The sequence below is a fragment of the Dermacentor andersoni genome, chromosome 4 (genome assembly GCF_023375885.2).
Source record: "Dermacentor andersoni chromosome 4, qqDerAnde1_hic_scaffold, whole genome shotgun sequence".
Taxonomy (NCBI): domain Eukaryota; kingdom Metazoa; phylum Arthropoda; class Arachnida; order Ixodida; family Ixodidae; genus Dermacentor; species Dermacentor andersoni.
In genome coordinates this window covers 33,338,346-33,482,524 of record NC_092817.1, presented here as the reverse complement: position 1 = coordinate 33,482,524, position 144,179 = coordinate 33,338,346, and the positions used below count along the sequence as shown (strand labels likewise).

The window sequence follows — 144,179 nt, the reverse complement described above, 5'->3', positions numbered from 1 at the left end:
ATGAAGCGAATGATACGAACATGGTCCTACTAAGACCACCGACTAAGGCACAGCGATCAAGAAAATGTGCGTCTGGATGTTCGTGTGCCGCCGATCAAGACCGCCGATCAAAAAAAAAAGAAAAGTGCGTGTGCCCATGTATTGCGGACGAATTTCGATTGGCCCCCAACAGAATGAACTGGCCCCCCAATTTTTCGTTCGCTGATATTTCAATATTTATATTTTTACCTATAATTTCTAATATTTCATTGTTTTTCACATCATATACTTCAGTTATTGCATTATTCTTCAAGCGCACCCTCCCAGTTCAAGTACCCTGTAACCAATGGCTTCTTGGCCATTCCCCAGCAATGAATGAGCGCAGTTATTTGGGAAACAAGCAAGCGTGCAAACAAATGGTCGTTTCCTCTGTGAGATATTTCATGCAGTAAGAAAACAGAAAAATATAATTGTGGTTTTAAGTGCCAAAACCACGTTCTGATTATGAAGCACGCCCTAGCGGCGTACTCTGGATTAACTTCGACCATCTAAGATTCTTTAAGGTGCCCCTAAATCTAACTACAGGAGCATTTTTTTTGCATTTCGCTGTCACCAAAATGTTGCCATCTCGACGAGGATCGAACCAGTGACCTCGAGCTCAGCAAAGCAATGCCATAGCCATTTAAACTGTCGCAGTTGATGTGAGAAAAAAAAAGGCTAGGGGACTGCACGACGTTGGGCAGTTAGCCATGATAAGCCAACCTCCTCTGAGGCCGGCACTCCTTTTCTTTGGAGCGCCATCAGCGCTTTGACTCCTGGGAAATAGTTTATAAGGTATTGTTTGGTTCACGGTAGCTCTTAGGGCCGCCCTTGTCACGATCCGCTTTCAGCAATGACGTCGACTTCTCTCCGCCCTGCTCCTCGCCGTACTCTCCACGGTCTCGGCGGTTAGAAGTTACCGCTTGCTTATCACGTGGTGAAGTCCTATTTCGCATGTGCCTTTTCTTTATATTCTTTTCTGACTAAGCTTCACAATTATCACATGACACTCCCTCCTATAGTCCCTTTTATTTCTTCGTGAAATAATGTCGCTTGTCGCAGTAAATGAGCTCCGAACCGAAGTTCTCTCTTCTTTTTTTTTACCTTTTAATAGAGAGAGCGCTCCAGAACTGAGGCTAGCAGCATTGTCCACTTTTTTACTCAGGACAGGTGCTCAACGAATCTACATCAGCTACCGACAAGCTCAGTAAACATCTAAACAATCACACAGCTTTCTTCTCCGCTGCCGTGCACTATTATCAACCTCCATATACCTTTTCTTCTCCGTTGCTCCCGTTACTTCCTCCTCCTCCTCCTTGTCCCTTTCAAAGTGTCAGTAAACGTGCATTTTTGTTATCTATATCTTCACAAGAACGCAACCGCAGCGCTCGGAAATTGAAACCACTCGATGGCTTGTGCTAGTCGTTTTAATCGGATATGGTCATACAAACTTAGGTTTTCTTTAAGCCACGCCACCGCCAGCTGATATCTGAGGATACATCAGAACTCCAATTAAAACCTATCAGAATAATTATTTCCTGGTCACAGCGCAATTAAATAGGAAGGGCGGAAGGGATGACGTGGAAGATTGCCTCACAGCAGATTGAATCGCTTTCTTTCTTATATCGTAAAACAGAATTGGGGCGCGGGGAGGAGGGGTAGTAATATTGCCGCTACTTTCAATCTTATCGGACAAACGCAACAAGAAATAATGCGCAAGAATAAACAGGCTTCTGACAGAGGCGTGGGAGGACGCATCACGGCTTCTCGGTGTAAGAGCATTGCGACGTAACGAAACATAGGAGCAAGAAATTTAAGGACGAAACAAAAGCGCACCAAATCGGCCTTCCCTTCAGGCAATTTGGGGGTTTCGGGGGAGAGGGGGGGGAGGCTCCTCGGCTTCCGGAAAAGATTTTCACTAAATCAGATTACCGCGCGAGAACTTCGCCGGGGAGTAATCGGAAGCGCGACAGAACCTCATCCGCTTTGGCCGCGAGCGAGTGTTGCTTCGACAGCTTGGCGGGGACTCGTTAATGCCGCAATCGGCTTGCTTCCCGGCGACGCTCCGATTTCTTTGTTTCAAATGGCTCGTTGCGAATCGCTGCAGCTTTTGATACAGTCTCGTCTCTGCTGCACCGCGTGTGTCGGATTTCGCGCCCAAACCGGCCGCGCCCTCTCCCACTTACTAGTTTTGCCCGAAGACGTGAGAGTTGATTTCGGCGCCCGCCTAACGAATATCCGTGACGCAGCACTGAGCTGTAGAATTCTGCACGTGTCCTGAGCAAGACACGAGCCTCTCCAACACTAAGCCAAGTATACCGAGTGCAGGGATTAAATGTATCGTCACGCATGTGCTAAAAATTTAGGGCAGAGTCGCGAGAACATACCTACACTTAGAGCTCAAGGTGGGCGAGGTGAACAACTTTGGCAATGCCTGTGAGTCCAAAGAAAGACGTCGATCAAAAAATTACAGCAAATAGAAACTCTGCACGCAAACGTCCATCGTGTAGCCTTTACAGAAAGGCCCAAAGGGCTGCGAGAGGTCCGGTATACATCCTGTTGGATTTATTACGCGACACTGGACCACTCGCGAATTGACAGGGCGCTCAATCGGAGCCATTGCCTGCGAAAATTGCCACGTTTGACACAGCCAAAACGCCGCCTTTTGTCAGTGCAGAAGACATGTGAGCGCTTTCTATCGCCCACGTTTTAGTCCGTTTTCGACTACTCTCGGTCTTCATCGTTTCGTTCAGCAAGCATTGTTGATCTACATATTTACCGATGAGGCATCCTCACCTTCTCGCTTATTAATGCGAAGCATTCTTTGTCTCAGTCAGCACCCTTGCGTCTGCTGTTTCGTGCCTGGCATGTTTCGCAGAGCCGCTCGGTTAGAGGACGCGCAGCAAGTCCGGAGCGAGAACGGATGTGCAGTCGACGTCGTAACAGTAGCGATGTTGTTGCTTCAAAATGAAATAACTTTCGTTGCCTCTTTCGGCCACTATCGTGGTTGATGGTCAGTGGTCAGACCTTCAGTGCCGATACAAAGGCGCCGATGCAAAGGACATGCTTGCTATCGCGCAGTAGAGTTGCGGGCGCCAACTAGTGGGTGACTACGTAAGAATTACAAACAAGCTCCACCCGCAAAAACGCAGTGCATTCACCTACCCACCACCTTTGAAAGGCAGGAAAGCCTACTGGAGTCCGCTCACAGTTTAATGACTTCGCTCCGGTAAGGTAAATGCTAGGCTGATAGGAAAATAAGAAAGCTCGTTTTTTCGACCTAGAATGTCAGCTTAGGCCTGAGCAGTGATATCAGAATCACCCATACCATTTTCTCAGAAGTTCAGGTTTCGTCCTGAAAGACTAATCTGCACGAAGAAAATAGCCGTTTTAAACATGCCTGACCGCTTGACGTCAGCCAAGTAAGCGAACCTAATTAACACGCACACCTGTGAATTTCTTTTTTTTTTTTTTTGGTTAAGCAGCATACATGTAACCCTTTATTTCTTAGGTTGTCACCGACTATAGCTCTTTGAGAGGCGCATGGTGTCACGCGTCTGAAGGTTTGAAAGCTGTAGTGCAGCGTTCGGAAAAGACAACCCCTTCCCCCCACTTGTTCAACCATGTTCCTTTCTTTTTTCTAGTCTCCTCCTCTTCCACTCTTCCGATTTCCTTCTTTGTTCATTTTTTAATGACAATTAGAGGTCATACGGTGAATAGAGCCGAGCAGGCGGCTGTAACGAAAAGATACATGTATTTAGAAAACAAAGTGAGGAAGTGAATGATTATGTTGTACGCATTTATCGGTGTCTCTGTCGAGTTCTTTCTTCTACCTCTGTCTTTCTTTCTTCTAAGCTGCCGAACCTTTGGCTTCTTCCTTGCGAATGATGACCAATAAACTTCTTGAATAGAATTTATCCCTTCAGGCCTATAGCATCTATCCCATACATGTGCACACTACCGCAAATACTGCTTTTTACAACGAAGTTGTATAGCTCTACCTCCCAATGGGTCTGTCGTGTCTGTAGGGAAAAAACTCGGGAGGCGCGTGCCCCGCATGCGCCGCTGGGTTCCTTGCAGCACCAGCAGATGGCGCTCGCCTCCGCGAATGCGTGGCAGCGGCAGCGCTGGACACGCGGGAGGTAAAAAAAAAGAACCAGAAAGTTCACCTTCGCGCATAGCGTTCGCCGCAAGCGTATCCCGGTAAAGATTACGGTTGCATAAAGCTGTAGTTGCCGTGTAGCGGCAACTGTGGCCTACGAAGCAGAGAGTGACGTAACTACACTTTTGTATGTAGAAGGAGAACCCGTCTAGCTACTGATTTGTGTTGTGACAGTGCTATGGGAAGGGGATGTATAGTGGGAACTATACTGAAGAGCGGCGTGCATACGAGGCACGGCGAAAGTGTGGGTAAGTGCATTTCTCTTCTCTCTAATCCCCTCTTTGTGGGTGGACGAAGTTGCGCCGCAAGCCAAGTCGCAGGCTGTTGAAATGTCTTAGGCCAATAATTAGGACAAGTGCACGTGAATGTCGCCATGTGAATAATTTCAAGCTACGTCGCAATGGCTAACCGTTCTAGTTGTCGTTTACAGCTTCGCCGTCCAACCACCTTCACAGCCTGGACGGGTTACCAATGTTTTTTGGCTGTGGATGTATGAAACAAATTTATTTACACATGAAAGGAAAAAAAAAATATTGGCACTCCAGCGTCACTGCACGCATCTGTTCGTACGGGCGTGCGTGCGTGCGACACTTTCGCGATATTGCGAAACAATTTTTCCTAATCACGGATTATCTCTGTCGGTCTTACAACAGCCAACACTTTCGGCATTGAAGGGCGCGCTGATGGCAGAAGCGACCGGCAAGCGCTTATCACCCCGCGCAGAAAAGTCAGGCTAGTGCGCTGCAAACACACCAATAGAAGTGCCAGCGTAAGCGCAAGCTCACCCGTAATGAGATGCAACAGCTCGCCATGATTGGAGGGCTGTGCAGAGCTCTTCCTCTAGACCGATCTCGCGCGGCCCCATTGCATATGCATGCTTCATTTTCTCCAGCGGTTATACAACAGTGTGCAAACGCCGGTGAAAGTGCGGTGTTCGCGGCGTAAGCCGGAAACGGTGAAAAGGATTGCCGAAGATGCGACAGGCACGGATCGTCCACTCACGTTTTTTTTATTTATATTTATATTCATTTATATATATAACTGATGCACGGACGACTTAAGCTACTTTTTAGCATAGCTTGTGTTCCACTGAGCGATATCTTAGCGTCATTGTCGATGATTACATTGATCTCTATGTTCGCCGTGTCGTGCAATGCCCTTGAATTATACGACTCCGTGTAACTATATGATAATGATGTTGGAGCCTTTAGCAAAATCCGCTTGAATACTTCGGAAGTCGTGATAAATTTAGCATAAATTACGGCGTTCTCGGCGATATTGTGATCACAGTATGAATCCTGGCACTCCCTGTATCAAACAAGGCGCAGACAACCGCGAAATTTCACTGACGGCAGAGCTGAGCAAACGTTCAACTTTCGAGTAGTTGGGGACTGTAGCCAGTAAAATCGCGCAACTTTACATTGTTCGCATGTGTTAGTGTACACGCTGGAAATCCTAACACCAATCTGCGTTCCGAGGCTGCGGAGATGTTCAGCTTTTTCTCCAATACCGCAGACCGCGAAGTTATGCTGTTGACAGTACGTTAATGCCACTAACTATCCGCCTAATGCCACCTGCATGAAGAAGCAACACCTTCACCACCACCATCACCACCATTTGCCCCGTGTACTTATGACTCAATGCCAGTGGAACCCCTTAAATAAATTAAAATCATATGATATAAACTAATGAATGGAATGACTTCCAAGAAACGAATTAGATGTCCCAGTTCACGTGCACTCTATATTCCGCGGTTCTGATAAGTGTTAACTGAAACACTATTGCATTTCGCCGCATATTTTGATTGCATATTTCTCGAAAGTGGTGCTAAGCACAGGATTTCTACTAGATGGATAATACTACATTACTACCCGCCTTCAATTAAGCAATTTTCACACGTGCTCTAAGGTAATTACGAAGCTGATGAGTAAAATATTGTTAATTAACTAAAATCACTGCAATATGTCTTGTAAATGTTGTCCATCTCTTCTAGTAATCCAGCTGACGGGATAAAATTGTCATATTTGTCAAAGGAGTGGTCAAGTAAGTCTGTTTTCATTAAAAAACATAACCTTGTTGATATATACATTTTTTCTCTTCCTGTACCCTTGCCTCATGTCACCGAAGAAAAGTTGGTGACATATGATGGCCTGTGACATCGAATGCACGTAGCAGACAACTTGTTATTGTTACCTGTTGATACATGATGGCGATGATTTATGGATTTTTATTGGCGCCAGGGCCAGATATAGTCAAATAGCGCGAAGCGCTCTTTGCTGCAGTTACAGCAACGTATTGCTATAGTTATTAATCATAACCTGCATTGTGCTCAGATAAACGTCCCTGCGCACGCGATATAATGAAAGGCCCAAAAATCTGTGATGTTTAGGCTCCGTTAAGCAACCGCTCGATTTCATTACCCATAGATTTGTGCGTCCTCGGATATGAATATTTAATATTAAGCACCTAATTTTGCTGGTATCCCAGTTCGTGGGCATTTGCCCCCGCTTAAACTCTATGAATAGAATCATTTCAAGTTCATAATTGTAACTGTTTGCTGTCCTTACACATTTGCTAAAAATCCTCTAAAACATGCTTCAGTGCTGCACCGAATGGGCAAAAAAAAAAAGATAGAAAGAAAAACTTGCTTAGTCACAAAGCTCCCTGCTGCTTATGGCTTTACAAGATCAACTTCTGGGCCCAATCAAATATTGCGCGGCTGTGAAGCAAGAGGCAACAACTTCATCGGTCCGAAGCCCCGTGCTGCCACCTTGCCTGAAACTACGAAAGCGCTGTTCCACGTCGTAGTTCATTCTCCTCCCCTTCCCACCCTCTCCTAACCTTCTGTGCTGGAACCGTAGCCCCATCTTGTGACTAAACCTTCAAGTAACTTTTTTATTGATTGCCGCCAAGAGGTGGCGCAAGAGGTATCCGCTAGTTTCCAAGGCATAAACTATTATACAAGATTTTGTGCCTATGGATTAACGCTTCAGGGCAATTACTTGTTCTTGCTCCTATATACTTGCCGCATTTGCTGTAACCCGTGTGGTCCAACGTGGCTCATCGACGCTTAAACTATATCGACTTGGCGGAAGACAAATACTTTCTTCTCCGTAATATACGATTTTCCAAGGTAAACTACACAGTACCGATTTGAGCCCTGCGTGTTACGTTTGCGACTGGTTTATTCACTTGCTACAAACAATGAGATTGACTCATTCGGTTCTGAAAGTTCGATTGCAGAGTTGCCAGCATATTGTAACTTCGCGCGCAAGTAAATGATGAAAAAAACGTCCGAATGATGGCAGCAGCGTTCTGTTAGGTAAGTTAGGTATGCATGTAGTGGTTGTGAGCCACGCTTGTCTATTTGCTTGCTTGCTGTTTATACGCTTCTATGGTGGGTTGACTAAGGAACGGAGGAGGGGATATGAAACTTAAAAGTGAGAGGTGTAAGGCTGGTTGGTGCTTAAGAGAAAGCTTTAGCCCGGGCCCAACTCCGACGCGGCCTATTCAAATACATGTAAAACGCAAAAACTTTTTTCTGGAATAACCCATGTACGGATTTTAATTAAATGTGTTGCATTTTAGAGAGAAAGTTAAATTCTAGTGACTGTTGGAAGCGGAATTTCGATTTAGGAGCTGCATTTTATTAAAAAGATTTTCAAAAATTCGCACGTTTAAAAAAAAAATAGCACGAAGTTTACAAATTAATAGCTCTGCATCAAGAACAGATATCGCAGTTCTGTAAACGGCGCTCATTAAATCATTGAAAGCGGACAAATTCAATATGTCATTTTCTACCTTACATGACTTTGTTACGTTGTGTACAAGGGTTCTGCAAAGCTCCATTTTCATATTACTAAATTTTTTAAGATTCATCTGTTGACATGTTACACATGAATCTAAAAAAATAATTAGTATTGTGTAAGTACAGCTTTTGCAGAACCCTGGCACACAACGTAACAAATTCACATAAGATATAAATTGACATATCGAATTTGTCCGCTTTGAATGATCTAATGCATGCCGTTTACAGAACCACGATATCTGTGTTTGATCCAGAGCTATCAATTTATAAACATCGTGCGTCCATTCTTTTCAAGCTTTCAAATTTTTTAAAAACCTTTTTAAAAAATTGAGTCCCCAAATAAAAATTCCACGTCCAACGGTCACTAAAATTTAACTTTCTCTCTAAAGTGCAACAAATTTCATTAAAATCGGTCCAGATGTTATCTGAGAAAAGTGTTTTTGCGTTTTACATGTATTTGAATTGGCCGCGTCGGAGTTGGGCCCGAGCTAAAGCTTCCCCTTAAGGATTTTTTTTCTTTTGCTTTTTTTCTTTTACTCACGGGCCTTCTTCCTCAGACTTCGGAGCGTGAAGCGAAATTTACACGGAGGGAGTTGAGTAACCCAACTCTTGGAAGCAGAATTTTGAAATATTTCCATTTCTTTTAATTGCTGAAAATTGCTGCATGACGAAGGAATTGAACCATGGAGCCGTCATCTGCATAACCTGGCACCAACGACATCGTGTCCAAACTGTTTAATGTTCGCGTGAAAACGCTACGATCTTTAAATTAGTTTTGCAAATGTCCGATTCTCAAATTAGTGGTATACACTTCTCTGCGCTGCCTACTCGTGGTTAGACACCTTATACTCTATGAATGACCTACACAATGACGCAGCTCATAATATTGGGACACAAGTTTTCGTAGCAGAGGTACGAAGTTTAAACTTGAAGCTTCTTCAAGTTTCCCGTTATTCCGTAAACGCTGTAGAATCATACGTATAATATTGCTATGTGCTTGTCTTGAAAGGTGAGCACGGTCGTCCCGACGAAGACGAACTGGCCCCTATCTCAAGCTGTCAGTTACATTAGTCAGCGCTGAAATTCTTCTTGCAGTTATAGCCACGTGAATAGTCTGTAGTATAATTGCGGCTTCATTCGCGTAGCAATATAATTACCAGTGACTTGAGCTCGAAACATTTTCTCCAGACGTAAGAAGAGAGCCGTATGAAGCGCTCCGTACCAATAGTCACTTGGCTCGTTCTAGGGCGAAGTCGAACGATTTATGACCCCATGTCACCGATTCGAAAGCGGTGCCGGCGCTAGTTTTACCTTGGTACGTACGTTGCTCCTAGAGATGCCTGACCCAGTTCGATACATGCGCCAGCCAGTGTATTCGCACCTAGTCGTGTCATTAACAATGCAACAAACAGGAACCCGGCCGCTGAACCGTTTGCGAATGATGCTCGCTAAGCGCGGAAATCTAAGCGGCGCGTAGCGCTGTCACCCCTTCGAATATAGCTATATTGATCCCAGGGTTAATGGCATTGTGGCCACTGCTTAAAAATGATGAGCCACAAGGCTTGTTGATGAGAGAGCCAATGCCATTGTGAGGTAATGCTGGGAAACGGCGAAGGTAGTGCCGAGCGTAGTATGAGCCTGCGCTATACTCATAGGGTCACTAAATGGCAATGCCTAGTTGAGCTAGATCTGTCTAACAGCTGCAATGTGATGCCAAATTGGACAGTGTTACCGTGAAAGAAACTTTGATAACCCAGAAAGGATGTAAACAAAGATTACGAGGTACTTAGGTCTCCTCACATGCATTGAATGCAAAAGCAGTATGAATCTTCCGCGCGATACTTTTCACTCAATCATGTGTTCGAATCCGGACAATTCAGTTCTGAGGGTGGGCCACCCAAATTTCGGGGGTAGGTCAAGTCGATTTTGGGATTGGATCAGGTCGGTTTTGAAAGTGGGCCAACTCAATTTTCGAAATGGGCAAAGCTAGTTCCGGGAGTGGGCCAGATCGGTTTTCAACGGGGGTCAACTGAATTTTCGAATTGGGCAAATCAATTTTGGGGGTGGGCAACCCTAATTCTAGGGGTGGGCCAAGCGATATTTGTAAGTGGCCCAGGTCGATTGCGAATGTGGGTCAACGAAATTTTTCAATTGGGCCACCCTTTTGGAGGTGGGCCACCCAAATTCTGGTGGATTTCGTGGGGGGATTTCGTGAACCGTAGGATTTCGCAGTGTGAGCCGCAGCAGCTCCAGCGCCGGAAACGGGACGTTATCACTAGCTCCCGTGGCTTTTGGTACCATCGTACGTAAACGCCGGAATTCTGAGTTTCCGCTTCATGGGGCGTATAATGCTTTCGCATTAATAAAAACGAGGGACAACAGTATAAATTCATATGCCAGCATCCTATTTTCCCGTGACATCACAATTTATTTCGTTTAGTTTAGTACGATTCACTGTTGGGCTAGTTGGGAGGTAATGCATTGTGAATAATGCGCTGAGTGGAAAAAAAATTGCATGAAAAGAAAAGAAGCCGGCATCTGTCCTGTCTGCCTTGCTTTTCTTTTAAGCATGACATGCTTTTCGCTCCCGTTGTCGGGTACTTTCAAGAGACCTCGAGCCAAGATCCTGAGCCGTTATCCGGACACTCAAAACGAGAATAGAACGAGAACATTCGGGCATCGTTGTGACAGCAAAACGAGATCACCGGAGCAACCAGCCAAAACTTAAGAAAATGCGGCCTTTGGCACTCAGCCCTTTGTACAGGACCGCATTACATACGCCAGCTACTGCCCAAACAGGTTACAAAACATATTGCTTCCGGGTTCTTCCTAGTGCTTGTTCACGTAATAGTTCTGCGCAAACCTACCAGACAGATAAAAGTAATTAATGAAGGTGAAATGAGACATTCACCCAAACGTAGCAAATTGCTACAAAGAAACCCATACAGGTTCCTCGAAAGAAAAGGCCTCGCGGTAAAAAAAAGTTAGACCTGATCCGGGACTTGAACCCGGGACCACCGCCTTTTCCGGGCAGCCGATCTACCATCTGAGCTAACCAAGCGGCTAGCCGACGGCAAGGCGAAGTCGAATTTTGTCAACAACTCGAAGCAAAGGCACTCTCGGAGATTTTAGATGCGGAGATTTTAATGCACATCACGGCATATGAGGCGACAAAAATACGAATGCTCGTGGGAAGCAGGTGGCGAAAGCGATTTGTCAGCTAGAGTTATGGCTCGCTAACGATGACAATGTGACATTTTATAGACCATTTGCATCAAGTACAATTGGCCTTACGCTGCATTCAAATGACATTCATATAGAAACAATCACAGCACCTGATCGAATCGGGAGGGATGACTTCCCCATACTTGTAAGTGCTACTGGATTTCACAAAAGTGGGCCTAATATTGGCAAGGTGACCAACTGGGACAAATACAGAGAGCACCTTGTGAAGTCTAATGTTGAGCGTTTTCAAGCGATGATAGCAAGCAAGGCAGCAGAAACTACCACTTTAGAGCTGCCCAGCACTTTCCGGCTCCCGACCTAAAGCTCCGTAATCTGTTCGCTGCACGAAGACGAGTAAAAAGGCATCTTGTGCGAAAGAAGGGAGACCCTGCTCTGAAGACAGTGTTTAACAGCCTCAACGCAGCTATTAGTCGGCACACCGAGAAACTCTGGAAGGGTCATTGGAATGCTTTTTGTGAAAAGTTATTTACTCCGATGCCTATCGAATACGGCCTGTGGTAAACAATCTATGCTGTCCGCCTAGACCACTGAAGCCTTTGTCGCAAATTGCTTTATCAAAGACCAACATTTGATGTCACTGGCTGAGGAGTTTGCGGACATTTACGAGCTTGGAAAATCCGCAGTAACGGCTTTCTCCCTTCCGCATGCAAGACCATCTGTGATGGATGCGTCATTCACTTCGAGGGAGCCGCACACAGCCATAGACTCCTTGTGTCGCCGCTGTGCCCCGGGACCGGATGGAATCACCAACCAGATGATTTCTAACCCACCTCATGATTGTAAAAATTATCTCTTGTCGTTCTTCAACCATATCTTGACAAATTTAGTTGTACCGTCATCTTGGAAGTTGGCATGAGATGTACCGATACTTAAGCCCCAAAAGAACAAAGGAGCCTTGAACTCATACCGAATGGTTTACCAAACTTCCTGCGTGGCAGAACTGGTGGAAAGCTCGTGTGTCTCAGGCTGACATGGCGAATTGAATATCATAAGCTTCTTTCGACGTGTATGACTGGCTTCCGGCAACTGTTGAGTACGCAGGACAACATCCTAGATTAGGTAAGCCACATCGAACATCAACAAAATAACGGTTTCTCCACACTTGCAATCTTCCTGGATGTATCAAAGGACTACGACAATGTTCCCCAGTGCTCAACAGTTGGTCGACCAGCGGACATCGGAGTCACCGGACTTCTGTTACGTGTCATTAATACGTTTATCAGAGTTTACGAAATGCAGGTGAAATCATGGACGTCACTGAGTACATTGACAGCAATTTCACGTGGTATACCATAGGGAAGTGTATTCTCGCCTCTGCTGTTTAATGTGGCCATGGCGGGGTTACCAGAGGCCTCGAAGAATACATTCCGGGCAGTACATGTGTCAATATATGCAGATTATATTTGCACTTTGCTATCCGGATACCAACACAAGCGCCTTGCAATGACGGCTCAACGGACAGTAGTGTCTGCACAAGCGTATACCTTTCATCGATATGATTAGTCGCCTCGGCAGCCAAGTTCCGTTTCATTATGTTCCCTGGGCTGTGGCGAAGAATAAGACGGATGAAAATAAGCCTCGGAAGCACGTCAATCCATCAAGCAAATCACGTACGTTTCCTTGGCGTCGTACTTGATTCCAGGATGCACTGGAGCCGTGCTGTAGCCATCATTGTTTCGACACTCGAACTGCGCCTAAATGCGGTGCGAAGGATGACCGGTGCACGCTAGGGCAGTCATCCTTCTTTGATGTTGAAATTGCACTTGGCACTGGTGGTGAATTGTATTCTTTGTCAGTCGTCGTTAATATCACCAGCAAAGTCCCAGTACTATCTTTTGGAGTCTCCTCACCGAAAAGGAATCAGACCTGCTCTCGGTGTGCCAAAGACCACTGCTAGCAACAAGGTCTTGCACGAGTCACAGTCGTCCTCTCACCGACTCCTTGCATGTCAACGTCTGCTTTTGAGACTGTGCCACCTCAGTGAGACTCAGGCAAGAATAGTGCTTCTACAAAGACTTAGGGGGCGAACGGAATCTCGCCTTATTGCGGCACTCAACACAGTTCACGTACTTGGCCTCCAATTTACTAAAGAATTAGATCGTCAGAAACCACCGTAGTCATATCAGAGTGAGAAATTTCAACTTAGTATTCTGCATATTCGCACCACGCGAATTACATTGGAGCAGAGGCAAAATGTTTGGTGATAGAACACTTCGACAGAATGTGTGACATGCATCTGCAGTTGTACACCGATGGCTGTGTTCACAAATAAAATTAAGCCAGCGCGGCGGCCTACGTGATACCGAGCATCAATGTCACATGCGCTGCCAGACTTGACCGCGTCGTGTTTTCTACGGCATGTGCAAGTGTCGCCGTTACAGCAGCCTTCTGGACACTGAATTCCTATCAGCCTCAGCCTGTAGTTCCCTTTTCAGACAGCAAGGCTGTGCTGCAGCTATTACTGCACGGGTTTCCCCTCGACAAGTGTATTCAGCGTGCATTGCATTCTGTTAAAGAATTACAAAAAGTTGAATGCACCATCGTGTTCCAGTGGGTACCTTCCCATATCGACGAGCAGGTGACGAGGTGGCTCACAGCCTGGCGCGCAAGGCGCTGCAATTCAAGCCTACGAAGAAGGCTCCCCAGGGTGAAAAAAGAGAGTTGAAGGCTATCTTATTTCCGAAAGTTTCACTCTATGGCTTTTTCTTCTTGCTGTGTACACTTTATTGTGCGCCAGATTCTCCCGAATTATTTTTTCAGAAACTGCATGAACATCTTTTAACTCTACGTAACAGTTATATAGTTCTAACTGGTGATTTTAATCTTCCACACATCAATTGGAAGTGTCTGCTGTATGAACACAGCAAAAATTATGATGTTTTACTGGACGTTATTTTCGATTTAAGTAATGAACAAATTGTGAGTGAATGTACCCCCGAGAATGCTGTGTTAGATCTTCTTCTTGTCAACCAGATGCTGTCTGATGGTGTCATCAGCATCGAATCTGGCATTTCCGGTCACTCGTTAATATATTTTTTTACAAGTAAACAGGCACAAACCATCCCAAAATTTCAAGGATACCGGAAAAATACTTTTGCTGCGAAAATGACGGCCATTTTCGATTACGTGGCATATCAACTTGCTGATAGTATGCAGGAGGATGTACATTGCTTATGAAAACACTTCACAAACGCTACTCAGTATTGTACCAAGCATTTGGTACCTACAAAGCCAGTTAGGAAAACCGGCGAAACCCATGAATTAACAGGGAAATGACACACACCAGTCGTGAACTAAACACACGAGAAAAAAATACAAAAGGCAAACACAAACTTTTCACGATTTAAAGCGCAATTTAGATGAACAAATTAAGAATGCGCGTAATCACTATTTCAATAGAACATTTCCTCAGCTTTAAAGAAGGATTCATTAAAATTTGGCAGTAATCTCGCTCAAGGCAAAGACAATGTTAAGGAACTTAGGCTAAATGGGAGATCAATTATGGAAAGTAAGGATATTGCGCAGGTTTTCAATGAGTACTTTCAAACTGTCTTCTCATCTGGCAGCGAACATAATCTGTTAAATCCACATGAGACTTCTGACAATATACATGTTATATCGGCTGGAGCGGTCCTGATCTTGTTACGTAAACTTGATGAAAAGTCCAGGTCCAGATGGTCTTCACAATGTTTTCTTAAAACGTTACGCAGCGTATACTGTGCCATTCCTGACAAGGCTTTTTCAAGCTTCTCTAGATAGCTGATTGTGCGTTGTTATTTCGTTGAAGGTGAGCAGCGGGTCTCGGTGCTCCCCTCCTTCCCGCTCCCCCACGCTAAACTCACTAGACCACAGCCATCGATATTCAGAATGTTTCAGACAGGGTCGTCCCCCTCGAGAGGCAGACTGAGCCTTTATTCACCAGAGGTAGAGCCGCAATGTCCGGATTGTGGCGAATCGTACTGCTCGCTAGCGCACATGCTCTGGCAATGCTCCGCGTTAAGCGGCACCGTGTTCAGTAAAGAAGAAGACTGGGTGGACGCCCTGCGAAGCGACGACCACCATACCCAGCTCCGGGCCGTCCAGAGGGCTCCCGAAATGGTGGAGGCTCACGGGCTTCCCGTCCCAACGTGGATGCGGCCCGCAACCCCTGCCGACCACTAAACCAAGAGTGGGTGGGGAGGGGTTCTTCAGGACTCAATAAAGTTATTTCCTCCTCCTTCTCTAGATACCGGCAGAGTCCCAGCTGATTGGAACAGAGCTTGTGTTGTGCTATCACACAAAAAAGGCAGACAAATCTACAGTGTCTTACTACCGGCCTGTATAGATCACATGCACATACTGCAAGCCACTAGCGCATATTATATCAGGTTATAATTTGTCCTACTTAACTGAAAACAACATTTTATCACATCAGCACAGGTTCAGCAAAGGGATGTCTACTGTCACGCAATTAGTGACAATTAATTGCCAAAACTCTCGCAAAGTACCTTGTCATCATATTCCATGCTTCCGTGTCGTGTTCGAGTTTGCCGAAGGACTGGAGGACAGCCCGTGTGGTGCCCATTTTTAAAAAAGGCGACCGACTGCATTTAGAAACCTATCGCCCGATCTCACTAACGGCAAGTTGCTGTAAACTAATTGAGCATATTATTGCAAAAGCCCTCCATGAGTTTCTTGATGAGAACAAAATTCTAACCAACTCTCAACATGCTTTCAAAAAGGGATATTCAACAATAACACAACTAATCATGGTCATTCACACTCTTGTTTTTTCCATTGAAAATGACAACTAAATTGATTTATTTTTTCTGAATTTTAGTAAAGCCTTCGATAAGGTACCTCATTCCAAACTAATATTCAAGCTAAATAACTATGGCATACCAGAAGTACTTGTTTCTTGGATCGCTGAATACCTAAGCAATCGCGAACAGTTCGTGGATGTAGGTGAGCATCACTCAGCCTGTCTTCCAGTGACATCTGGGGTACCACAGGGATGTGTACTGGACCCTTTGTTGTTCCTCCTGTACGTGAATGACATTGTTGACGTTGTAAAGCCGAGTGTTCAAATAAGGCTATTTGGGGACGATTGTGTATTGCTTAAATAAATTACCCACACTAGTAACCAAGATGACCTAAATGATCGCCTCAGTAACATTTTCTATTGGTGCACTCAATGGAAGATGACCTTGAATGTCGAAAAAAGTGTTTTTTTACCCATTTCCCACAAGAAAACATCTCTCTCTTATAGTTATATGCTAGCCTCCTCTGCACTTAAACAAGTTACTAACTATAAATATTTAGGTGTCACCCTTTGTAGCAACCTGTCTTGGAGCCTTCACGTGCAAAATATATCTTTCTCTGCCTTCCGTAAACTATGCTTCCTCAAATACAAGCCTAAACACGCCCCATCCTTTGTTAAACTGCTTGCCTATTACTACTTAATTCGACCGAAGTTCGAGTATGTCTGTATTATCTGGGATTCCTACATTCAATGTAACATAAAGAAACTTGAACGAATCCAAAGACAGGCTGTCCGGTTTGTTTACAACAAATTTTCGACATTCGGCTCACCAACTGAACTAATGAGGTCTAATAATATTCCTGCACTTGAACCGCGTCAAAAAACGTTACGGCTTGACTTTCTTTCTTAGTTACTTAATAAAGAATTGGCACTCGACCCGGCAATGTATGTAAATCCACTAGTAACGAGACCTACTCGCCAACATCACCAAACTCCACCAACCCCCTATTCTGCCCGAACCAACCTATTCAAATACTCTTTCTTTCCACGCATCATTAATAACTGGAATGACTTGCCTTTATAAAACTTGAATCACGATTGTTTACCTTTTGTAACAGCATTATTGTCGTATCGTTTCCGCATTTTTTTGTATTGTCATTGTTTTACTTCTTGAAACCTAATATTGTATTATCCACCCCGCATGGGCTTCGTGTCCGCAGTATGTATTAAATAAAATAAATAAATAACTCTGCATGAGTTTGCAACGACACTCGGTGACCCTGGTCAAGTAGACGCGCTATTATTAGACTTCTGCAAAACATCCGATGAAGCTGAGAATGGAAAATTATTCTATAAGTTAGAACACATTGGTCTCCCTAGTAATCTCATTAAGTGGATAAGTTCATATCTCAAGAACAGAGATCAGTTCGTGGAAATTAACAGAAAATTTTCTGATGTCCTCACTGTAAGCTCTGGAGTGCCGCAGGGCAACACAGTAAACCCTCTGCTTTTTACAGCGAAACTGTATATGGCTGGCGGATTCGTCCGTCCGTCCGTCTGTCAGTCGCCTGTACGCCGAAAACTCCTCCGGCGCAACCCCATGCGCACGCGCGAAAAAAAAAAAGAGAGAAAGAGAGGCGCGCGATAAGCCAACACCACCTAGATTGCACAAGGCCTATTTACTCCGATCCATGACGTCACGCTACCTGGCCCGAAATTTCCATTCACAAGGCTGGCGTGATGAAAGCGGTGATGTCAAAATCACTGTTGCCTACTTGCGAGCATCCCCATTAGATTCTATGGCAGTCGGGCCAAGTAACATGAAGTCATGGATCAGAGTGAAAAGGCTCTGTGCTATCTACCTGGTGCTGGATTAGCTGCGCCAGTAGTGACGTCGATGCTCTCCATCGCAGCCCAGCGCGCGCGCAGCAGTTTCTCTTTGGCTTCGAAATGGGCAGGCCACGCGTCATGCGTACTCCTTAGGAGCAGGTAGTTTTCTATCAGCAACGCCGCGAGCAGAACCGGGAACGAGCTTATCTAACGCCATGCCGATGCTGCAGCCCGAGCACAAGAACAGGTTCGTGCAGCCGAGCACAAGCAGCAACTGCGTACCGAGCATCCGCCAGCCTATACCAAGCGTTGTTTAATGAACCCTCCTCCGCTTGCTGCATCATGATTCTGCTGCACCCCCTTGTCCGTTTTCCTCCTCGTGGCTCTTCCCTCTCGCCACTTTTTTATTATATATTAATGATTTAACCCAAGTAATTTCTGACACTGTTTCCATTCGTCTATTTGCAGATGACTGCATTGTTTATAAAAGTATAACATCAGTTAGCGACCATAATCTATTAGAACAATCTATTTCTTCCATAGAAAAGTGGTGTTATGATTGTAGTATGGATATTAACACGCAGAAAACAGTTCTTCTTAGAATAACTCGTAAAAGACATATCAGTTGATTTCAGTATCACTTGCACAACTGTCCTATTTCCGAAGTTTCTAAAGATAAATGTATTGGTGTGGCTATTACCAACAATTTCTCATGGAGTACCCACATATCAAATATTTCTTCATCAGCTTTCGCGAAACTTTGTTTTCTCATGCGTAAACTCAAAGATGATTCGTCAGATCTTAACCTTCTAGTTCACAACACATATATCAGATCTAAAATTGATTACGCTTCGATCATCTGAGACCCTCCCACCAACAAGGATATTTATTGCCTTGAACAAACAAGGAGAAAAGCTATGAGGTTCATCTTTGCTAAATGTAAAATAACAGGCTCTCCTACAAACCTTATGACAGCCAACAACATTCCACCCTAGAAACCCGCAGGAAGATGGCTCGTCTACTGTTCCTATATAACATTTTATACGACGAACTAAGCCTCAGCCCCTCGCTGTGTGTGAAACGATCCAGCACTAGACGAACACGTCATAGCCGCAACCATACTCTTCAGCCACTTTTGCAAAAACAAAATCTTTTACGCCCAATTCTTATACAAGGACAATTTCTGGCTGGAATTGCCTTGCCCAGAAAGCTTAGTTACATCATCAAACTTCAACCAGGCACTGCATCCATATCTGTTTGACGTAATAGTTCTGCGGAAACCCGCAATGTACAGGGAAGTAATTAATAGGTCGTAGCAATTGCTATGATTGGGTGGATGTCTCATTTTCCTATTATTAATATCTATTTGGTTGATGGTGGGATACGTTGCTTTTATTATTATTTTTATGCCTTCGTTACCTTGATGTATAGGTGCATAGGTGTATAGATGTATATGATTTTTCCTTTACGTTACCTCTGCTTGTACTGCGTGTTACTTGTACTTTCATGCGCTTGCTTTTATGCTATTTTTATGTATGCCACTCCTGCTTGGGCCGAAATGCTGGCCTGCAGTATATTGAGCTTAAAAATAATAAAATAAATAAATTTAGGTCACGGACTGTAAAAGCTTCTTTTGCGATCGATGTTCTATATCAGAAAGCACGCCTACCAACATTATACTTTGTAGATTCCACATCATAACTGTCCAAAACATTGACATTTCTCTAAGACGATGGCAATATGTATCTATTGCGAACCCAAATTCTTTCATTTTTTCTTATTTGCCCTTATTAGTCACAATTCTGAACTCCCCGGATGTTTTTTTTACAGAGGTAATCAGAACCTTAAAATGTCCTAACCTAAAATGTAATTCCCAGTAAATGTATCAAATCAGAATCTTAAAATTGAATTTGATGAATAAGATACAAAATTCATCAATTCATTCAAATATTAAGATAGCGGGTTGCGCGATTCTCTTGTCTTTGTGCGGCCTGGCAACATAACAGCTACAGATGCTTCAATGCGAGGAAAAGGCTGGGCTATGTATTGTCACGTGGTGGTGACGTTAAGAACACAGTAGCAATACTGTGAAAGGCAAAACTAGATCTTATTGGGCGAACCTGTGCCCACAAAACAGGCTACACTTATAGCACAACGAAAGCGGCGAACACAGTCGGCGATCGTCGAAAATCTGATCAGCGGGTCAAGCGCGTCGGCTTTTATAGAGCAGTCATCGAATGTTCCAGACTAATTGTTGGAACCCGCGTGCCTTCCACAAAGTTCTACACCATTCGCGTCAGGTGATGAAATCAGATAACATAAGGTTCGGCGACAACAGACAGCGGATAGAAGCATCGATAACTTTCCAGAAACTTCGGATACATGCAGGCGTGTCCCGCGCTGTGCGATAACATTTGTTAGGCGGCGAAACGTGGTCGGCCGATAAAGATAAGTACACGTGTCAGTATTTTCTCCCTTTCGCTTTGCTGGTCGTTTTCTTGAAGACATAAATTTCACTCCCGTTGTTGAAGCCAAGCTTTTGACGATGATTCCTGCGCTGCGCATGGTCCCTATAAATGTATTCACTGCTGCTATCACAGATTATTTTCAGTTTGTTCTTCGCTTACTGTTTCACCAAAATCACTAATATTAGAAGTGTTCCTGTCATTAGTTCCCCTGCAGTTAATTCTTAATAGATTATTGTGGGCACGGGGTCACAGTAGTTATATTTAGATGAAATGGCCTATTCGTTAGCGCAATTGTCTCTGAATGGACCTATATTGTTTACTCCGCCAGTGTCAGCTTACATCCCAGCGATAAGATAATAGTATAGCGGAAATTTTTAATACATATAAACTTCGTCGAAACATCAATAACATCCTTGACAGACTTCCAACGTCTCAAGCTTCCCTAGAGGAATCAACGGTGCACATCAAAGCAATTAGGTGCTGGTGACAGGTCACGTTGCCGTATCCCCACCCTAAGCCTATATTTACACAGTTCTTGTCTGGTAATCTCTCCTAGTCTGCTATGCCATTTTTGCAGGCAAATTGGATCTATTTATTACTACTTTTTATTCCGTCAGCCAGTTCATTATACAAACAAAAAGCTTCCTTGAAGCTAGACTTCGTAAACTCGGCTTAATTTTAAGTGCTTTGGTCGTACGGTCCCTTGAGGCTTCAGCATTAGGTTTCTGCCAAAGGAATGCTTGAAGATGTGTGTGATTACATTCTCACTGCAAAACATTTTCTATGCTGATCCCAGTTTTCGTTATTGTCCATAATATAATTCCAAATTCATTTCAATCTAAATTGTTCTGTTAATCATATTCTATTTCATTTAAATGCAATCATCTATTCTTATTGAACAAATAATAATAATTTGCTTCCAGTTTTACCATTTCCCGTTCTTAGTTTGTTCCTAGAATTACCTGCGCGTTCAAACCACTCAATTCTTGGCCCATGCCTCACTGTGGGTTCGTGCATTGTTTTCAAGGCTCGTCATCAGCATCATCACTAATTGCTGTCCCTTGTGCAGCTACTTGCTCAGCATCTTGATAAACATTAATATGGTGGTAAATATAAACCCACGATGATAGACATTTTAGTGCTTACTGTGAAGTTTGACCGCTGCCTATTCAGCATGTCCCAGAAATGAGCAGAAACGTTCACGGTATTAAAAAAGAATGCCATGCTTGTTTCCTGTTTAACATATTTACCTGGTTTAAGTGATCATTACCTCATTTATTTTGAACTATACACTTCTGTTCCCGCTACCAAAACTCCAAAAGTTACCCGATACTATAAAAACGCTCACTTTTCATCCATAAAACGACGACTTATGCATTTTATCGCTCACTTCATTCCAAGTTTGCACACTCGCAATGTTGATAAAAATTGGATCTTATTCAAAGAAAAAGTCAGTTTCTTTAATTAATTCATCCCTCACCAACACATTATATCTAACTCTCATGCTCCCTGCTTTAACGCGCGATTGCGGCCGCCTGCTGAACAAGAAAAAACTGGTCCGGCGCGCCTAAGCAACATAAACGGCCGAACGCTGGCCCACCACCGCCAACACGAAGTATAAACAAATTTCGTCTGTAGCAAGAAAGGGTTCCAACCAGCACACGCTCCCGTCCCTTATTAGAGATAACCGGAAGAATTTTTGGAGTGTGGTCAGCGGGAATAAGCTGAGCACAATAGATATCTGCGATAAAAACAACACTCCAACACACAGTCTCAGGAGTGACTGCTGCAAAGTGTCGAATGAATTTCTTGCTTCGTACTTTTCGTCTACCTTGCCGATTGTTTTCCCTCATCCTTGTATATCTGGCTTTCTACGCATGGGTCCAATAATTATTGATTACGTTGGTGTGACATGTTTACTTGAAAGACAGAAGATTTCATGTTGTTGAGGTATCGACGGCATAACAACAAAGTTCTTGAAAAGTAGATGTACCTGCTCATCATTGATTCTACAGGAAATCTTTGAATAGACATTACAGAGTTGTTCTATCCCTCATGATTGGAAAGCTTGGAAGGTGGTTCCATTGTATAAATACGGTAGTACTGCTTCAATAATTAACTATCGTCCCATTTCACTAACCAGCGTTCTCTGTAAACTTCTTGGGCATATAATTTATTCTCATCTTGTTACCTTCCTCGAATCTAACAACTTTTTCAGTTCATGTTAGCAAGGCTTCAGAAATTTTTTTTTTCGTCCGAAAGACAACTTCTATTAATCACTAATGATTGATTCGCGCTATGGATGCTAACGTTATTGGGACTGCATTTGCTTAGACTTTGTTAAGGCGTTTGACATTGTCTCTCATGATCTACTACTAATTAAGCTCGATGCTCTTAATATTTACGATCAAGTGTTAGGCTGGATTAAATGTTTTCTTCCTAGCCGTAGCCAATATGTCTCATTTGATGATTATGACTGATATTTTGTTTCCGTAAATACTGGAGTACCTCAAGGTTCTGTGTTAAGTCCTCTCTTATTTCTAATTTACATTAATAATCTTCCTAACATCGTTATCGCCCATATAAAACTTTTCACGGATGACTGTGTGCTATATCGTTTAATAACTAATCCCTGTGATGAAGCATGTTAGCAATCGAACTTGAACGCCGTTCCTTCATTGTGCAGTGACTGGCTCATGGCGCTTAAAACCACTAAGTGCAAACACCTTATTTCTAGTCACCCTCATGATAACACCCCCGCTATCTTCTTAGTAACACTCCGTCATCACCCGTTCCATCGCACAAATACCTGGGAATTCACGTAACAGACTATCTGTCATGGAAAATGCAAGTGAATTATGTGTCTAGCCAGGCTAACCGCACGCTCGGATTCTTATGGCGCCATTTCATAGCTGCCAGCGGCACCGTTAAGCTTCACCTCTATAGTACGTTAATTAAAGATACACTAGAATATGCGTGCTCCATTTGGGACCCTAATCAGATAGCTTCAATGAACACTTTAGAGTCTGTCCAAAACCACGCAGCCCGTTTTATTGTTTCAAATTACTCCCGAACAGCAAGTGTATCTGCAAAGAAATCAGCCCTTGGTCTTCTGGTTCTTTCTCTGCGCTGTAAATATTTTAGCTGATGTATTGTCCATAGAGTTTACTTATACCCACTCTATTCTCAAGGATAAATTACTCCTTTCTCCATCACGGCGGCCGCATTTCGATGGGTGCGAAATGCGAAAACACCCGTGTACTTAGATTTAGGTGCACGTTAAAGAACCCCAAGTGGTCGAAATTTCCAGAGTCCTCCACTACGGTGTGCCTCATAATCAGAAAGTGGGTTTGGCACGTAAAACCCAATATTTTTTTTTTTCCTTTCTCCATACTATATTCACGCACTGACCACAACTTCAAGGTAGGAATACCGCCCTGCTGAACTAGCCTTTGTATAAATTCATTTATTCCCCGAACTGAAAATGACTGGAACCATATCCCTGCCCTTGTCGCTGCCATCACCGACGTTGGCAAACTTGAGGATACCGCGGCCGATTTTTTATGCCCCTCCTCTCTGCTGCCTATGGCTGTTAGGGTATTTAAAATAAATACATAAATACATACATAAATAAATAAATAAATATTAGCTTTTTCTTTGCATGCACTTGCTCAGCATCCTGATGAGCATTAACATGGTAGTAAAGATAAACGCATAAGGATAGACATTTTAGTGCTTACTCTAAAGTTTGACCGTTGCCTGATCAGCATGTGCCACAGATGAGCAGAAACGTTCGTAGAATTATTAAAAAAAACGCGTCCTAGCGTAATTTATCACGGCTAGTGCCTTTTGCGACCGTCACCGGGCTTGTACGGTTCTCAGCGAAGTTCAGTGTTAAAAAGTTCATAACGGGTGTGTAAATGCACGCACTTGCATTGCCACATTTGACCTTCGAATGCATAGCTCAGTATTGTTCGCGCGCTAGCAGTCACCCGTAAGCATTCACGGAGACCGTCATTAGGTCTCCCGTCTTTGCGAATCCGAGTCGCGTTTCGTGCAACAGCCTCTGTGTTGCGCGAGTATGCGCTACGCTAAACGACATAAGCGATTGCGTCACGAATCTTGGGTGGTCGTTACTGCGTGGCGATCAAAAAGAAGCGATTTAGGCTTTCTTTCTTTCTCCCCATCTCCTCCGGTGGTCTTTCAGAAGTCAAGCGCAACTCATGATTTAAATAAAGTTATGAAAGAGCATGCGAGGGTTATCGCAAGATCTAATTGGTGACCTTGAGACGAGCAGGCCAAAATCAAAACTATAGGTGCGATAGATCCTCGATTTACGAAAAGTGCTAGAAAAAAAAAAGCAGAGAACGATAATATTGTTTTCAATTATACTGCTCGGAATCTAACGAAAATCCTCTATCGAGAACAACGAGCTGATAATATTTGTGGTATTACGTTCATACGCCCGAACGAGAAAGTGAGAAATTAACAACATGTTTGTCTCAGATTCCGGAGATCTGCTAGCCGCAGGTAAACGTATAGTGAGAATATCTACGTTCAATACCTGCATTTCGGGCGAGTCAAGCATCAGTGTTCGCTTCAAGTTGCAATATAAGCGTCTATTAACTACACAAAGAGCTGTTTGCTTCGTATGAACACTGTTCAAACAGTGAAATAACATTGCTGTTCGACGCATTTTGCTTCACCATGGCAGTGGTGCACGAGAAATCGAAAATTTCAATGTTTCAAGGTTTTTATTATCGAAGTACATGTAATACATTGCATATGACATATAGACATAGACACGGAAAAAGAAAAAGACGGGACTGTGTCTTCGTTTTCCCACGCGCGGCTGTCAAGGATAAGTTCCGACTCGCCCGGTTGGCTCTCCTTGTGCGGCTTCTGCCCAACTCCGACGCGGCATATTCAAATACATGTAAAACGCGGAAACTCTTTTCTGATATAACCCCTGGACCGATTTTAACGAAATTGGTTCAAATTAGAGAGACAGGTAAATACTAGTGACTGTTGGAAGCGGAATTTCGATTTAAGGGCTGAATCCTTTTTAAAGAATTTTCAAAAATCTGAAAGTTCGAAAAAAATAGAAGCACAAAGTTTACAAATTAATAGCGCTGTGTCAAGAACAGATATAGTAGTTCTGTAAACGGCAACCATTAGATCATTCGAAGCGGACAAATTCAATATGGCAATTTATATTTTACATGAATTCTTTATGTTGTGTACAAGGGTTCTGCAAAATATGTATTTTCATATTACAAAATTTTTCAATATTCATGTGTAGCATATCAATTTCGTCCGCTTTAGATGTACTATTATATGCAAATCACAGAATTGTGATACCATCTTTAATTGCTGAGTTACAGAGTTGTAACCTTCATAGCTTGGTTTTCTGATTATTTGCGAATTTTGCCGACTTTTAATAAAAATTAGCAACCTAAAGCGAAAATTCGAAACCCAACAGTCTCTAGACTTCAAGTTTTTCTTTTAAATGCAATAAGCGTCATCAAATTTGGTGTAGCGGTCGCCGAGAAAAACGAATTCTCTTTTTCGACGAATTTAGATAGAGCACCTGCGCTAAATCTTCCTCTTAAGCCCTGGTTCTTTATTACTAAAGGTGTGGCTAGGCTACCTTCTGTTAAAGTTTGCCTGCTTACAGCTGTCACCGTCTCGCAGTGTGCGGGGTGTTTTAATGCGAAAGCATTATATGCCCCGTTATGCGAAAACCCGTCAGCATAGTCGGCGTGACCGACTGATTGTACCAAAAAGGGCCGACGGCGCAAATAGCCAAAACACGTCAGAAATGCTCGTATTGACGTCAAATTTCTCAGAGTGGTCCCTTCAAACAAAGCAAATGGCTGGTTTAGAAAAAATGAATTCAGACCATTTCGGTCTGCGTGGGAATCGAACCAGGGTCTTCAGGGTGCGAGACGAGAACGCTGCCCGACGCAACGACGGCTCCATGGTCCTGGCTGATCTAAATGTGTGCCTCGTGTTTGCGTCATCGGACACGTCACGTGGCAGCCATCTGGCTGAATAAAGGTGTGGCCTAGTGCGTGCGTCATCGGACAAGTGACGGTGCAACCAATAGGGAAAAGGTGGCGCCATGTCCCCGTGAGGGTATAAAATGAGCGTGGTGCCTCCCTCGCGTCCCTTGATCTTCGGATTTCATCAGTGCTGTGTCTACTGCGATGGACTCTTGACGACACTTCATGCGCGTGTGATGAATAAATAGAAATGAAAGTGGGTGAAAACAACAACTGGCGGCAGGTAAGGCAAGAACCCACGTCTTCACATTACGCGTACGATTCTCTTGCCTGTTTAGCTAATTGAGCTTAGCACGTATAATGCGCGAGACGTGGGTTCGTGTCCAACCTGTGGACAGTTGCTTGTTCACTCAGTTTCATTTCCATTTATTTAATATTTTTTTTTACTTCATTTAAAAACTACAAGTAATTTGTGTTGGGCTGCTCAGCACGAGATCGCGGCATCGAATCCCGGCCGCGGCGGCTGCATTTCTATGGGGTCGAAATGCGAAAACACCTGTGTACTTCGATTCAGGTGCACGTTAAAGAAACCAAGGTGGTCGAAATTTCCGGAGTCCTCCACTACGGCGTGCCTCATAATCAGAAAGTGGTTTCGGCACGTCAAATCCCCATAATTTAATTAAATTCCCCTATGCTCTTCTTCGGTGATCTGCTCCGGACCACGGTGAGTTGTACTTCGCCCCTCGAAGAGGCGGGACGTGTGTCGAGTAAGCTCCTAAACAACGCTTTGCATGGGGTGGACGTTGTTTAAATTATGGATCCGGGACCTCAAAGAGGTGCGACATAAGGCAAACTATTTTCCTCGCACTTACCGCTAAATCGCCGCTGAACTTTCTGTAGGCCATACAGAATTTTTAACATTGCCTCTAAAAATTATTGGGTTTTACGTGCCAAAACCACTTTCTGATTATGAGGCACGCCGTAGTGGAGGACTCCGGAAATTTTGACCGCCTGGGGTTCTTTAACGTGCACCTAAATCTAAGTACACGGGTGTTTTCGCATTTCGCCCCCATCGAAATGCGGCCGCCGTGGCCGGGATTCGATCCCGCGACTTCGTGCTCACCAGCCTAACACCATAGCCACTGAGCAACCACGGCGGGTAACATTGCCTCTGACAGCTAACGTAAGTGTATAGTCCATAAGCTGAATTGCTCGAAGAGGCCGACTACTAGCACGAGAAATGGAAATACATTATCAATTAATTTAAAAAATTCTAATGAATGTTTTCTTTAATTAATTTATGACACATATTGCAATTTAGGAATGGTAGCCGACGGGTTTGTTTGGAATTCATATGCACTTGAAACAAATTCTGTGGATGTCAGCGTTTTCGAGAGATGCGCCATCAAACTTGCGGTAAATATGCACTCTTGTTCCACTTATTTCTTTAAGAAACCGCAGTTTTCTAGATTGAAGCACAAAAGTAACTGGAACAACTGGAACGCCCATGTATTTTATCGCACACTTTGAGGGAAGATATCTCGAAACTGTTGTCACCCTGAAAATTTGTTTCAAGTGGCTGCGCCTTGAGAACCCAGCGGCTGCAATTAGTAAATTGGAAAATGTGCCGGAAAGTAAATAATTAAAAAGTTAATTCTACATTTTAATTGGTTGATAGCACATTTTGATTTCTCATGCGAGTAACGTCCGCCGCTTCGAGCAATCCAGCTAGATGACTAGAACTATGTTATCTGCCTCAAGCGATATTAAAAAAATCTGTACAGCCTAAAAATAAAAAAATAAATAAACACTGAGTAGTTGGAAAATTGCCGTATAGCAAATCGTATAGGGAAGTAATCTAGGCTGAAATCAATCGGGGAAACTTACCTGTCCTTTTAGGCATTTCGCTACATCCGCTGCAAATCCTTCGCTGCAGGTGAAGTCCTTTCAAACATTTGAACATGATTAAGTGCACTCCCTCGTTGTAGCCCAGATTTCGTGCGCACAAACCTTCTCAGACGCTTCACTATACACCCTATGTACCTTTTTCGCTATATACGAAGGGTGTTTTGAAAGCTTCATTATATCCGCACAGAGATATCTAAGCTCATTTATATCCGCCGCATTCCCCAGCATGTGCGCTTCTGCTAAATACTGACCACTTCGCCGCCGCATTCCGATCCCCGTCGTAAAGCCGCACGCGGCAGGCGTCAAATAACCGCGAAATTGTGCTCAGGAGCAGATCGTCGTCGGCACAGACCTACCGTAGCAGGTTGGGCCGGAGTCTGTGAAAACACTGATGACGACTGCTGCGGTACGATCACAAATGCTTTCGCACGACCATGGTGACGGCTCAAATTTCGCCAAAATGAGGTGCAACGCGTAGCAAACCCGTTCTACGATGAGGAGTGCTAATTCACTCCGAAAGGCATCCTGCATTCATCGGCGTGGTCTTTGGGACAATGCGAAGCCGGTCAGGCACGGTCTACGCATGTCGCCGATGTTTGAGTTCCGTATATTACATTTGTCGTTGTGCAACTTCTCCGTTCTGTACGCACTCTGAGGTCCCCGCAAAGGATGCCCTCTTGTCTTGTTCTTTTTTTTTCGTTTTTTTTTTTTTACCGAAGCTTTCTTGGGCTCTTCCCCGAGGTTTGGCGTTGTGTCACTGAGTATGTATCACTGAATACGTGCCCGAACAGACAGCTTCGGTCCTGGGTATGGTCAACTTAGTCCAAAACCCCTGCGGTTTGAGCTATGAAGCATTCGGTCCGAAGAAGCCGCCTAGAAAGAGTAGCCGGCACCACCTACGAGCTCCAGCGTCTCTTTAAATGCAGATTATAAAAAAAGTCAAATGCGTTTTCGTTATCCTGTTCAGTCAAGGGAATGACAAGTGAAGCCTTAACAAGCCTGTGTCTGCATGTTCCGTTGAGTGACTTGTCTTTTTCTATACTACATTTCTATCAAACAGATTGCTCTCCTCAGTTGCTTTGTTACTGGGGCTGTTTTACCTTGCTCTGGTACGGGGTACGACCTCGTCCACCTTCTACTTCTCGAAAACAACAAGTCATGCATGTGTGTCAAAGCAAACGGCGATGAGAGAGTAAGAGTCCAGACCACCGGTGGCATCATTTTAGGTCTCTAAAATACTAACTATGGACACACGTACGAGAAAATAATAAAGATGGCGCAAACAAATCTTTCGTAGGCTGCAGAGTTGAAATCAAATTGCGTAATTGTGCTGCTACAGAAATACGTTTATTTTTATCACTGAATATATCGTATTTATTAGAAGCCAGCGCGCTGCAGATTCTCCTCCTCTCTTATATCAGCCTCCAAGCCTTATCTGTTGTCAAAAAAAAAAATGTGGGGTTTTACGTGCTGAAACCCCGATCTGATTATGAGGCACGCCATAGTGGAGGACTCCAGATTAATTTTGGCCACTTTGGGTTTTTAATGTGCACTTAAATCTAAGCACACGGGTGTTTTCGCACTTCGCCCCCATCGAAATGTGGCCGCCGTATAACTGGTGTTTGACCCCGCGACTTCGTGCTTAGCAGCGAAACACCAAAGCCACTAAGTAACCACGGTGGGTCCTTATCATTTGTAACGTCTACTCTTCTCTCATGAAAGAAGATCTGTCAGCTCCTGATTTCTACCACGCGAAGTGACATACTCGGTCGTATGGTGTGTTTAAAACCACGGTACCCTGCTCGATCACCGCTGAAAACTACCCTGATTGAGCTACAAGCGAAATCAGGCAAGTCATGCGCTCAGTGCATGGGCAAGGTGAAGATCGCCTCCAAATAAGGTGTTCCTCCTATTTACAATGCCGATAGTCCTACAGTGAAGCAGCCGGTAACACTACTCAAGCAGCACCGTTGGTGGAGCCATTGTTGGACCAACATTCTCCGATGCGTGGACAATGTAGTCTACCATCGGACATACATTTGTCCTGTTTCATAAGCTACTATAATACACTCTAAGAAAAGTTTACACCCTATGGAGTACCCCTTCTGCCACACAACAATAATCGTCATCTGCCTTGATGCGTTTCCTTTCTTGAAAACGCCGCGCCCGCTACTTTCCTGTCGGGAATGCTATGTCATGCTGATAACGCGCATGCCATTCGTTACTGGAAAGTACCGGGCTCGCAGCGTTAAAGAAAGGAAACGCATCAAGGCAGCTGACGATTATCGGTGTGTGGCAGAAGGGGCACTCCAAAGGGTGTAAACTTTTCTTAGAGTGTAGGAACAAAATCAAGATAGACAAGTTAGACAGGAAAAAATTATAGGCGACCCTAATCTTTGACATAGGCGTCTCTTAGTGACACTCGCACCTCGGCGTTGGTGTTCTTTATGTAGAACGCAACTTTAGGCAGAACGCAGTGCAATAACTGAACTCTAAGGCAACTGTTTTCTATTAATTAGCCGATTAAATATCATGTCACCTTCTTGTGTGCGATATCATCAGTAACGTCATTATTACCACTTTCTACTTCTGGGTTTCCAGCAATTTCGACAAAGTCGTGCTCACGTGGCGGGTCATTAAAGTCTTCGATTCTGTGCTTTGATGTGCGGTAATCAGTGATTTCTAAACAGTTCTAATTATTCCAGACACTTCAGGATCTCAACTTGTAACTAAACTTATGCTCTGATATCATATCTATAATGAAACCCATGAATTTTGTACTGTAATATTTCTTTATTCTTATTTATTTATATTGAATTGCGTCCCCAGTCATCTCAGTGAGTTCCAATTAATTCTAATTGGTCCAGACACTTCAGAAGAGCATCTCCCACCTCTTCCCCTTCCCTTGACCCCATCCCGCGGGCACACAATAAAGTTGTTCCCTCTCTCTCTCTCTCTCTCTTCAGGAGCTCAACTTACTACTGAACTTATGCTCTGATATCATAACTATAATGAAACCCACGAATTATGTACTGTACTATTATTTTTCTATCTTTTCTGATTTATGTTGAATTTCGTGTAGGGTCGTCTCAGTGATTTCCAATTATTTCTAATTATTCCAGACACTTCAGGAACTCAACTTGTAACTAAGCTTTTGCTCTGACATCATATCTATAATGAAACCCATAAACTTTGTGCTGTACTATTTCTTTTTATTTCTTTTTTTTTCTGATTTATATTGAATTTTCTCCCCGGTCGTCTCAGGAGGTGAACCGGAAGTGACACGCAAGAAACAAGTGTATCACTCGATACTCGTGCCACTAATAAGGTGCCTCAGAAATGCTGGCCTACGTATCGATAGGTGGGCCTATCTTTGTCAAAGGAACCACATCGACAACAGGCTCGAACTAAGTCACGCATGGAAAAATCCCCCCTCTGAGAACGGCGTACAGCTCGGCACTGTATGCGCCCGCGTTAATCTTCATTGAGAGGGTTCGTGCGCTTCTCACTCGTCCACTAAGCGCTTAGCACCTTATTCTTGCTTCTTTTTATTCTAGCAATCTAGGAACAATGGGTAATGCGTACCTAGTCTCTATGAAACGAACAGAAGACGCAGGAGAGGGCAGTGGCAACAGCCATCCTATGACAGTTTCACTTTCTCCCGCAGCGCAGCGAAGGTACAACAAAAGCATCCTCCTCGCAAGCCGCGCGTGCAATGTATCCGGAGAATCCAGCTGGTAGCGCGGCCCACGAGAACCCGCGTCGTGTCTAAAATGCCTCACGTCTAAACGATGAGCGTCACGACTAGGGTAGGCACGGGGAAGAGTCTGAAAGAGGCCAAATGAAGGGAGAACAGAAACAAAAACAAAAGCTTCGCGAGGAGAGGAAGACAGCACTCGGGAGTGCAATCTTGGCGGAAGAAAACAAGAAAGGCGACTGACCTGTCTTCCACGCCGCCGGTGCATTTTATGCAGTTTCGTCATTGCGCCGCCGTGCATACAGTGTTGGCGAGTGACCCGCCGGCCCGGCGAACCGGCTGCGTGCATATATGCTCCCGCTCGTCGCGTGGCGAGAACATATAGAAGCTCGCCGCTCTGCGCATGCTCTCTGGCTGTCGGCCGTCGCGGATACCACTCACCACTGTACTCGTCTAAACGCTCCAGCACCGGGCTTCGTCGGCTCCCAAGGTAAGGCCCTTGACAATTGTGTCCACAGTCCGGCTAAACTTATTTCTGCGCGGGCATTCGGGTTCGCCGTGGGTCGTTCTTCCAGTGATGTGAACTGTTTCTGGAATTTCGCAAACGTGCCCTGTCTCTGACAGGCGTAATGGGTCACCTCCGGTCCGCAATAATATCCAGGATGACGCGGCTATATATGCTACATTTTACCCTAATTGAAACTCGGCCCCCGTGACCGAGAATTGATCCCACGTCCTTGATTTTTTCTGAAACCTAGAATGAAATTCCATGCGTATGGAGCATAATTTAGTCGAACGTCTGACGCTGTCCTTATCGTTCACTCGCTTTGGAGTGTCGCACTGGCTTTTTCAGTGGGATGATACGCTATGACAGCGGGCAATTCATTCCGCATCGATCCTTGGAGAAAAGATGTAAGCCATATAAAAACATGAGTTGGCTGTTGACAGAAGAAAAGAAATTCTGACGAAATCACACTATCAATACACAATTACTGCTACAATTACGTGCCGACAGTTCTGCGATTGCCTTTTGCTCAACAGATCAGTGTTCTCGCATGATACATTGAGCTGGAGCGCCTTACTTAAAGTAATATAATTTGCGAAAACTGGGCTCACGCTTCCTGAGAGATCCTGAAACAGTTGAACCGTTTTCTTTTCCTTCCCGCTGGGCGATGCTAGAGTAGTCCTCGTTGTCCCTTTCCGGAATATCAGAAAATAGATTCAGAATTCAGATTCAGATTCAATTAGTATATGACCGAGGTTGTTGGAGAACTATGGGAGAGGCCTTTGTCCTGCAGTGGGCGTAACCAGGCTGATGATGATGATGATGATGAGATTCAGAAAGTCTGGTAGACACAAAAGGGGGAAACTAATAAATTACTCAGTTTCTCTGTCACAATTTTTATACTGTCTACGCTAGAAGAACGCATTCACCCTGAGCTTTGATCAACCTATGTGATTAACAAAAGCATTAACGTTCCTTGCAGCAGACAGACCGCAAGATTTAGCGCTCACGTATAAGACACTGTGAAACGCAATACGCCAACTAGCATGACCTGCCTTAACTGCTATACCTTCGTTTATTACAGTAGTTCTATTAATGATAAGTCATGACCATGAGTACCCTCCTGCAATCCCGTCCTAAAACATTCACTTACGGCTATATGTCATTTTGGGATGTAAGGGCCAGCGAAATCTCCCTTTACAGCAAAGGATATTTATAAAAGTCACTACGTTTCTGGTGTCCACATGGAATCATCGTTTCAACGTCGTAGAAATAAAGCCGGAAGGTTTGACCAATTCTTTTTCCCTCACAACTGCTTCTCATTGCTTATGTAACTGGCACAAGTTCGAATTCGTACAAAAGTAGTCACAGTACAAGAGATACGGCTACTAATTCGGAGATGTTTTAGGATTATTTTCCCTCTACCCTCCAAATTCTTGGACAAAGATTTCATTGACGTACTAAGGGCGTCAAACTTCTTTAAAAACCTTGCAAAATATACCTCACCTGTGAGACCGCATATTTTGTTTTTGTTTTGTTTTTTCACTGCAGTCATGTTAGATCAGGCTTGGTGTACCACCTGTGCACAATAGAACATAACCTACAACATACAACAGAACAAACACACTTTAGTGCCTTATTTTATAAGAAAGAGAGTAAAAGCAGGCTCTTCTCTGCCGCTCAAGAATATGTTCCAAGAGGGAGAATCTTAAACTTTCTGGTTCACGCGAACCCGACGCGAGCGCAACGAGTCAAATTTAAGCAGAACCCGACAGCGTTTGCAATTAACTTGTTTCTCGTTCGCTAAGACTTTAACAGAAGATTGCACCGAGGCGAGACAACAGGCCACGCGATTTCAGCGTCTAGTTGAATCGGCGACGAGACACCGCTGATCCGACACATTTAGGATGGGCTCAGACCCAGCCCATTCGGACTTTCCCTCAACCCGATTCGCAAGTGTTTACGTAGACCTAAAATTCCCCTGTCAAGGCGACTCGACCCTTTCCTGTGCGGACCACGTAAACAACTGTAAACTGCACATTAGCATTCATTTTCACGCAGCTGTGTCTGCGGAAGCATACAGAGAGTGGAAACTCGGGAAAGAGCGAACAATGTACTTTTAAATTTGACCTCTAGAACACTACGCTGTGCGCGTAGTGTTCTAGAGTCATTAAAAGCTAAGTCATTAAAAGCTGCTCAGTTTATAGTGAAGCGCCTCCCAAGTGCAAAATGAAGTGACATTTATTTATTTATTTATTTATTTATTTATTTATTTATTTATTTATTTATTTATTTAGCATACGTCCAAGGCCTGAAGGCATTACAGGAGAGAGTGGTAAATACAAATATTTGCACAGTAAAAGACAGAAAAAAATACAGTTACAACAAGTAAAGAAAAATATATTAGCAAAAGACTTCATGAAGGACAGTCTGAAGCTGTCGATGCCGGAGATGGCAACGATGGAAGCGGGACGGTGGTTCCATTCTTTGCTAGTCTTTGGAATGAAAGATTCGCTGTAGGTATTTGTCCGACAAGATGGCACACCAACGTTATAGTTATGGTCTGAACGCCATGACACGTAGACGGGAGCAGAAAAGAGAACGTCTCTTAGAATCGAATTCTTATGATAGATTTTGTGGAACAATGAAAGGCGAGAAAATTTACGGCGCAAAGATTTATATATATATATTTATATATATATATATATATATATATATATATATATATATATATATATATATATATATATATATATATATATATATATATATATTTGAGGATTAGCTGCATAGTAAGAAGAGGTATCCATTCCAGTCATCCAGCATGTATATTCAATACGGTGAACTGAGCCCACAACTTCTGCAAATGTATCAACTACTTCCTCCTGAAGGTATATTGAAGCAGGTCACGCACAACAAACACACACAACAGGACTAGCGTTGTTGTTGGTGTGCGTGTGCGTATTCTCGTCGTCCTCCCATCGCGCTGCTTCGATATACCTTCAAGATGAACCAACTCGCTTAAATCAAGGTGTTGCTCCTCTTTTATCGACTCGTTTTATCAAAACCTCACCTTTTATGAGCTCTATGGGTCTCAGTATTTAGTCGAATATTGAATACTCTTGCACGCCTCGAAGCCACGCTTCCCCTCTTCCGAGCCTCTTGACATATAGTAATAAAACAATTTCGACAACAACTTCTACATTACAGGTCAACCATGCACGCGCCGCTGCTGGTAATAGCGGTTCTTTACACTATCGCCCTGTCGCACTCATCAGCTCATGTCGAATGGAGGGATTTCATGAGTTGCCTGCAACGGAGATTCGGCCGGAGTTTCTTCCAGGAGCAACATGCAGACTGCGCCGCCCGCAAGTTATTCGTGAACTACAGGCGATCGATGTACTGCCATAATTGCAACGCGTAAGTAGATCCCATGTTTGTTTCCGCTGACTGCGATCGCGGAACACGAAGAAAAGCGGACTTCCCAGGCCGAACCGTGTTATGTTGTGTTATGTTGCACAGCCATTCGCTGTACCGTGGAAGGAAGCCGCACTTGGAGAGGTCCTTGTTTATCACTTTGCAGTCGATGCCGTGAATGACATCAGAGCACAGCTCCATACTTCATAGTTCATCCATGTACATCCTGCTGGCCGCACCGTCATAGGGTTAGTTATGTACACAAAGGTGTGCCATGCCTCTTCTTCGGCAGCTCAGAGTTCACGGGCAACAGCAAGGACGTTGACTAGATCAAGTGGATTCCCTTTACAAAAACGAAAAGATGCTACATCATCATCCTCGTAACGACTAACTTTCACGAGTAACTTCATTAGAGGACGAAACCTAATTACGACGCCATTATTTCCACTTCTTAAACAACTCAAATTAGAGTCAGTTCACATCGCTGGCTTGGCTCATGGGTTTCGTGTCAACAGTAGGACGTCGCGGCGAGCTGTCTATACTTGGGCTCCTGCTGAAAATTTGTTTTGTTCTTATCCTGATTCGGCGTCGCTTGGTAGGTGGAAGTTTGCGACGACACTAGTGCTCCCCATCGTCATAAACAGCAGCTAGTTCCAGCGAGCCCCAGTTATGAGTAGCTATACGCCACGCGCATGTACCGTCTCGTGCTCGTATTGCACAGTTCAAAGGACCGTGGTGGTGTCTTCCTTTTGAAGGTGCACTTGGCCTGTTCGTTTTTTCTTGTTTGCGGATGGTGCCTCGATGAAGGCCTGTATTCCAGCACATGTACTTCTCGACGCCTCCAGGTTCATCGTGCTTGCTTTACTTTTCTATGAGAAATTATTCCGGTTTCCGTTTGTAGCGTAATCTTTCCTTCCTTGCGAATGGAAAGACCTCAAATTCTTTTTTTATGGTTCTTTTTATTAATTGTTACCTGCCATACTGTTCTTTCTTTCTGCTTCCTTTCTTACCGTCTTCAGTTAGGTTTCTTTCCTTCCTGAAGGATAGGCAGGCGTTGTGCCTCTTCCGGTGGCAATGGCCCTGCCTGCTTCTTCCTTTCTTTTTCATCTGAATAATTTGTACGTGCATGAGCTTTCAAAACCAAATCAATAAATAAATAATAAAGGTAATGATGATAATGACAATGACAATCAGTTTCTCTCGGCCTTCTTCGCGTGCAGCTACTTCCACTGCCAGGGCAACTACGAGGCAATCTACGACTGTCAGCGCGACGGCCGTGCCCAGGAGGTGGCCGAGGCGTTCAGTGACTGCCGCGAGCATTTGGAAGGCGCCGGCTCAGACAACCTCGTATACAACGAGATCGACTTGTACGGCCGCCAGGGAGGAAACTGCACGCAGGCCTACCTCGTCGATAACCCCCGCTGCCACTACATCCCCGCCACCGTGGTGTGCAACAACACGCGCATCGAGCCAGAGTCCTTCGAAGAGGACGAGCCCTGATCCACCTGAATGAATGAATGAGTGAATAAACCTTTATTTGACACAGTGACTTGTCACTCGAAGTGGGAGGGTCCTTTATTCCAAGAACTCTCTGGCCCGGACCACCCGCCGGGCCCCGGGCGACAACTTCGCGCTGGTCGACCAGGTCCGGCTTGGAGATAGCAGCCTCCCACGTTTCAGTGAGGAGTTCTGGGTCTGCGTCTGATGCTGCTGGTTGTTCCCTGTGACGTTTGCTCGGGTGTTTTTGCATTGCAGTAGAAGATCCGCCAAGGTGTCTGGCATGTTGCAATGAGGAGAGGTGTAGCAGTATGGCGTCGGTTGGAAATGATGCAGTAAGAAACACCACCACATCTGCTCACAACTAATCCTAAAAAGTTGTGGAACGTTATGAACGTATGCAAACCTAAAAAAAATGTTCTGAAAACTGACGCTGGATTTTTTGTCCCCCGTGAGCTTTGCTCAACGGCTTGTAACAACACATTTCCGCTATCTTTTTCTGGCGCTCTAACAGATACTTCACACTCCGCACTTGCCTTTACGTACCTTGAGATTGGAGCCTATTTCGATGTGCATTGATGGCATATGCAATTAGATTTAAAAAAGCTAAACTTTCCTCATCAGCGGGTCTGGATAACTTAAATTACAGATTCCTTAAGAGTACTGTAGCATATTCATCTGCGTTCTTGTCACATATTTTTATTCAGTCTTTGCAGAGTTCAACACTGCCGGACGACTGGAAAACGGTGAAAGTGATTCCAGTCCACAAGTCTCGTGATATTCATAACCCCTTAAACTATCGGCCGAGCTCCTTAACTTCTAATCCATGCAAGTTATTAGGGCACACAATCTACTTCAACCTTGTTTTATCAAGTCTAATAACCTTTTTTTGTCACAGCAGCATGGTGTTTGTAAACATTATTCTTGTGAGACTCCATTACCAACCCTTACTAATTATTCGTCTTCCGATTTAGATCGAGTTTCAGTGATTAACTGCATCTTCCTTGACTTCGCGAAAGCTTTTAACACCGTCTCACATCGACTACTATTACTGAAACTTAGCGTACTCCATCTCGATTACAGCTTGCTTAAATGGACTCTATGTTTTTTGCAGAATAGAACACAGTATGTTTCTGTTAGTGATCATGACTCTAAATCATGCTTTTTAACATCCGGCGTTCTTCAGGGGTCAGTCCTTGGGCCTCTTCTTTTTCTAATTTATATTAATGACCTGCTTGGATATGTTACTTCTAATATAAAGCTCGTTGCAGACGACTGTGTTCTGTACTGCCTAACTTCTAATGACTCTGACTTCGTTCTTTAACCTGACCTTAATCAAATTTCCTTCTGGTGCGGCACATGGCTTATGAAACTAAACATTAACAAATGTGAAGCAATGAGAATGTCTCGAAAAATTGACCATTACACTTCTCAAGGCTATGATCTTAACGGTTGCCTTCTTCAGTTCGTCGACAGGCACAAGTACCTAGGCGTCCATATCACCAAAAGCCTGTCTTGGTAGAAACATATCCACCCTGTTATTAACAAAGCTAACAGTACCCTTGGTTTCCTTCGCCGGAATTTCCGCCTCACTCCCGTTCCGCTGAAACTATTACTATATAAAACATATTTAACAGGGATAGGCGGGCTAGTTGGTTGTCGATATTGGAATGCATCATATAACCGCGCAAACAACAAAGGGAAAAGAAGAAAACACACAGGACAGGCGCGGAACTTCAACAGAGATTTACTCCAGGAAATCCCACATTTATACATCTATCATAATCACACTTGCTAATCATCAGACAACCATCACTCGACGTTGGCATGCGGGCATGAGTCTCTAAGTCTCTAAGTCTCAAAGTGAGTCTCTAAGTCTCGGTCTCTAAGTTTCTGCAGAAACACTTGCGCTTGCTCAGGTTTGAGGACCCGTTCATGATAAGGAATTCTGAAGAGCTTATCGCATTTCTTCGTGATCATGAAGGCTCGAGGGAATCGTTGTTTTCGTTTTCCATTGATGTCATTGACCTATTTTATTCCATTGCACAAGATAAATTGCTATGCGCCATTAGAGATTCCATTGATGACTACAGCCCAGTGGCCTTTCAGAACGCATGTGGCCTAAGTGTGGACGACTTTTTAGAAATTCTTCATTTTTATCTGGCATCGACCATCGTTAATTTCGAAGGAAAGAACTTCGTCCAAAAGCGCGGAGTATGCATTGGTTCCTGTATTGCCCCTTTATTGAGTGACATATTTTTATCATATTGTGGCAAACGATTTGCTGAACGCCTTGACACAGCCTACTCGGCTAAGATTTTTAGATATGTTGACGATTACGCCATTTTTTTGAAAGGGTAGGGGACGGAGGCGGTTCAACTGCAGTAAACCGTGTTCTTGAAATTCTCCGAGAGAGCGCCTTTGGGTTGAGTTTCACTTTTGAGTTGCCTTCACATGGATGCCTGCAGTTCCTGGACATTTGCATTATTATTGCCGGATCCCATGCGTGCTGGAGGTATCAGCCTCGATAAAAAAAGGTATTTTAAACTACCACTCTGCTCATTCGAAGCTTGTAGAAAGGAGAATTGCGAAAAACTGCCTGCGTGCTGCTCTTGATAAGTCCTGCCAGCATGAAATGCAACATAGCGTGTTCTTACAGTTGCAAAGACTGCACAGCGCAGGACTTCAGTATGAGATGGTCACCTCGGTGCTAGAAACCCTTGACAAGGAAGCGCGGGGCTCATCAGAGCTCCGCCCAAGCGTAGAGCCGCAACGCCGTAGGCCTGTTGCCATCCCGTACTACCACCAAATCTCTCACCGCCTCAAAAAGGTGGCTGAAAAATGTGAAGTGCCGGTGGTTTTCACGGCGCTCAAGAAACTGGCGGGCATGTGCAACATGGTGCAGGGAAAGAAAAAAAGAAATGAATGCGGTTGACAGGTTCGTCCGATGCAGAATAGGGGTAGTGTACCAGATACCCCTCTCTTGTAGCAACAGCTACATAGGGCAGACGGGACGGTGTCTAAACGTCAGACTGCAGGAGCACCGCGCAGGAGTAGAAGGATTGGCGGGGGGTGGCAAATTGGCTGACCATTGTCGCCACTGTCGTAATTGCACGCCTAGGTTCCGCGACACTAAAGTATTGAAGATGTTTGTGTCACAACTGAGCCGAGAAATCTATGAAGCTTACTGAATAAAAATGCAACCTGGCAGCTGCGTAATCAGCTCTTCAGTGTCATTGAGTGATAAAGAGTTCAAATATTTTATTTACATGCAAATTAGTGCCACTGACGCCTGCATGCCAACGTCGAGTGATGGTTGTCTGATGATTAGCAAGCGTGATTATGATACATGTATAAATGTGGGATTTCCCCGAGTAAATCTCAGTTGAAGTTCCGCGCCTGTCCTGTGTGTTTCCTTTTTTGTCCTTTGTTGTTTGCGCGGTTACATGATGCATTCCAATATATAAAACACTCGTTCGTTCTAAACTCCAGTACGCTTCACCCATATGGGACCCGTACACATGCTCACTAACACGGTCCTTGGAATCAGTTGAAAACCGCTCAGCTAGGTTTATCCTCTCTAAGTACTATCGCTTAGCCAGCGTTTCTAGCATGAAGCAACAGCTTGACCTACGTCTCCTTTCTACTAGACGTTGAATTTCCCGCTTACGTCTCCTTCATAAAATATACTACACTAATAAAGACCTAAATATTTTACCTTTTTCTCCTCAAGCCATTTGTCATCCCGTATTGATCATCGAATGAAGGTTAGGGTGCCTCAGTGTTAAAGCAATGCATGCCTCGAAGTATTCATACCGAAAACAAGCCAAGACTGGAATCGCCTTCCCGCCTCCATCGTCGCTATCACAGATCATGATGTGTTCAGGTCGACTATCTGTGATCATGTGCTGCCTCATTAGCCAGTTTTTCTTTCTTTCTTTTTCTTTTTTTCTGTTTTGTTTTACTATTGCCACTCCTCTCTGCAATTCCTGTACTGCCTTGAGAGCAAATAAATGAAATGAAATGAAATGAAAATGAAAGATGCCGTGTGTGAGGGTATTACACTGGAGTCGTTTGTAGCCGGTTCCTTCGTTTCTTGTTAGTTGTCGATGTGGGGGCGGGTGTACCCTGCCTTCAAGCCGATAGTGCTGCAGTAGTGCTTGGTAGGTTAATGGTTCGGCTTCTGTTTCCGCTGGTGTGGGTGAGTGGGACGGGTCTAGAATCTTGTGCGGGGAGACCTGGTTGACGCTTGCGCGGGCAGCGGTGTGTGCCGCTTCATTCCTCTCGAGTTTCTCGTGTTCCGAAACCCACATGATGCAGGTGTAAGGGGGGGGGGGGGGGATGTCGCCGCGTTTGATGGCGATCCTGCACGTCATGTAGTTGCGTACCGCTGTTTGAGAGTCGGTAAAGATTACTATGGCATCCTCGCTCTTCTTGGTGGCCAGTACTATAGCGGCCTCCTCAGCTGTATCCGCACGTTTGTCGAGGATTGTCGCCAATGTCACTAAAGGAGCGCTTGTACCATTCGCAACATGTCGTGCTCTCTGAGGCCACTGCGGTGGTTGGCAACCCGTCGAATGAGATGCACCTGCCTCATATCTTTAAAAGGGACAAAATTCTATGGTCACATCAGGCAAGATAGATGTAACGTGCGATCATAACTGCTAACAAAGCGCCCATGGGCTCCACACTTCTAAGATTCAGGCATGCCGAATGGTACGGAAATTCGAATATCGGCACACCACCACTCCATCCGTGTTCGGAGAATAAACGGGCACCACCACTCACGGTGGCGCCAGTGTTTAAAGATGCTTTCTCTTTCTCTCTCTCTCTCTCTTGCTCACCCGAGATACATACGTCTCTTCCCATACCTGCCAAATAATGGTCACAAAAGACGGCCGGACACACAATCGGGATGTTTAAAGCGGTTCTTCACTTTCAGGAAATTCCATTAGCACCCCTTAATCAAGAAAGAAAACAAATAGCGCCACGTTATTTTGAACTAAATGAGGTCGAAGGTAAACTATTGTGCCACATGTGGACACATCTCGCCATCCTGTCTTTATCATTTTCACTAAGAACAAGATACATACATGTTTGTTAGAGGCTTTACTTCGGCCACAGTAATACACAGCCACTTTTTCTTCGTATGCTTTATGAAGGCTTCTGCTGTCAAATGCCAATCAGCCACCAATATAGCTTATCTCGTTTGTTGCTTAAGTCATTACGTAGACAACGATACCACAGCACACTTTACGTTACATAGAGAAATGAATAAGTACATGACAAGTTAACCTACTGATGTTTGCGCTAAGTTGGTACATACTTAATCTTGATGCAATAATGCGAAAAAGACAAGAACATGGAGACACAATAAATGTACACCACAAGAGGTAACGTGCGTCGTAAGTTTAGAAGCTGGACTACATTTCATGTGTCTTCGTGTTCTCGTCTTCCTCGCGCCATTGCATCAAGATTAAGGGTTCTAGGTTTCAGAAAACAACGAAATTGATTACGATAAGCCCTGTTAAACAACTGCAGTTCTCTGAAGCAATCGCCCGTTTATTGAAGCATCATCATTCGTTTACTTAGAATGTTTTAAAGGTGCAAGAACAGAAACAGACAAAAAGGTTGACCAGTGTACAGACTGGCTGGCTACTTTTTCTGCGATAAGGGAATAAAGAGAATAAAAGATGATAGAAAGTGATGCAAGGTACAATAAGGTAATCGGGAAAAAAGAGCTGTGCACCCAAACGCATTGTAGCCCATGCAAACTTTCAAAGTCTGCCACGCAGTCCACATATCCTCAAGAATAGGATCAACAAGTTCAAAACGCTCAGCGTTGAGCCCGGCGTCTACCAGTATCCAAGGATCTCGCCGATAAAGGGCGACTGTCTAGTTTACCCAGGGCGATCAAGTGCCCTTTTCCAGGCACAGTATAGACATGACAACTTAACCTAACCGCACCCAAATCAACTAAGCGGGACAACATCATGCAGACGTGTTCATCAAGTACGTCAAACATATATACTTAATTCTCCACGCCAGAAGGCCATGCCAGAACGATATCGGCGAACAGTGGCGTGTCGTGGTTAGAGTCCATGGTCTCTTCCCAGGAAATTCAATACAGCGAATGAGCGGATATTCATACAAAATTTCGCAGATGGCATATTTAAGACACTTTCTTAAGATGAATGTTCTTCCGTGAAGTGAACCGTGTTTCACTCCTTCAAAGTGGAGAGCGCCGGTCCCTGACTTTCTTGCGTACTTAGGCCTATATTCGGCACTTTCGTCCAATTTCGTGCCCCCTTGTGCTCGCCATACCATGTCTTACATTCCTCGCTTCGTTCCTGCTTTCTATCGTTTTACTTCGCTCTCGTTTTACTTTTGCCTGAAGAGAATTTCGTGACCCTGGGCGAGGATGACGCGTCGACTTCCTGCTCAGTTTTGCAGAATGCACGCAACAAATTCGCTTCGGATAAAAGCGTCGGCTCAGTACCTTGAAATGGCAGAGCCTCTGTCTTGCTCCCAGCACGTAATAAATTTCGCTACAGGTAAAAACGACGCTTTAGTGCCTGAAATAAAAGCAAAGCTGCATCCTCTTAAAACGGGTCATTTCCGTGTATGTATACCTCATTTTCCTTTCTTTTTTTTTCAGATTGCTTCAAGCATGTATGCCATTGTATGGCATTGCACAGGTATGCCGGTGTTCGTGCAGTAGCCGTACATCGAAAGATGGGACAAAATTTGGTGTTTCTTTTCCAATAAAGTTCAGGGCAATAGTTTTGTCCTTTCACGTGGTGCAAGGCTTGGAGCTCGACACAATAGTGAACGAGAGAAAATTCAGTTAATGTTTTACGTGTATGCGATCTCGTGTGCAACGATTTAATTGCTCTGAGCATAAGCATTAAGTACAAACTTCGGCGAAACATATTACATATATATGTGGATATATATATATATATATATATCCTTGTACGGTTAAAACGAAACTTTATGCCCATTGGCGCCACTGGCATACGAACTCGGATACCCGCAGCATTGTAGTACACTCCGGAACGGAATGTGCTAAGCACAGCACTGTCGTGCAAAGTCTTATGACAGTGCAACGTTCGTGCCTGACAATTCGTGTAGTGTGATGTGCCCAAGACAGACTCTGAGAGCTGTGTTTTTGTGCAAGTATATTTCGGAGACCACGATGGCCAGTGTTGTAGCTGACGAGATCAGTGTTGTGTGCATGGCAACGAAGTTGTTTTCCGGGAAATGCCACGTGTGAGAAACTGCTGTCGCATTAAATGAGTTCATCGCCAGAGGAGTATGCCACACCCAATATTCAGCCTAATTTTGCGCCCTAGCAGCTACACGTGTTGCGTGCAACGCGCGTATGCTTTCTCTGACGGCACGTGAAGTAATGAGGAACTAGATGACAATTGGTAATTTCTGCCAAACAAGTTTTTTTCATTCATGGTATATATAAAAGTTTTCTATTTTTTCATGAATAAGCATAGTAATTTAGCGGAGCGTGGTACTACAGGCGATTCGGAGTAATTCCATATTTTGAAATAGGAGCTACCGTTTGAGCTGCCTTTGTTACAAGACACGTGTGCAAAGTGGTCAACAAGGATAAACTGAGCCGGCATTTTTCTAACTGTATACTTCCAACGAATTTAATACTGACCTGTAGAAATTACAGCGAATTGCTATGTGCACACCACCGCAAATAGTAGGCACTTATAGTAAATAAGGCAGCCAACCCCAACCTCCTTATTACCGAAACTTCAGCAAGATTTTTTTTTTATTCCAAGGAGTGTCAAGGGCGTGATGCACGTAGTGAACTAAACTAACCCACACCGTGAATCGAAAATGCAGTCGTATGTCGCGATTCGAATGATTTAAAGCACAACGTTTAAGAATTGCGCGAGTTCCCAAGTGGTTCCCTGCTTTATTGCGATATTATTGCGATAGCAATTATATGGACACTCCAGGCACATTTCTGCCGTCGCCGTCGCCGTGATTTCCTGTATAAAGTTCAAGGGCGATAACATCGTCGCCGCGCGCCGCGTGCTGTATGTTCGAGTGAAAGCGTGCGAGAGTGAGCCGACGATGGTGGCTCAATCTCGCGCTCGCAAGGGAGGAAAGCGGGGAGGAAGCGCGCCGTCTTCCGTCGCACGCAACGCACCGGAAGTAAGGGAGGGAAGGGGGGAGCAGAATGACGAACGTCAATGATAAAATATGGCTTGTAGATCGGACTCCATGTCGGACTCACTCGTAGATCGGACTCCATGTTGCCTTACTCAGGTTACAAGAAAAAGCGTGGAAGAATGACAAAACGACGCACCAAAACAAAAAGACACCAACTAGACAGAAAATAAGAGATTCGTCGTCACCTCTGGTTGTCTTCCGGATTGTTTCTTGTAACTTAATTAGCTCAAGAGTCACTCGGTCAAGCACGGAAACTGTTGGGCGTACTAGTGCCCGATTTGTAAAGAAACAATGTAGCGGCAGCCGTATTTACAGCAGCATAGCCTGGTGTCGGTTGCTTGCAGTTGTTTTTTGGTCGAATGATGATGCAGACACACCTATATCGTGCGTAGTGTATCCAGTATAGCTTATTTTAGGGTACGCTTTCACGAAGCACTTACTTAAAATAAATTGTAGTTTAGTACGTCGCAAGCCTGTTGTGTGGCCACACGTACGGAGGGGTGATAGTAGGGAATAAAAAAACGCTTCCCGCGAATGAGAGTAAGTAGTAACACAACAAGCTTAACATGAAATTTAAGATCATTAAAGACTCCAAGCAACTCAGAGGAACACAGTATACACTTGGCGGGTTGCACATTAATTTCGACTACCTGGGCATCTTTAACGCGTCAATTCAAATCACAGTAGGGAAGCGTTTTGCATTCTGGGCCCACCGGTATAGGGCCATCGCGGCTGACGAGTCGAGCCCGCGACCTCTAGCTCACCAGCAGAACGTTACAACCACTCAGGCTGCATATAACAAGTCGCCGACTGACAATTTGCACAAAATGCCACACAACTTCCTGTGCAGCACTTTACTGTCACTAGCGCCAAGCTTTCTTACACACTGGTAAATTTGCCACACGGTAAAATTTGTCTAAGCACGCGTCAGGTCATACGGAGGCTCTGGCCATGCTGCTAGAAGCTACCGCTGTCATCGCAACAGGCCTACAATATAGGATGTCCTAGCTAACCATAGTCAAGCTGTTCAATAAAATTATTTAAAAAGCCCTGTTCAAGATACGATTTCAAGAACTACGGTGTTCGATCGTCATATCTCTGACGTGGAACTCAGGAGGTCATATAATCGCATCTAACACCGCGTTTTTTTTATCCTTTTTTTTTCTTTGACCAGTTTGGCAACATTAGCTGCTACACACGGTACACGATACAGGCAACGGAGCGACACGATGGACGACATTGGCCGACACTGCCATACGCTGCTTCGCCGTTCGCGACAATGCAACAATCCAGAGCACTTACGTGAAGACACCAGAAAGCGGACCGAGTCTGCTTGCCGGAAACAAGTTTACCTGTCAGGAGCCGGTCAGGGTCGCTGATGGCCACTGAGCTTAGGCGCGATGACAATGCAAATGTCCCTTTCGAAACGCCGGCACTAACGTTGTTTGACAGACGGATGACGCAATCTTGGAGGCTTTAACGGGCGAGCATCGGCGTCAGGTACAAGGAACTGGACATGTACATTTAACATGCCATTTCGATGCTGACGCTGTTAGCGTGCTTCCTGTACACTATATATCCAAGTCCTTTCGAGTAAACGCCAGCTGGTAGTCACCGCCCAAGCCATCCACCTTCCTTGTGCCACCATTTTCTGTTACAGCCCAACTCGAATGCCAATGGTTTGTAAGTTTCAGCGCTGCGGGCGACGCGAAGCAAGGCTTCGCTTATCGAGCTCGCGCAAGTCATGAAACAGTCGTGCGTCTGTCCCTTCAGAGTGGCGCCCGACTTCCGCCGAAGGCTGAGAAATGGGCGCTGATAGCACTTGCGCGATGACGCTAGAAGAGTCGTATACATATAGCACAGTTGAGCCAGTGTGGCGGTGTGGCGGTGCCTATAGACCAGAGCTTGCGGCGCTTCAAGGGAGCGGCCGTATTTTGCTGGAGACTGCAGCAACTGCATGGTGGAAAGAACGAAGGAAGAGCCGCGATAACGTTCAGCGTCTTCTTATGGCATGTTTGCCGTCAGCGTTCGCTCACCATGGCATTGCCGTCAGCTGCCACGTCATCAAACCCGCACTTCAGCGCGAGCTGTTCCGAAAGCTGGCGATGGGAATCTAGATTAAGGACGCTTGTTCTAACTAATAGCACAAGAAAAAGAAACATTCCGGTTCATAAGCTAGTCCATGGCCCAAAATGACGTCTGTCGTTCAGCGCAAGTGACTTTTTTTTCTTTGTCTTGCCAGGAGAAGCAAAGAAGTCGGAGGCCGCAACATGTACTGCGTATAGTTCCGATCCAGTATTGGATCACGTGTTCACAACAGGCAAGCTCTCGTGCCGTCGCCGCGTCGTCATCACCGTGACCGTTCCACAGTCATCATGTTGTCGTCATTCTCGTTGTAGGAAGGCAAGCAAACAAGGTTAAATCGAAGTGGTGCACAAATCTCCAGGCCACCGAGGCCGCAGCGAATACTACAAGTGTACTGAAAATCCCGCAGGACTTGTGGCAATTTTGTCATCATCATAGTGACTATTATCATCATGAGCATATCATTGTACGCTTTGTTAAAGCAGTGCGATAACAGTCAAATTGGTCTATAATACGCGATTGCCATATTCAACACCGAGGCACTGAGTGCGATGAGTCTAAAGCGCTGGGTCGATTTTGCTTTTTATTTCACTATCTATCTATCTATCTATCTATCTATCTATCTATCTATCTATCTATCTATCTATCTATCTATCTATCTATCTATCTATCTATCTATCTATCTATCTTCTATCTATCTATCTATCTATCTATCTATCTATCTATCTATCTATCTATGACATAACCCAGCTATCCCTTGTGTGCGTGATATTCACATCAGCGTTAGTTCCATAGACTTGTGTACGCTTATATAACGTATTTTTATTTATATAATAACTCATCAATTATTATATAAACTGATTAAAATAGTAAGAAGGCATGAAACCCGAAATTCTTCCCTCATTGTCCTTTTCTTTGTTTTGCTGTTAACTTCGCGTTGAACAATTCCGAACAACTATTAAGAGTGGCTATTTACTCCACATTTTCCTTCTAAAATTATCTTCAAAAGCGCGAAGAACGAGTTTTCTTTTTTTACGCGCTTTAATTTTTTCTTTCCATCTTCTTGTTAATTTCCTCTCTTCTTATTTTGCACTTTTGCAAATGGAAGGTTTCTTAGACACTCTGGGACAATTTCGCATTGCAGTGTCCGAGTACTGCGCACACCTACACGAAGCTTTCCTCCGTTCTTTCTTTCTTTCTTTTTAGCACAACGAAAATCACTCACGTATACACGCGCTTAAACTGAATGTCGTCGCCTAAATTTTAATATCAGCGACACGTGGGCGGCTATTTGTCGCCGCCCCAATTCAAAGGGGACGCCATCATCACCACCACCATCGTCATCATCACGGACAGCGGAACCCACCGTTTGGAGCCGCAGTGTCGTAGAAGTTTCGCCGCGGCGCGACCACGCCTTTGCCTTCGCGAGTCGGTGGCGGCGCGGGCATTTGCCACCGCGTAGCTTTATCCAGGTGGTCTTTATCACGGCGTATACCAGTGTTTGCTTACTCGAGTAAGCTCGAGTATCAGAGAGGAGCGTAGTTGTGTAAACAAGAACGCCATAAAACATCATTTGCACTAATTTGTTATGGAGGAAGCAGGACTTGAGAACCCCAAGCGATTCAGCAAGCTCGAGACCCGACGCCAAAACGCATAGCCTGCACCTCAGCACCCCGAGCGCCTAAACATTCGTGTTACACACTCGTAACCGTCGTGTGATATGTTGTTTCTATTCTTTGTGTGTATTTTCAACATTCAAAGGTCTCAATCGAGAATGTGCGGGACACGTAACACATTCATGGTTGCTAAACACAAATCGAGGCCATAAATACTGTTCACAATGAAAGAGTATAATAATCTTAGATTAATATCGCCATTAAATTAATCTTTCATAATAATCTTGTAAATCCTTAGAAACTGACTGATCTTTATTTATGTTAACCAATCGTGTTTCTCCTGGTATATAACGACAGACAAAGCTAAACCTACCTTAGTGACCAGCCAACTTTGAAGTATATAAAAGGTATGCCCGGCCTTGAACAGTTCTTGGATTTCATTAGTTCACGGTTAACCTTGGCAGTGACACGCTGCAGGAATTATTAGGTAAACCAGCACAACCCAACATGTTCTTTTCTTCTTCGTTTTTCTTTCTTTTTTTGCATAGAAACCCACACATTTGTTAAGTTATAGTAAGCATTACTTTCTGCCGCCGAAGATACACTAACAGAACCTAAATGGTTCTGAGAAAACACGTTGTGCTGCAGGTTGAGCCGTTAGCAAAACACGATATTTATTTCCCGCATTCTCTTCAGACTAAAAAGAAGGTTCATGTGTCTGGTTAACCACAACATAAAAGGCCTTCGCTAAAGTTATATGAAGCAGCCGATATGAGCGGAATACTGTAGCTCTCGACCCCCTCTGCTTTCTTGTGCTTTCTTATGACCATTTGCCTTCGAGAGTCCGCAGCAGAGCTGAAAAACGACAGACGAGATTGACCAGAATAAAGGGTGTTTTTATTCATGTATTTCTAGTCTCCGTCTCGGCGATGAAATAAATAAAGCTTGAGAACAAAATAAAAAAGAGAATCTTGTGTCGCACTGACATAGTGCGTACTTTTTTTCATTCATTCATTTGCAACGTTCAGTTCAATACAATATCATCTGCCGACATGACAGAATACATTTTCGCTGCTGCAGCTATTGGCCCAGCAACGATCGGCGTGTGCCGAATATTGGCTACTGCAAGGCGAAACTTGGCATAAATCACTATAAACGTGCCGTGAGGCTCCCAGCAACGATGCCACCTTCACGTTGAAAGACACTAGAGACACGACATTGCTCCAGGCTCACATCGTCCAATAAATAGCCAACGCGAAAAGCATTGGATGTGACAGAAACAACACGTAAATAAATAACTATGTACACAATTCATAAATAAGTTGTTTTTCTCGTACAAACCAGCAAAGTACTCAAACAATGGCGAGATAAAGAGTCGCGAGGAAACGAGCTTCTCCGCCATGTTATTCCCATCACTTGTCACATCATGTTCAGGAAGAGCTTCATAATTTACTTTAGCCGAAATTTTCTTGTGAATTAAGCAAATGTTTGTGTTATGAATGAAATACACATGGCCGCACACTGACCCTAAATATTAGTTACTGGTACATAATGTGTTGATTCCTGACTGTAAGCAGTGCCCTATTCTTAACGTCTAAATGAAGCCCTTCTTGCGTGAGATCAGAGAGTGTGTAAACATCTTGTTTGTCCAAAGACGTTATTCAATATTGCTTTCGGCAGCGGTATTTCTGTGGTTCATGGGAATTCAATAGATCAGTGCAATATTGCTGGCGGCACATCTAACGATACCGGGCACGCGTAACCATGTTGCGCCCTTATCCAACAGTTATTACACAGAGCTCAAGATATTATCCCAAGAAAAGCTGAGAATCTTGTAATTTCATCACTAACTCTTGGGACGACATGGCATCCGCAACAAAAAGCTGACAAGTGTAACAACTGTTAGAATCCAATAGAGCAGCTCCGATCTCCCCCTTTCTTCTAACGACGGTGGCATGTGTCTCCAGTTTGTGACATGAGACGGAAAAATTAAGATAATATCCCCACTCGTTTTTAATACGTCTCTTGACTACGTTCGCGTACAAGCAACTCAATAAGAAAAAATACAATGATAAATAAGTTACGATGAACTAATCCGCTACACGGATAGAATAGATATATAAATACACTAACTACAGACTAAATAAATAATGGATCTCTGTAAAATCAGTATGCAGCAAGCGAACAATAAAATTGTACGTGCTCCATTTCTGTTGTCTGCTGCACTATTTATCTCCATGAACCATTCAAGCGCTTATGCTCGAAAGTCGAGTTTCAAAGATAGAATATGAACAGTCTTCACCACCGCAGAACAAACATTTTCGCGTCTTTTTCACATCTTTATTCTAATATCGCTTTTTGCAAAAATAAACCCCATCACAGCACTGCGGTATATGGCACGCATGTTGAAATCTGTTGACAATACTGTGTGCTTATTGCAAAATTCAACGTACAACGCGGACGCACACTACGAATGAACAAAGTGCATTATTACTTCCTCACCCGTGACTCAACTCATGAAGCAAAAGAAGATACTCAACGATCAAGTTCGCTTTGCCACCTGCTTACCATTCATATGAGAAAATGTGAGATGGAAAAATAAAGGTAAATGTGTGCACCAAATTATCGGCATTCCTCCATCGGGGGACCCTAATGTGTAAAAGAAAACACTTTCAATTTCTGCAATTACCGTAATCAGCTAGGCATATTGCCCTGAAAAAAAAAAAGTATAAGTCGCGTCACCATTCAACACACCAGAACATTTCCCCCCCAGATCCTGTCATACAGACCTCATCACCCGAAAACTGCTCATAGAACAACTTCGTTGAGATGCCACAGTTCAATTCATCACGAGCATCTGAGAGGCATCTGCCCAGTTGGCAGGCCTGCGTATGTGTCTCAAAAGTTCCTCAAACATTATAATGCACACATCTCCCGCTGTGAATATGACATTTTGCAGAACACTTGCAGATAAACTTCAACAAACTTCAATTATTGACAAAAGGTTGCATATCGTATGCTGATAGCACATCTGTACGAGCATGGCCAGTGACTTCACAATCACATTGATTACCAAACAACCTTTCATTTTTTCATAAGCTTTTGACAGTTCTTAAAATGATTGCTTTGGCAGAATAGAGATCCTCATGCATTGTCAATCTTGTGCGATGCCTTGACGACAATGTTATTAGCATGGCTGATGTTTATCTCGACCCATCAACGAGATCAAAACTTCACTTGCTTATTACTTCATTTATGAACTCCTGCGCAAAATGATTAGCCGCACGCGGTAAAATATTCGCTTACGTACAGGTCAATCACACTGTAGCGAAGAAAGAGGACAAACCAACGAGAAAACACAACTCAAAGGACATCGTCAAAAGACATCGTGCTTTGGTTTCTGGACAAACGACTTCGTACAGCTGAAAACATCGCTAACTGGCTCCTCTCGCACATCTCGCCAAGAGCGACAGAAGAGCGCCCCGTAGCAACACAATGACAGCTGAGACAGCGGGCAAGAGCACTAAAGCCGAAGCTGCGCCATCGGCTCGTGACTCCTGGCAGCGAGGGCCAAGCCCTCCTTTTATAGAATAACGGGTCGCCTTGCGAGTTGATTCAAGGGCTCAGCGAACGCGTCGCGTCGCTTCTGTATAGCGTCTCGCGATAGTTGGGGGCGGGGCTTCGTTTCGGGGTCTGGAGTGGGGTGAGGCTCAGAGAGGAAGGTTCCGGCGACAGCTGGAACAATGGCAATTTGCATCGGAGCCACACCCTTCTTTTTTTTTTTTCTCAGTTTCCTTAGTCCGCGCTCCGTCCCCGGACGTCCCGTATGGTCCTGAGCAGCAGGCCGTAGCGGTCCCGGCTGGGCCGGGCAGCGGGTGCCGGCTGCTCCAGGAGCAGCTGCTCGCGAGAGGACGAGCTTCCGCCGCCGACGGCGCCGGACGCCCTGGCGGGGCGGTCGTCATCGTCGTCGAGCAGCACGGACTGGACGTCGAGCACGGGTTCTCGGATGAGGGCGATGGCTCGGGACGAGTCTCTCTTGCCGAAGCGCATGAAGGTTCTCAGCCGGCAGCGCTCGCAGGCGTCTTCGCCAGGGTCCTTCTGGCACAGTGCGCGGCAGCGGGGCGGCTGAGCATCCGCCCATGACGGCGCCAGCAAGAGCACCAGCATTGAGGTGACCAGGCACAGGTACGTGAGGGTCATCGCGGAGGCTGAGCCTGCGAAGGAGGAGGCGAAAGAGAAAGCGGGGGTTTTACTCCTCGTCTGTTTACGAGGATTTGAAGGGAACTCACTTTACACTCTCGCGCCAACTAGTTTCTTTCGATCACAAACAAGAAAGAAAAAAAAAACTCAACACATCGGCTATGTCATGCTGGACATGCCGGTTCTCGTCAAATTGCCGATGGCGAACCAGAGCATGGTCGGCGCGTACTTGGGATGCAGTTCAACCAGGCACGCCGAGTGTTGATGGCACCCCTACTACTACGGGATAGTTCCAAGTGTCTGTGCTGAGCAAGGCAGTAACGGTGTCCGCCGGCAAGAGAGGTCCCCCTCTTTCTACCCTCAAAAAAGAAGAAATAGCATGCTTTTTTGCGAGTAATCGTGAAGTTTTAGGGGCTGAAAACTTGTAACCACAATGTTGAAATGGTTTCCATGTGTTGCCGTAGAATTCTACAAAGCAGTTATTGTTTCCTCAAATAAAAAGCTACAACGCGTACTTCAGGCCCTCGCCGAACTAAGAGCACAGTACCTTTTTGCTAGAACCTTCTACTCCCCCTTGCCAGCTATAGATGCGCGCGATGCATAGGTCGAAGATATCATTATGCGAAAATGTGATAATCTGAGATAACTGCGACGCAGCAATGTTTCTGTGAATAGGGATGACAAAAGGTATTTATTTATTTATTTATTTATTTATTTATTTATTTACTTATTTATTTTACCCTCAAGGATTCACCCTATTGTAAAGGGCAACTCGCTACTGGAACCTCGCATTCGAATCGCCGCAATGACTTCGGAATCTCTCTGGCGTTAGTCACCGGTCGTATTCAGCCCTCGAAGGGCGTCAACGCCTCGGACTAACGCATGTAGTAAATTGTCTCATACATGAGGTGATGCAGGCGGGACACATTAAGGCATGCGTTGACATTGTGCCTGAACACCGCCTCTTTCTCTTTAGTGCCAGGCAACGATGCAACAGCGGAACGGCATGCGGAACAATCAGCCTGCTTGGCGGGTTATGTCTGCGTTTATCATAAGCACGAACCTTATCTTTTTCCTGACAATACCTTGAGTATGTCCTACTCAGACCTTTACTGAGTGTCTGTTTCATAGCGGGGAACAGTGTTTGGCCTCCGGTGCCTTTGAACCGCAAAACATCATCAGACGAGCGCACATACCAAACCGCTTTTATCTTACATAACGGTTTCTCTTGTGCAAGGATTGAACGTTGTTAGTTCCACAAGAAAACACGCAAGATAAAGACAAGGATACAAGCATATATATATATATATATATATATATATATATATATAAGAAAAGCAAAAGAAACATAACACTGTCCAAATTCAGAACAAGTTAGTGAATTGGCCTTGGTCTACAACTTCAGATTCAGGTAACGTTGACAGACTCACGAGAAAACGCGCCATCGGTAACAACAGACCATCACTCCTATTGCACTGTTACATATTAGACATGTACAAAAGGTCCTGCTTGTAGGTCTAATGTAGGTAAGAGTCTATGCTGCAGTTGTTTGAAAAACTTCTGCAAGTAAATGTTTTTTTGGCACACAAACTCTGTCGGGCTGCGAAAGTTTCCAGCGCTGTATCACTGTTTAAAAGCTCAGCGATATAGTCAGTACTGCTAGCACGATCACTCATTATGTAAAAGTTGCCCATCAAAGTTGACCTCGAAAAAAAACCGAGCTTCTCAGGTGCAGCCAATTGAGCAACGTTCTGCGGCAAAGGTGTGACCCCCTCACAAAGCAAGAAGACTCTTCCCTTGCTGGGTTACCTTCTCCCCTTTCATTCTAATCAACTCTGTCATTCCTCTAATTTATGATTAGCCCTGGGTTTCGTTACACCTTTAACTACAACGCACTGCATGCATCGCAGTGCCGTAATTTCATCGCGAACAGGCATTGCTTGCAACACCAGTCTGTGACGAGAGTGTGTCGGTGTGACACTGAATCCTCTATTAGACCGCTGTCGCAAGTCTAGTTCATTCATAGCTCCCGAAATATGGCTCTCAGAGACAAGCCCATCGGCAGGTGCCTTACGACTATTTAAATAATGAATCACATGGCAGGAAACTCACTGTCAGAGAGGAGTTCCGGCGTCACAAACAACGAAAAGAAAATTTTCATTAGCGACAACGCGCTAGTTCTAGTACTCAGCTTCAAAGGCAGCGCGCACAAGGAAATGTTCATCTGTTTGTCCACCTGTTGGACGATTAGAACAAAAAAAAACGAAGTTTATAAAGGAGGAGGAGGCTTTCATTGTGTCCGTTTCTGCCGTGCACAAGTGTGTTTTTTTTTTTTTTTCTCGACGAGCCAAACGGTTACAATGTGACACAGCAGCAAAAGTATAGGAGTTCGCGAAATGGAATCAAGAGGAAACAGTGCACTACAGCGAGAGACGACGAGATGAAGGGCGGAACGCGCAGTGAGTGGATTCCACGAAATGGAATCCAGAGAGGAGACCAAGTCGAGCGTCATCTTTCCTGGCTAAGGTGGGTGTTGCAGCTGGCTACTTGCGGCCCGAAAGTGACCCCACTGCCCTCTCAAGCACTTTGAGCAGCCAAGGTTGCCCAAGGACAGCACATATCCAGGAACAGTTAGTGCCCTGACAAAGAGCACAGACAGAAAGTAGGAGAGAGGGAGGTGGGGAGGGTGGTGCGGCGACTATGAAAGGGCGGACCTCCGAGCAGAGAAGGAGGGAAATGGTAGCGGGTCGGTCCAGCAGAGGTCTTGCCGCCCATGCGTCCCCTCTGGAATAATGCATCTGGGCCGCACCCTTACGAAATATTTGAGGAAGCCTGCATGTTTGATGGACCAAGTTGGAATAACGTCATTCGACACCGCCACCTGAACAAAGCCAAGTCGTCGAGCAGGGCCATGAGCACTTTGTTTCCGGCGCGCCTGGTGCTCTCTGGGCTGACAACTTTGTCGTGACTTTGCTATACTTTCAGCACGACACGGCAAGATTTTCCCCGTTGGTCGGTAGCGCATTTATACTTGTTTTCATAACAAAGGTCAACAGAAACTATTACGTACTGCGGGCTGATTCGCACAAGAATTACATTCTTTGAGTTGTCACTGCTTCAAAACTCTTACCTGTGCCACTTGCAGTCAGTAATCACCAAGTCGCGTGTTGTACAACTTTCAAGGAAACACTTCGGAAGCTGCCTTTTACGACGCTTCGCATAACGATTTGCGTACGTTCCAACGGCGACCACCGGCGTATCTTTTACGTTCGGAGCTCGCGCTCAAAAGCTGCGCGCGGACTAAAACGCCAACCTTTTTAACGTGTCATTTATTCACCCATTAATTTCGACGATGCGCATTGTTATCGCGATTAACGCTCACGCCATACAACGTTCGTCTCAGTTACTAAAAGGGAGTAGAAAACATTCGCAGGTGTTAACCATGTTCGTCCTAGCAAGTATAAACGCGATAGAACACTCGAATTGTTTTCCTCTTGCGTCAATAAACAAGACACCTTGCGTCATGGGAGCAAATTTTTCGACTTTAGCAACACAATGTCCGCCCAGCTGTACCATCTCTTCGCCCCCCTTGGTGAAGAACTCACGACTCTTAGCCCTGAAACCAACTCCATAAATATGCGTGTGCATTACAGCGTTCGCACTGGTGAAGCGAAGTGTTGCTACGCCAGTGGACATATATACGTCCACAATCTGCCTCCCGTCACTGATAGCGTGTTTCTCGCGTCGACACCAGCGAACTCAATCTGACCGTCCTGTAGGGCGAACGCGAACTAACTTCCCAATCCCGCACTGGGTGCTCACACCTGCTTTTTCGTTCTGTTAGGATCAGTAAAGCCGCGGCAATTTCCCAGAGTCACGAGACGCCTTCACATCACGCCCCCGTTAACAATGAACTACGCTTCCTGGCACGGCGGGCGTGTATGCGGTGAAGCGCGGCCCACTCCTTTCGCACTTTGATGAATGAGACGGTGCGCTGGGTACACAAGGTGACGGTTTTATCCCACACTGTTCTATTGTAAACAGGCGATACAAATTTGATTGTAGACCTAGGAAAACGGGTGTATGACCGACAGAAAAAAAATAATGTGAGTGGGGAACAGGGAGGCCGTCGAGATCTAAGCGCTCGTGAAAAGGCAACGTGTTTGCCCACCTGGTTGCCTCATTGGTCAAACAATTCGTCTGACAGATCAATCACGAAGGCACACCTCGAATGATGGGCGCAATCAGGCGTTCATATTTCGCCTTACATAGGCATTAGGCGATGCGGAAGCGCCATCTGCGTCAGCGTTTTGACCAGCCCTCTACTCCTCTCCCTTTTTCCCCAACCCTCCCCGTCGCATTCCTGCTCCAAAACTAACGGCGACTTCGTTTATTTTACACTTCTCTCACTTTAGTCAGTTCTCTAACACGGCGCCTCGGGCACCTTGTGTAGTGTCTTTTTCCCTTCGAACCTTCTTCCATCGCGATTTGAAATTCATTATTCGAGTAGAAAAGACGAGCTAGCTCCCGTAATTTTACCACAGCGCAGGCCGCACGTGCAATAACGAGTCGCAGCCAAGCCGAAGCCGCGAAGGAATTTGAACAGTCCCCGACTCGAACAGACATTCCATTACTGCCACGCTCCAGATGCAAAGAAGGGAGCACGAGCGCAGGGATATATTAAGGAGAATTCATTGAAAATAATTCAATAACACGTCCACCACTGCGTGTGGAATTCTCCGACAAGTTTAACTGAACGCCCATCCCTCCCTGTTTGCCCTGTTTAAGAATTTTAAGCAGACCTTTTCGTTCCTGTTTTTCTTTTTTTTTCCGTGTAAAATGCACTTCGAAACTCTTACGCAGTGCTCCAAACGATGGGAAAGTAGTTCTGGTCGCTTTTGTTTCGTTTCAACTTCTATTTAATTCCAATCTTTTTCAATAACAAATGGCCGCAAAGTTCCGTGGTTCCCAAACCTTCTGTAGTACTGGTCACACGAAAGAAAAAAAAAAGAAGCAGAAGAGAGAGAGCGAGAGAGAGAGACAGATAGTTGTGGACGTGCGGGAATAAAGTCGAGGAGAAAGACGAAGCTGAGTCAGATGCCGATTCGCAAGCCAGTGGGCTACCACGCCATCCGGCAGCCGCGAAGAGACGCGCTCGTCAGAGTGAAACACGTCTGGGGCTCGGGAGCCCTGTCGAGAAATCGAATAAAGTCCTTTTAAAGCCCGCCGAGACTCCGCGGAGTCTCAGCGGGAGCAGAACGGCTGCATCTAATCGAGTCGCCCGCGATTCCCCCGAGTCTCATTGGATTACCCGAACCTTAAGGGTCGTTAAAGTTTAATACCGCCACTCTTGCAACGCCAATTCGAGCGGCCGACTACGATGACGGCGAGAGTCCCGGGACGTGTTTCCGCGCGTGTGTAGCTGTCTCTCTCTCTCTTTCTGGCTTTTATCGCTAGTTGCGAGCGAGAGTCGCTATTAATTCAGCAAAAAGGTGGGCGTCCAAAACGGGAAAGCTAGACTATATAGCGCGATTATTCGCTGTCACAAAAGACGCACTGGCCCGATGATCATCGCTCGGGATAAGTCGCCGAAGTGCGTTCTAAGCCTCAGGGCCACTCGGCCAGTTGTCAATATTTGAGAGGCGGCGTTGAGGGCTCATTCGTTACGCCTACGCCGAATCGCCTACGTCGGCTGCAACGTAGCCCATGCAGTCAAGAAAGATAGGCGTGCGTTCATGCGTATATGTCGGAATGCGGATGGCGTTGCAAATGTGCATACCGTTGGCGTGACATTCAATACCGACAAAAGCAGTGAGTATCGTACAAAGAGTGCAACACATCAGGCGACGTCACTCAGTGCCGGCTGCTTGCATAGGCACGGCGTCTATTGAGTTCAACGTTTAATCAGATCTGCCACTGAAGTTGTCAGCGGCACTCTGCACCTTTTCTGACCACAATCCTGCCTCCACTCCATCTCAACTCCGACGTGACTAAATTGTTTGTTTGTTTGTTTGTTTGTTCTTCCTCTCCTATTTCTATTGGCTTACGCTCCTTCTTTCTTTATCCGACCTTCTGACTCCCCAAAAAGTATCGCCCTATCTAATAGATTGCGACAGTCGCTCACAAGCTCCAGTCAAATGTAGGTACTCTAGGAATACTGTGCTGGAGCTCTTTGGCCACGCCTGGCCCTTGCGCCATTAGAGGACATGCATTATCATCACCCCTCTAATTACAGTGAGGTCTTTATTTGAACAGTGAGGCAGACCGAGGTAAACTTAAGAGACGCCTGTCAACGCTGTTGCATTAAACTACACGTGACCAGAATGGCGGACTATGACACTGACGGGTACCTCAATCATCCGTCGAGCAGTACGCGCGAAGGCTTCCGGTGCAATTATTTTCCTTGACTTAACATCCCCAATTATACTTACCCTCGAGGCTACGGCTCTGGGCTTCAGTCACAGAAGTATAGGCCTTGACATGTGTGATTTCATTTGTAACATAAGAGGATTGTCTCACTGTTATAACATTTAAATGTTTGTTTTCTTTTTCATCTTACTGTGAAATTCTGATGCAAATGCTAAGTTTATATGGTCCATAATCAAAAGCTAGTTTTGTTTCTATCCCTGAATTTTCAACCTCCTCTTTCTTTCGATTATTTTTCTTGGCTGTTTTTCTTGTGGAATACAGGACAGAAAACAGGCTTCTTATTCCTTATTCCTAAGTAAATATTAAGGCAGGAAATGATAATATATGGGTTTAGTATTCCTATTATTATGCTACTACCGTTTGCCCACCCTCTCTCCATCGTTCTAGCGGGCCACTTCTTCTTCAATCTTCCACTGTGCGTATGCGCCAACGTCTGGAATCGCCATCGCCATCGTTTTCCGCGCACATCCGGCCCGGCAGATGCTGGTCCACTAAGAGACGGCGCCAGCGAGCCAGCTTCCCACCAAAGTCGTGCAGCCGTGCTTCGTGCAGCAGCAGCCGGCGGCTGTAGCAACAGCAAAGGGCGAGCCATGTCTCGTCCCGCGCCGCCCGACTGCGAGAGGCTCTTGCACGCCTATGTGGACTCTGGCGAGCTTCACCGCATCGAGATCTGCTACAACGAGCACTTGCACCACGGGCACATGCTGCCGTCCGTGCAGTACGACTACGGTCGCTGCCTCGTCTTCAGCCGCTTCCCGGCAGACATCATCAAGGTGCACGCGGCTTCCGTATACTCTTTCCACCTAGGCTATGCAGGGTCGGCAGATACCGCCAGCGTGTCCGGGTCTGAATGAATCCGAATGAATCGGTGTGGTATTAGCCTAAATCCGTATGAGCCGAAATGAGTTTCGATAGACGAGTCAGACGCTAAGTGAGATCACGCGAGTACAAGTGTGCGCGAGCGTGTAAACAGAGCGAGTCCCAACTTAAGAGCATTAGTCGTGAGTGAAACTGAGTTAGTTTTCTTCGTGTCGTCGATGTATGTCCAAACAAGACACAATTTCACGGGATAATGGAGGCTTGAAGTGATCCACCGTGGTAGGAGAAGCAATGTCGCTGGAGCCAATGTTTCCGTAACGGGAACTGTCTCCGTCAGGGCAGCAGCTATGCAGGCTGTTTCTTTTTAGCTTCACCAATTGACGCGACAACGTTAAGGACCCCATGTCGCAGAAAATCCGGCGTCGGCGTCCCGCGTCCCGCGCTGACAGTCTTTTCACGAATAACCAGTCCGAACCACGCATACCCAACCACTCTTCTCTCACCGAAGTTGTCGATACCTTGTCTTTGATTCTTTACAGTTACTCCTCGGAATTTTGAGATTGACAGCCCACAACAAATGTCATGAAAAAGAAAAAAGAAAAGCACCGACAGCGCATACCTTTTATGTTAGATCTTCGCAGACTGAAATATCAGAAGCGCGAAACAATAACAGGAGATCGGCCCACGTAAGAGGCCGCGTTCCTACCAGAACACTTTCTTTCGTACAAAGCGCTCGCCGCCGGTGTTTTCCGGTAAGAATTACGGTTACGTAAGCTGCAGTTGCCGGGAAACATGAGAAGCAGTCAGGGATCTTTGAATGCTATACCGCTCTACTTTTAAAGACGAAGCTTAAGCATCCTCAAAATTTTTAACCATTGCCCATGGCACACAGCACAATTCCAACCATTGATCTATATTACTCGATGAGGTACGTGGCCATTACTTGTACGAAAAATCGAAATATTGTATTGAATAATTAATGTAATTCCACTAATTCACTTTTTGAATTAATGACTTAACGCCACATATTTCAATCTACGAATTATAGCAGCCGAGTTCACAGGGCGTATCCACTTGGAGCGAATTCTCTGGACAGCACCAGTTCCGAGATATTAATTTTCAGTGTCCGACGACATGCATTCGCGTTTCAGTTACTTCTTTAAGAAGCCATTGTTTTATGCATTGAAGCACACATATGCAAGAAAGAGACGACGAACTTTTTGGAAGTAAGGCATAGTTACTTGACGCTTTCATGTCAGAGTACAGTCAATATATATATATATATATATATATATATATATATATACTAATAAAAGAAACCAACAAACAATGACACCAAGGACAACATAGGGGAAATTGCTTGTGCTTAATAAATGACATGAACAAATGATAAAGTAATGGAAATTAAAGTGGATGAAAAAACAACCTGCCGCAGGTGGGAACCGAACCCACAACCTTCGCCTTGCGCGCGCGATGCTCTACCAACTGAGCTACCGCGGCGCTGTTTCCCCATCCACTTTCTTGGGTATATATACATATATATATATATATATAAGTACAACCTCACGGTGGTCTGCTCCAGAGCTCCGTCAGTTGCATGAAGAGGCAGGGCGTGTAAGGAGTGAGTTACTGAACACAGTGCAATAGAGTGAACGCGGTTTAAATCAAATCATGGATCTGGAACTTCAAAGAGATGCAACGTCATGATTGCGCATTTCTCTCACATTTATCGTTACATTGCCATTGAATGTTCTTTCTTTATGTTTTTCTTGCTTGTTTTGACCACCTTGGCGCTTTCCGGATGTGTTATAAAGTTTGACAATTAGGCTCGCGTACCATAGACCGATAGTTTCTTGAAAAATTGAGCGCTGCGTTCCCCTTGGTGCATTTTTTTCTGAGCAAACTGAGTGATAAAGAAGCTACCGCGGAAACGCCGCTGCTTAAGATGTCCGATGTGAAGCTGCGGCCTCATTGTCCGGCGTCTGTACACGCAGTCATCAGATCATTCGTGACAGATGTTCACTTCAGCGTTGCTGGTGCGGGCTGTCAGTTGTAGACATCGCTACTGAACACTGCCGTGCCACCCCGGCGCCTCGCAGGGCATCGTGCTCATGGAGCAGCTGATTCAGCTCGAGTACCGACCCGTCGACTCCTGCTACATGACGGCCCTGGCGCACACGAAGCTTGGCAACTACAACACGGCGCTGCAGTTCGCCAAGATGATGCTGGTGAAGGACCCGCGCAACATCCAGGGTGTCGAGCTACAGGAACTGATCCACCGCAAAGTGCTGCGCGAGTACCTGTTCCAAGTGGCCGTCGTCGGCGGCGTGGTGATCATGATCGGCGTGCTGATCTCCATGGTCATGGCACGGCGCTGACACGGCACTCCGACACGAGCCTACGCGGGGTCTCGACGGACGCTGCAGCCACCCGTTTTCTTGCAGGCTGTCCACGGCGAATCTTAACGTTCAGCTCAGCGGCTGAAGCTCAGCGAGTCCGTTTCGAGGCGGGGGCTGGTTTTTGCGCGAACGTGGAGCGAGCTTGTTCGCTAGCGCGAGCTTTCTATAGATCTCCATGCCACCCACAACGAGAATCGTTTACAAACATGACGCCAACGTTGCCAATGAGTATCCATGAATTTTCCCTGTATGTTCCGCTTAGCTTTATCCCGTTCTGTCTTCTGTCGGACCTTGCTCGACGGCAAGAAAAAAAAAATCTGCGTGTCAAACCTGGATGTATGGCAAGTGAAACAAGACCAAAAAAATGTGTAGCGAGCCATGTCTTCAGGCTGCTATTGCAAAATGTCCTTGTCAGCTTCCTCACCGCAAATGCAGCCTTGCCTCTCGAAATGATAGCTAATGTGAAATTGGGAAAATCGGGAAAAGGATTGCGGAATCAATAAGCGAAGGCTCAGAAGGCGGGACCTGAGTTAAGAACTAAATTGTAGGTTTATTTTGCTACTTCGGGAATGATTCAGGACGGTGGTCGCTGAGAGGACCCAATTTTTTTATGCCTTATTGGATTTGGCCAGAACTGAAGTTCCCAAACGATTAACAAGATATTCTCCGCAGTACGATGACCCCTTGCTTACCGCCAGCACCGGCAGAAAGCTAGCAGTCATTCGACAAACAGCCTGTTGCGGATTCGCCGTTACCGCACTTTGTAAACTGCCCTATAGGCCTTCTTTATTCCAGTGAAAAGGGTGAAAAGAAAACCGTGGCAGTCGTTGCAAACATATCGCACAAGGTTTCCATGTGACCACAGCCACTTGCGTCGTCATTTGGGGCAGTTCGTGAATGAGAACGATCATAACTTCTTGCGCTAGCGTCATTCCTTCCGCATAGCGCAAGCAAACTGTTCAATAAACATTGCGCCAGGCGACAATTCTTGGAAAAGGTCAGCAAATTTTGAGAAGTTCGTGTCTTCCGCATCCAAATGTTACAAAATTGCAATATTAAACTCAAAGGCGTCATTGTCTGATAGCATTTATAGCCCCTAAATACAAGGGTATCCTTCCCGATAACGCAAAAGTGTTAACTTATGCTGTACATAAAGTGACGCTGCTCTGGCAAAATACTACTACTCCCGACTGCAGTGACATGTCAAGTTTCTGGTTAGATGGAACGGTGTTCGCGCCGCGGAGCTCTATGTCACAGCTATATTGCGTTACACATCACGATGATTGCCAACTATGTCAACGAAACTGTTGCCAGTACCTCTTGCGCAAGGGGTCACATCACATTGTGTGCCAAGTTTCGTTTCTTTTCGGGACACGACAAGGCATTTACGCTTGTGCTACGCGGTGCTTAGCAGCAAAACGCACGCACTGTCGTTATACTGTTTTTTTTTTTTAGAACATCATTATATAGTCATAAATTGGCTAAACCAAGCTGCTTTAGGCGGATATTCAAGTAGGCTTTAAATCTGAGGCCAGTTATGCGTTTTTACTAATATTCTATTCTCCCGCGCCCTGTGATGTGCTCAACTTTGTAGGAGCCCATACGACCGCCTCCTCTCCCCCTCCTCCTTGCCCCCCCTCTGAATTTTATACGTGTCTGGGACTTGTCTTTGACTAGGCGAGTACTTTAACCCCGAAAAGCAGCCAGGCATAAGAAACTTGGATCCTGATAACAAAAGACCTCTCGTGTCGAAATCTGGACACTATATTCAAGCTTTATCCAACGTTCTACCGCTGTACGAAAAACTTGAACACGTTGTGGAATGGTGAACATTATCGGCCTATTAACGCAACAAGATTGTGATGCTAGGCCCATTTTTGGTGCAGTTAGCCACGTAAACGACAAATTACAACTGCGAGCGATCCTCCTGGAATTACACACAAAAAAAAAGGCAGAGTAATATATTCAAAAGCAGTTTGCCGCCCGTAATCGGAACAACAAAGAATTATGCTGCCTTCATTGTCTCTGACAACTGACGGTTCCCGCTGTGTAACTTAATCGACACTGCCTGCTCATATTTCGTTTTGAAAGGGTCAAAAAAAGAAAGAAAGGGCTTTACAATGGGTCCGAAAAAGATCTTGCTTGTGTTATCATGCCACAAAGCTTTCTCGTTTCTTTGTTGCTATATTATTTTATTTTTTGTCAGGTCATTGTACATAGTTCGTTCGCTGATCGGTCTCTCGCTAAAATTAGAAGCTTCTATTCAAAGCAAAATTCAAGCAAACTTCACGGCATTCACATTTTTCCTCTTTCACAGAAGCGCTGCTTTGGTCCCGGTCTTTATTTTAACCGAAGTTCTTGTTTGTCTCTGCTCTTTGCTGAATAGAAAGAAAAACATCTCATTAAGAACTGACAACCTGCCTCGCCAGAAACTGTTAAAGGTTGCAGAGGTTAAGAGAGAGAAATATTTTAGGCCACCTCTTTCCTTGTATTGTCTTATTCGTTCCTTTGCTTCGACCACCCCACATTACCTCATGCTGCGCATAAAAGCAGGTTGCCTGAGCGTATTTGGTCACTCGGGCGGCAACATTTCCAATAGCGCCTCAATTCGCACTTCAGACCCCGGAGTCGCCGAGCAAGTCGCCATCGCCCTCGCCCTGCTAGACGGTCGTGGGTCCGAAATTTATAGTGATTCCAAAACGGCAGTTAGGGCTTTTCAAAAGGGTTGCATCGCCAAGGAAGCTGTTCGTCTTCTTAGCGGCTCGAGTCCACATGCTCTCACAAACCATTCAATTCACTGGTTTCCCGCTCACGTAGGATCGGTCGAGGGTGCTCCCCCGAACCTCAATGAGTCTGCCCACGAGGCTGCGCGTGACCTCACCGACCGCGCTTCCTCTATAAGGAGCACTGACTCCCCTCCTCTCTACGGTCACAGGGACGCTCCCGCTACTCACAATGAGATTATTAAATATTTCTACATGTCCAGAAGGGTCTTTCCACCCCCTCACCCCAAGTTGAATAGGGCGCAAGCCGTTTCACTTAGGCTCCTACAGACCAGCACATATCCGTGTCTGTCCGCTCTCCACGAGGCTTACCCCGACGTGTATCGCGACGACGCCTGCCCGTCCTGCGGCCAGACCTCCACTCTACCTCACATGCTCTGGGAATGCGGGTCGACATACCCCAAGTTCATCAAGGAGGAGTGGGACTCGCTTTTGCGTAGCCCCGCTCTAGAAAAGCAAATCCGGGCCGTCCGGCGTGCCCGCGACCGGGCCGGTGGGCTAGACCTGCCGGTCCCGACGTGGGACTAGCCGGGTGCGCGACGAGTTCGCGTCCTCGCCGGACCTACAATAAAGTTTATTCACTCACTCACTCACAAAGAAATGACCGATACGACAATATATATATATATATATATATATATATATATATATATATATATATATATATATATATATATATATATATATACATCGCGAGCAGAACCATTGTGCTGCAGCGCTGTGGATATTCCCAGAGTTTCTTACAATTACGAGAAGGAACACTGGCGCTGCGATCGATGAAAGGCAGTACATTAGTTTTTTTCTGATTTTCATGATTGGGGCTTCAGCCGTTCTTGTGGCTTCGTTTATTGCGCTTTATCTGGGCTTAAATTGGACTAAGCAATTCATACTTTTTGATAACGATGCTAATAACGACTCTGCAAAGACGCGTTATCGATGCTAACTGCAGTGGTTCCACTTGTCCATGCGTCCGTGTCGTAATGATCTCAACGTCACACTTCTGTGCTAAAGGTCCTCTGTTCGAATCCTGCCGTCGGACAATTGTAATGTCCGCTTAAGTATTTATAACCCAGTGCTTTCTTAATGATGATCACTTTACAATGTCACGAAGCCATTTTGAAGCCGTAAAGACGAAGTTAAGGCGAATCCCTCTCGTAATTATTGCATGAAACTCCGTGGGCATTCCCCCAGGCATACCCCGTTCAGCATTATGGACAGCACGAACTCGAAGAAACGCCATCTACTACTAAAGAACTGAGCCACAGGCAGTTCTGTGGTCCGCTTGCAGTGTGAACATCTTCAAGAACCCGATGAAAGCGTGTTTAATCCGCGTGTCTGGCTGAAATTAGGCTCGTCGCAATCAACAATCGTTTGTTGGGCTGGGACAACCTTCAATAGGCAGGTTAGCACTGCCCGTAGATGCAGCTTTGAAGCGACCGGCACGGGTCGGGTCGGGTTGATTTGAGTCAGGTCGGTGGTTCAGAACGACGAACAGAGGAGCAAATGCCCCCTGACCTAGCATTCCTTGTTTTTGACCGATCACGGGGATTTCGGCCCGCCAGAATCATTTTTGCATCACACGCTCTCTGTATGGGGGCCGTCTCAACCAGACTTCTGACTCGATCCGCTTGCATCGGATTTATGTAAACCAACCTATTGATACTAGTTCAACGTGTGCTCAACATGTTAAACGCACTGCGCAAGCAGGTGGTACTAGTTTTTAGTTACGCCAAACTTCTTGATTCGAATGTTGCAGCGACATGACCGGCACGCGATAGACATGCTGTGTTTCGTTACTGGAAGCTTTCAACTTCAGTAGCTTCGATTCAAACCAACGCAGACTATTTCGATGCCCTGAGATTAACCCTCTCGCGCGTCGCGTTCGACCACTGTAGATTTTCTAGTATCTAAACCATCATCTGATCCTCTGCAGCTCTATCAAATAATATCCGTTACTGTCTGTGTCGCTTTAATTATCCACCACTTATCTCTTATAATCGCCTCATATCGCGCCCAGATCTGTTTCTTTTTTTTTTTTTTTTGCAGTCTCATCTACGTACAGTGCCGTGCTTTATTTGTCTGACCAACATCCATTTGAATCTTCATTTGCACATAGCCATCGTCAATTTATATGCTCGCAATTCTATTAATGTAAAATATAATTGACGTGTAATAAAAATTCAGGTCCACCAGCAAGCACTGTATGTATTGACCGATTGAGTTATTGATTGACATCTGTCTTTTACTTACGCCGCACATTTTCTGCGCACAAGAGAAGGAACAAAATTTGCACATGGAGATGCCATGCCGCCTGGGTGACCTTAAGGTGCAGCGCACCCTCTCGGACATGGCGCAACAATCCCACACACAAAACCTTAGAAGTCTCGAACTGGTATACTTTGTAAGAGAACACAAGCAAATCCAAATGTGACGACCTAACTTAAGAAACCTGCCTTATTAGCCACGCCTTCCCTGAATGCTAAACTTTTTGGCGCTTAATAAATGCCCGTTAATCGGGCTGTTTCTTCTGCCTGTTGCTCGGTCCTCCTCACGACGTTATTTTCTTAGCGCTGGAGAGCTAAGTATGCGTATACTGCCCAAAGCTGGAAGGCGCCCTAGGCTGTTTTGATTTAATCAAACAGAAGGCTTGTTTCTTTACAGCTTTAATTTCCTCCTTACTCTCAGCAGGAGTCTGACGAAGGCACCGTGGCAGCAACCGCAGACGTCGTTCTAAGAACTCGCCCTTTGTTCCTTTACTGACTTTGCATCAGGGGTGGCGCGGCTGGTTGCTGAACAGCGACTGTCCTCTTGGAGGGAGGAAAAGGTGACGGTGAGGAAACAAAAGCCATGCATCCTTTCTGCCTTCAATCCCAAGAGAACAGAAACTCGCTCTCTCTCAATGCTCGGCGAACGCTGATATACTCTTCGTTCCAACATGTGATTTCTTTGTCACTGAGACTACTCGTCATTGCAGAGGGGAACCCGGCGCCATAAGTGCAGTTGTCTCGGTGTAGTAAAGTAAGTCGGTAAGTAGGGTAAATCAAGGTAAGTTGACTTAGATTAAGTTGACACGAGCAGTTTGAGTCAGAAGTGGCTCGTAGACAACCGGAACCGAACGCATCTGTGTGAGCATTCCTGGCTAGATAACATTTCTTCGCGAGCCTGCGCCGTTTCGAGAAAAACCACAGCGCAGCAACACGGCGTCTTCGTTGTTCGCCCCAAAGTGCCGGTGCCACTCATTAGCGTGCACATGTCACCCTGTCCATTTCTATAGTTTTCTTCCCATCTTTTTTTTTAATAACTGATCCGGATACGGGGAACCTACGAATAAAACAATAATATTCCCCTGTTGCTTTCCTAATTTCAGGCTTGGTACGGACAGAGAAACTTTTATCAATGGTCGCTGCAGACGTTCATGGATCCTTGCATGCTGCTCCACATGATACAGATGATGGGTGAAATCACACATACACACGGACATTGAATACACGCACTCAAAGTAACCAAGTACGTACATAGTCTTAGTCAGTAAATGGGTCTCGTCAAAGCCAAGTCTTCCCGGAGGAAGAATCGGTTGAAGCACACTGGCTGAGCGCATAGCGCTACCAGCATTCTTTTTCCAAGTTCCAAGCCCGTCACGAAGACCAGAGTACGACTCCCTGCCCCTTCCTCGCAAAATGCGTTGTTTCTGAATGGCAGCCCGTTAACACCAACTTCTATAGAAGCTCACATGTGAGCCTTGAGCGTCCCATAACCCCAACCCGTACCGTGCAGTGGATCTCGCGCGTATACACAATATCTCGGCAGTCGCCACGGTGAAGTGACGATAAGCCGCGTGCCATTTCTGTTTAAGTCTCGCGAGATTTGTGCCGCTTGCGAGGAGTCCTATCTTTCCGCATCGCAGGTGAGCCGGCTGGCCATACCGCGTTGAATGGCCCATAGGAGGCGACTGCAAACAGCACGACAAGTGTGGCACCAGAGTTCATCTCGCGATCTGTGCTTTCCTGTTTCAGTTTGCTTCATCGCGTTGTGCTTGCTTGTTCTTCCAGCATGCAAGGAACCGTAGTTTGTAACGATTCTTTTCTTTTAATTCTTCTCGCCATTTTCATTGGCCCGCGCGTCCTCACTAGCCCGAGATCAGCCACTCGGCAGTATACCCATGGCAACGAATAAACACATTTACGCAAGAAATCCTCACGCTAGACGGCTCTAGGCAGCAGGTGCGAGTCCCGCGGCCGCGGCGGCCTCGTTTCGAAGGAGGCGGAATGCAGAAACTGTACGCTTGCTATACTTTGGGTGCACGTTAGAAATGTATAGGTGGTCAAAATTAATCCGAAACTCTCAAATACTGCCTTTCTCAGAGCCCTAGCGGTGCTTTTAGACGCTGGAAGATCTTTAATATTCAACATTTAGCAGTGCATCAAATTTATAAGCACCCGTAAATAAATTAAGACGTCGTGTATCGTAAAATATGGTTAGCGGTGTGTGCAGTTAAGTTCAATGCAGACGAGGCAGTAATATGCCCACTTGTAACCTAGCCTTTCCCCTGCAGTTCTGGGCGTCTCAGTTTCGCACATTAATGGGCCTAAAGCCTCGCAGGACCTTTTACCAGCATACTGGTAACCGTAAGTGAAAGCCGCCTTTCCACTGTCTGCTCCTTTGCAGCGAACGTTTTCTCCGATGAAAAACATTCGCTGCCAAGAGTGCAGCACTATCGCAGGTACGGATCGTGAAGAAAGCCCGTTAAGCGGTATGAATTTCGGGTATTCAGTTGTGTAAACGACTGTAGGCCATATAACGTTTCGTGCTGGCATATGTACTCGTAACCCAGCACCACCCTCCCCATGAAAGAACGAATCGTTATAGAACTATAGCCAAAAAGAAAAAGAAAGACATTCATCAGTGAAAGTGAAACTCTTTGGAAGCTCGCAGGGCCGCAGACGCGTGTGTCGAAAAAGGAGAAAAGGGCAAGACTAAAAAGATGTCTGCTTTCATTTTTTTCGTTTTTGTTTTCTCCTTCTTTCTCTTTCTCTATTAGTTCATTCCTTCGTTCTGCGTGACGACCCGGCGTTGTAGCTAAACTCTACGGTTTGATGCGGTAGTGATTGCGGTAGTTTCAACACCTGAAACTATTTAAACGTGCACATAAGTCTTACGTACACATTGCGCCCATCGAAACGCGGCAGCCGCCGCCGCCGCCGCCGGAAATCGGACCCGCGAACTTGTGTACAGCAGCAGAGTTAAAAAATTCCGTTCGAGACTGTCATACAATAATTTTACGCTAATTCAATTAATTTCGGCACAAATTTGACAGAATACCACAGCAACACGTGAGGATGGCTAAGGAATTCAACGATTGTTTATGTGCTGTAGAAAGTGCGCCAGGCAGTGCATAGAGCACATGGTGAAGTAGGAGTCGCATTAGCAATATGCGGGTGCTGTGTAAACGTAAAAGGAACGGCAAAGTTATGATCTTTCTGACAACACTGCGGGCCACGTTGCCTGAATAAGGGAATAAATAAATAAATAAATAAATAAATAAATAAATAAATAAATATAACGACAAGTCGCATAAGTTAAGCACTCCGACGCTTTGTGAGTTGACAAAAAAAAAGGGGAGGGGGGGGGGGGGGGGCTAGTTACGTGTTCATATAAAATACACCGTCATTTAAGCGTCATCTACAGCATATTTAAGGCACTCCTAGCGGTCTTATGGCTAAAAAGTTGCGTGGCATTCCGAACTCCGCTTTACGAAAGCCGGAGAACACGGTGATAAATGCTTTTCCGATAAGTAACTTTAGCTTGCTGTTATTTCTCGCCCGTGCAACTAATGCGATGTGCAAATAGCGGCAGTATTTCCTATAAAGAGCACCCGATCGTCATGCGGGCAATCTTTGATCCGTTTCCGTGAAGCATAAGCGCAAAGGGCGGCAGCACCTTCGAGAGAGAATCAATCTAAATGCACCGCAACGCGGTCATAATGTGGCGCTTATGGAAATTTACGCCAACGGCCCGGCTCGCGTAAGAATAGGTGCTTTTAGGGTAAGCGCTATTTTTTTTTTTTTTTCGTTTCGCATCAACGTTTCGACACTGCAGATCTTCTTGTGTATATAGGCAGTTTTATCGCTCCTTAATGACCCCGTTTTGGCAACGAGGAACCAAGCAAAAAAAAAAACATAAAATTACTGCAGTCGTAGCCTCCTGCGTCGCGCCTTCGTGCTACCTACCATATGATTCAATGCGAGCTTGTAACGCATATGTGCCCGCCGCAAAGGCAATTAGCCGAAACCCGTGCGCGCTCCAGCCTTCCTTCTAAACTTAGCATTAAGCGGCCTTTGAAGGAGACCGCTGGTCAAAGGCGAACAGCTCACCACGTTTACAAGCGTTGGCCACGGCGCCGCCGAAGACCACGGCAAGGTAAGTAGAGCGCCGTATCTTTCTTCGCCTCGTTCGTGTAGCGCAACTGGGTAATCGGCTACAAACAAAAAATGTGCCACGACTGATAAAAAGACAGATGGGTTCAACACGTCCGACCCGGAGATGGTGCAGAGTTCAACAATGTTTCTTTGTTGTTGCTTAGCTGCCATAAAGAGGACAAATCTTTTCTTTCTTTTTTTTTTTATGGCACCGGAAGTTTCAATAAGCTCTACGTTTGCGAACGCTGATCTCACAGTCCAAACTACTTCGTATACGTTCTGAAGCCACTGCCAAGACTGACAGCAGCTGACGTTCGGGTCAGGCGGCGAGACTGGTAATGTGTCTTCAGCGTTTAAAACCTCTACTTGGTGCGGACGGCTCTCTCTCTTTCCCTTCGCTCGCTCTTTATCAATGTATCTGTCTGCCTCCTCTATCTGCTTCTCTATCTCTTTCTCTCGTTCTCCAGAGCTCTCGAACACCAGATTTGGAGTAATGCTAGGCCATAAACTGGCTTACATTTCCTGCCCTCGTCAGGGCAGGTTAAACCAATATGTACGACCTTTGCCGATTATAGGACGTATAGTACGGCCGTTAGGCGGCCGCAAAGCACTGGTTGTGTGTGAGATGTCGTTTTGCGAGGAGGGTTCTGAATCGCAGAACTTATTTTCCTGAATGTTCCGTCGTCGATTGGCCATCGTCCACGTGGACCTTTCGTCATCATGTCGATCGCAGTCACGAGCAACTCGAACCCGAACGCTCTGAGAAGAAAAAAAAAAACGCTCTTACGCGAAGAAAGCGAAATTTTGTGAACAAGGGCTCGGAATATCTCTGGAACGCCGCGAAAGCCCATGGACGGATTACGATGTCGTGGAGCTCAGAATTTATCAACGTCTTGCCGCTTCCTCCAGTCTCCTTTTGCTGTTCCAGCTACTCCGCTGGCCAGCAGAGAGATTCTGCTGCACTAACCATGCCTCAGCAATGAAGCCACGCTGTTGTATAAAATCTGGACAGGATCAGCATTCACCTCAGCGTGGCCTTCGCGCCTGTTCTTCCCCTTGCACAGACTGCACCGAAGTGGTCGACGTGGAGCGCTATGCCTAACGGTGCCGGCGCTTCATTGCGAACAAAAAGTGATTATCTGACCTATTGGAGAGAAGCACATTTTCTCGTGCGTATCTTGGACATCTAGTGCTTAAGTAAGGACTGCGCACATTGCAAAAAGGGGTTGTCGCATCTTCTAACCAGTTAACAAGACTGTGAACTCATGGACGACTGATAGCGGACATTCTGTTATGGACAGCGGCGCTCAGGAGGATCAGCTGTCGGCACCGATTGCCAGGTTAGCACCGCCTGCGGCAACAACACGACCGTGCACCACTACCAGCTGTGGCAGCAGCTGCAAGGTTTCGGGCGCTGCACTCAGAACGAACAGTTCGTGAAAATGGCAGTGAGCTAGCCCTGGCCTTCATAAAAGTTCATTCATAGGGTATAGAAAGAATCGCAGACGTTCTGTGACGTATTGAGAATGTCTGTGGACGTATGGCCTTGCATCCTTTGTTGACTAACGTGTATAGACTTTGTATGAGGTTAACTGTCCCAAAGTGACTCACTATGAAAAAATCTGTACACTTTCCGCAAGATGTTTCGAAGTGTATGAACCACGGACTGTGGTTAGACCAAAGGAAATTGCCTTGTTAACGACTTTTGTCTCTAGGAAGTATATAGGCTTTGTATAGTCAGGAGAACGTGCCTATAATAGGTAAAATCAGTTTATTTGAAGTCTGTTGGTAGTCCATAAAGTATTCATGTTCTATAACGACCAACGACGAGTAATACGAGAGAGACCATGCTTAAAAACGGTTCTTCTGAGCGCAGTCTTGTGGATACTGAATGTTATACTTCTGTCCTCCAGGTAAATCCGCAAGTAGTTGAAATAAACTTGTGTTTAAAACATGCAGCAAGGTTATACGTAATCCCGACACATTTTTCTCTCCTCAGACAAAGGGCACGAATCCAAAGGGGCCTCAGGATAAATCACCCGTATTATTCACCGCGTAGGCGGAGACAATCAATGAGTGTTAGGACGAGGTAATCGGACTTCGACGCCGCTGAGCTCAAGGTGCAGTCTTTCACGCATAGCCAGAGGGCACGCCAGACGAATCCCCGCAGTGACAATTCATGACACATTCCTTGAGAACAAATGCACGACGCCTGCCTGCTAGATAAGGCGCATAACTGGGTCATGGTGCAAACACACTCGTTAGAGCTATTTCATTCATGTCCCAAATACAAAGCGAACGGACGTTAAAGCATATATATTCACTGGACTCGCTCGTTGCTCCATTTCTGTTGTGTCTCCGGTTGCGCGCTGCATTTGGCAGCAGGGATGTCATCACAAAGATAGCGTTATCTATGAATGAGCCGTCACCGTCAGCGCAATCTTTTTCTTCGCACGGTCTGGCATCCCTTGAATGAGAGAAACTGGCTGTTAGCCTTATTGATACGATATGTTCAATCGTCGTTAGCCGCACCGAGCGTTCCGAGAAACTGCCAACCTTCTGACTTCGTTGAGCAATATAAATGTGCGTAATAAAACGGCGCGAGTGATAACGCAACACTCTTGTACCACTATCTCGACACAAAGGTGTTAGTTCTTTTCCGATACTCCTTCGTCCTAACACGATAATTCCTGACCTTTCGGAGCTATAGGAAAGATCGATTGCTCAGGCGTTGCATCGAGGGGTCCTGCGTCAAGCGAGCCTCTTTTTCTGCGCTGACGTTATGGCCATTCATGAACCTTGTATACGCTACCCGGCACGCTTGCCGCTTGACGTCTTCTGAAATCTGCAGCAAGTGTAGATTGTACGGATGTCCGGTAAATGACACGCAGTGGGCGTGGACACGTCCAATAAAAAGGAGGTCCTGGAAGCTTTTCTTTCCCTCTTTTTTTTTCTCTATCAGCACTTCCGCGCGGAAAGAAGCGAAAGAGTGGCTAATTCGAGAGCTTCGAAACTCGAGAAACTCCAAGCCCGTGCTGAATCAATTTAAGTGAATAACATCAATTACATGCTGCTCCGTGAACTCACTTAACATTCGTTAGGCGTGAAGGTGCTTAGGGTGTGGTACACCCCCCCCCCCCCCCCCCCCCCCGGTGAAGTAGTACCTTCCTTGTTGGCTTACAACCATATTCTAAAGGATTTTGCGCAAGACAAAAAATTTCCAACTTAAGCGAGTCCTCCGGCACTGAACTCATTCATTGCGACCTCAGCGGAATCTGACATCACCAGCTGCTAAAAAATATTGTTATTATTATTATTATTATTATTATTATTATTATTAGTAGTAGTAGTAGTAGTAGTAGTAGTAGTAGTAGTAGTAGTAGTAGTAGTAGTAGTAGTAGCAGTACGATCCCTTTAAGAATGACACAAACTCACCGTGCGGGATAGGCCACGAACCTGGCGGTATCATGATAACAAAAAAAAACATATGTAAACGAAATTATGAAAGAACCTGATCATAAATCAAACGAAATAGTGTCTAAGAGAATAGTCAGCTCCGCATAAACATGAACAAATCCTTTTCGATCAACACCACGTTATCTTTGTCTGCTTGTATTGTGCCACATCTGCACAGGTGCCACCACGCTCACAGTCAGCGCGGTGCACAGAACCCTGCACAAATAGCCAAGGGTTCAAATTGCGTCATTGCGCCTCCTTTTATCGCTTCCCTGTCATTGCCACTCTTTCAGGTGCAAGAACAAAATGCTTGTCTTTTTCTATGTTGCGAGGTTTGCGCTTCATGCTTCCTAAGTTCTCTTCAACCAAACGATGCGTGATGTGCTGACTAGTCCTTGAGCAGTTCTCGCATAGAAGGTCACATTCGATTCAATAAATATCATTCAATAAAATGGTGATACCTCAGTATAAGCGTGACAGATCAGTAATATTAGCGCGTAAGGCTCCCACATGCCTTTTGCCGTAGGGTTGATCCACAATGTTATAGTGTTGAGCAAATTCTTTTTCTCTTTGCCATCTGGTATAAGGGTGAAGCTAAGCATAACAAAGACGACCCAATTATTAATAACGGCTCCATATGATGATTTCATGAGGATATGCTAAGCACTATCGCCTTACGCACTCGCTTCTCTATGAAGAAACGTGCCTCTCCGTTGTTGCATCAGCCCGCTTTCCTTGCTGCGAAAACTCATAGCCCGCCAACTTCTCATTTCACTTTATCGTTTCCCGTTTCTAGCCACTCCACTGGCGCGTTCCCCACATTGCCCGCATACCGTAAGTGGCAGCCGCATTTGGCTGATGCCATTCCTCGATCAGGTTGCGTGCCTCTCGATCATTTATCGCAGCTCTCTCGTCTTGATTTCCTTGTTTTCTCCCGCTGTCCACATTTGACTCATGTCCGAACGACTGGTTCTCGGCGCAAAAGCTGTCGGCAGCCTCAAAAACATCGAAGAACCTCAAAAGTGTGGCCCTAAAAGCTCGATACGGGCGTCGCGAGATTGTCTCGTTTCGACAAACAATGGACACTCCTCGTCCTTCCGCGACACAGAGGCGCTGCACGCGCATCTACGGTACGCCCATTGAGGACTTGGGTGGAAGCATGCGTACACGTGTGGGAAATAGCAAGGCATATGCTCTCAGAGGGGGTTTTTCACCCTTGACTCGCCATTATCGTCCTCTGTTCGCACTTTCTCCAACTCCGAGGCCCTGACGAAAGCGACGATATTACACCGCACGTGTCTATACGTTCTACCGCAGTATTGAAGGACTGTGGCTGCGCGTTTGCTTCGACGTCGTCCAATATCAGCTTGAAGCCGAAAGCAATGCCAGCCGTGTGCTCAGAACCGTTCCGTGAGTTTCATACGAAACACTCGACACATCGGCTCCTCTGCTACCAGCGTTGGCTAGATACCGTTGACTGCTGGTGTAGATCGGGAAAGGTCACTGGTGGCCTCACCGTCGGTTTTCATGTTCGGCATAATCGACGTCAGTACAGCGACACATCGGCGCTATACCTTTGAGTCAAGGCCACAACAGGCGAGAGTTTGATGTTCTGAAACTGCTGCCTGCTAGCGCCAACGTACCTGCGCTTTAATCGGAAATGGCGTGGGTACGCTACTACATAGCACCTGCTTTCCGTCGCGGAGGATAAGACATATCGTGTAGAGAGTCGTCGTGCGTTGATCATTAGGAACTTTTATTATCCCTATCATTCTACATACTGCGTCACCTACCTTCCCCACCCGCCTCATTCTGCTCAGTGACTGCCACCCGCCACATGCTCAGTGACTACATGCTCCCAACAAGCTAAAGGCCGTTACAGCTTTCCTGTACACTAAAGCCCCTCGCTCACGTTACCCAGTTTTTCACCGCGTGATCTCAGAGGAGCACCAAATTTTCGTTATTCAGCTTGTCGCGGCACACTTAATGCTCTCGCTTTCCACGTGCATTCCTATTTCCAACGCACGATAAGTTCAGGCTGCCGCCTGGGAAGTAGGATGCTTCCACCCTCGGCATTTGGACCCCACTTAGGACCCCACGCTACCCTGTTTCCATTCTCGGTTGCTCACGTTGCGTTCGCAGAGTGAGATATATCGGCGAGCCTCTGTAAGATATATCGGCGAGCCTCTCTGTTTGCGGTCTGTCCATACGTTCGTAAACCTCTCTGGTTGTCATGCCATATTGCAGTGAGATAACCTTTGTGAACTGCCAAGTCCTATTACATGGCCGTATATTTTGACATCAGCGACTGGCATGTCACATTGTTACGAGACGTGATATCATTCAGTAGCGCGCATATATAGCATTTAGTCAAGGCTGAGGCTGACCTTGAGAGGATCTTGCAATGTCTCACAGATACGGTGTACTATAAGATTTGATGCTGGACGGACAAAATTCGCAGAACCGCAATCGAGCATACGACATTCAGGCCGAAGGCAAACCACGCAACGTTCCCATCTCAAAACATTATTTAGATCCTGATGTTTTACGTGTTAAAGCCACAATCTTATTATGAGGCACGGCGTAGAAAAATAAACCGGATTAATTTTGACTACCTGGCGTTCTTTAACGTGCACCTAAATCAAATTACGCGAGGGGTTTTGCATTTCGTCCCCACCGAAATGCCGCAGCTGCCGCCTGGATCGAGCCCACGACCTACGTTCCCGGCCGTATGATCAACAAGTTTGGCGTCCCTTATGATAGCTCTTGCACAGGTGCCGAGTAAAGGTGTAGACTTCCTTTCGACAGTAGAAGAAAGTCCTTCTGTTTTGATATCGTCGTGCAAGCAAGTAATAATGTTGCTGAAGTATGAGCTCCAAACAAGCTAGACAAATGAGCAGAAGAATATAAGCTTGACTCAGCACTTCAAGCTAAACAGGCATCACAACAGCAACACCACTTTACGGTTTAGCGTAGATCTCGGCAAAGAAACAGATGAACACGGCCATGCATACTACTTTTCAGCGGATGATATCTTTCTAGAGCGAAACTTCGCAATCCTCTTGATATTTCGCTCTTCACCGGTCATTATTTTCTCTCATATCGTGGTATGAGGTAGTTGACGGAGCATTTCCTTTCTTATGCTCCGGGTGGCACCACGGTATACGACCGCAATAGCACTGTCTGCGCAGTTTACGAGCACATATTGCCGGCTATCGGCGAGAGCTTGGCGGCAAGGGGCCGCGCTCCTCGGCGAGGACTTTCGGAAGCGAACCAGCGCTCATGATCGGGCCTTTTGCAAGCGCGCGGCCAAACAGCGACTGCAGCCCTGTGTTGGGTTAGACGCACTCGGTGCTCAGTGCTTAAGCGAGACAAAATACCTTCCGTACGCGGAGTCAAGCGAGACAGAGGTTCACAGGCAGATGGAGACGGAGTCATCTATAGTGGTGGAAGAATTAAGTGATATTAAGCTTGAGCCAAGATTTCCACGAAGGGACTTGCTCTCCTGCGCACGGGGTTGCCACATACATATCTTACAACTTGTCGCACCTGGTGCGCAGCAGGCCCGTTCTAATTCCTCGAACACTGCAGAGCTGTTAGCGCTTCTATTTCAACCACTGCTCTAGGGAAAAAAAATTTAGAGGGCGAGCCTGGTTGAGATTCCGCGTGAAACGCTCATAGATGAAAAGAACCTCTATTCGAAGCTCCAAGCCAGCAGTGACAAAACTTGTAAGTTGTAGGCTGCCGTCCGAAATAGGAGGTGTTCTTTGAGGTCCCAATCTGCAATGCGCGAGGTGACATCACGACTTCTTGGATGATTTCGGCTTCCCCGTCCAGTGGTGAATCTCTTCAGTTCGTTAAATGACTCAGGTTGAAGCCCGTGACCAGTTGTTGTTGTTGTTTTTCCGGGAATTATCTTTACAGAAAGTTTTAAAAAAAAGCCTTTGACCAATGTGTACGTATGTTTTGTATCATAACGCTTCATCTCTACTGTCTCCCTCTGTTCATGCTTAATATTCTTTTTTCGACTTACCTTTTACCTAAGAGAAGTACAGGAAGTCATATAGACGGATTGATGGGGTTTCGCGTCCCAGCAAAACAAAGGGGCTAATGTGATTGATATGTAAGGTGTGACGCCACAAACAAACACCAGGGCTATGAAAGACGCCGTAATTTGGTGAATCCTGGGAATCCAACCCCGAACCTCGTGCTTCTCAGCAATACATCTAGCCACTGAGTCACAAATGTGGTAACAGCAAACCAGCTAGGGCTTAAAGGTGATATGCCACGCTCCTGCATTTCACTCTCAAGAGAGAGATGAAGAGGAAAGGCAGGGAGGTTAACCAGATATCTGTCTCCGGTTTGCTTCCCTACACTGCGGATGGGAGATAGGGGATAGAAAGAGGACAGAGAGGAAAGCGTTAAAAAACACGCGCACACAGAGACACACATACAGAAGGCGTTCCAGTTGGAGACGTTCACAAAAACCGGTAGATCGCAAAAAGGGCATAGCGCTTGCACGGCCTTCTTCTGTGACGTTAGGTCTTTTCGATAGTGTAGAATTTTTTTTTTTCGGTAGTGGTTGGCCGTTCAGCTGGTCAAGTTCGGGGCGAAGGCATTCCCTCTGTGAACTGTACTGCGAGCAGGCGCACAAAATATGGCCAATCGATTCTTCATGGCCGCAGTGGCCACATGTTGCGGTGTCGGTCATCCCTATGCGGAAGGCATAGGCTTTGGTAAACGCAACGCCCAACCACAGTCGATACAAAAGCGTGGCGTGTCCACGGCGAAGCTTTGATGGGGCTCGAAGACTTAATGTGGGATCAAAGGAATAGAGTAGAGAATTTCTTAAATGTGGCTGATTCCATTACGATGTGGTGCACTGCCGAGGAAGCAGGCGGAGCTTCCGTGCTGCGTCAGTTCTGGAAAGTGGAATTGGTACGTGGTGGTCCTCAGTATGGGCTGAACAGGCAGCTTGATCGGCCTGTTCATTGCCGATAATCCCGCAGTGACTTGGCAGTCATTGGAAATTTATTTTATGGCCTGCATCACTTATATGGTGTAACGTCTCTGTAATCTGAAATATTAGCTGTTCGTGCGCAAGAAACACACGCTCTCTTCAAGGTAGAGCAAATGACTGCAGCAAGTGCTCCAGACCAAAAAACCGCCTGCAACTTTTAACGCCTGCGCCCCCATCATCAGTCTTGTCGGATTAGGCGCGAGGTCATAGCGCTGACGTTGCAAGTATCCGAACAAAACCCCGCGTTCTCGTAATTAACGTGATTACGCGTCATCGCGGTTCCAAACACGTACTCTGACGTCATAGTTCAGGCAAGCTGTAGCGATAATCAGGTAGTGTCTGCCTCTGCTCTCTCTTTATAGGAAGGGTTAAAGATTAATCACGTATAGTACGTGTGCTATGAAGATACGCCAAGCGTGTGTGGCCACATAGTTCAGGACATTGCCGAGTTTTGGTCTGGTATGAATCATTAGCTGTATGGAGCGGCGGAGATATAGTGTGGGCTTTATCGAATTTTACAACCAATAGGAAATGAAACTGGACGAAACAAAGGAAGCAGCTGTGAGAGCGCTGATAAGTAGGTTCAGGTGTTCTCAAAAGAACTTAGTTCATTCACCCACGTTTTCTAGTATTACAAGTTGTGAACCCAATATGTTACTGAGATAGATCAATTGTAGTTCCTATAGGCAAGCGTATTTTCTGGTAATTTTTAGCAGCGGAACATGAACACCTTGTATTTGCTCCAAGTGCGCTCTCCCGTTCTACTGCCGGGTGATATCTAGAACGCCGTGAGCGCTGGCACGCACATTTTTTTTTTTTTTTTCTAGAAGTTCTATCCAGGAATTCGTCATCATCTCTATCTGTCACGAGATTCCACCTCCTTTCGCTCAGCATTTCAAGTGCACGATAGCCTCCACGTCATGCAATTTGTTATTTCGCTACGATCGAATGCCACAGGCGATAGTCTGTTATAGATGCTTTCGAATGTTATGGACGGCTTCCTGCTGCCCCGGCAAAGTTCTTGGGCGCGATCGGAGATCGTTATTCGAAACGCGCGTTCAGTTGCGCCTAACGCGACTGGCCTAGGTCGCGCCGACGTCGTCAGCCGCGCAGGGCTGCCACGCTTTCGGTGACGTCAAAATGATGACACTCTCCTGTCAATCATTCTGAAACCGAGCACGTCGTCTGCTAAAAGCAGAACGCGACTAGAAGTGTTCTGTTCGCATGGCACGTGTGGTGGATTGGATTGAATCCAAGCGGCGGCTGCGGCTACAAAATGGCACGTTCGGATCCAATCCATAGCCTTATTCGAGAATATGGCGCTTGCAACGGGAGCTTCGGTTAGTGTGTTGACGTTGCTCGAGGAGGAAGCTGAGCGGTTGGAGGTGCGAAATGCATTTGAAAAGATGGCAGAAAGTGAATTCTGGCGTCGCTTTCGCTTCCCAAAACGAACAGGGCGTTGATCGGCGCCTTCTGACGCGCAGAGATCGGGGGCCTATAGCCAGACATTGCGGCGCAATGACACGATGCTGTCGTTGCCCTTTGAAAAGCGCACCACTGCTCCAGTCGTTTTTTTTTTTTTTTCGCTCTGCGTGACACCACCTAAGGACCATGCCGAACAACCAATAGTAAAAAATTGCAGAAGCCATACGTATTACTATTTGCTATATAAAAACGTGTTTAAGCTTGAAAAGAAAGATATATTATTTCACATAAATATTTTATCCATTAGAAGGCGAGCAACATTTTGTTTTGCAGTATAGTGTACCCAAGCAGACGACCAACGAGGCACGTCAACTTAGGAGAGTTCACCGCTTGCCTATTGGCGGCTCTCTCCCTCCCGTTCTCAAAATTTTTGAGGACCGCCCACTTTGTGACATTGCAGTGACTGAACGCGTTCTGTTCCTAACAAAGATCTCCGATCACTCCCCCGGTGGCGTGCTTTGGCAGTTTACTTAGCTTTCGTGTTAAAGTTACTGTTCACACCGCTTTGCACGGGCGACTGTCTGATTGAATGAACAAAGACAATCATAGAGACAACGTCATCGGAGCTGGGACGATTCTGGAGACAATGTAATCAAACGTGGCGACTGTGTGAGACGATCCTGAAGGCAGTGCAGCGTCATAGAACTCGCATTCCTCATAGCATTAAGCAATGAAAAACTAACCAATAAGGGTCGCTAGAAGCATATCTCAGAAGAGCTACCGGTAAGCTATCGCTTGACTTTGACAATCAACCTCGAATGGTTTCTGCCTAATATTTAATGCGATTAAACTTTGCAGGATATTTGATTCACTTTCTGTTATATATATAAGCATGTCTCCAACTGTTTTCGCCAACATTTTCAATAAAAAAGAATAGCTCTAGAATTTCCCCAGTGATGGGCGTAATCGATCAGGCGTCATACATATTCAGACACGCGCCCCACACACACACTTTCCGGCAACACCGCTAGGGGCCGCAGCGTGGCCACAGGGAAGCGCGAGGTAGGAGCCCAGCTGCAGTAAACGCCTCATATGTGACGCGTTTCGGTGGTGGCAACACGGTATGTCGTTACAATGCTTCAATGTTAATCGCACTATCGTCGTCAGTTATCCATGAGATGGTTCCTGCCAGCATTGTCTTGCCCACCTGGATTTCATTACAGGAGACATGCCTTTCAAGGAGCCCGATTGTTATCTTGAGTGCATGTAAGCACCCTGAATCACAAGCGTGGTTTACGGGAAAGGTATCTTTACAAGTTTGTGATTCGCTGGAAAGCAATATGACTGGTGGAAATCAGTCACTCTATTTTGGCAACTGGCCTGACAGGCAATTCGTCTATTGCCTGACCAAGCCCCTGGTGAACGCGCAGGCTAAAGTTGATTTCAGCGCCACACATGCAAGTAACTTAATCATGCAATATAACTGCAGTGGTAATAAGTAATGAGAGCGCAGAGCGCATATCACACTTATTCATTTAGATTACACAGCAAGGCTCTTCTGAGAGCATTGCATTTGGGTGACACAATTCTACAGATCAAAAGTGTAGGAGCAGCCATCATCTATTCAAGCACTATATATTCCTCTGGCACTTCGAATATTTTTTCGTCCACATTGTTTTGCTTAGGTCCTGCTGGCTCGTACCTTTAGATTCGGTGGCTAATCTTTGGTGTTTTGCGCGCGTGAGAGTGAGTGAGTGAGTGAGTGAATAAACTTTTATTTGGTCCAGCAAAGCGCGATAAAACGCGCACCCGGCTAATCCCACGACGGGACTGACAGATCTAGTCTGCCGGCCCGATCGCGGGCGCGCTGGACGGCCAGGATTTGATCCTCAAAGACAGGACTTCGCAGGAGCGCGTCCCACTCTTCCTTGGTGAACGTCGGGCCCAGCGACCCGCACTCCCAGAGCATATGAGGCAACGTAGCTACCTCACCACAGGCCACGCAAGAACAATTTGGATAAATATCTGGATATATGCTATTAAGGGACGCCGGATTTGGGTACGAGTTCGTTTGCAGAAGTCTTAGTGTGACCGCCTGCGGCCTGCTTAGCTTAGAGTGAGGCGGGGGGAAAACCCTTCTCTCTAAGTAAGAGAATTTGTGAGAGCATCATTGTGATATCGCTCAACCGCGCGTGTCAATGCCCCACCCCTGCCGTCTCAGTTGCTCGCGCGACAGACGGATGTTTCACGCGGCGATACCTTGTTTGGTTGCACGAAGCAACAACTATCTTGTAGCAACAACTATGTGATCGCTACTTGAATTTTGCTGTATCAGCTCACGAGAGTTATTGATAGCTCTGTACCTCGATTTCGAGTGGTATTTCTGTTTGCTTTACTTTCAGGTAACAAGGACAATTATCGCAGATCCGCACGATGTTAAAGTGGTTTCATCACATTTCCTCATCTTTTGTTCCGGCTGTCTGGACTCGAAACAATGACAGGCAGATAGATACCTTTCCTTCTTTCGCAGTATATTTCTTGCTGTCCACATCCCTGTTTGCAGAGATATAATGCTTCCTATAATTGGCACATTAGTCTTCTTAATAACAAAGTATTCACACATTTATTCAGATATGCAAACGTCGGATGTAACACAATCATCCGGCCACTTGAAAATTTTGAATGCTGGGAAAAAGACAGCGCTTTCTTTTAGCGGAGAAAACGGCAATGAGAAATCAAATGGCCACATAATAAAGTATTAAGAAAAGTTAATATTTAGTCAGCAGAGTCCGCATTACTTGCAGTGTATGGCCACCACGTGCCATGTACAGAATGTCTAGGACACATGCACTACGCTGCCGCTCGTATAAAGAAAGCTTTATCGCCGAATGCCTTTGAATATTCTACACTGCAATTGGGTTCTCTAAACCGGTGGTATTTCAAGCGGCACATAGATGTCAAAGAGAGCCTGTGTGCAGGATGCGTTTTCGAAGCTGGCTCTGTCAAGCTACAGAGATAGCAACGCGACGCTGAATAAGTCTTCTCTGTTTTTGTCGACCAAACGCGCCACCCACGAAAAAGAAAAACTGGGCCTTGCTTTCTAAAGCCCACAGTTCGATACGGCCTCTATTGGGGCTCCGTGCAAACAGCGCCGAGAACCAAGTTACATGAGTTTGCGCCAACTCACCTTGGTACGTAGTGGCCGAATCAGGAGCCGATTTTTTTTTTTCGAGCCGAGGTCGGAGAGTGCCGGAGGCGATAATGCGGTTGGCGGGTCGCACAGGCTTGTTCCTACGGGAGAGGCCTACGAGAGGAGGGCTGGGTGGCAGGGACTGGTGGCACGCGGTTTCCAGATCAGCGAGAGAAGGCGGGCGGTGATGCCGCTGAAGCGGTGGTTCGAGCACGTGCGATAAAAGCGAAAGTCACACTTGCACTGGCGGCGCCGCGCGCTCGCGAAATTTGTCCGCCGATGTACGCTGTTCGCTTTTCTCTCCCTCTCCTTGGCGATCGCTTCCGCACGTGCGAGGAACGAGGTCTTGCCGCCGATACCGAAACGGGACCGAAGAAAAAAGCGTGTTAAGGGCAGTGCCTCCAAAACAATGTGTGCGCGCTGTTTGCGACCGGCGCGGTCTTTATGTGCCCACCGGCGGCGCAGGCGCGTCGCCCGCCGTGCTACTCGATTGGTCCAGCGCGACGACTCCCCTCGCACCCGAGCCAAACTGATGCCCTCCTCCCCCGAACGCGCACACCGGCGAACGCACCGATGAGGATGAGGAGGAGGAGGAGGAGGAGAGGAGGAAGAAGAGGAGAGGCGTGAGTGGCAGCCGGCGGGGGCTCAACAGGTGCAAGCCCGATGAGCACAAGAATGGGGAAAGGGCAGGCGGGCCACGAGTGTGCTCGTGGTGGGGGGAAACCCAACGGCAAAACGGCACGCCGTTCTTTTTGCGGCCGACTCTCGCTGAGAGCGCTATTTTCGGGGGGCGGGGCTCGTCGGCATGCGCGCGTCGTATGACGTCGTCCCGAACTTCGCGTACGAGCGAAAGCGCGGAGAAACGCTCGGACGCTGGCGGACGCGGTTCTGTTTCCTCTGCAACGCGGCGCTCACTTCAGCGGTAGCCGCTCATGCGTGCGGTGTCGTAATTGAGATTCTGAGCGATAAGGTGGCGAATGCGGAACAAAAGCGGAGACTGTGGTAACGTTCAAAACGTCGACTGGATCGGCCATGGTGAAATGTAGCTTCCAGAGAAGAAGTGCCTGCGCTCCTTTTGATCCGCTACTTCTACCGGTGTTCCAAGTTCAGCGCGTTGGCACTTGGTCACATCCGAAAGTGGTAGTAGGCGATCATCCCTTTTAGTGAATCGATGGTCGTACTGTACCTCCGGAATGGTCAGGGGAACCGATAGTATACTAGCTTGTCAAGAGGAGTGAAGGTGTGGGGAAGTGGTGGTTTTGTCCACAGCTGATCTGCGTGGCCTAACCTTATTCGTTGGGGCATTCATCTCGGAAACTGGCAGGAGAGGGGTAATGGGAACGAAAGAGCGACAGCGCCTCCTGCTTCACTCCCACTTTTCGAATTCCTCTGCGTGGCACAAGGTGCGCGAAATCTTCATGTGCTTGGCACAAGACTTTCTTTTCTTTTTTAGCATTCATGAAAAATGAGGATTTGAAAGCGACAAACTGTCATCCGCCTAAGACTAGCCCGAAGACAAAAAGAAAACACGTAGGTGCTTCTTAGAAGGAAAGGCTTAGCAGACGCGCAAAAAGTCGTATTGGTCCAGTGGTTGCCTTCTCGAGTCGGTCGCTCTGCCATCTAAGGTAAGTAGAAGGTTATTAGATCGCAGAGCGCGGCCGAATTGAGCGACAAGTCGCGGTTCGCTCAGTTGCTATAGCGACCGCTCCGGAAAGGCATTGGTTCCGCGTTCGGTTCTCCGACCTTCACGAATTTTTTCCCAGTTGCGAAGCTTTGCTTTAAGAGACCCCTAGCCGTTTCCTTCTAGGTTTATGGTACTCTCAGGTAGATACTTGAATCTTTTAAAAATAATCGTCCACCTTGCAGATTTCTGCCGAACTAATTCATTTTCCACGATAAAGATGTGTATATATAAGTAGACAGAAAGCATAGGTATATAGGCAGTGTAGATGTATGTTCTATACATTGGGGATGTACGAGTAGTGATTTTAAAACCTAATCGAACACGAATCGAATAGCGCCAGAATCAAGTTGGATATCGAATATATATACTTTTCGAATGGCCTTCGAAAACTGGACAGCCGTTATGACAATTATATAATATGATGTTGACATTCTTAAAGTTAGCATGTTTGTGTCATTATATAGTGTGTTAAGAAGCGTTGTTTATTAAGAGCATAAATGGAGCATTATACGCAAACAAGTGTAGTTTCTTCGCACGCACAGGGCTCTTCAGAGTGTGCGAATGATCGCTGTGCAACCTGTAAAGTATGGCGACCTAAGTGACGCAGCCTGCGCCACTTCACAAGTACTCATGTTTTATGTCTATACTATGCCTACGGGGGTGAAAACTTACCCTACTTTTGCTCTAAATTTATGTTTATTTGGGCGCAGTTGACGTTTTCAAACACTGGAAAAGCATTCGAGAAATATTCATCCTTACGAATAGCGACTATCCAATTCAAAGAACGAATCGAATAGTACACTATTCAATTTGTTAGTCGAAAGTTTCGAATATTCTCACACCCCTACTATACACAGGGTGTCCCAGCTAACTTTAGCGGACGTTTAAAAATATGCGAATGCCACGTAGCTGGACGGAAGCAAGGTAATGTTATTTGTTGCCGCTTGGAGATACTCGGATTATTTCTTTCATTCTACCTAATTACATAATTAGTTATTGAACTTCTGAAATATTATAATTAGATGAAAAGTGTCAATGAAAAAATTGTGAAAAAACATGAAAAACTCCCGATACAGTGTTCTGCTGCTCAATACGTGCTACATAAAAGTGTTTTTCCGAGCGTGCAAGAAGCCCTCGAATAGCGGGCAATCGCGCGGCAATATTGCGTTCATTTGCGGGCTTCTTTCACGCTCGGAAAAACTTTTATGTAGCACGTATTGAGCAACAGAAAGCTCTTTCGGAAGTTTTTCATGTCGCTCGACAATTTTCTCATTGGCACTCTTCATCTAATTTTAATATTTCAGAAGTCGAGTAACTAATTAAGACTAATTATCTAATTAGACAGAATGAAAAAAAAATGAGAATGTCCAAGCGACGCAAACAACAGTACCTTGGTTTTGTCCAGCTACGTGGAATTTGTATATTTTTAAGCTCTGGCTAAATTGAGCTGGGACATTCTGTATAAATCGTGAACTTCAGAAGTCAAATCCTAGCTATGTGCTTCTGCAACTCTTCATACCTGCCTTCAACTGTAAATAGCCGGAGATTAACCACTGAGGAATTACGTGTAATGTCTAAAACTGAGATATTGAAAATGTTGTGCGGGAATGGCGTACAGTTTGCGAATATTCAGGTGGTTTTTGTATGATGCATTAGTTATGGTTAACTCTGTACTCTGAAAGACCATGTGTGTATACAGTCTGTGAGCCTGTGCGCGTGCATGCGTGCGTGCGTGTGCGTATGTGTGTGCTGTTGTCTTGCTTAGCATTATCTTGCTTAACTAACTTGTGCGTATACAACAGTCGGCTTGAACGTAAGACCCTGCGTCATCCTGATGCAGTCATCGCGCCATCATAATGGTGTCGTAATTACTGATAGCGATGATATTGCCGCCGCGCCGTCTTGTCGTGGTCAACGGTCAGCTAGGGCTGATTTAGGTTTATAGTCGTTTCTTATACAGCCCTCTCTGAAGCTGCTCCACAGGTTAAACGTGTCTATAACGCCGATTATTTTATGGTGAAAACATACATTAGATCGTCACTCTTCTTCTTCAGTCTTAGTCCCGTTCTATTGCGGGATCGTCATTGAGTAAATGATAAGAGGAAGACCAGCGTAAGCGTATAGATAAACGATTCCTGGAAAGGTTGTTATAGCAGCAAACCCTGAAGCCGACAAAATGGCTAGAGAAGCACATCATTCCGCTCCTGTCGCACTAACTCGATACACGAGGGCTGACGCCAGGATTAGAAAAAAGCAATTGTGCAGGTGCGTCTATATCGAAAGTTTATCGGTTTGACGCCAATTTTACGAACAACATAGAGTTCACCCCCTTCTACAGTTGCCGATCTAAGCTGGTGCTGACCGTGACATGGACTCTTTGATTCATCGTATCAAGTTAGAAGTGGCCTGTACAGGTAGCTCATTGTATCGTTTACGTCATTCAGTTATGCTTTTTTGCACGTGTGGCCATTCATGGGAGAATGTAGGATGTTTACATTCTGTTAGGCTAGTCCTAAGTTTGAACAGTAAAGATGTACTTTGAAGGCAAGCACTATGACGTTGATAATCGTCCTTTCAGCATATACATGTTGATTGGCCAGGCCATAGGATAAGGCGTCCTCACAGCGTTCAGCTCAAAAAACTACATTCTTTACTGAAAGTTATATTGTATCTATGTATTAATACTTTGTAAGTCATTTGTGTGTTATTTTAATGTCCCAGCGTTTTGTGTGGTTTATAGACAGATTTGGGTGCTGTTTTTTTTTTTTTCTAAGTTGATTGTTGTTGTTTAAGCATGTTTACGAAATTTGCTTTATTGTGGGATCGTTCTTTTTTCCTTTATCATGTCATCGCATATCATCATCCTGTCCTCATTGAACAATTTGTTGTTTGTGGAGAAGCCGGCGACGCGACAGTTGCCGGCATTTACAATGCCATCACAGTAAATCACCCTCACGATTTCTGCGGTCTTTGAAATATCTGTACGGAGAATATGCCCGCATATGTCGGGAGTCTTTTCCTCGAGTTCGTAATAGGACGTCAGCTCACAAGCCCTGATTTCTTGACTCCTGAAGTACACTTCCTGATAAGTGCTAAAGATAGCTTCCAATGAAATCAACCGCAAATTCTCATTACTGCAGGGAAAGTGAACAATAATATGAGTAAACGACAAGAAAAAGAGCCGCAAGAGCCTCTAAATAAAATATTTTGAGAGGCCAATGAAATACCAGTGCGAAAAAAATGCTGGCTCTCCCTTAATCGAAAGCAGGTGTAAGCATGAAATGGCAACGAGCATAGGAGATTAGTTGGAGATGAACTAGCCACAATCTTGAAACGGATGTAGTGCATGTTCACGATGGCACACCCCTCCACACCACACCGCACCACGTCATACTGTGTACTGGTCCAAACGGACGCTGCCCAGTAATTTACAATTAAACGCAAATCAATCTATAACCCAGGCAGAATGCCGCGACATAGCAATAACGCAGAATACACGAAGTGATAATACAGAGATAGTATTTGGTAGAGAACTTCGTGACGCTTATAACAAAAAAAAAAAAACATATTAGATGGGTGGAGAAATGGGAGTTACCGTTTCGTAAGCAAGGCATATTGCATTGGAGAGAGAGAAAAATAGAGAGAGAGAGAATAAATGAAGGAGATGAGTATGACCAAGCGCACGTCCGGTTTGCTACCCTGCACATAGGGAGAGGGGGATAAAGGGACGAAAAGAAAAGAAACAAGGCGAGAGAAAGAGCAGTAGTTTTGCACAGGCGTGATGACGTGCAGCGAGTGTATATACAAACAATCGCAGAGACCTGTTGTCTTGAGGTGCTGCGGTAATGCTCTCGTCGATTTATCCACCAGCGACGCGCATGGTCCAATTGAGGGTCTTCGTTTCTTCACGCAGTCTCGAGTGCAGCCGGCCTAATGTTGTCCGGAGAGATTCGCGATCGATGTCGTATCGGGCACAAAGGCACAAAAGTTGTTCAATTCGTTTCCGCGAGAGCAACACAGAGATGTGTCGCCCATTTCAATGGGTAATGAGTAAGCCCTTGAGGCGCCACCCCGAGCCAGATGCAGTCCCACCTTGCTACAACAATGGTGCATCGAACTGAAAGCTTTCGGTGACACTCGCAGCTTTAAGGAAGAATCCACGGTGTGCAGACGAGAATAAGTTCAGCTCTGTTTTCGAGGGCAGGGCCTGGCACTGGTACACATATTTAAAGCCGATTGAGGCCTTGGTGCACAACTTCTGCTGCAAGGTCTAAGGTTGGTGCTAGTGTGCTGTACACGCTGAAGTTAAACGCCTGCTGAGCCACGTGAACAAGAAGGACACACGTGGCACATGGACAAGCGCAATGTTTGCGCGATCACCCCGCTTATCCAGGAATTGTGCGCGCCATTTGGTCGCATACTCGTGTGGCTCAGTATTGCGTTTCACTTCAACGTGTAGTGTATTTCATCATGCGACAGATATGATCATTCAGCTATGTGACCGTTATATTTAAAAAAAAGATGAAGTGTCCAGTAGCCTTTGTGGCGTTTTATTAAGGATTATCCTTAGTCATCGCAACAATATCCATGACAGATAGCGTCACATCTCCCCAAATTATATGTACAACTCAATTATATTCCACATAACATTAGGAGACATCAAAACGACAGGTATGGAATATAGAGCGAACATTGGTAGCTGATATTCTAGCTGATATTTGGAGGAAGTCGAGTTTGGCCTGTCATGTAATGCGTAGCGCAGATAACCAGCGGTGTGTTAGAGTAACAAAATGGACGCCAAGGGAAGGGAAATGCTGTCTAGAGAGCGAATTAGGTGGTGCGAGGAGATTGGGACAATTGCAAGCTCAGAACGGTGTCGGCCAACGCAAGAGTATTTGGAGAGTGCATGACGTATTTGGAGATTGCATGTCTTGCAGAAGATACAAATAGGCTGGCGATGATATGCACTTTGCAAGAACCTGAGTGCTTTGAGGGCGTCTTTCATTTGCTGACGGCAGCTGGCTTTCAGGAACTGCTGCATCACTTTGAAATGACATCCGGTATCTTTTCTCTCTTTTTTTTTCACATCTCGTATCTGTCTGTTTCTTCATGTTGGTGGAGGCTCCTAACATTTTTCCCGGATTTATCATTCTTCTTGACGCTGCTCTGCCGCATCGGGCCGCTTTCATCGGTCAGCTTTACTGATAACGATTTTCGTTGAAGTGAGGTCTGCAATATCCGGTAGGGCAGGCAACGACTGAGGGATCGCTAAAAGGTACAGAAGATAATATACAAACATGTCGTCAATGCCTGATCACAGGACGCGAGAATTGGAAAGACGCGTCACACTTCTAAACGTGTTGACAAGTACGGGACTGGTGCCTTAATTGAAGAAGTTAGCCTGGCTCAACGCCTCCTAGATGCAATTCAAGCCATGTTTTCTCCGACGGGGACGTCACAATCGCAGTCAGAGGTTTGTTGCAGCTGGCGATACTCCGCGGCTAGTTTCTTTCACAGAGCCGCAAGCGATCATGCCCGTTTTGCCTGCACAGTCAAGAGGCACCCTTGGCGATGAGCACAATTGTACAGAACCACACTGATACTCGTTATAAATTCAACAGGAATAGATGTAAATCTAACTAATCGTGGAAAAGGGTACTTCCGATCGCAATTACGCTTGCAACTAAACGCAAAGTAATATAAAAGATTTTGTTTCCGTTTTCGGCTATCGGGAGTTAAAGGTAGGCTCTTTATTTTTTACATTGGAAGTCACGACGTTGCAGCAAGAAATCACTCGCGAGCGCCTGAGAAGGGGTCGTGGGAAAGGCCATGCGCATGATAAAAATCTCGGAATGCCTTCTCGTTGAACTTCTCGAAACATGTAATTCTTCGTATGGTGTTTCGTCACCATTTATGTCGCATTTGAGGCAATTTATCGCAGTGAAACGTGGCTTGCAGTACAAATATAGCATGGTATGAGTTGGAGCCAATTATGAGCACTTATATTGCTTGTGCATGCTACGCTGCAGTAAAACAGCAGTAAAAAAAAAAAAGGTACCTATTACGTCATTGCACACGAACGACTAAAGCCGCGCCTGCAGCAGTATTGGACAGTTCTTTTCTGTATTCGCCATAATAAAAGCCTAGCGATCGTTGTTTCACAAGAAACGCAAGAAAATTTCGTCAACGATTACGATATTCCCTAATGCGAATTTTGAGCGCGTAACTGTATAGGTGTGTTTCTTCTTCTTTGTTTAATTGCGATATATTGAGGCAACTAATTTGATTCTGAACGACAGGCTGCTCTCGCCAGCGGCGCTAAGCCTCTTTTCGGGCAGCTCGTTTAGCAGCTGCGGTAGACGAAGAATTTCCACCGGTTGCGTCGCTCATAGTTTAGAAAGAAAGCATAGAGACATTCCACAAGAGCGGACACTCCCAAAGAGCACAGCGGCCGAACTGACTGTGGCGCACCCAAGCGGATGGGATTAACACCTGAACCAAACTTCCCGTTTCGTTTTTGGGCGCGCGCGTTTTCAACGCTAGCTGGGGCGCTATAACGTAAAACTATTCCAATATATTTCTATTCCGATCTCCTGACGTCAAATTTGCGTAACCGCCAACGCAAGCACCGGGCGGTCACCCGCAGGGTTGTCTGAACAGACCAATCAAACGCTCTCCTCGTTCATAGAGGGTCACTTTTGTTTGCTTGAAAAACGAATAACATTGCCTACACTGAGTGGCTTGTCGTATCTAATTGGCTGACAAGAGGCGAGGAGAACGCTCAAGTGGAGAGGGATTCGATGGGGCCGAGCCACTGCACTGAAAGTCGATAACCGGACGAAGAGGGTGGTGCCGGCGTCTACGATTGGTCGGCGTTCCCTTACTTAGCTTGCGGTGGCTGGTCGAAAATCGCGGCGGCATGCAACGGAAGCTCAAGAATGACGCTAAAACGGACCCTCAGCAAAGAAGAGTTGGCAGAATGAGGGGGCAAACATGCCGAAAGTGCTCGAAAACGTTACACGGCCACGCAAAACGTTTTATTATACGCAAATACACCCATGCTCTCCGGCAGGTGCGAGTAGCCAGTGGCTGAGCGATCGGCGGCAGCCATCTTCTATTCCTTTCGGAACGGGGCAGCCTGCGGCTATTCCGAAGAAAATTCAGTTTTGTTCGGCATATTAATGCATCTTTATCGCGTACACGTCACTTTGACGCGGTGAGTTCTTGCGGTTTTGTGATGTCGCCTGACAGGCAGGTGAGGTGGGTGCAGCCCGAAAACTTTTTACCAATAGCCGAGGGCTAATGGCGAAAAGGGGTCGAATCAGAAATAACTGTTTTTCTTTTTTCTGTCAAATCATGCATAATCAGTGTGTACACATCATATCAGATGGGGAGGTACCGCGGTTTTCGTGACGTCGCGTGTCAGACAGGTGAAGTGGGGGTGGTCGAAAAAAGTTTTTCACCAATCGTGGAGGGCTGATAGCAGAATTGGAATAGACAAGTTTGGAATAGTTTTACGTTATAGCGCCCCTGGTTACGCGTAACGCCGGCTGCGCTGATCGGCGTGGCAGGTATTTATTTTTTCTTCTTTTCTTCTTTTTTTTTTGCTTCTGCTCTAGAGCGCGCGCTCTTAGTGCAGAATCATTTTATTAATTAGTAAAAATGATTGCGAACGATAACTACAAGCCTCCATAAAATCTGTGCCATGAGCAATTTCATACAGTAGACGCAAGACGCCTTGTAAATGAGGAAATGTTTATTTTGCTCGATATAAATGCCCGTTTCGGGCTTTTTATGCATTTATCCATCGTTGTGGCACCAGGTAAGCAGCAGTACTTCCCGTGCGAAGCTCCACCGGACGGCACTAGCTGAAAGAAGTAAATTACAAGCGTGTGCCATTTTGTTGTTTAAACCTTATAGGAATACTGCGTGCAGAGGCGAAACGTGCGAAAGTGGTGAATGGGCGGCTTTAGAAACAAAAGCACTTCGCTTTTACATACATGGCGTAGAAAATACCCGACTCCTCCCAAACATTACCGACACGTGTATTGTGTCACAAAGCCAGGTGCGGCGAGTGTGCCATAAAACTACCGAAACAAGTTACAATAATATAGGGGCCCATAGAAAGCGTCGCAAACACCTCCCAGTACTAGTCATTAACTCAAATTGTGTACGCCAGTGCGGCTGAGCTGTTGTTCGCTAAGTGCGTCACAAATCTCGGTTGCGTGCTTGAAATGCATCGCAGAGTGTCAAACAAAATTTCTCACCTTGCCGTATAGTCCAATAGTGCAGTGGCGCCGCGTCGAAGTGCAGAAGGAACGCAAGAATACGCTAGGAGCCCAACAAACAGGCTACATCCAAAATAAAAAATAAGAAAGAGAGACGAGTCGCCTGACATGCGAACTTCACATGCACAGCCGGCCTCGCTCGCTTCGGTGGCGTGTCTGGCGCATAACGCATGCATCTGGCGCGTCTGACGTGCCGTTAGCTTGTTGCTAGGCGATGCAAGAAAAATATGTCCCAAGGTATAAGTTCATTTATACGCAAACCGTTTTAGTTTGAGCGGGAGAGAATAAAAAGAAAAGAAAATATTGTCTGTAAGTTCATTTCACTTTTTTTTTTCTTTCCGATGCTCGCGTCAACTAACGGACGGGGCGAACATTAGGCGTGACGAGTTTCTTGCTGCCAGTTTTCGGCGAGTGCCCCCTCATCTTTCTCTGCGGTCCCCTCTTGTGGAATTTCTTTCTCCGTGTAGAAAGCGGGAACGCGTGAACGCGTGACTCACGCTAAACGCATTCTCTAGCTGCGGTGGCGCCGCAGGCGAAGTAGCGCATGCGCAGTGGGCCCTAAGCCCGTGCCAGTGCTTCGTTTCTGCGCTTGCCGCATGCCTGTCCGTAACTCCGCTTTCCTTCTCACCCTTTTGCCTTACTCTCTTCCGCTTTCTGCCTCGTGGTTCCGCTGCACCCTACTCTCTGCTTTTCCCCTCGCGCCTCCTCCCTCTCGCCGCTTTTATTGCGATAGCAATTATATGGACACTCCAGACACATTTCCGCAGTCACCGTGAGGTTCCGTATGAGTGAAAGCTTGGGAGGGTGAGCCGGCGAACGCGGTTCAATCTCGCGTGCGCGAGCGAGGAACGCGGCCCTGGTGCGTGCCCTTTCCTGTGGCGCGCGAAGCAGGAGGGTGAGGCGAAGGAGGAGGGGCATTCTTCTCCGGCGGCTGCTACGGTGCCTCGATGTCCTCCTCGCCTGCCGCTCCGTACAGGGTGGAGAAAACCGCGGCGTCTACTGCGGTGTTGGCCACGCGAATCGCGGACGCCGTAGTAGACGCCTTTGGTGGATGCCGTAGGGACGCGTTACCGGTGCTCGTGTGTCTTGAAAGCGGTCTGCGACGTGGCCAAAGTGCGCGCCCGCGCGAGTCTCATCTTCAAAGCGATCTGCGATGTTTGCAGAGCGTGCGTATAGTGCCGGTAGCTTCGTATGCGCTGTGCTTTCGACGTTTAGTTCGCGTTTAAGCGACAGATGCACGGAGGTCAATCGGCTCGCGGTTACTGCCGCGATTCCTAACTCCAGCGCTTTCACAGAGTTTCCACTGTCATCGAGCGATGTGTTCACATTTACCTGTGCGCGCGTGACACTGTGCTGATTTATTTAGTTAAAGTACGTTGACGGGCTAGTTGGTTTGAATCCATGATAGAATGTGTAAGCGTGACTGAACAAAGACGTAGAAAGAAGCAGACACACAAAGACAGCGCTGTCTCTGTGTGTGTTTCTTTCTATATCCTCGTTGAGTCACGCTTACACATTCTATCATTGTTAATTTAGTTAGTAAGCGAATGTTTACAAGCTCGTTAACACTGCTATCCTTACTTCGTACAGCTATCTACTAATTTGCTATCGCAATCGGTGCTTCGCCTTTCGAGCGGAACTGCGATTTTTTTTTTCAATAGATGACGCGTCACCTATCGAAGAGTTGTTAGAAATAATTTCACCAACCCTTGTGGAGCTGGTCACTTCGTACTCCTTCCGCTGTATTGAACTTATGACGGCGGCTTTCTTCCTTCGGGAAGTGGGTCACGGGTATCTGTGGCTTGTTGAGGTAACTTGAGCGCCATCGTGCCGCACAATAATTAAATGGCACAGCTTGTTGCCTCTATTACGTTTGGCAGAGCAGTAGCGGCAGGCAGAGCGGTCACTGCGTGGCACATCACTGCGTGGCTGTGCCACGCAGTGATGTGGACTTCGACTTCAACGTCGACTTCACACAGTACACTCCAAAGTATCACAGGCACAACATGCCACGATCACGAAAGGACGTGCTCCCGTCCATCGTCGCGTCGCCTATTTGAAGAAAGAAGAAAAATTTTCAGATACAGAGAAAGAAAGAGAAGAAAAGGACAAGCGCTTCTTAAATACTCTAAGAAAGCGTTGTGTTACTGTTATCCGCAACATTTCCCGGAGCCCTAAGAGAATCGTGCGTTACACCAACTTCATATTTAGTGGAAATGGAAGCCATGTGTGGTGCGCGACATGGTGCGGTGATCGGGATGGTCAGGAGCAGACGACAAGGAGTGCGCGCGCCGAGGCGGATTCCGTGCTGGAAGAAGGAAAACAACGACGCCGAAGAGCGTCCGGCACGAGAACGCGCGGCGCAAGAAAAACAACTAAAAGAAGAAAAGCAAACCAATTAGGAAAGACCACGGGGCGTCAGGCAGCCAATCGGAGAATGCCTAGTCGGCCAGAGAGAAGAAAAAGCGTGGTTCGTTGGCAGAAGCGGGAGACGCAGGGGAGACGCCAGGAGAGTTCCAGGAAGCGACGCCAGGAGGAGGTCAACCACCGGAGCGGGCGTTGAAGACGGGCCGTCGGGTTCCGGACCCGAGCCACCAGGACTTCACCCGACCGGGGCCTCCTGCCAACCTGTTTCTGTGCGTCGCCCGTCTACCCGAGCGTGCCGCCAGCTCCTCAAGGCCGGTGAGTTTCTGTGCTCGTGGGTACGACGAGAACAGTCGGGCTACGGGCCCGAGTTCTACGCCAGCTGCCCGGCCAGAACGCCGCCCCCGTCTGTCGTGTCGCCTGCTGCCCGAGGCCGGCGTTCGAGCTTCTGTGCCCGTGGGCAGGACAAGAGCAGTCGGGCTACGGGCCCGAGCTCTACACCCAGCTGCCCGGCCAGAACGCCGCCGCCGTCTACTCGTGCCACCAAGCCGCCTGCTTTACTTCTCCGAGACAGAGCTGGTCAGTTCCGGTCGCCCGGTCAACCAACTTACACCACGACCTTTGTTGAGACCGGCGCCACTCCTTTCGTCAGCTTGTCGCCGCGTCGCGACTGTTGTGTGTCCTTGCCGTCGTGGCAAGCCCGGACTCGCGCACTAGGTAGCTCCATACTCGCCCCAAGTGTGTTTCTTTCTGCGATTATGTCTATTTGAGTGTTTCTTTTATGTTTTCTATTTTCTTCTATTTATTTTAAGCTTTTTTTTTTTGTTCCATTAAAAGTTTGTGTGTGTGTTCAAACCAACGGCTTTGTCCTCAATTGGGTTCTCGGAGGCTCCGCCTAAGAGAACCGTTAAAACATTTGAGTGCACGAACCTTTGCCCCCATATTAGGGTCATCACACCATGTTAGGGCAGATGCGTGGAGAAATGTAAGACTACGAAAAAGAGACGTGTGTGACGTCCCGTGGCAAGCGAGCAGTCCTTTAGTTATATGTAGGAGGTGTTGGCCGGCTTCTATGCTGCTGAAATGCAATCGTGTCGTTGGCAATATTCTCGCGCTCTCGCGGTGTTATTTGTAATAGCACATTCTACTACAGGGACATATAGACATCTGCCGAGCTCTTGCACACACAGATGACTCAAACAATTCGCAAGGAGACCTATGATATCAGCTTGTAGCGGTTTCGCAGAACACATTTCCTGCACGCAGATATTCTACAGCCCCCATTTCGCTTGTTAAAGCCGCGCATTATTTACTTGAAGACTGTGGTGGCATTTTGAAAACCAACGAAGAAAGTGTCCTGCTCATGTTTTGGGAAGTATAGGGCGGAATGCCATGCACGTTTCTTGAGTTATACATTTCAACAAGTAGATGGTCCTGAAGAGCAAAATAACGAAGTGGTAACAGCACATGTACTATGCCATCGGGGCCTTTCAAATTTTACCAGAAATGTTAAAGTGCCCGCTGAAAGTTATTTCAGTGTTCATCAAATAAAAATTTTCTTTCCCGCCTCCGAGATTCCATGCTTGGTGGCTTCGAAGGGTCAGTGCAATTTGCAGAAAAAAATACGCAATGTTCGATGCTCAGCACGTAGGCATTACCTATTCCTACTCAGTGTTATATTTAAGAATTTGAACTGCGTTTGAAGTAATAAAGAACCTGACGCGTGCTTTCACACGGCAGTTTTCATTCATGAGGTGAGTTTGTAAGACCCAGTTATGTTTAGCACGAAGTTACATTATCATCACCATCGATATAAACAGCATCAGCCTATCTTCAGTCCTCTTCCTGAGGTATAAGCCTCCTGAGATATCAGATTACCGGTCTACTTCAACTTATCCCGTACACCTAAATATTGCAAAATGATAGACAGTTGGGCGAGTTGGTACGGTAACATGATTTTGACTTCTAGCGTGAAGTGAAACACGGACACAGAAAGGAGCAGACAGCTCCTTTCTGTGTCCGTGTTTCCCTTCGCGCTAGAAGTCAAAAAACACCTAAATATTGCCTAACCTGATTACTCCATCATAATGCTCAGCCGCTTTCGACATCATTTTCTTTCCGTGAGCACCTGTTCGGTTGCAAGAGCATACCACCGTTTTCTGTTCTACGAATTATGCAACCAGTCCAGTTTATCTAATCCTCGTCATCTCCACTTGAATATTTTTTGCGATTACTACAACGTTACAATATCATCAATTCGCCGTTTGATCGCTCAAGCCATACCGCCAGCTTTCTAACACTAAGCCTGCCATTTTTCTTTCCATCGCTAGCAGCGCTATCCTATGTTAGGCTTCAACATCCGGGGCCTACAGTTTGGTACCGACAGAATACAGCTTTTCTCTTTGACAGCAAGGCTCTTAAGGCTCGTTTGTACTGATACATCTGACGTCTAGAGCAGCGCGTAATCCAATTCGGTGGCGGCAAATTCAGGCAAAAGGCCCTCTTCACGCCCATAGGTTCCAGACCGATTTCTGACAGCCGCATTCCTTCACCCCGGACCAATCAGAACGCGAGCCGGCAAGTGAGTCATCGTTCGCGGCATTCTTCAAATGGCACCCACAGGCGCTCGTGCTTGGCATCTCGCCGTACGTTGTATCAAGAGGCTGTGCCGACTGCCGTTACAGCGGAGCTGTTAACAAAGGCTTCGTTTACATAAACCTGGCAGGAGCGGGTCGAGTCTGAAGTTGTGCTCAGACAGCCCGACTCGAGAAAGTTTACTTGAACGTAGCCACCGACGGGTCATGAATGCTGCGAGAGCGATAATGACCAACTTGACCCGTGCGAGCTTACATATGGGCCCCAATTGTTTGTGTCGAGGTAGTGAACCTACCCCATGCAGTCGGGCTGGCTCAGTCCAATTCGACGCTCGCTCATTCACACCCGATGGTGCTTACATGAACTCGACGAACCACTTCCGGCCCGGCAAGCCGACTCGGCCCGCTTCTGTCGGGTTCATGATGTAAATGTCATTTGGGAAAGATTACCCGGTTCTGTACGACAAGCGCCACGTAAAGCTAAAGCATAATTTGGGGAAGGACGAACTTACGCTAAAGAAATAAAAACACACAAGCTCGTTGCGAGCGAAGAAAAAACGGTTAGACATTTGTGCAGAAGCCACGGACGATTATTGTCAATGCAAGCGAACAGCCATACGCTTCAAGAAAGCTATTCATCTTATTAAAGGAATGGTGCGTTAGACTACATATATTGTCGCAGTGAGAACATTCCCAATGTTGTTTCGTTGCGCAATTCCGCAGAGAACAGAGCCCTTATCCAGCGTACTTGTAGTGGTTGTATAGGTGGACAGCACATGTGTCTTATAAAGAAACGTGACAATTCCGATTCGGTAACAAACGCCCCCAGCAACGCAAGTGCTCATAGCCTTGGCGCCTATGTTCCAAATTCCTACGAGCAACCACCGACCACGGAAAACGGGCAAAAGAGACAAAGAAAGATATTAGTTTTCAAATTGGGGAGATAAAACTGCACGCGAGTGTTTTAAGATTGTCCATAATGAGCAGGTTGCGCTAGTAGCAAACTATATATGGCACGCGTTTCTTGTTGTCCCGGGTATTTCTAGAGCAGGCAGCCGGTGTGATAAGTGCATGTGAACAAAAGGGAACTTTAGCAACGGGAAGTTCGCTCTAGACGCCGAATGACCCGGAGCGAACGAGTCATTATAGTGCGATTATAAAAGAGCTGTAAATGTTAGATGCGTGTTCTCACGGTGTCCCGAGAAAAACTAGATAATTCAACGATTTTATATTGTTACGCGAAAATACTCGCGGTAACATTTAGTGTAAGCAGGCGGCGTGTTAAGGGTTAACGGCAGGCGAATATTGAAATGCTTCGGTTAAGTAGGGGCTAAATAAAAATCGCTAAACTTTCGTTTTCTACCTGAGGCGTCACACGAAATGCTGAAAGGTTTTTTTTTTTCCCTATGGCCTTGGGGAACCAAAGACGGAAGCAGTTTTACGTTCGGAGGAAATGGGGGCCATGTTATGGGTGGTCTGTACTGAAGCATCAAACTGCGTAAGTCAATTCCAGCCTTCGCAGCAAATTAGGCGTGCTTTACGAAGGGTACATAGAATTGGGCTTGCTGGTAGGACATGGCTAAATGTCTGGACGTACAGCATAACAAAAACAGAGGGCACAGAGGAGGGAACGCAGAGGCTGTTGATGACTGCTAAACTTAGATTTGACAAGTGTACGTAGCGGTAACTTCTGGAAATAGAATAAACTGTTAGAAAGTTCAGCGCTGTGTTCACTCCTCTGTCCCCTCCGTTTTTGCCGCGCAGTTCATCAAGACATCAAGCCATATTTTACGAACCGTGTAGGAAGTTCGCCTAATGTCCGGAAAGTCACAAAAAGATTACATTTTAAAGCAATAGGGGGAACCTTAAGTAATGTATGGGCAAAGCTCCAAAAGTGGTAGCTAAACACGGGCTTTCCGGGAAAGAAAAGTAGAGAGAGAGATCGAAAAAAGGATAGGCACTTTTTAAATAACTGCTGGAAATAGTTATGCTGACGTTGCACGCAATGTCTCCAGGAGCCCCAGTAGTATTGTACACAACACCGCCTTCGTATTTATTGGAAATGGAAGTCACGTTAGGGCAGATGCGTGGATAAATTTCAGTGTTTCTGCCTTAATTATGATTGTCGCCAATAATTACTGAATACACGTTTCATGGCTATTTTCATGCATTATACAAGGTTTCCCTGGCGTTCTCAGTGAACTAAACAAGGCCTTGTTTATAATTGGTGAAAGGGCGAGGCGGGTTATGGATAATGAGTAGCTTAAGTGCAAGGTTTGTGGTTTAATTAGGACTTTCGCAGTAAAATACGTATGCAAGCGCCCCCGAGCATTCTGGGGGTGTTTTACGTATGGGTCAACATTTAGCACCCTATCATGAGAGCCTACGCTGCTTTCTAAGCATACACTGGTGTCGCAGTGCGCCGAGAAATGAGCCACCGCCGTCTGCCTTCCCGTAAACACCACCTGGTTAACGCGACGCGACGGCTTGCGCCTGCACTGCTACCGACTCACGAAGGGAAAAGTGAGGCGTGACCACGCCGCGGCGAAACTTCCACGCGCTGTTCTGCAGCCCGCGATGCGTAGAGGGAAACATTATGTGGTGATGTTGGAGGAAACTGAGGTCTGCGTCACGTGACACAGCTCTCCTCTCTCGATGATAGAAGCGCATGCGGCATCGCATGCACTCACCAGTGGAAGCACCTTTTGGCGCGCTGCTAAAATATCCCCTGCGAACGGCTATGCCGACGCCGACAACACGAAACTGAGGGACGAACCAAAAAAAGTTAACCTTTATAAGTCATAAAAACACAATGGAAGTTAAATAACGATTTCTTAAAGCTCTGGGTGTCATTGGTCAACACTGGTGTCATTATCAAGGTCGTCATTGGTGGTATTTTCGACCGGTTGAAGAGAGCACGCTCATGGGCTCTTCGGCGAAATAGAAAAGGAAAGAAAAAATGACGAAACACGGTTGCTAGTGAGCTGATTAAGTACGGTGAATGCACAACCTACGGCAGCAGATTTGCATCGGGGAGTGCAGCTGCGACAACAGAAGAATCAGACGATTGGTGGCAAGCGAAGAGGCAGTCAATAATGTGAGAAGTGTTGCCCTTTTTAAGGTTAAGCGTAAGATGTCCTACGGCATCTGTCGCTCGACAGTTCAAGTATATGCCTTGTATGGAAGCCATTCATCCTGGTCAAAAGCACTCACGGCTTCATAGGGCATCTCAAGGCAAACTGAAAGTGCCGGAGTCTTGTCGACGTTGCCTAGATAAGTTATGCATGTGGCCTGCTCGCTGTGTAACCGATCGTAGCCGGTTGCTTCTGTATTGCGAACAGTGTTGCGATGCAATACCGACAGAGCCCGCCTTAAGTACCGCAATACGAGGGCTCGTACGTCATGTCCCCGAACATCCGACTGGGCCTTTCCCTCGATTGATAACACCCCGGCCCTATCAGGCCTGCTTGAGTGATCTTCTGTGTCGGCAATACTTGACATGTTGTTTATGTCACGTGATCGTAAATGCATAGCTTACCCCGTTAAGCGCGAAGCTGTAGATCGTCAAAAACGAATTGTTTCGGAGCAGTTAAGGATTCTGGTTTCACTCATAACCGTACAGTTTAAATACATGCCAAAAGCAGAAGCGCTAACGTCAGGTTGTCCCTAGATTGATATGGGTTGCACGAAAATGCCCAACCATAGTAACTATACCGGGACGAATACTTTATGTGGACACTGAAATGCTTTGCAAAGACAGAAGAAAAGTGGGCGCTTCCAAGACAATTGAGCCATCATGTTGTTGCTATTTCAACTCCACAATGAAAATATATATCGTGGTTTCTTCAACCGCATTCCATACAGCTTCTAGTGCAGACAACGTTCCTCCGTTCATTTTCAGTTTACGTAAGATACCAAGTTCCCCTATCTGAGTTTAGCAAAACTATAGCGATGTATAACAATTTTCCTATAGAATTTGTGCGCTCCAGATGCTCTGACAGGTCTAGCTCATACACCTGTGATAAGTGCTTGTGTTGTGGAGTAGCAAAGTTCCAAGCTTGATCATTGGACCTTTTTGAAATGTCTTCATTTTTATCAGCTTCTGACAAAATTGCAAAGCTATCATCCAATAGCAGCCTGCCAACAGACATTGGAAGTTCACTTTTTTAGTTTAAATAAAACAATTTTAATTGAAATCAATAGATAAATTATCTCAGGAGACGATCTCTGCGTGTTACATCTACGCTCACTGCAGGAGCCTCACCCACGTAATCCGCGCGACCGCACCAGCTAGCACGGCCTGTATACTCTCTACAACTCTCGAAAATTCCCGAAAAACCCGGACCTTTTGACGCGTGCTGTTGCCCCACAATAACAGTATTCACTTTTCGCGCTTTCACTTCCTTTTTTCTACTGCTGTGTGTAAAATAGAGTAAAACATTCTGGCAGAACCCATCCCACGATGAATGCAGACGCTAGTGCGATTAGCATTGAAGCAATGTGGCGACAAACAATATTGCCGCCGCAGAGGCGCGTTATGTATGAGGAGTGCATGCCTCCTAGTTTCTGTCTCCCTCTTCCCACTGAACACGCTATGGCATCTAGCAATGTAACATCGATGAGACGCTCGCTCATATTATCTGTGTCTGCCCGCGATATAGTGCTCAGAGACAAGTGCTGTGCAGAGTACTGGACCAGTTGGACAATCGCCCACTATCAGAACTGAAAGCTTTAGGTCAGTACTCCCACAGAACATCCACGCTAAAGGCCTTACTCGCGTTTTTAAGGTTCCTGCGGTCTGCGGGGCTTCACAGACTGTAAGAACGCTGCCCCCTACCGCTCTGTAGTGTACGCGGTTTGGTCGTGCTCGTCTCTATTTCTTTCTATTCCTCACTTCCGCTGTCTTTCTCTTTTTATCCCCCCTTCACCCTTCCCCCGCGCAGGGTAGCCAACCGGAACTCCCTCTGGTTAACCTCCCTGCCTTTCTACGCATCATTTTCTCTCTCTCTCTCTCTAGCAATGCCGCCGCGAAGTCCGTGCATAACGTGTGTGTGAATATGTATGCAGGCAAGATTGCCTGAGTATATAAGACGCGGGTTCAATACCGCCCAGCACTGGAGAAATATTTAATGATTTTGTGTCATTGTAGAACAGCACATACCCAGTGCCTCATATCCAGTAACACAAGTTGGCGTCAAAGAGCTCCACTGCAGAGCGACACATACCGACTGGCACATATTGGGGGCGAGCTCCACCCCTGGAAAAGCGGGCGCCGCCGTCGACGTGACGTGGTATGAGGGATCACGCGGACACAGTGGCCGCGTCGGCTGCTTCGGAAGCGCGCCGAAGCGAGCTGAAAACGGAAGTTGAAAGTCACATCCGAGTTGCGGTTCTGATTAAGTGGGGAGGTTCTCCCGCTTCGGGTGTAGTGGCTTCCTTTGAAGGAGTCCAACATGGTAGGCTACTGCTCGGCGCCGCAATGCCGGACATACAGATCGGAGTCCGCTGTCAGCCTTCACACGTACCCGCAGGACAAGAAACTGTGTGGACCTTGAATGGCGAAACTCAGAAACGGCAAACAGCCATCGGCTACAACTCGGGTGTGCAGCGAGCACTTCCGCGAGGACGTTTCTGTTACGGCGTCGGGGCTGCGATGTTCGCGGTAAGTAGCAGAAAGCGCGCACTGAGACGCTGGCCCGCACGCACTGCCCGGCTAATGTCATGAAACTTTGGTCTATGAACTTGTTGATGCTATAAACCGGCAAGTTTACTGGAATAGAAAGGTTCAAAGGAATGGAAAGGGAACAGCAAGAATCACATTAAAGAAAGGCATGATATATTTGCTCATGTTTGTGTTACCACCCAACAATGAATGCAGTGAATTAAGAAAAAGAAGCAGCGGGAAATTGCTCGCTGAGAAGACCGATAAACATACAGTGCAACGCAGCTTGAGAAATTATGATTTCGAAATGTTCAAGAATTTAGGAGAAAAAAAATTGAATCGTCGCGACGGCACATCACAAGTCTCCACAGGCTTTGAAGTCACTAATTATAATGAAGTTATTTTTTAACAGTTGTGATAGCCCACGCAACAATGGTTGCTTGTGTGCTGTCAAATGCTCATATACTGCGGCCTAAAGCTCATGGCACGAAGCGAAACATTGTTAGTATACATGCATGCAGACATGCAGTCGGTCGCTGCGAACCCTTGCGATCACTGCATTGAGGCTTCATTCTTTATGCTCCGTTTGGTTATACAGTCAGCTCCCAACCGCCTTCAGCGATTGCCTACCTTTCACGCAAGAAGCCGGTTCGAGGGACTCCATCGCGGCGACCGCGCGCAGTGGCCGTCCACTGCCCGTATTCGGTCGAGAGATAACTTATCTAAACCATTCTGGGGTGTTTTCTTTTTGTTTGCCCAAGATTATTATTTTGAGTCTAAAAGCTTCCCTCGTTTCGAGAGTACTTACAGAAATGTGCGCAAGGGCTTCCACGCGGTGTTTTTATTGAGCGCCGACAGCCAAACCTATGAGCAGCGCGCCGCTTTATCCGTCATCCTACGCAAGCGAGGCGCTTCCGACAGATGGTGACTCCGTAAGTCCCCAGTATTTCCAGTAATCCAAGTTATCGTGAAAGCTAGAGGTTAACTGAAAAGTGGTACATACCCAGACCCATACCCAGCGACCCAAGTTGGCCCGTCGGTTGGTTTCGAACCCTGTTCCCTACCCACAGTGCTGTACCCATTATACCATCGACTACATAGCGGCCCAATATGGCGAAGAGGTGGTTAGATAGAATGTCCCCTGAAAATGCGTTAAATTCCAAAAGAATGCTAATCTCATTAATGCTTTCCTGTTTGTTCATTTGAAAACGACTTCATTGTATTTTTAAGGGATACAAAGTCTGGATTATTCGTCCTCCGTCGGAAGGGAATGGAAGGTCGGCGCCAAGGTGGGGGTTACCTAGGTGGTATGACGGTGACGCAGGAGTTTGGCCTCTCTGATGTTGCATTGATGACTCTTGAAATCCCAGAAGGATACCGACTGCTACATATGGACCATTACCCAGCATCTGTCAACGTCTCCGAACGCAACCACTCGCCGTCGCATTCCAATCCGCCTTCTGCGTCACCGAACTGCGCATGCGCAGCGCCCTAGCGGCTGACGACCGAAGCAATTTGGCAGGCGCACGGCCGGACTCGACTCTCTCCTCCGAGGGAGTGGAGTACGGCCGTGGCAGGCGCTACACGTGTCAGTAGACTAGGGCGCTTTAGACTCTTACGGACCGGCACATATCCGTATGTTGCCGTTCTACATGGTTTGCCCTAACTGCTTTAGCAGTGTATGCTGACAATCTCGCACCATACAGAACAACCAGGAAGGAGTACCCAACACCACATAAATCCCTCAATAAATTGGAAGAAAACACTCTTAGGAGGCTACAAACTAATACATACCCAACGCCAGCTAAGTTACACCAGTGGTACCCTACACTATACTCCCCGCAATGCCCACACTGTGGAGAGGTAGCTAACCTCTACCACATGGTGTGGGCTTGCCAATTTAATCCCATAGTTGACCCCATTCCAAATCCCTCAAAAGAGCAGTGGGAGGCTATTCTGCACAGCGATGATCCTGACCGTCAGCACTGGCTAGTGGGGAGGGCCAGCGCAGCAGCAGTAACCAGTGGGCTACCGGAATAGGCGGCCCACCCACGAGTTCTACGAATGTTCTGCAAATAAAAATGTTTTCAATCAATCAATCAATCAATCAAACCCGACGTATATCGCGACGACGCCTGCCCGTCCGGCGGACAGACCTCCACTCTAGCACAGATGCTCCGGGAGTGCGGGTCGAGATACTCCAAGTTCAGCAAGGAGCAGCAAGACCCGTTTGCGTAGCCCCGCTCTAGACAAGCAAATCCTGGCTGTCTGGCGTGCCCGTGACCAGGTCGGTGGGCTAGACCTGCCAGTCCCGACGCGGGACTAGCCGGGTGCGCGACGAGTTCGCGTCCTTGCCGGAACTCCAATAAATAATTTCACTCACTTGTCAGCCTTGCCATTCTCGCTGCCGCGCGCACGGAACGCCTTTCGAACATTATTACCATCGAAATTTGGCGCGATGCCAATGTCGCGTCTCGTTTACGGCTGCACCTCCCGTAACCATCCCAGCAGGGCGATGCGGTGTTTTCGATTTCCGTGCGTCCGTCGCCAGACCGCCGTCATTTCGCAACTTCACGTCGTGCATACTTGCAGCTTTATAAACGCTCAGCGAATGCTCGTGATGTCGGCACAGTTATCTGTCGGAGCCAAGCTCATCTGCACTGCCGGGCTGACGTGGGAAACCGCTTGCACTGTGGAAGTAGCTGATGTTGCTAGTTAGCAATCGTTGCTAGTTGTCCTTTCGCCATTCTTGTCGGCAACAAATAAAGTAATATTTACTTGCAGAAGCCTTTTATGTTCGTATAGTGAATCGGTATGTAGTACGGTATGTAATAAGGCTCATTTTCCTGTGCGGCATCTTCTGGAGTCGAGTGGCGCGTCTTACTCTGTAACTGACACATTTCAGGGGCGCCTTCGCTATGGCCCAGACACCTGGACTTCATAGTGACACGTGTACTTGTCTTTCTTGGGTGACCTCTCTTCGCCGGCAAACAAATGCTATCGCTCAGCACTGGACGCGCCCGCATGTATCGGAAGTTTCTCGAATGTTATCGATCGTTCTATCCTCTGTCTGTCATCGCCGAACCTTGTGTAATCTGATTGCATGTATGCGCGACGCGAATGGTGTAGAACTTTCTGGAAGACACGCGGGATTACTCTCGAACGTTCGATGGCTCGCGTATAAAAGCTGACGTGCTTGACCCGCTGATCAGATTTCGATGATCGCCGACTGCGTTCGCCGTTTGTTGCCTTCACTACTACGTGACAATACTGACACTGTTTGTGTACACGCACCAGTGCAAAAAAAAGGACGCGGGCGACCGCTATGTTCGTACCGAGGCGCGTTCTAAGAGGATGACGGGCGCCCCACAATCAGAGGGTATACCACCGATTTCGGTCATTATGGCCATTTTATGGTATTATTGTACATGTACACACACTTTATGTGGGTAAATAACGGGTGCAACTTAGTATTCTGTTGGCCTTCCCACTGCCTGTGTATGTACGTGCGCCTATAGCACATGGCACACCATAAAGCAAGACATGCAGTGGTCAAACGTGATATTCGCCCTAAGAACTACACCTCATGCCCTATTCGAGTTATGCGTTTTTGTTCGCACTCATACTGTTTTATTACTTATTCACTTTACGCCACAGGTGCCAAGGAGGAACTTGTAAAGCGCTGCCGAAGCTCTTCTTCCAGCCGTTCGTCACGCTGAATAAACCTCCCGGTACAAAGCATTCACCAGCGGGCTCGATGGCTAGCTGACGACGACAAAATATGACGGCGCGTACACGTTGTTTCGATCTTGTCTCACACGCTGCTTGTCTGGCCGCGAGTCTCGCGTGGGGCGGCTGTCGCGGCGCGCAGCCGAGCCTGCCAAATTGTTTGTCGTGGCCACCGCACGATGACGCCACAATGCCTCGCAAAAGGCGGATTATGGGGCGCAGGTTCGCGTCGACCATGCTATCGGACCCGTCAGAGAGGTTGGCTATCCCACCCTCGTGTGCCACGCGTGACGCTTTTGTCACCCCCCTGCGTGACGCTTCCCAAAAGTGCAACTGGAAGCTGGCCCGGTTCGAGGTAGTTTACCCTAGTCGCGAGAAATGCTGCTTGCACCACTGAAATGTCGTTCAAGACGACCCGTTCCCTCCAGCTGAGCGCCTTCTAGGCGAGGAGTCAACGCCGGACGGAGGCAGCCATGGGAGAATAGAGCCCATGGAGTGTCCCCATTGGCCGAGCATGACACCACTTGCATGGGCTCTACGATTGGATGAACATGACGACACCTGTATCGAGCTCGACGACTGGCTAAATGAAAATGACGTGACTCCGACGGACTGAAGGTTGTAAGCCAGAGAACCATCTGGAAAAGAGACAGGTTCTTGTTGCCGCGGGGCCACAACGTACGATTTGTTGCGGGCCATCGATGAATTTTTACAGTTATTTCGTTTTTTTTTTCAATTCATGTACATAATGTAAATAAAGTATGATTTCTCTAAGTCCCCCTCAACGTCGGCTAACTCCCGCACCCAACGGCAAGATCGCATACCACACAGGAATCAGGATCCCGGATCAAACTTAGGGGGAGCAGCTTTATCACCATGACCTTTTCGGGGAACTTTCATCCAATTCCAGTAGGTATGTGTTCCATTCTCCGCCGCAGTTGTTGCTAGGATCTCCGCCGTTGTTTTCGAAAATGTCGAAATCCCATATCATGCGTTGTGCAGTCTGTGTTGTAGCGCATCGTTAGCAGCAAGAAACTTAAAATTCTCCAAGTAAAAAGAAATAGTATAAGAGATGGTGACGTCATCGTCGGCGTCACTGTCATCGCACTGTCATCGTGCCGCCATTGTCATACCATCGTCCTCATTCCGTCTTCGACATTTCATCGTCGTCGTGCCATCGTCATCATACAGTCATCGTACATCAAGCCATCGGGGTCGGTCCATCGTCGCCATTCTGTCGTAATCATTCCAGTGTCGTCGTACCATTGTCACCATGACATTGTCGTCACTCCATCGTCATCATGCCATCGCCCTCATTCTATTGCCGTCATCTAGTCGTGGTTGCACCATCATGGTCATTTCATCGCCGTCAAGCAGTCGTCGTGAAGCCGTCGGGATCAAATCACCGTCGGCATTCCTTCGTCGTCATGGGTGGGATCCCCATATTTGAACGCCACAAATTTATATTGAGCGAGACGTTACCTGGACAAAAATGTGTCCAACTTGACGAGGGGCTCTGTGCTTGCAAATAGTGGCTAAGCAGGAATGGAATCCTACATCACGTGGGATCCGCACATACCTTATGTGGTTTTGAGCCAATTTTGTGAGGCAGATTCCGTCATTGTATAAAAACCTGTCTCGCCGTCTCGTCGAAAACAGTTGAACTAAAGCCATCCCGGAATCAAAGCGACGTCTGCTTCCTCTTTATTCCAACAACCGAAATCGCTTTAGCTTTTTAAAGTCAGACAGATAATGTGAGAAACCGGCGCAAATTACGGGAATGTCCTGCCTAGTCCTCTTTGTTGAACGTTCCAGGCGATGATCAATGGGGATTAATGTAAGGACAGCCTTACATTAAGGAACATCGCTTTAGTCCCCCCCCCCCCCCCCACCTTTAGGGTGTACGAAAACAAAGTCGTGCCACCATTCCCGCGAACACATACAGGAAGTTCAAGTTCGATCCGATTTCGACCGTTGTTTTCTGCAATGTTGAGAAACTTAGGTGCTATATTTGCTCGCCAGATTTTCTTTTCAGCCGTCGATGCTTGCAACCACGACAGTTATTAGGCGCCAACGCCACACGGATCCACTATAGACATGAAGACACCAGCCCAATCTACTGCGTCGAATGCGTCCTTCAAAAGCTCAAAGAGAAATAAAAGAAATTTTCTTTGTTCCTTGAGTTCCATATTGTACCACGAGTGTGCCAGTGTATATTTAACCAAAGTTTGCAGCATGAGATTCGAATGTCATTGCTAGGGCCCTCAAGAGTGCAAACGTCCACTTTTTCTTGCGCATACATAGTTGCACGTTCTACGAACGACACTGCGCTTGCGACATGCTTGAAGAATGGCGTTACGGATCGAACTTCGAAGCACCCGCCTTCGAATATCTGCCTGAGAAGTGTTCCAAGGCGTCAGGCTCCATTGCGACGCCTAACTAATGAGCTCGTTAATTACGTGCATAAATGGAAGCATGACGGGACATGCAATAGGAAAGAGTGAGGAGTTAATGGCGTGGGCGTCAATAGTGATGGCGTACCTACAGTAGTAGTGTATCGTTGACGACAGGAATGAATAAATCAATCCCCGGAATGGCGCATTATGGTGGGGAGATAACAGTCTTCCATGACCAAGATATGATACATAAAGTGAGCGAAACAATCTTTGCGTAACGAGGTTGTTTGATGACGTAACTACAGAAAGAAAGTAATTGCCTGATTCTTCGCAAAGTTAGTGTGTATGACGGTGGCTGGCATTTAGTTAAGTAAGTATGACGGTACCTTGCAGACAATGTGAAAATGTTTGACGCGAAGCGTCTCTACTGTGTCGGCTGTGGCTGGGAGTTGCTTTCAAGAAAGGTTAATCAACACTAACTGGAATGGCTAATAGTCCTGCATGTGATGTTTGCGGATGCGAGGAGCTAGGACATTGATCACTTATTGTGCCACTGTCTTCAATTTCAAGCCCAAAGATAATCTTTGTCCAACACATTGAGGAAACTAGATGATCGTCCTTTGAGTGAACAGACAGTACTAGAGCAATGGCCACACCGATCATCGGCTCACAAGGCAGTGAAGGCACTCTTGTGCTTTCTCAGAAAGTCTGGTTTGCACGAGCGGTTTTGGCTCAATGACTGTCTCTGCACGTCTCTATACCTTCTCTCTCTTCCCCTTATCCCTTCTCCCCGCGTAGGGTAGCCAACCAAACTCTTGAATGGTTAACATCCCTGCCTTCCTTATCTCTCTCTCTCTCTTGACAAGAATTGGGTATTTTGTCTATACCATATAGCAGAAAGTGTGAGCTTGTGAGTTATCTATAATATACTACACGTCACCCTCTCTACTTGATTTGGTGCCATTGGATGAATACAATGCGAAGTGAAAATAACCTCTCGCTTGGTGAGTGAGCAGTCCCAAATAAAAAATTAATCGCGCCTTCAGCGTTGGCGCCGTGTGTAAGGAAGCCTGTCGCATCCTCGACGGCAAAATCATCGCCACCCACACTCTCACGTGGTTCCCCGCTCACATGGGATCCATCATGGGAGGCCCCACAAACCTCAACGAGCTGGCCCACTCCAAGGCGCGAGGTCTCGCTTTCCGCGACCATGGAGAACTCCAACGCCGGCCCGCAGTGGTGGGGAACAGAGATCAACCGACCACATACAACGAAATCGCGCAGCACTTTTATCTCGGCAGGAGAGACTTTCCCCTTCCACACAAGAAGTTAAACAGAGCGCAGGCATTGACCCTCAGATTATTGCAAACAGGCTCATATCCCAACCCGGCTTTATTCCACAAAATTTATCCCGACACCTATGCCACTAGTTCTTGCAGGCACTGCAATGACATCGCTAGCCTAGACCATATGCTCTGGCGTTGCCCCTCATTACGAGGCACAGAACAAATCAATGAAGACAAGTGGCTCTCCGCTATGCCGGGGCGCAACTACGATGCCGGGGCGCAACTATGGGCTGTCCAGAGGGCCCACGATGCGGCGGTCGGGCAAGGCCTGACTGTCCCAACGTGGGAGCGGCCCGCAGCGCGCTGAGTCGCGTACCTCAGGACCTTATTAAAGTTTTGCATCCATCCATCCATCCATCGACAGCGCCATCTCTCGAACTTCGTTTAGTCGGTCGGCGCGTAGGTACTCTACCTGCAGAGTATTACTTAAGTGCACACGCCAGGCAGTTTGTCCGGACCCTTTTTCACCACCGCGCCGTTCTTTCGGCGGAAAGGCTCCGCACGACATTCAGTAAAACTGTTTGTGTACATCTTGCCTCGCTCACGTCAGGGCATGCAGCTGCGGTCACGCTTTTGTTTCCTCTGTGGCCTTTCAGCCGTCCTCAAGTATGCTCCGCAATTTCAGGACTTCGAAAAAAAGTCTGACTTGCCAGCAGATACACCGACGTATCGCGCAATGCCTGTAATTGTAAAAGGAAAACCAACGAGGCGCATGCACAAGACGAGCGCTCGATTTATGACAAAAGGGAAGGTTTGCAAGTGCGGAGCTTATCCAAAATTAAATTATGGGGTTTTACGTGCCAAAACCACTTTCTGATTATGGGGAACGCCGTAGTGGAGGACTCCGGAAATTTTGACCCCCTGGGGTTCTTTAACGTGCACCTAAATCTAAGTACACGGGTGTTTTCGCATTTCGCCCTCTTCGAATTGCGGCCGCCGTGGCCAGGATTCGATCCCGCGACCTCGTGCTCAGCAGCCCAACACCATAGCCACTGAGCAACCACGGCGGGCGCGGAGCTTATCCAGCCAGAGCGACTGGTAAAATCAAGTGAATGGAAATTGAAATCCAGTCCAGTCCTTTCGTTGTTTACGCGTATGTAAGTCTCACTGGATTCCTGTTTATTCACAAATACGTACCAACTCTCCCAGCAAAGCATTATGTTGTATTATGGTCTGAACACCACAGAGGAGTGCAAGAACGCTATAATATTTCGGATATGCCACATCACTCATAAATTTAATCTAGAGTATTGTGAATAGCGGTAACGCTATTTCGAGACTTGTGTTACTTAAATATCAGTTGACACAGAACGCAAATTCCAAATTAAGCTTGTAGTGAACCAATATACAATTCGAAAAGTTCAAGTGTCACTGAATACTGTTTTTTGCTGTTCCTACATTTGTGTAGCATTGGTGATCGATACATTTATATTGTCTGAATACTTCTAACTTGGGCAGTGTAACGCGTATGTTGCATTAAAAAATTGGCGTCGAGGGCAAGCCGTGCTTAGATCCGCAGTGAACTTAGCCCACCACACGCGTTCGGAGCACACCACTGCAGGATTCGCACAGCAAACAGCTGCCTCCGGAGTTGTCGTAGGTGGTCTAAATTGCAATATCGACCTTGACGGCACAGTGTACCGCCAGACTTACCCGTCTTCGCCAGACTTATCATTCTCCGTTCCTCAGTCTCTGCCTTCCGCACCTCCTCCCGCATCCTCTGTCTTGTGCCGCACCGAAGGGGTTCAGTGAGTCGGACAGCCTCTGGCCAACCCATATCGCTCAATCATCCACCAGGTTCAGGTAACCCATTTTGCTCTTACTAGGTGGAGGTGAACATAGTTGTACGCTTCCCGAGCCCAGCTCCCCTCCGGCTTGCCACTCAGGTGCCTCTCGTATGAAAGTTTGGCAACTGCCTCGCTCCCCTCAAGAGACGACCACCCGAGGTCTCCTTGCACCCCGTTATTCGGTTTGAAACATTGCAGTGCAGTCCTATGCAGTACGGTCAGCTCCCCCCCATTTGGCGCACTACCGATAAAAACCACGGTTTGCCACTGACAACCGATAAAAATCGGCTGTCTTCGTGCCGCGGCAGGCTTGCTTAGTTCGGCTCTCTTCCTCTCGCAGCGTTCACAAGATGCACGTTAGGAATAAATTATATGCGCCATCCACGGTCCATTCTCAGATGCCCTAATAACGACTCTTTTCTAAAGCTGCGACGTATACATGCCAATGTCTTTCAACGCAGAAGGAACTAACTCATTCGATCAACCGAAGTTTGTGTTTTGTCAAAGTGTTTGTTATAGACTTTTGACAAGTGTATTGCATTCTCATTAACTTGTTTCGTCTGCTTATTATTTTGGGACAGCTGGCTCTATATGCGGCCAAACGTTTCACATTTCACATTTAATAAAGAAGACAAAGTACGACAGCACCAAATGGCCTTGCGGTCTCAGTAGCAGTGGTATATACGTATGTCCTCTCCTCGGCCTTCGACTCGGTGTCATTGGGTGTGAAAACACTTGTGTTCTGTCGGAAGCTCTATGCCCCCTAAGGTTGACAGAATAACTCGCTCTGCAGACCATGTCCGAACAAGTACACATTGTAACAGTCAGGCACATAATCAGGTCAATACAAAAAGAAGAGAACGAAAAACTTCTAAAGTAATGAATGCTCGATAACGCAAACAAATACAGATGTACGCGTATTTGTTATGAAGAGCGTTTACACATCGCGTCACCCTTACGGTTGCCAACTCTCGAATGGACGAAGTCGGGACAACGGGGGAGGGGGGCTGATAGCGACCAACCCCCTTGTCATTGCCATTAGCCGCGACAGTATGTATATGCAACAAAGATTTAAAATTTTTTTTAGTTCGGTTATGTCGCGATGTGCAAGAAAAAAAAAAGGTGCAGTATTTATAGTTGCCTGGCTAAATGACTACTAGTACGGATAGAAGTCCTGTTAACGGTTCGGGCCTACAGCAGAACTTACACCACGACAAATAGGAAAGCCCCTTTATGTTTGTTACAGTGAAACAATAAATATAGGAGAAGAATCTACGAATGAGCTGTCCGGCACTATAAAGAAAAATGAAATATGGTTTAGTGATTGCTATTCCGTAGAAAAAAGGCAACAGTCGAGACATATGGCGATCCTCCCGGCTGGGTCAAGTCGTAACTCGGGACATTTACTGAGGGGTGCCGAGACTGCACCGCCGAATTCGGGACTGTTGGCAACCTCAGGCACAATTCGTGATTAAAGATTTTAGCTGTGCCAGAAGGTATGTAAAAAAAGAAGTTATCTGAAATGACTGAGGTATCAAAACGCTCTTTGCTATCAGAGCGTACGCGTGAGAACCGATTACTATTGCAAGTTCTCGAACTTAAGCTATTATCTCGAAGTAACCTAGAATGTGCGATTACGCCACTGTAGATAGAGGACATTATAATACCCGTACCAGTATATTCGACGAACGAGCTCACTGCTTTCACTGCCGCCAAGTGTACTTTAGATTTCGCGGGTCATTATTAGTTCGCCCCCAACACCTAACTCACTCACCGAAATATACAGGGCCTGAATTGCCAGATATCTTCGTTTGGGAGGGCTGCTTTCAATTGGCCGGCCACCTTCACTTCTATTATGACTAACATCACAATCGGCTCGCACCTGTTCTTACGAGCAATTCTATAGCGTAAGAATTTTCTTTTTTAAAGCGAAGTTGTTAAGGGCTACTTTCCCCACTATTGCGTCCACGTGTAGAAAAAAATCCCGAAGATAGTCCAATGCCGGGCCGACACACGGCGGAGGTGACGCAGGCGTTAAGCACTCCCCATACGTGGGCCGCTCCCAAACATAGTGCAATGCCGGGCCGACCCGCGGCGGAAGTGAAGCAGGCGTTAAACCTGGCCGATCCCAAAGACAGGGAAATGCTGGGCCGACCCGCGGCGGAGGTGCAGTTCACCATCAAGGGGCCCACATGCACAGCTGCACTGGTCATCCTTCTGCACAGAGTGGAAGGGCACTGAGTTTTTTCGAATACCGGTCCTATTTGCTGTTTGTTCTCAAGTCGTGCAGCTTCCTCCTTTGTCACCGTCACTACATCAAGATATCCACCAAGATTATGCCGTGTCGTTCTTGTTCACACTCACTTTTTACAGCAATAGCTGTTTGAGGCTCACTCCTCTGGTTGTTATGATGTCAGCCGGAGCCATCTCTGGAAACCCAAATTTTTTTGCGAGAAAATTACAAACAAACAAACAAAGAAACAAACAAGCAAACAAGCAAAAAAAACAAACAAGCAAACAAACAAACAAACAAACAAAAATAAATAAATAAATACATTAAGAACGCCAATTACTTCCTTTCATATCGCAGGAAGTTAATTCTGCCTCAACCTGACAAAACTTGCGCACGCGTCATACGGACAAGCCAATAGCAACCCACCGTGCTGGCTTAGGAGATATGGCGTTGCTCTGCTAAGCGCGAGGTCGCGGCGGCCGCATTTCGATGGAGACGAAATGGAAATAACACCCGTGTACCATGCATCAGGTGCGCATTAAAGAACCCGAGGTGGTAAAAATTAAACTGAGGTCCCCAACTAGCTACGGCATGCCTCACATGTTGTTTTGCGTGCCAAACCAGCATGGTTTTGCATGTGAAAACCCAAGAATATAACTCGATAGCACTGTGTATAGTGTGTGGCCATGGAGGAGAATAATATGAACAGCACCCAACCGGTTGAGAAATGCGAAACGTAATAATGTCTTGTTTATCCGAGCCGGAACTAAACCGGAATGAAATCAGAGCGGCGTTGTACCCGAATGTGTTCTGTTCGGTTCGACACCCTCAATGTATTATAAAACATCATCAGCTGCTGAACACATTAGCACGACGCCTACTACTTCCAGACAAACCACGCCTCGCGTCTGACTATTCACGCACACCACGGTAATATTTAAGCAGGTGACATTCCTTCACGGGCGGCTGCATTGCCGGTTTAGATCACAGCACAAGAATGCACTTCCAATGAGGAACGAAATGTACCGCTACTGCTGCTGCTGCTGCAACTACGATACGCGCAGCGCATTCCGACCTTGAGGCCAACCCCGCAATAAAGTCTTGTACGGACGCGCTGGGCTACTTTTTCCCTCGCTGTGTACGTGAGACGTGCAACGCATAGGCAGCATTTTGCGCGTCAGAAAGAGAGAGCGCACTAGTCGCGTAAAGTACGCTTCCTGATATGACTGAGACGTGCTTGCGTGTTATCGTGCCAAAAATATATGTGCGCGCAGGATGTGCCAGTACGGTTGGCAGTCGGTTTACGCCTCAAGTCACGTCCTGAGGCTTCCAGCGCTAAATAAGGAATGATCGGCATCACCAAATTAATGTGCACGTATCTGCCATGGTGTACTGTAGAGCTAGCTGTGCTCCAAGTCAGCATGTCTAGCCGACATGCAGGAGCAAGATATCGTGCAAGTTGTGTCTTTCTCTGCTACGTATGTGCTTTGTCACGTGTGAGTAATATCGCAACGTAAAATGCAAGCTCCTCACTTTTGTATGTATTTGTGTATACCTTCCGAGCACGCGTGTTTTTACATCTAGAACCTGTTACGATTCCTTTAAGCTCCGTGCCATCACCGAGCTACGCGGTTCATATCGCTCAGACACCGAGCTACTGCATTCGTCTTGTATAAGCAGTGGTTGTAGTAGGTTGCGCACCGACTCATTCCGTGAAGTCCGTGAACAGGGGCCACGTACAAGTTGAAAGATACAGCACCTAAGTGTCTACTACAACATCTGCAAATGCTGGTTCAAGTAAACTGGATAAAAGTGCAATACAGAAGTCTAAATCCAGAACGCAAATAAGCGCCTCCCAAAGAAAATTGACTACTCTTGCATGGGCCATAGGCGTCAGTTGCCTCCGTCGAGATGCACGGAACTTCCACGCAAATTCATGACGTGCCACGGCATGTCAGCCAGGCAGAACGCTGCGCCAAATGACAACGTTCGTGCGCAAAGACACCAAGTGGAGGCAAGATTTCAGATAAATTTACCTCCAACAAGGTACTAATAATGATAACTTCTAGACGTGTCAGGCACATCCCCTTCAGAGCGAATTTATTTTGTTGCAAACCGCCGTCTATGGACATATCATTATTACTTTAAGTATGAATGCAGGCCAGCGACCGTTTACTCGCCGGCGACACCCCGGCGGTCAAGTGGCACAGTTGGCCCGACCTTTGCGGTCACCAGTGACTCACTTGAATCAGGTATATATATATATATATATATATATATATATATATATATATATATATATATATATATATATATGTTTGTATATTTCATATTAGCGTCGCATGGCCCATGCTGAACCTGACCAGCCACAAGCTTGCCCCCATTTTACAGAGCCAACCTTTTCCATCTTCCATGATTGAAATGAATCGAAATTTATTCCGCAACAAAGAAATGCTGCGAGGAGGACAAGTAAAAAGCTGTAAAAACATGACCTGGAAAGCATATTTAGCGCCAGCGAACGAGGACAGAAAGGAGGCGACACCACAACGCGCTAACTTCAACAACTTTATTTTCAGGAAACAACCACTATTTATTGCGCATTGTGGTGTCGTCTCCATTCTGCCCTCGTTCGCTGGCGCTAAATGTGTTTTCCAAGTCAGTTTACCAACACACCCAACAAATGGCAATGCTGTAAAAACAGCTGGAGGAGTCCTGACCTCCCAGCATACAGAGCAACACAGCGGTGTGCGGCGAAGGCGATACACATTTATACAGAAGTTGGCTCATCTTCGATCAAAAGGCAAGCAAAAAAAAAAAAACAGGCCAAGAGAAAAATAAAAAAAGAAGAAAAAGAGTGCGTTATTATACAAAGATAGCACGCAATCGCTTAGAATAAATTGTGGATATGTTATTTTTTCCATAAAAATGTGATATAGAACCATCCGCAATGAATATTTTAACATTTGTTTCCCGTAGTATCTTCGGCATTTGGTGACGTACCACGGTTCCGTATAACGTACGTTATAGGTAGTGATGTTCTTCTGCATGCGGGCTAGGTTAGTGAAAGCGTCATTATTTTTTTAATATTCCTAGTTTATAAAGGCGGGATAGCCTGTAATTGTACAATGATGTAATAGGAATGATATTGTGTTTTTTGAATAGGTCCGCAATATGGAAAAGATACGCAACTTTACAGACCAGGCGCAAGACCTTCTTTTGCAATATTAACAGTTTACTAATGTTGGCAGCTGTTGTTGTGGACCATACTAAAAAGGCAGAGCTTAGTGTAGAAGAAAATAAACAATTATATGAAAGTACATTGACTGAGGTAGGGACATATAAACAGTGGCGGCGAATGATGCCAATAATCCTTGATAACTTGTTAACCCTATACTTCACGTGTTCATCCCATGTCATATATTCTGAAAAAGTATATACCTAGTGATTTAAAGGTCTTTACTATTTCAATATTGGTGTTGTTTAACACAATGTGCAGCAATTGGATTTGTCTGTGACGGGGGTGAAATAGGACAGCTTATGTTTTGTGATGGTTAAGTGCTAAGCAATTACTTTGAACCCCTGTATTCATTTTAGACAACACACTATTGGCTTAATTAGCTAAGTTTTCGGAGGAATTGCTTGAAAAGAATAAACTGGCGTTATCCGCATAGAATATATAGTGGGCAGTTTCGTCAAGGTGTGCTACTTCACTTATATACAGGATAAGGATATACAGGATATACAGGATAAACACAAACGGACCCAGAATATTAAGAATACTACCCTGCGGGACACCTGTTTTTACTGATTTTACTAAAAAATTCTGTCCTTCCTTACTACAAACTGAGATCTATGTTGTAAATAGGATGTGATTAATTCTTGTGCTAACCTCTCAATGCCATAACGTTCAAGTTGTTCAATGAGAATTCTACGATTTGTAAGATCAAAATCTTTTTAGAAGTCCAAGAAAAGTCCAAGAACCATACTTTTGCGTTCGAAATTCTCCAGAATAAATTCTTTTTGAGCCAAAAGTACCTGCTCTGTCGACTTGTTCTTTCGAAACCCACATAGGGATGAACATATACCGTTATGACTGTCAATAAATGAGGATAGGCGCTTTATAATTATTTTCTCCTGACCTTTGGAGGAAACGGGTACAACCGATATAGGACGATAATTTGACATATCGTTCCTATCACCTTTCTTAAATATAACTGTGAACTTTGCTGTTTGCGTGGTACGTGGGAAAATTCCTGTCGACAAGCATATATTGTAAATGTGGGTAAGGCAAGGAGTTATTACATTAATTACATATTCTATAGGCTCTATCTGAATGTCCCCGGCATCAGTTGCTTTACTGTTATTAATCGTCGAAAATGTATTTACAACTTCACTTTCGGAGACTGGTTCTAAAAATATTGTATGCTCATTAGAGTTATTCATAAGAGTTAAATCAGGAGTATTTTCGCTAACGTCACCATGTGACAGGCAAAAACTATTAAAGGTATTGGCTAGCTTAGCACCTTGTAACTCTATTCCATCTTTTGCTATATTATACTTACTGTTTCTGTTGCAGTTTCATTTGTAACGTTGAGTGCTTTCCAGACATTCCCTGTACGCCCTACTGTCGAGTTAAACAGGTTCTTTTTTTTTTTATTGAAGTGAATGTTAGGAGAGGTTGGCGCCTTTATGGTGGCACCGGCTACTCCTTGTCACTTGGCAAACGAAACAAATTTGCGGAGAAAGGAAGAATAGCGACACAAAGTATAACACTCAGCAGAACACCGGATCAATAAAAAATATACAGTCCAGCAGTACATGAGTCGGAAAGTTCTGTGCACTAGTTCAGTCCACGTACGCATATATAAAGTCAGATGTTTTGAACAGACAAAACACACAACACATGTAATACACTGCAAGTACAGAACAGAATTAAACATTGCGTAAAAGATGCGATCACCCCATAAACCAATTATGAACCACGAACAACGTTTATGTAACTCATTTAGCGTATTCGGATCATCTGATACTTAATATTATCTCAAATTGTTGGTGTCCTCTAAAAACTTTTTCAGAGCAAGAAGTGCTCTCTTTTGAAGGCCCGCAGTTGGCCATGGGCCAAGTATCTTTTTAAGAGTGAATGGTCTTCTATCTAATAAAAACAAACTAGCTTGCAGTACCGTTCTTTGTGTATCGTATTTCGTGCATTCGAGAAGAAAATGATGCACATCTTCGTCTGGATGGCCACAAGAACACTGCGGACTAGAGATACGTTTTATCCTGTACAAGAAGTGTTTCGTAAATGCAGTACCAAGACGCAGCCGGTGTACCAATGTTTCAAATTTTCTGTTGTCTCTTAGAGTTTCCGCCATTGATAAGTTTATACATGGGTCTAAAAAGTATAACTCCGAGTTTTTAGTTTGCTGGTCAAACCAGGTAGTTTCGCTGAGGCGACAAGAAATCTGTCTCAGGATCAGACGGACTTCACTACGCAGTAGGGGAAGATTGGTTGTCTCTGCGTTATTGTGCGCTCGATTCGCAGCTGCGTCCGCTGCAATATTACCAGGAATATTGCAGTGCCCAGGTATCCACTGAAATGCAATTACGTGGTTCATTGCGCTTGCTTTTGTAAGTTCTTTGAGCGTCTCATACAATAGCGAAGTGTTCAAAGAATTTTTCTTATTGCTCTGCAGTAATGTGAGAGCGGCTTGGGAATCGCTAAAGATAGCCCATTTTTGCGAATGTTTTTCTGACGTTATGAAACGCAAAGCACACAGGATTGCAAATAGTTCTGCCATGATGGAAGATGTCTCCCGAGATAATTTAAATGTTTGCTCTAGTGCTAAATGTGGAATGACGAATGCTGAAGTCGAGGAATTTTTATGACACGAATCATCTGTATAAACGTGGATGTACTGGGGATATAATGAGTAAATTTGGAAGAGTGCCAGTTGCTGTGCGGCTACTATGAACATGTCTCTCTTTGATATAATTCCGTCAACCGATAATTCTATTTCAGGGCATGTTAACATCCAGGGAGGGTAACTAACATCCACTTTGCATAATTCAAATCTTGGTAATAATGCTTTATGTTCTCGAACAACATCGTGAATTTTGCTTTTGTTTCTTTCGGTGAGCGCGAGGTTTAATGGATGATTCTCGTGTTGGGTTAAGATGCGATAAATATGTCGGCATGTTTCAACCCTTCGTATGACTGGAAATGGTGGGTGACGAGCTTCATCAATTACTAAAGAACTCGAGGTAGCCTGCGGAACCCCAAGACACACTCGTAGCCCCCTTGCTAGTAAACGTTGAAGACGTTCCTCAGAAGTTTGTAACAAAGCATGGAGAATAGGGGCCGAGTAAGCAATGTTTTGTTTTATGAGTGCGTTATGAACTTGTAGTAGCGAAGAGACTGATCCCCCCCACGTCGTGCCGGCGAGTCGCCGAAGTACGTTTATTACTGCATTGGTCTGCTTTTCAATTGCGCGGATGTGTGATGCCCATGTTAGCTGGCGGTCAAGAATAACTCCAAGAAATTTGTGCTCTTTCACAAACATCAAATTTTGCCCATTAAGTGTAAGTTGGAAATTATTTACCTGTCGTCTAGTGAAAGGAAGTACGGCTGTCATTGCGTATGAAATACTCATGCCTCTTTCTTTTAAAAAGGAGTAGATACTATCAACACCCTCTTGCAGCGTCGTTTGAATGTCTTGTATATGAGATCCAGAGGCCCATATGCAGATGTCATCTGCGTACAGAGAATACTGTAGACCAGATGGGAGTTTTTGTGGCAAGGCTGCCATGACACAGTTGAATAAAAACGGACTGAGAACACTGCCCTGCGGAACGCCCTGCGTGATGCTGTGATAATTACTTTCTCCTTCAATTGTTTCCATAAATATTTTTCTATCTTTCAAGAAATTTGATACCCATCGCAGCATTCTACCGTGTAGGCCAAGCTCTAACATACCAGCAAGGACGTGTATGTGACTTGCAGTGTCGAATGCTCTTTGAATGTCTAAGAATACTGCTACTGTCACATTTCCGCAAATTCGTTCATGTTCGACGCATGTGACAATGTCTAATACTGCATCCATTGTACTCCGATTTTGTCGAAAACCGGTCATGTGGCCGGAAAACACATTTGTGTGTTCGCACCACCATTGCAGTCGACTGTCTATCATCTTCTCCATTAGTTTGGAAAAACAGCTTGTGAGACTGACGGGTCGGTAGGAGTCAAGACAAAGTGGAGTCTTTCCTGGTTTTAGTACTCGAATTACCCGAGCTAATTTCCATGAATCCGGAAGGGTCTCTCTTATCCAGATATCATTAAATATCTCCAAAAGAGTCATTCTTCCTACAGGACCTAGGTTCTTTAACATCACATACGTAACTCCATCTGGGCCTGCGGTTGTCTTTGTACGGCATGACGAAAGAGCACTTTTCAATTCATTTAAACTAAACTCACAGTCAAGCTGAGGATGTTGTGACATAAAGCACGCACGAACCTTCTGTTCTGCTAGTGTTGTCGAAATTGCGAATTGTAGGCAAGTAGACGGAATTCCTGGTCTGGATATAAGTTGACAGAATTCGTCAGCAACATATATTTCCGGAGTGCTTCGAGCTACGGCAAGGGCTCGGAAGGGATGGCTCTGGGTAACTGGACCACTAAAAGATCGGACAACGGACCATATTCTGGGAACTGGAGTAAACGGAGACAACGACGCGCAGTATTCTCGCCATCTTCTCGTACCTAATTTTTGTAAGCGTCTGCGCGAAGTCGACTTAACTTTCTGCGCCATCTTATAGTCATCCAGCTTTCCACTGCGGCGATAAGCCCGTTCTGCGCGTCTTCGAATTGCCCTTAGGCATTCATATTCCCCGTCGACTGCAGCGTAGTCATTCGGAACAATGACTTGCTTTGTGCACATCTTGTAAGACTCACACAATATATTTGCAAAAGTTTGAAAGTTCGGATTTTCGCCCAATGAGTTACTTAAATGGTGCCGAAAACGTTGCCAATTAGTATATTTTGAGTAGCGCCAAGACCCCTCACTCCGTATGAGGTGATGTTTTACCAGGATCGCAAAATGATCACTACCGTGCCTTTCTATGTCTGTTGACCATTCAACGCCATCAAGAAGGTCTTGTGAGCAGAGCGTGACATCTATACAGCTTGAGTAACGAAACCCCCGCAAGAACGTTGGAGAGCTGTCATTTAACACGACCAGATTACTTTTTTCTGCGGCAGTCTCTATGATGCTTCCACGGGAATCATTATATTCCCTGCCCCAGATGACGTTATGTGCGTTGAAGTCCCCACAAACCAGCACATGTGAGTTTGTGATACTAAACACATTCACCAAGCTGTCTACTGATAATTTGCTAGAACATTGTAGATAAAGACTGATCACTGTGACGCTTGTATTTCTAAAAGATATCTTGCATGCTACGAACTCCGGTATATTTAAATCGGTCGACTGTATTAAATAGGATGGCAGGTCTTTTCTCACGCATAACATCGCTCTGCTACTTCCAGCAATGCGCGATGATTTATATATAACATAGTTCGAAAGACGAAAGTCATCTCGTACGCCTGCCTCCTGTATACATAAAACAGGAAAGTTATGTTGAGCTAGTAGTTTGCGGAAATCAGCGGACTTATTTCGAAGGCTATTAGCATTCCACTGAAATATGAAAACATTGTTATAGCGATTATTCATTGTAAGCCTGCAGTGGAGCTGTTGGTGTTGTGGAAGCACCAACGATTCCATAGAAAGCAGTGCTTTTACCTCTGGAAGGTTGCTTGCGTGTGGAATGGCACTGAGAATAGCACGCAGAGCTGTGAATAGCATGGGCAGGATCATCTGTGCCACGGGTAAACACGCGTAATCACCAAACGACGCTGAAGCTCCATGTGTGCTCGAAGCAGGTCGCTGAAGAGCTGACTGTGATGGTCGCTGGGATGACTGGTGTGGTTGAGGCGAATGTTGAGGTAGTCGCTCAGATGGTAGGTGAGGTTGCTGTGTCACTGGTAGAGGGCGTTGTTTAGAAGGTCGGCGAAGTTCACTTGAAGCCTGGGCAAGATGAGTAGTGTTCTCTGGAGGTGGATCGTGTCGCTCGCTGTCAGAGCGTTGTCGACCTGAGTGCTTTAGAGCTGCAGAACAGTTCATGTTGACCACTTGTTCTTTTTCTTTGTTGGCAGTTGGAGGCACGCATCTTACAGCATCAAGGTTGGGTGGGGGCGCATTACGAGGAGGTATCTTTCCGTATTTCAGCTCATGTCTGCGCAACCTTGAGGCAGCTCTGCTCTGAGGGCACCCGGAGAAGGAAGCTATATGGTTTCCACCACAGTTGGCACACTTCGGCTGACACACAGACTTGCACTCTGAATGGTCGTGGTCTTCTGAGCATATCTTGCAGCGACGTGGACTGCGGCAGTTCTTCGATAAATGTCCAAATCTCTGGCAGTTGTGGCATCTCAGAGCAGGGCCGTGATATTCTTCTACGGGATGACTCGTGAAACCTAAATGCACTCGTTGCGGCATTGGTTTGTCTTCTCTGAAATGGAGAATGACAGTACTCAGAGGGCGTGATTCTACCGCTCCGTCTTCTTGGCGATTGTAGCGTGCCTGACAACGGGCAGATGTCACGCCAAAGTCCTTCAGGAAGTCAACCAGTTGTTCTTCTGTATACTCAACTGGCACATGGCGTATCTTGCCAACATTCCTGGTATAAGATGCCGGAATGAATGGTTTGACTCCCAACCCAGCCACTTCGCTCATCGACAGTAGATGTCTTGCAGATGAGACCGAAGTAACGTTGACAGAGAAACTTCCATCTCTATTCATGCGGAATGACTGTACTTTTTCCTTTGCCGCGGAGACAATTTCAGACGCAGCGCGGTTTGGATTCACTTGCCAGAAGTTGCGTCCTTCCTGTGAGGGTCGAAAAACAACTGGAATTCCCTCAGGCCGCTTCTTTTTATATGTTACCAATGAGAACGGCGTTTCATCGCAGTCTATGTCTTCATCTTCACTTAGCTCATAGGTAGATGTCTTGTCGTCGTCAACCCGTGGTTTCTCGGCTTCGCTTTCGCTTGTCTCAGCCATATTCACTGAAGGTGCGCTGGAAGGTAGGGCAGCGTTGAAAACTAGCGTCGCCGGCTTGATGACATTAGGCGCGTGGTGTGGCACTTCCCATACGGCGCCGATTCTGCGGCACTCATGCGCCTAGGAACGCGCTGTCGGACATATGCCTCGTGCCGGTGTTGTTTGCTGCCCACCGCCGTGGCAGGCGTAGATGCGCTGCGGAGCGCAGCAAAACCACGCGATACTGCGCGCAATCTCCAGCACACAGGTATCCCACGGGATGTCCGTTCTCCCTGGACAACAGTGAAGTCTCAACACAGCACTGATTCTTCAAGAAAACAGAAAACAATACCTCACCGAAGAAGCAGCGGCCGCTCGGAGGGACTTCTTCTTCTTCTTAAACAGGTTAATATAATGTTGTCTTTCTTCAGCACGAAGGTGCTTGGTGACAAAATTTCTGTATGTTTTGAATGCTTTCAGAGCTTCCGGAAATTTAGCATGTATGAACGTTTTATATAGTTGATCTCATTTCTTCCTAAGGCTTAGCGATTTTTTAGTTACCCAGGGTTTGCGACTTCTTTATCTGTTCTACACGTCTTCATAGGAAAACATACTAGGTAGATTTCAGAAAACTTGCCCAAAAATTTGTCATACGCTACATTCGGGTCACTTGCCGCGAACACGTCATTCCATCTTGCTACGGTCTGAGGGCCTCTGAATGTGCAGAGCGTTGCAGGATCAATAGGCTGGTAAGGGAACACGGAACGTGGTCGCTTTACTATATTAACGGTCTAATTTACTGACATAACTATAGGCAAGTGGTCACTAGCACTATAAGTTAAAGTACAAGGTTGGTTAAAATAGTTAAAATACAAGTTGGTTAAACTTTGATTGTATAGGGATTCGTGTTGCCGATTTTATAATATTCTGAGAGGAATGAGTGTTTAACAGGGATTCTAGTTCTAATTTTGCGTCGCTATCAACGAGCATATTTATGTTCAAATCACCACCAATAATTAATTGACATTTCCTTGCCTTCACAAATTCTCAAAATAAATCAAGAAAAGAAAAAAGAACAAGAGGACGTTGGTAGAAGGAGGACGGTATCATACACAGAATACTGTTGTACCACATCTGATCACAAGGGTTTCATAAAAGGGGGTTGTAAAGCAAAATTCAGACAGCATTTCGGAATTCATTGAATTTGAAACAAACATTGCTACACCGCCACCCCTTTTGTCACTACGGTTCATTTGCGTGTTTGAATGTACGCACATCCTCTTTCGAGGCAAACCAAGTAGCTAAGCTCCACTGGGTGTGTGCCGACAGGCTGCGCGCACACACAGGCATGCGGCTCGAGAGCTACGAAATGTCCCTAGCTGCCTACTTATCGCCTCTGACGTGCATCGCCTTGCCGACTCGTGCACTTGTCCCGTAGGGGCACAGTGCACCCGTGGGTCTGCACTCGGCCAACTGGACGCAGATGCCCTCTGCCATCGAGTGGAAGTCCAAAACCCGCTGCCCTATGCTTCGTCTGTCCCCAGAGGACATCTTGCTCCTGCAGAAAGAATCACTCCGGCTCCCCGCGCGGGCACTCATCCCTACGCGTGGGTCGGACCTTCCCGGTGGCTTAACTCGCCCAGAGCAGCTGGCGCTAAGGAGGACGTCCGCGCGGGTGCCGCCTTGACTCCTGCCATCCGGGCCCCTTGGACGTTCAGTGTACAGCCTGCCCCTCTGGACTGCCCCTTCTGCACTGTGCCAGCCACAGAGGCAACGCCGGGTCACTTCCTGGACCCGGTATTGCCACGCCCAGGCCCACGCCCACCACCAGCGCGGTCTAGATTGCCACCTAGGTCTAACACGTGACCTTAGGTGCTGAACGCATGATCGTCTGCACCGGCCGCTCCTGGACTTCACCCAGGAAGCAGGCCTCCATATTTCAAAGTAGTTTTGTGTTGCGCTGCTAAGCAAGAAGTCGCGGGATCGAATTCCGGCCTCGGCGGCCGACATTTCGATGGGGGCAAAATGCAAGAACGCCCGATTACCGTGCATTGGGTGCACGCTAAAGCAGCGCAGGTGGTCGAGTCTAATCTGGTGTCCCCCACTGCGGCATGTTTGGCAATCAGACCGTGGCTCGGCACGTAAAACCAGATATCTTTTTTTTAGTTTTGTCGTATGGAGTACCTGTGCCAAAAAAAAAATAAAGTATGAATACCATATGCTGTTTTCTGCTGCCCCGAGCCATGCTGGAACTAAACCTATCAAAAGAGTATTGAAATGTTTTATTTTTCAGTTAAGAGAGAGAAAGAAAATGTCAATGTGTGTAAAGCAGAGACGTTGATCGGAGAATCCTTATCTCCGGTCTGCTACTCTGCTCTCCGAAGAAACGCATCTTGTTTCTTTCGGAAGAGCTTTTCTTTTTTCTCTCCTCGAGGTCAGTAGAGCTTATAAGTTGTGCACTCTTAAGCGTGGTTGTGTTGTGCGCTGAGTTTCCGGGCTGTACATACAGAGGTGACCTTTTCAACCCGTCCGTCTGTGGTTGAACGGCATGAAAGCGGCCAGAAGCTGCGCTATAGGAGCAAGGTGCGCTGAACCACCCTTTACGAGCACAATGGCCTACACGAGCGTTGTGCACTTCAGAAAAATGCAGCGAGCGATTGGGTGAAGTAGGGAGGCATATCACCCCCCCCCCCCCCCCAAAAAAAAAAAGGAGAAAGTAGGAAGGCTTGCGCACAAGAGCAAGGCTATAGGAAAACGTTGAAATACATCGTTGTATTACACGCGAGGCAACGCTTCGGTACTTGGCCATGCGCGTCACCGGCGAACGCAACCGCCCACTTATATGCTGAAGTGCTCGCGGCGTGCTCGCCTCGGAAGGTTAGTGGTTCGGTGTAAGCAGCAGTCGCTTCGAGAGTGGAAGGCGAGTGGTTGGAGGTTCGGGTACGAACTTTTCGCAGTGCGCACACACTGCGCTTCGTTCAGACATGTTGAGCTATATATATATACAACCACAGTGCCCTCGCGTTGTTGCGTGAGGGACCTTACTCGTCAGTCTCCCATCGGTATCAATTAGATTATGGCGCGATTAGATTATCTTTCTCCGTTCATTTGCATTTGTTTCTTATTTTTTATGGCTCTTTTCAATCGCGCCGAGCGAACACAGAAACGAGGCATATTGATTATCGCTGTTCCGTTTTCCAACTGATAATGCCTTGTTCCCTGTCACTCTGATGCATTTCAAACTGCTAATTAGTTTGCCGGAAAAAAAAAAGCTTAAAAGATTTATTCGCGCCGCTCTTCCCTCTCTTGCCTTTCTTCAACAGTTGCGCTAGTTTCTCTGCCAGGGTGGCAGTGACATGCAGGAACGCTAAGCTCACTTTGCTATTGCTGCACCGCCTGCCACCGCAAAGCAAACGGGCAGGTCCGATTGCGCGTTTGAGTGCGATAAATTAAGGTGAGATATTACCGCACGGAAATCACTCTCGGGCTTCAAGATTGCAAATAAAAGCAAAAAGTTGCGGAACTGATCTCGTCGCATGCACCTCCTGTGTTCTTCTTATTTAATTTTTTTTCGTGATTATGCCATTCATCCTGAAAGCTTACAACGCCATCACTCATCGACCATAGAAGCCTAAATTATCCGCATCTCCTTTGGGGAATTACTTCTGCCAGCAAGTCCCTAAAAACGAGATTCCGATATTTTCTATTATTGCAGGGCGAACGCGTCGGAATCCAAAACGAGCTCATTATTAAAGATGGCGTAAATGTCTTGAAAGATGCACCCGCGCTTCTCTGCAATCATCGTAGTAAACGTAAGTGACGCTCATGCTTATTCCTGTATTTTGTTTGTCTTCGTTCCAGCTTATTTTGTCAAACAAGCGCCAGTATTAGAAGCCCCCTTTTTTTTCGCATAGCCGTGGTGGATATTGAATCACTCGTAACACGCGGCGGACACCGTATTCAGAATTCTGAACGCATGCCGGAGTGTATCTGGCACACGCGAAATACGTAGAGTTGTTGTCCAGCGTTAACGGAGAAAGAGGAAGAAGAAGCAAACATTATTGCTCTAGAAAGAGTAATTCAGCGGTCAGGCCGGATGTCTTCATCTTATATTGGTTGAAGGCGATCTCCGGCCTGCATGGTTGGCGCCCCTATTCCAGGCGTTAACGGAACGGAATTGATCGCTTTTTCTTTTTGATAAAACGAAAAGAAGTTCACTGCCTAAATAACAAGGCAAGCATAAGCCGCACTGGCATCGTTCGCAGCTACCTTGCTAACTTGTGGGCTTGTCTCGAATGTGAAGAAGAACGAAGGACCAAGTTTAAGTTTCGAGAATGCTTTTGTTAGAACGCGCTGCAACTTTTTACTAAAAAGGTAGCCTCGTAGCTAACTCGGCTGGACTCCAGTGTAACACAATCTTACTACACAGGCAGCTTTTCCACATATCGCAGGAGTCGGCAAACTATATTGCCGTAGCTTTTCAAGAACGTAGCCCTCTGCATAGAAAGTGTTGACAAGAGCGAACTTTAAGCGAATGCGCGTATTTCTTTTTTCTTCTAATAGAACTTCCTTTACCGCATGATGTGCAAGAGATGTCAGCGCCTTTAATGGCACTGGCTACTCGTTCTATTGCGACATGGACACTCCACGCGCATGTCTGCCGTCATAGTCGCCGTCGCCGTGATGTCGCGTATAAATCCCAAGGGCGATAACCTCATCTGAGCACGCCGCATGCTCTGTGTGCGAGTGAAAGCGTATGTGGGTGAGCTGACGATCCTGCCTCGATCTAGTGCGCGCAAGGGAGCAAAGCGGGGAGGAAGCGCGCCGTCTTCCGTCGGTGGAGGGAAGGAAGTGGGGATTTGCGCACAAGTCTGACTGGGGCACATACCCAGGGGCACGTACATACAAAGTTGTATAGTAGGCAAGAGAACACGCGAAAAGTGAGGAGAAAAGGAGAAAAAAGAAGCTTTGGTTTAAAAATGTTTCAGTGAAAGTATCGTTTCTCTGGACTGCAAAGAAGGCGGCGAGCGCCAATGTACGGGTAGTATGCTTAAACTAATAATGTGTTTCAAACATTTGTGTTTTGGGCGCCACAAACAACTTACACGCGCAAGCGCAGAAAAATAACGTCCTTGGTTCCTCTCCGTGTCCCTTTTCCGAGCTTCTAAACGTAAAGTTAAATCAAACACACCAGTTATAGCCCAGCGAGATTTTAAAGCGATAACTTCCTTTGGCTCATCTCCTCTCTTTGCGAATTGTCAGTTTGTGGTCGTTTGTGTTTAGAAAAAAATTTATTCCAACAAAATACTATGCGACCATTGTGAGCCACAATGACGGCACGATACCGCCAGGACGATAAAATGTACTAACGTCTGATCACTATATGCCCGGCACGCTTTCCCTGAAATGTCTGGCCGCTTTCTCTCAACTTGGGACTCCGGGGGCCACTAGGTGCTACTAGGCGCAGAATGAAAGCACCAGCGAACTGGGCTTATACACTGTATAACACTTGTACGCTGACCAAGTATGCCAGCCTTTGTTCTGCCGATGGGCAAAACGAGAACAAGGTAAAAGCGAGAGCCAACGTGTTTTGACAAGTGGGCTTGTCTTTTTCAAGGCGACATATGCTTTCCTCGGCACAATATATATATATATATATGCAGGGTTCTTTTAAAGGGGAGAGGGGGTAAGGCCGGTGGGTGCGGCAACGACTGGAGGTGCGTTAGCGGCGAGGGTGTAGAAATGAAAAGAACGGTGTGCTGTGCAGAAGGCCGGTGACACGGCCGTGTGTCAGCCGGTGTGTCAACGGCGGTGTGCACAGCACCCGTCTATTACCTGCTTCGCTGGTGGTCGTGGGCTATCGTGTCTCTGAGAGACATAATAAAAGGAGCGGCAGAAAACGGTGCTCGTGAAAATAAAAATTAAAGAAAATTACTGAAATGGAATAACTATATAAATAAAGGGATAAAACACTAAGCAACCATACGAACTGTTGTTGCCTATAGCTTGAAATTTAGCATAGCGAATAGATTCTAAAGCTTCCTTTCAAACGTTTATGCCTATTGATTGCAATGTCTTGAACTTAGAATTTAGATAGTGACTCGGTAGGTGTGTTGTTATTAAGCACTATAGACCTACCTGGGATTTCTGCTGTAAATATTTCTTCTAAGGGAATCTTATGCATTTTAGTAAGAAGAGAAAAACGGCCTACTTCCTTGTTCTTGGGCAACATGAAGCGATATTCAGATTGTGTAACTAGTTACCTGGACAGGAGCTCCGCTCCTGTCCAGGGCTTGCGCTTTGCACAGTATTGCTGTAATCTGAAGTTGGATGACTGTCGAGGTTTCTGCAGTAGGTGTCGTTGCTCAGTTGTTTGGATGCCTCATTCTTGTACTTTTCTGTAAGCCCGATTACGATACTTTCGCCTTTGTCTGCTGGTTTTGGTACAATATCATTTCTTTCCGCGATTTCTTTAAGGATTTGGTGCTGAGCGGGGGACAAATTTTTGCGTTTTTGGCAATGCCGCACTGACTCTAGAATTTCCTTTGAGATTAGTTTATGTAGGTCTCTTAGGTCTGGGCACTGTTCGGCTTCCAGTGTCCACATGCTAGGTGGTCTAAGAGAGTCTCTATCCTTTTTTCCTACATCTGGCTTAGCGAAGAAGAACTCATTTATGCGCATGCGTCTTGAAAACACTGTTATATCTTAGTGGAGTTCGTATTCGTGAGACAAAACGTTGGACCACGCTTCAGGAGGTCAACTTCATCGGGGTCTAGACTCTGGGATATGTCTACTACGTTGCTGCAGTGCTCTGGATGCTCGCTTGTAGCACTATCGGTGGAGCTATGTGCTATATATGTTACATTAGTTTTCTTGGGTGGATCTGCAGCTCTAATACATTTGTGCTGGCATTTATCTAGTAATATTTCCTCCCTAGATTCGACGAATTGTTCAATATTTCGTTAACCTAAGGTGCTCTAGGGACGAGAGACCGAGACTGCGTTCGTCCTGTTTTTTTCTATCTCGGCGTCTCGTCCCTAGCGCAGTTTAAGTTCACGAAATAATGTCTTACCAACCAGCCTCCCAACAGACTCTCCTCGAATTGTTCAAGTTCTCTTTTTTCCGGTTCAGATAAATTTATGCTGTCGAGCTGGTTAGTAATTATCGTAAGTTGATCCTTGGAGTGTTCTTCGAGAATATCAAAGAGAGCGATGTATTTTCTTGGACAGCATTCCACTTCAGTAATAGCCCGGAGTGTAAGGAACCGAGGGCACACCTAACCTTATTTTTGAGACCGTTCGGGATTTTTTTCTGTTTAATGCAGCTAGTGTAGGCTTTTAGGTTTTTATATATACTGTGCCGAGGGAAGCCTATGTCACCTTGAAGAAGACAAGTCTATTTGTGGAAACGTTGGCTCCCTCTTTTACCTTGTACCAGTGTTTCTCATCGTCTTAAATTTCCATCTCCCGTCTTGCCCGTGCTTTTCCTGAACCTCTGTTCTACGTGACATAAAAATAAAGACACTTCATACATAAAACCTGGACATATAAAGTCGGCTCACAGCGTATGGTAAAGAACACCAGTATGTTAATAGAATGGTGAATTATATTGAAGAGCTTCTTCTATTTATCCTATTAATAAGAAAGCATTAAATGGCTCACGAGGCGTAAAATACGGCGTTGGCGGCGTGACCAAACGATGGTCCGCAAAGGCTACAGACGCTCGCCCTTGGTTTGGAGTCGAACCCACGACCTTTGGTGGGAGTCGAACCCTCGACCTTTGGTGTTAATTAGGGTACTCAAACCCACAACTGTTGGTGTTATTTACGGTTAAGTTAATTAAGAAGGCACAATTAAATATAATTAATTAAGGCACTCGAACCAACGAACTTTGGTGGCAGTGATACTAAGTTAAAAGACAGTGCCTTGCTTTCTTTTTATTCTTTCCTTTCAGAACTAAAAACTTTTGCGTATACATGAACTTCGCGACTTATTTCTCATGAGTTACCTAGCGACAGGCCAATGACACGCCTGTGCATGGGCTATGCGCCAGACACGCCACCAAAGCGAGCTGTTGGCTATTGGGTGTCGCGTTTGTCTTTTTTAGGTGTAGTCCTGGTCTCGTAGGCTCTCGGCGTATTTTTGCGTTCCTGCTGCACTTCTGCCCCGCACTTCTGCACTAATGCACCCCGGCAAGGTGAAAAATTTTGTTCGACAACCTGCACTGCATTTCAAGCAATTTAGGCTTATGGCACGGCACCGAACGTTGTGACGCAGTTAGCGAAAAACAGCTCGGCCGTTTTGGCGAGTTAGTTTGGCGTGTACTGAATCGTAGTGGTACATGTTAGCGACGCTTTCTATGGGCTCCAACATTGTTGTAACTTATTTTGGTACTTTTTGGGGTACTTTTTGGGCACGCTGGCCACGCAGGGCATTGTGACGCAGTTAGCGAAAGACAGGTCGGCCACTGTAATGCAGTTAGTTTAATGTTGGTTAGTTTCGCATTGACTGAGCCTTACGGGGACAAGTTCAATTTTCAAGTCAGCTTTATTCAACATCTGCTAGATGTTTGGAGCACGGACAAAAAGCCTGAAAAGGTCTGACTGGTTCCGTGAAACATAGCATGGCATACAGTGGCATCAATTTCATATAGAAAGTAGAGAAGAAAATCAATTTGAAGGAAATGCAAAAACTACAGAAAATACAAAAACAATGCAAACAACAGGCAAATATGTGCGTAAATAAAATCCATGACATAGATACAGAAATATATTTCTATATATAGAAAATCCCAACAACATATACCTTCTTTGGGTACTCACACTTGTCCAAAACGCGACGAGCGATTACCGAGAGTGATAACACGGGAGTGCTTTGCTTTCGCCGGCAGAACGCACAAAAGATAACGCCGAGGAGTTCAAAAACAAGGAACTTGTAACTCAGCAATTCCGTATTCTGAACGACGGAAAACAGGCTTTGCACCCACGCATTCCTCTTGAGTGCGAGTAGAGGGTACTCTGCGAGCAACACGGCCCAGCTGTGTTGTGGCCACCTCTGCATGTGGCGCACCAACGCGTCCAAGTTGTGTCGAAAACGTGCAGTCGCCCATGTATTTGTGCTCTTGAAGAGCAATAAATAAGGCCCACGAATGGGGGAATGCTTGGGAATCGGGTGTTCTCGTCATTTTTTATGTATGGTATTGTTTGGGATGAGTCGGATGTTTTCTACGCCATCTTTGTAAAAGCGAATTGCCTTTGTTCATGATGTCGGCCATTCATCACTTTCTCACTTTTCGCCTCTAGTTTTCTTATAAGGTCTAAATGCCAAAATGACACATGCTTGTAATTTACCTTTCTTTAGCTGAATCCGTCCGGTGGAGATTCGCACGGGAATTACTGCTGCCACAACATTGGATGAACGCACAAAAAGTCCGGAACTAGCATTTATATAGAGCACAATAAACATTTCCTCATTATAAAAAGACGGCCTGCGTCTACTTTATGAAATTGCACTTTTCACGCACAGATTCGATGGAGGCTTGTAAAATCGCTCGCAGTCATAATTATTTCACAAAATAAAAAAAAAAGATTTCGCACCAAGATAGCGCACCAAGACAGAAACAAAAACAAGTGCCGCGCCGATAAGCGTAGCCGGTGTAACGCGTAACTAGTTAGCGTACAAAACGCGCACGCAAAAAGCCGAAACCGGAAATGTAGTTCAGTTTTTCACATAAGCCGCTTGGTGCGCTACAGTCAATTCGACCAGTGGGCTCTTGTTGGATGTCTTTCTCTATGCACCCCCCCCCCCCCCCCCCCAAACCTAATGTGTTTGGCTTGCCTCGACCTTTTCACTTAAAATTTTATTGTGGCTAATAGCTTACTGCATCATTGTTGGCGCGGACGTGCACGGATTTTAATTCATACTTTGCTTTATTTCTGCAAATCCTGACAATAGGAGAACAAGCGCATTAGGAGTACCAGCGGCAGCTGCCTCATCCGTATTTTCTCACTTCAACATTGTTTTAAATTTCTACAAAACACCATGCACATACAGAATATATTAAAATATATACGCAGGACAAAGCTTATTATATTTTTAAAGAGAAGGAGGTAGCCAATTAACAAAAATCTTTAAAGGTATGCATAGCTTATGCCTAGAGAATGAATATGTTGCTGCCTGTTCACCTCGCTTCAAAATGCTTTGCGTGCTTTTTTGACATTGAAAAATACCTGTACGCTTTAGTGACCCTTTCGGCAGTCTTTTATCAACGGCATGTGAAATGAACGCGAATGTCAGTATCGCTTCTCCTTCCAGTAAGCAAACCTAACGACTCATTAAAAAATACTTCTAACAATTTAAAACATTTATTGGGGATCGAAACATCCTCACTTGCATGCAGAGGTAATAAATATATACAGGGTGTCCCAATTACCTATCATGCACCAAGATATAAAAAGTAAAGCAATGCGTTACTCGAAGAAAACCTAGTGCATATTGTTTCCAGTATAGCGGAGTAGCTGCCCGTAATTTGTTCGCTATTAAGATTTAATAAGGTAATTGTAATTAATTATCAAACTCGAGATGTACTGTCATAATTATCAAAGTGTCAATGAGGCATTTGTAGGCACAGCGAAGGGACATCTAACTGCGGTAGTTTCATTGACGTACTAATTGTGTACTAATTTTTTTCCGACTGATAAATAAACCCGGCGAAATATGGCGAATACCACGTGACTACACTCCCACCCGCATCATAAAGCAGCGCCAGCGAGAACGAAATGAAGGAAATGAAGAAAATCCCCACCCAAGCACTCCGTACAGATGGTTAACCAGCGAAACTGAAACGCGCGGTCCCGGTGTTTATCACTGGGTTAATCCCGACGCTTCATTAAACGACGGCATGGTAGGCTGCCGGATCCTCGGTACGCAGTTGCTGCTTGCGCTTGGCTGCACGAGCCTGTTCTTGTACCCGGGCAGCAGTATCGAGGCCGTGTAGAGCTCATTCCAGGTTACGCTCGCGGCGTTGCTGATCGAAAGCTGCCTGCTCCTTAGGAGCACGTATGACGCGTGGCCTACCCATTTCGGAGCCAAGAGAGAAACTGCTGCGCGCCTGCTCGGCATCGACGGAGAGCAACGACGTCACTACTGGCGCAGCCAATCGCGCGCCTCTCTTTCGTTTTTTATATTTCCTGCATTCACATGGGGTTGCGCCGGAGGAGTTTTAGGTGTACAGGCGACAGACGGACGGACGGACGAATCGGGTAGCCATGTACAGCTTCGCTGTAAAACTTCGTGGTCGAGCTAGTGCCTTTTCTGCCGCGCCTTGGCCGAAGTAACACGTCACGTTTGGTGTTAGTTAGAAATAAGCTGTGATATCTGTTGTCTTAGCGTACATAAAGTGCACGGATAGTCCTTTTTTTTCCACGAAACCTATCACCACAAAAGCGAATTGACAACGTCAGTGCAAATGTTTAAAGGTGCGTTTCGTTTCGTCCCAGTGGCCATGTCTTTCTATAATAAGTCGAAGGTAAAAATGATCCTTCCCTTGGGAGCGGCAAATGACAAGAGGAAGGCCCGCAAATATATATATATATATATATATATATATATATATATATATATATATATATATATATATATATATATATATATATATATATATATATATATATATATATATATATATATATATATATATATATATAGTGGAAGTGTGGCGGTCGACCAAACGCATCGACTATCATCAGAAATTATGAAAACCTGAGAGAAGCCGGCAGCTTCAAGAAAAAGCGGCGGAGGAGTTCATCTTTGAGTCCTAGCCTACGCACGGATGTTCTAGCATTTATAGAGAGTTTTAGTTTAGGGGACGCAAGCGCCTTGCGTACGCAAGAACTAGGGGCGACGCTACTGCGCATGCGCAGACATCTACGTCTGGGTCTGCGCATGCACAGAACTGTCACCCCTAGTTCTTGCGTACGCAAGCCGCTTGCGTTCCCTAAACTAAAACTCACTCATGTCCTCAAACCCTCATGCTAGCGTGCGGGACATGGCCGCCCAGGCACCAATCTCCAAGTCATTAGTTTGTAGGATTCAAAATGACGGCCTTTCACCCGTCCCACCTTAACTCTGCAGCACCAATGCTTAGAAGATAGGGACCTGCAAAATCATCTAGATTTCTCGAATTGGGCACTCACAAAATCCGATGAGTCACCGGACTTTTTGAGCAACATCGTGTGCACAGATGAAGCCACTTTTTGCAAAAACGGCCAGGTAAATTAAAGATAATGCACACTATTGGAGTGACTCCAATCCACTCTGGGTAAAGCGCACTCGGCACCAGTACCAGTGGTCGTTCAATGTTCAGTGGTCGTTCAAGGAATAGCTGCAAAGCTGCAAAACCCGCTGTTGGTGCTCCTTCCGCACCATTATCAAAGGGATGCGATGTCTCCTCGGGTTCGCGACATGCAATGCAGTTGCTTTCAATCAGCCTATTTGAGGGCGCTGCTTTATGATGCGGGGGGGGAGCGCAGTCACGTGGTACTTTTGATATTTCATGAGGTTTGTTTGCCAGTCGGAAAAAATTGCACGCAATTAGTACATCGCTGAAAACACCGCAGTTAGATGTCATGTGGGGGTGCCTGGGTGTGCCTACAAATTCCTCATAAACACTTTAATAATTAGGACAGTATTTCTCTAATTAGATAATTAACTGCAATTGTCGAAGTAAATTTCAGGAACGATGGAATTACTGGCGGCTACTCCACTGTACTGGAAACAATACGCACTAGGTTTTCTTCGAGTAACGCAACTGCTCTTTGTTTAAGTCTTGGCTCATGATAGTTTGGGCACCCTGTATAATTCACTCAGTAACCGAAATGAGGCGAAGCCGGATTCACTCGAAATCAGAATCAACAGGAGTCATGCGCAGGAGCGCTTAAACACGAACTCACAGAAAAACACCAAGAAACGACAAAGAAAGAGAGGCTGCAGTTTCACCGGAAAGGCGAAGCAGTATTAGTGATAGCGAAGTATACGAGAAATACACGATGGAAGAGTACACCTGCGGGAGACGCCAGATTCTTGGTGGTGGGACAGGACTCGGGCTGTTAAACTGAACTGTCTCCTACTATGAGGTCTTGCAAATTCTCATAGAAGGCCGTCACTTCAGTGAACAATTGTTCGATGTCGCAAGAAGTTTCTTCAAGTGCAAGAAATATATATATATATATATATATATATATATATATATATATATATATATATATATATATATATATATATATATATATGAGCACCTTTTTCCAGTTATTCGCGAAACACAAATGCTTCTGCTACTGCCGAAAGACCGCGTGCTGACAATTTCCGCACATTTAAATCGTTTGCTACCACGCGCATGCATCATAAATCACGCGAGTGAACTAAGCAAATATAGAACGCACAGTCAACCGGGGTTGGTTAGATATTCCTGGGAGTTCAGGGTGCGGAAAGGGCGCATGATGCGTGGTTCGATTTAACCACTACACCATGTGCCCCAGCTAACGCTAGCCAAGCTGTTCAGAAAATAATTTTTGCCAACTTTAATCCACCTTAATCCCCTTTAATCCACCTTGCTCTAATTTGTACCAACTGTATCCAATCTGTATCCACCTTTCATCCACCTTTCTGTATCCACTATTGCACACTCCTATCATTAAGGAGTGTGCAATAGAAGTCGGTGGTAACTCCGTTAGACAGGATACCAATAAGCTATCGCAGGAGACGAAAGATCTGATCAAGAAACGCCAATGTATGAAAGCCTCTAACCCTACAGCTAGAATAGAACTGGCAGAACTTTCGAAGTTAATCAGCAAGCGTAAGACAGCTGACATAAGGAAGTATAACATGGATAGAATTGAACAAGCCCTCAGGAACGGAGGAAGCCTAAAAGCAGTGAAGAAGAAACTAGGAATTGGCAAGAATCAGATGTATGCGCTAAGAGACAAAGCCGGCAATATCATTACTAATATGGATGAGATAGTTCAAGTGGCTGAGGAGTTCTATAGAGATTTATACAGTACGAGTGGCACCCACGATGATAATGGAAGAGAGAATAATCTAGAGGAACTCGATATCCCAGAAGTAACGCCGGAAGAAGTAAAGAAAGCCTTGGGAGCTATACAAAGGGGGAAGGCAGCTGGGGAGGATCAGGTAACAGCAGATTTGCTGAAGGATGGTGGGCAGATTGTTCTAGAAAAACTGGCCAGCCTCTATACGCAATGCCTCAAGACCTCGAGCGTACCGGAATCCTGGAAGAACGCTAACATAATCCTAATCCATAAGAAAGGCGACGCCAAAGACTTGAAAAATTATAGACCGATCAGCTTACTGTCCGTTGCCTACAAAGTATTTACTAAGGTAATTGCAAATAGAATCCGGAACACCTTAGACTTCCGTCAACCAAAGGACCAGGCAGGATTCCGTAAAGGCTACTCAACAATAGATCATATTCACACTATCAATCAGGTGATAGAGAAATGTGCGGAATATAACCAACCATTATATATAGCTTTCATTGATTACGAGAAAGCGTTTGATTCAGTCGAAACCTCAGCAGTCATGGAGGCATTGCGGAATCAGGGTGTAGACGAGCCGTATGTAAAAATACTGAAAGATATCTATAGCGGCTCCACAGCCACTGTACTCCTCCATAAAGAAAGCAACAAAATCCCAATAAAGAAAGGCGTCAGGCAGGGAGATACGATCTCTCCAATGCTATTCACAGCGTGTTTACAGGAGGTATTCAGAGACCTGGATTGGGAAGAATTGGGGATAAGAGTAAATGGAGAATACCTTAGTAACTTGCGCTTCGCTGATGATATTGCCTTGCTTAGTAACTCAGGGGACCAACTGCAATGCATGCTCACTGATCTGGAGAGGCAGAGCAGAAGGGTGGGACTAAAAATGAATCTGCAGAAAACTAAAGTAATGTTTAACAGTCTCGGAAGGGAACAGCAGTTTACGATAGGTAGCGAGGCACTGGAAGTGGTAAGAGAATACATCTACTTAGGACAGGTAGTGACTGCTGATCCAGATTATGAGAGTGAAATAATCAGAAGAATAAGAATGGGCTGGGGTGCGTTTGGCAGGCATTCGCAGATCATGAACAGCAGGTTGCCATTATCCCTCAAGAGAAAAGTGTATAACAGCTGTGTCTTACCAGTACTCACGTACGGGGCAGAAACCTGGAGGCTTACGAAAAGGGTTCTACTTAAATTGAGGACGACGCAACGAGCTATGGAAAGAAAAATGATAGGTGTAACGTTAAGGGATAAGAAAAGAGCAGATTGGGTGAGGGAACAAACGCGCGTTAATGACATCTTAGTTGAAATCAAGAAAAAGAAATGGGCATGGGCAGGACATGTAATGAGGAGGGAAGATAACCGATGGTCATTAAGGGTTACGGACTGGATTCCGAGGGAAGGGAAGCGTAGCAGGGGGCGACAGAAAGTTAGGTGGGCAGATGAGATTAGGAAGTTTGGAGGGTCAACGTGGCCACAATTAGTACATGACCGGGGTAGTTGGAGAAGTATGGGAGAGGCCTTTGCCCTGCAGTGGGCGTAATCAGGCTGATGATGATGATGATGATGATCCACCTTAATCTACTCAAGTTCACCTACATTCACTCTACACCACCTTAAGTTACCTTACTCTAACTTGTTCTAACTTCGATTCTGTATTACTACCGACGTCATACAAGACGCTTATGACGTCACTGATGGTGATTTTCGTTACTACTTGTTGTGGACAACGCCGGCTTTTCTGCCTCATCAGACATGCATTGTTTTCGCAATTGGAAAAAATTCGACAGAGACACTTACGACTGCTTTCGTGTGGAAATGCGGAAGCATTACAGTTTCCTTAATTGAAATCGTTTTTTTCTCTCGCCTGCCAGGTAAAAACGCGCCAAGTGTATCCCTGCCCGCGAGGAATTCATAGTTACACTAGAAGCATAGCGCGCAAAGGACGATCGACAAAGACTAGACAGGACAAGGACAAGCATGCCGCTCTGTGCTTCTAGTGTAACTACGTATTACCAACCAGCCCAAGCCTATACTCTTCTGAGGAATTCATAACTCGCAGGACCGCTCAGTGGCATTCAATTAGACATCAATGCTTTTTATTTTGTACACTCATTTTATACACTCCTGAAGTGTCGCCACCTCCTCCCCTTTGGCTGCGGGGTCACGGGCCCAACGAAGCGTGCACTAGGCCACACGTTTAGTTAGCCAGATGGCTGCGGCGTGACGTGTGCGATGACGCACGCACTAGGTACACCTTTAAGCCCCTGTCACACGGACTGCCTTAACCGAGGTTAAGCTAACTACGGTTACGGCTGACCGCAGTTACCGCTAGCTACAAGGCAGAGGTAACCGTAGTTAGTCCCCTAACCATGGTTACCGCAAACCGAGCTTGCCAACCTCGGTTTACTCTCGCAAACCGAGAAACAGGCAAGATGGCGGACGCCATGGCTGTTGCGTGTGCCCCAGCATCGATCGAAATGCCAATGAGCCAAAGGCGCAGCAACTGGTCAGACGGGACAACAAGGGCGCTTATACGCGTTGGGGAGGACCACCTTGGGGCGCTGCGCTCGAATACGAGGAATGCGCGCATATACGCAAACA

The 144,179-nt window shown here is 46.0% G+C and overlaps 3 protein-coding genes and 1 non-coding gene across 4 annotated transcripts; 2 read left to right on the top strand and 2 right to left on the bottom strand.

The window, feature by feature from the left end:
- Positions 1 to 32,215: 32,215 nt before the first annotated feature.
- On the top strand, positions 32,216 to 37,354 carry LOC126536901 (uncharacterized). The gene is made up of 3 exons (XM_050183949.3): positions 32,216 to 32,373; positions 35,599 to 35,808; positions 37,026 to 37,354. The coding sequence occupies exons 2-3, from the start codon at positions 35,606 to 35,608 to the stop codon at positions 37,303 to 37,305; spliced, it is 483 nt and encodes a 160-aa protein (XP_050039906.1). The 5' UTR covers positions 32,216 to 32,373; positions 35,599 to 35,605; the 3' UTR covers positions 37,306 to 37,354.
- Positions 37,355 to 50,080: 12,726 nt separating this feature from the next.
- On the bottom strand, positions 50,081 to 85,779 carry LOC126536903 (uncharacterized). Its single transcript, XM_050183950.3, has 2 exons — positions 85,340 to 85,779; positions 50,081 to 53,419 (listed from the first exon to the last, which is right to left on the bottom strand). Exon 2 carries the CDS (start codon positions 53,403 to 53,405, stop codon positions 53,001 to 53,003), a length of 405 nt encoding a protein of 134 aa, XP_050039907.1. The 5' UTR covers positions 53,406 to 53,419; positions 85,340 to 85,779; the 3' UTR covers positions 50,081 to 53,000.
- Positions 60,314 to 63,283, top strand: LOC126536638 (uncharacterized). The gene is made up of 2 exons (XM_050183669.2): positions 60,314 to 60,607; positions 62,753 to 63,283. Exons 1-2 carry the CDS (start codon positions 60,425 to 60,427, stop codon positions 63,029 to 63,031), a joined length of 462 nt encoding a protein of 153 aa, XP_050039626.1. The 5' UTR covers positions 60,314 to 60,424; the 3' UTR covers positions 63,032 to 63,283.
- Positions 62,081 to 62,153, bottom strand: TRNAA-CGC (transfer RNA alanine (anticodon CGC)). The gene has a single exon. It is a non-coding gene; the product is annotated as a tRNA-Ala (tRNA).
- Positions 85,780 to 144,179: the final 58,400 nt, after the last annotated feature.

What these genes read in the sequence shown, in the direction of transcription:
- LOC126536638 (XM_050183669.2), top strand. Translation starts at nt 60,425, where the DNA reads ATGTCTCGTCCCGCGCCGCCCGACTGCGAGAGGCTCTTGCACGCCTAT. An exon ending in TCCCGGCAGACATCATCAAG is followed by an intron (nt 60,608 to 62,752) that starts GTGCACGCGGCT and finishes GGCGCCTCGCAG; the next exon opens with GGCATCGTGCTCATGGAGCA.
- LOC126536901 (XM_050183949.3), top strand. Translation starts at nt 35,606, where the DNA reads ATGCACGCGCCGCTGCTGGTAATAGCGGTTCTTTACACTATCGCCCTG. An exon ending in TACTGCCATAATTGCAACGC is followed by an intron (nt 35,809 to 37,025) that starts GTAAGTAGATCC and finishes CTTCGCGTGCAG; the next exon opens with CTACTTCCACTGCCAGGGCA.
- LOC126536903 (XM_050183950.3), bottom strand. Translation starts at nt 53,405, where the DNA reads ATGACCCTCACGTACCTGTGCCTGGTCACCTCAATGCTGGTGCTCTTG.